The 117,686-nt window shown below is 34.5% G+C and overlaps 2 protein-coding genes across 2 annotated transcripts; both read left to right on the top strand.

The window, feature by feature from the left end:
- Positions 1 to 26,459: 26,459 nt before the first annotated feature.
- LOC147400498 (RNA-binding (RRM/RBD/RNP motifs) family protein) lies at positions 26,460 to 41,188 on the top strand. The gene is made up of 8 exons (XM_086446198.1): positions 26,460 to 26,774; positions 27,585 to 28,068; positions 37,017 to 37,096; positions 37,178 to 37,308; positions 37,602 to 37,698; positions 38,516 to 38,677; positions 40,344 to 40,444; positions 40,678 to 41,188. Exons 1-8 carry the CDS (start codon positions 26,577 to 26,579, stop codon positions 40,766 to 40,768), a joined length of 1,344 nt encoding a protein of 447 aa, XP_086302324.1. The 5' UTR covers positions 26,460 to 26,576; the 3' UTR covers positions 40,769 to 41,188.
- A 7,871-nt stretch (positions 41,189 to 49,059) lies between these two features.
- Positions 49,060 to 85,837, top strand: LOC147400497 (1-acyl-sn-glycerol-3-phosphate acyltransferase PLS1-like). Its single transcript, XM_086446197.1, has 12 exons — positions 49,060 to 49,218; positions 49,810 to 49,932; positions 52,047 to 52,086; positions 52,159 to 52,232; positions 52,386 to 52,445; positions 53,286 to 53,363; positions 53,458 to 53,613; positions 83,933 to 84,058; positions 84,443 to 84,535; positions 84,836 to 84,922; positions 85,005 to 85,205; positions 85,430 to 85,837. The coding sequence occupies exons 1-12, from the start codon at positions 49,138 to 49,140 to the stop codon at positions 85,517 to 85,519; spliced, it is 1,209 nt and encodes a 402-aa protein (XP_086302323.1). The 5' UTR covers positions 49,060 to 49,137; the 3' UTR covers positions 85,520 to 85,837.
- The last annotated feature ends 31,849 nt before the right edge of the window (positions 85,838 to 117,686 follow it).

Here is a 117,686-nt window from a genome sequence, read left to right as displayed (position 1 = left end):
TCATTTCCATCACATCCAAGAGGTTGAAGATGATTAGTAACGTTATTATGAAAATTACTAGCCATCCATCATAACAAGCCTAGCATTGACATAGAAGGAAACCAAGAATATCGGTTGTCCATCGTTAGCACTTAGTCTCTCACTGACTAATAATTTTGGCTCTCCCTTGCCTGTTTGTTAGATTTAAGAATTTATGTAGGACCAATCCTAATTATAAACAATTGTTAAAGTTGTTTCAATGTGTTATTACGCTTTGTAATGTTGAAATAATAACTTGAACAAAACTTTTGTAATATCTAAATGGTGTTCTTTAATATGTAATTAAGGTGTGATAAATAATTTAAGAAATTGAAGTGTAATAAGTAAAAGTTAGGGTGCCAATAGCAATTCTCTTTATTTGACACATCATAATTTTTTTCTTAAGAAACATTATTTTCTTAAAAATGGTCACCTTCAAACCTTGATTTGAATGGCAAATTCATATAAGATAGTAATGTATTTATTTTTTTTTCACATTGATTTAAAAAAAATGAAATCATAGAAAAAATAATTGAATTATTAAAGTGAACTTATAATCAGTCGTTTCCAATGCCAGAATGCCTCCAAAGAAAGCAAGGCAAGGTGAGAGGGATAACATACTTAAGCAAGGATAACGGTCCAAGAGAGGAGGGGGCAAAAAGTTCATACTTAGGAGATCCAATTATTTGAGTCAACCAATCCACTCAACCACCGGAAATAGTGTTTAAAAATGAATCATTTTCTACCTTGATTATTTTCATCATTTTATTTGGAATCCCATATAATTACAAATTGTATTTTAAAAGGGTTTGCTAAAAATCAATTGTAAATTAATCAAATGTAGTACCCTCAAAATTCCAACATAAATCCCTAAGATTTTGTGTCAGGATCTCAGGGTGCTAACTAACATTCTACTCAAATCATGACCATGTAATAAATAAAATATTTTAATTAAATAAATAAGCAAGAGAAAATAATTTAAACTCAACTAATATTAAGGTCTAACAAGAGTAGTAGAGTGTTAGGAATAACCATAACAATGTGTAAAGTAGTGTTGGGTAACATACTGCCAATGGCAACAAAGAAATAAAGAGGTTATTCCTCTCTCTAACACATCCTACTCTTGAAATTGAATTCCACTCTACTCAACTTTGGACCACTGGAGAAGATCCTCACTCTGATCTTGGAAGAGGACTATCTAAATCTATGTGACCAACCAAAGGTTCCTCTCGAATCTCCTCAGCTAACTGTATTTCTAAATTCAAAAATGTGGATATGGTAAGTAACACAGATTTCCCAGTAGGAAAACTATTGGGCTTTGTGGAGCCTAGTTATGTTTGATCCGATTAACGACCCGACCTGACCCGAATAATGTTTGCATGGTATTTTAATGGGAGATTTTCTGAGGCATAGTCCATGGAGTGGAGGCTTGGGCCAACAGGCACAAGCTAGAACGCTTATGGACAAAACTCCTAGGGGCAATACCCCCGGGAAAAATTTTTGGGCCCATTTTATAACTCATTGTGAATCATGTGCGCAGTATATAGAAGTCGTTTTTGATAATTAGGATTTTTTAAGGTCTTGGTTGTCATTTTGTGGAACTTGAACTGCACTTTGTAATTCTTCTCAATAATAGTTAAATCTCTGTAACTCCGTGGACGTAGGCAAATTGTCGAACCACGTAAATATTGTTTTGTACGCGTGATTACTTTTTTTTCGACATGTGTTTTTTCTCTATTTTTGTTTCTCACAGGTTGGGAATTTCGGGTTGAATTCCTTACAAAAACCACCATCTCTAACCAATAATCTTCGCATACTAATTCATTTATAAATATTGTGCAGTTGTACACAATAAAAATGAAACTAACGATAAAGAATATGCTATAAAATTAAAATATACAGAAGGATTATAATCTTTCAACCTTCATTCATTGTTATTATATTACTTACTTCACTCATTATTCGTAACTTCAAGAAAATAAAACATACATACCCATATACAAGTACTATAGGTATTTGGTCTACTCACCATGGTCAATCTGAAACTCATTCAACTACCAGTCAGTTGCATCGAATATATCCAGAGACTCATCCTATTGAAGAAATCTGTTGTTTCGAATGTATTAAGTTCTAGAAATATGTGGAAACATAGTATAAAGTCTAAGCACTATGAATGTTTGACATTCAAAGTCAAAAGAAATGACTCTAAGGACGTGTTTGATTGCAATGAAATTATTTGTCAGGCAAATCCTTTGCTACCATTTGAAAACATCATGAAAAATTTTGCGAAAAATTATTTTTTGTTGTTTGAATGTCATAAAAATAACAAAAATGTATATTCTTTTAATTTAACTTTTTGTGATAAGTGTAAAAATATCATAATAAATATTTAAAAATTGTATAATTTTTTTGTGAAAAATTTGACAATCTCATTTTATAAAATGGGATAAAAAGTTCTTTTTAACATACAAGCATTAAGGGCACCTTAAATTATAGTATTAATATATTATAAAACCAAAAAAAAATTTATAATTAAGTTAAAGTATGTTTGTATCACATTACAAACTAACAATTCAAAATAATAAAATAAATCACTTTGTCTTAGTAAAACTAAATATATATCTATCAATACGATTGTTCAACCCATAAAAAAAATAACGATTGTTCATGCAATTATAAGCGATCAATAACAAGTTTCAACAATTATTTGAATGATTTGTACGAGATAGACAACTAAGCAACCAAAATCTTTTTAATGTTCCATCCAACTCTAGAAAGGTCTTAGCAGCAATTAGTTATCTCGAAGGTAATTTATTGCAATCATAAGAGTGTCAATTGAGATATCAGTCATCTTTCGCAACTCATCCTATATAATGGTTATATCTGGTGCATTAGACTTCAATGCAACAATTATTTGTCCAACTGGTCAGTCAAGTTCTATAAAGCTTTATCTTGATTATTAACACAACGACTTATCTTTCGTTTTGAAGATATACTCATTCAATGCATAAAATGATTAATATACGTGGTAACATTATAAATAATCTCTTCAACAATATCATCTAAACTAACGCCATCTTGAAATGTGTTGTTATTGTCTAGTACAAAAAATTAATAAATGTGAATAATTGTAATAAATTATCATTATTTTAAATAAAAAATATGATAACTGACATGTCTCATTAAGAGAGAATATATTCTCATCTAATTTCAATGGTGTTGTACTACTATCACCAGTTGATTAATCATTTCCAATTCATTTTATAAGATCATCATAGTATGAGATATTTTTTAATCTTTATTTTATTTTTTTATAATGTTTCTAACTAAGCAAAAAAATGATTAAGTTTAAACATAAATATTAAATACGAGATGACATAAAATAATATATATATATATATATATGGGGACGGTTCGACGGACGTTTTGGAAACTGCCTTGGAAACCCCCATGCAATTTAGTCATTGGATAGTTGGGAAACAACGAATAGGATTTCTTATTTTCACAGCTGTAAACCATTCACGCGAGACTCGCAGCCTTTTGTCAGATTTTTTTTATCTATTTTCAAATAAATCCCTTCTTATGTTATTTTACAATTAACTCCCCATGTTTTACAACTACCTCTCTCCCCACTCTAAAAATCAATTAATTTAGATATTCTATTTTTATTTGATTACCTTCTTCATCGCTCCTCCTTCATTGAAGGTTAAAGAAATTGCTCGATTGCAAACTCGACGAAATCAAACGATCAACCCTTATAAACAAGAATGGTTTGAATGATCTGAAATGAGATGAATTCATGTGAGAAAAAATCATATTTTAAAACCATGGTAGAGGGTGATTAGGATTTACATTGGATCACATATTGCATCTTTATAGACCTTTTGATCCTTCTATTGTCATACTTATGGAAGAACTGGCAAGAAATTGAATCATTAGCAAATAAGAAATTAAACCATTAACGAACACCTAATAATATTACAAGAACAGAAAGGGTTCTTCAGCATTGTTTCAATCTTTCTCTTTTTATTTTTTTAATGGAGTTTTTGAAATAAAGAAAGAGATGACTGAAGGAGAGGTTTATACGATTTTAAATGAATTAGAGTTTAATTGATGTACGTTTGTGGGGAAGAACAAAAAAAGATTAAATTGGGAAGAATTTAAATTTCTATTTATTTAGACGATTATGATAGAATTTTCTATTTTTATCGAAAATGAATATTTTCACTTGTTCAAACTTTCATTTGCTTATATTTTCACTTGTTCTTTTATTTAAATGTGAATGAAGCTTTGTCATGTCTACCGATTACATTTGCTTTTATAAAACGAGATTCAATGCTCTCTATTAATGGCAGCCTTAAGTTTTCCTCATCCCCACAATTTACAAACACCTCTTTCTCTTATTTCTCTACATTAATGGTGGACCTGTAGAGAAATCAGATGTCAAGAGAGAGAGAGAGAAGGGAAGAGGAGGAGAGATTTCGGTTGAGATTCAATGAATGAGTTGCAGGTAAAGAAGTTCGGTTGAAGCTGAATGAAAGAGAGATTAGACAGAGAGAGAGAGAGAATACGAAAGGGGTTAAATAATGTGTGGTGAGGGAGGTGGTTGTAAATAAATCATAAAATTAGAAGGGATTTATTTGAAAATAGGGGAAAAAATCTAATAAAAGGCTGCGTGTCTCGTATGAGTGGTTTACAGCTGTGAAAATAAGAGATCCTATCCGTTGTTTCCCAACTATCCAACGACTGAAACACATGGGTTTCCAAGGCAGTTTTCAAAACGTCCATCGAACCATCCCCTATATATATATATATATTGTATATAATTTTCTCATTCCTTACTAAAATCTTTTCAAACTAGTTCATCTGTTTTTACCATTTTTGTCTTGAGATCTTATTCAAATTCACTTTTATCTATAACACTTCGTGTACCAATGTACAACTTTTTAAATATTTAAAGTCTATTCTGAATATTTTTAAAATGCACTACTATAACAACTTTCATTGTTATATTATTACTATTATGATATATGATTTCACGAGTCCATCCATTACCTACATTTTTTTCTCTAACACTGACTTTTTCTAGTAAGGTATCAATAAATATACTGTCCATCGTAAAATTCCATCTTATTTGGATTCTTTCTTTGTCATTATCGTCAACATTCTTCATTCCCTCTCTTTTTATTGTTTGTAGTTGTATTGTGCATGACTTATTCATCATAAATAATTTTATGAATATAAAAATAAATACTAATATATTAAATCAATAAAAAAATATTATTTTTAAAGAAATATAAAATTTAATAAAAAAAATTATTAATCACTTGACCCACATTAACAATAAAATCAAACTCATTGACCTTAAAATTAAAAGTAAGTAATTTGCATAGTACTAACAAGCAACAAAAATATTATGATTGTTGATATATATTATATCTATATTAGATTAACTAATGCATTTTTCTTTGCAGTCCATACTAGAGATGATATCATAACTATTTGATCTTTTTTTATTTATATCTTGTCATGCTCCTCTTCATTTGATTCATCTTCATCTTGATAGTAGTCATAGGGTCATAATCTAATAAGAAGTTATGCAATATAGCATAAGATAAAAATAATTTGATTTGTGTGTCGATTTAGAAAAATGAAATAATTCTTAAATAGGTGAAACAATTTTTAAAAGATCGATTGTCTGTTCAACTATATTGCATGATGAATAATGATGGTAACTATAAAACTTCTTAACATTAGATGAGACACATCTTTAATGATCATTCAAATATATCTTATACTAGAGTACAATATTAAAAATCTTAAAACACTTGTTAATCTAGCATCTACAAAGTAATACTTAATTATATGAAGAAAATAAATAATTTTAAATTATCTAAAATAATAATAGATCTTTTATATCAAATATTCTATCAAATAACATGCTAGATGATACTTTCATCTTTTAATAATTTATCTTCATGTGTTGAACCTTCTCAACCAACAAGTATATATGTAAATTTCATATCAAACATACAAGCTATTAGAATATTTTGACGAAGGTCCTATTTTATATTACAATACCTAACTTATTCTTTTAAATGGATCATGACATATATATAGGTATCATCAATGATACCAATATCTTATGTTAAGTGAGAATTTGTTAATGCAAAAACTTATAAAAATTCAATTTTAAAATAAATTTTGTATGATTTAAGTGATTATTATATATTATAACTACCGCAAAGTAATATTGTCAATCTCTATTGGTGTATCAAATTGAAAGATCATAATTAGTTAGTTTAATAACGTCATTATACATACTAATAACCATTGTAATTACATTATGAAAATGTCGGTTGATTGTTTATTTAGATCTTATAAAACTAAAATTTAATTGCCTATTTCTCATATCAAGTCCAATAGTAATTGTTTTGGAACCTTTACACATTTCTTATCATTTAATTAATTTTTTTTAAACGAATACATATTCTACAAAATGTTATGCTACTTATTCAAAGATTTTTGTGATAATTTGTGTTACTTTTGCAATATAATTTCTCAATGTATTGGCTCTTTTATAATTTTGATTAAAAATTTATTATTTTTTTAATAATCTTTAGTGTCTAATATAAAATAAAGTTGTGTATGCACAAAATACAGTAATTATGATTATTATTTTATCACAATGTTGTACATTTATATTCTTTAAAAAATCATTATTACATTTATATTATAAAATATAAATATATATAGATTAATCATAATTATATTCATATTTTATTACGCTTTGTAGAGTTGCAATATATTATAGCAACCAACAATATTTATCAAAAAATTAGTGAGTAATTCTATAATATTATTCTTCTTTTGATAGAATAAACATTTTTAACAAAATACAAATTTATAATTTTATAACAATAAAATAATTTTCCATCATTATTTATTAAATACAATTTTGAAACATTATTTCATAACAATTCTATCAACAAATAATAACAATAATTTAGAATCGAAGAAACTAACAATTTTACCAAATAATACCTTAAAATTTTAAACTCAAGACGATCAAATTTTAATAGACAATAGATCAATTTTAACTTAACTAACGAATCATTACATCTGTCCGTTATGTTGTGGGATCCATATGTGGTAAGTGTCTGAGTATAATGCAAGTTAACTACAACTCTATTAAGAAACTATATAAAACTTATAGTCCATAAAAATTAGTACGTATGAATTTTCTTATTCAATGTATCATATATTCCAATAAGAAAATGATATAAAAGCACATGTGAAATAAAAATAGCACATGTCATAAAAGTGTGAAAATACTAAGAATAAAGAGAACAAAAAATCATACATGAAAAACATAAGGATTTAAATGGTTCGACAATGTGCCTACTTTCCCAAATCCAAATTAATCATCTTCACTAAAAATTCAAAAGAGAACAATACAAGAAAAAACACCCAATATTTTAATCCCAAACCCAATTCTTTAAACCCTTATACACTCTTCTTTCTTTCTCTTTCAAATCCTATGAGAACCAAATTTCTTGTTATTTTTACAACTTTATTTATCTCTATTTATAAATCAGAAATTACTAAAACATGTATATCTCTCCAAAAATAGAAAATTAAAAAATCGAAAAAATCTCAAATAATAATCTTAAAAATAAAAGCTCAAATAATAGTATACAAGATAATTACTTAACAATCTCCACATTGACCTAAATTTTATAACCTTGGAAAAAAAATCTTACATGTCCTGTACAGCGAACTTTACATCACCTATGTCCGGGATGCAACTCTACCTCAAATCTGAATCAATTTGACTCAACACCTGTCTACTAACACCGCAAACAACCATAGGCCTTTTAAATTATCAACTACACATACTATCTTATCATCCTAGTTCCCTAGACTTGATTACATAATCAATGCAAATGTGTACTTATCATGTGTTGACTGCATAATCAACTCTAGAAAGGGACCTCGACTCGTTCTCTCAAACTATAAGAACCACCTGATGATCAACTACAAGTTGAAAATACTTATTTGTCTTTGTCTAATTTGTGAAATAGATTCTTTATAAACGTCTATTACTTTGTACACTCTGTTTCTAAAATTCTATCAAGATCATAAAAATATCATGTATTAATGTGTTTCATTTAAGATGATATAACTCACCACACTTCCTCCCCTCATTAGGACCATGTTACTATGTGTAATTTTCATAACTCCACCTCCAATTGAATACCTACAACCCATGGAATTCAAATTATCAAGTATATTAAATTCTTTTACATCTTTTGGATAAAAGTCACATCACCCAAAGAACATATCATTCCACCAAATATTTTTATTTTTATCATACTAACTCCCTTAACGTCACAAACTGATCCATCACCCAAAAAAATTATATATATCTTTTTTTCTTGGAATATATCAAAATATTTATTTTTGAAACATATATGGATAGAACAACATGAATTTAATATACATTCATCATGAGAAAAAATATGCATACCTTTGAAGATTGTGAGTACATCTTTGTTGTCATCATCATTTTCTATTACAACAATTATGATACCAAAATTATCTCTATTTTTTTTATATGAGCTGGATAATCTCTTTTGATGTGACTATATTTCTTTGTACTAATAACATTGCATGTCATCATCCTCCTTTTTTATTTTGGATCTATTCCTACTATTTTTAAAGTCTTTATCTGAAGTTCTTCCTCGTTGATTCCCTTCAAGAACGATCAACCCTTAGGCATTACCTTCAAGATTGGACCTTCTCCTAATATCGTTTGATAGGAATACTGTTTTGACATCTTTCAACTTTATATTATCTTTCTCGTCTAGAAACATAATGGTTAAATTGTTGTAGTAATTCGAAAATGAGATTATAAGCATGATGGTCTTTTCTTCTTCCTTCAACTTAATCTCAACTTTGTGTAGTTGATTGACATATTCATGTACTCTAAGAAATTCACATCCTCTATCATCTTCAAGGCATACAATTGCCTTTTCAAAAATAACTTATTAGTTAAGTTCTTATATTATGTTGAGATTTTTAATTTTTTCCATAGTTTGCTGTCGATTCCTTCTCCATAACATTAAACAAAATGTTATTTACAAGACAAAGCTGAATAATACCAACCGTTCTCACCTTGATGTCTTCTTAATCTGTATCTACCATATTTTCTAATTTACAAGACTTCCCTTTCAATGCCTTAGCTAGGCTTTGTTGAACTAGTTTGTCTTTCACCCTGCGTTACCACAGATTGAAACTTTCATTCCAATCAATTTTTTAGATTTCAAATTTTGTGTTTGAACTTTTCACTAACATTTTTACAAATTTGCTAGTTCTAATACCAATTAATAAAAATACTAAGCAATAGAGATAACAAAAAATCACACACATAAACACACAAGGATTTACATAATTTGATAGCGTACCGATATCAACAGATTAAACCAATCTTCCTTAATAATAAATCAAAGAATAATAATACAAGAAAAAATACCTAAGATTTTAATCTCAAACCCAAGTCCTGAAATCCTTGTACACTACTATTCATTTCACTCTTAAATCCTAGAAGAATAAAATTTCTTGTTGTTCCTACAACTTAAAGATCTTTATTTATAAAACAAGGAATTTCTAAACACATGTATATCTTCCTAGAAATAGAAAAATCACTTAGAAAAATATTTCATAATTCTTTTTTAGTAATCCTAAAAAGAAAATCCCAATAAATATAATACAAGACAATTATTCAACAGTAAGCCTACAAATCAATATTTTTTTCTTTCTAGTAGCTAAGTTGGTTTAGTCTTATAAAGTTGGTCAAGTTTTATGAGTTTGGTAATTAATTACTTCTACAAAAATAAGAAGAGTCAAATTAGACTTATTGATTCAGTAAGGATTTCACCCTTGCTAAGGGTCCTTAGGCCCACCTTATAACATTCAAAAACAAAATTTGATATTTTAAGGTTATAGAGAATAAAATTCAATGAATTTTGAAAACAAGTTAATTTTTCATTATTGAATATTAATTTTAAACTTTGGAGTTAGTTGTAAGTTCAATAATCGTTCGTTTTCAAAACTTTAGATTGAGTCAAAAAGAAATTATTTTTAAATATTTTTTTTATAATCTTAGTTTTTTTAGGATCTTAGTTTTTTTAGGAAATTTAGAGGTGTAGACACCCCATTATTGCATCTGCCTAATTCGACAATTCGTCACCCGATTTTGGTGGATTCCTAATGATGAATATAAAAGAACTCGAAGGCTTGTGAGTACTGCTTGGTTCCTTCTGTTTCTAGTTTCTTTTCATCCTCCCTACTCGTCATGACTTGACCTAGAAATTTACGCACGCTTAGGATCGCTACATCTTACACCTGACTTAACAAGCACGTACGCATAGGTTCACTACACATTTCGATAATTTAGAGACCTCGCTACGCTAGGAAAATATGGATTTGAGATTTAGAAACAAACACACAGGGACTGAAAGAAATCTCACGCAGAAATTCCTAAAAATCCGTAAAAATCATCAAAATGACGAAAATACCCTTCATAAATTTCGGATGTCCGAAAAGTCTCGAAAGTACCTCCATTACACTCAGAACTAGGCCTGTCAACGGATATGTATCCGATCGGATACTACTATATCCGAATTCGAATCCGAAAAAAAACAATACTATCCGAATTCGAATTCGAATCCGAAAAATATATCGGATATCCGATAATATCCGATTCGAAAAAAAATCCTGCAAAATACCGTCGTCTTCGATCTGTCGGAGTTCGCACAGTCGAAACCCCCGAAAAATCACTCCGATCGGATATCCCTAATAAACATTCGAATTTGAATCCGAAACATATATCGGATATCCGATAAAAAAATCCTACAGATCGAACAGTCGGAGTTCGCACAGTCGAAAGACTCGAAACCCACATATTTCCTCCGACTGGTTCGGAACGGAGAGAGAGAGAGAGAGAATATATACCTGCATGCTCACCGACCGGAGAATACGTATCGGAGTTCGTACAGTCGACATTCGAAACCCACACATTTCCTCCGAAAAATCAGTCCAACTGATTCGAACTTCGAAGAGAGAGAGAGAGAGAGAAAGAGAGAGAGAAAATATATATTTGACGCTCGCCGACCGGAGAAGACGGTGGTTACGGGAGTTCGATCGAAGACCACCGTCGACTGGTTTTCGTTTTAGCCATTAACGTGGTTGAGAGACAGAGAAGAGAAGATAAGTTTAAAAAATAAAATTTTGTTATATAAAACGAATACACAATAACATATATAACATAAATAAAAGTTTTGTTATAAAACATAAATACATAATACATATACTATATCGGAGCGGATATTATCGAATCGGATATCGCGATATCCGAATTCGTATCCGAAATTCATTCGAATTTTAAAATGGTATCCGAATCCGAATCCGATATCCGAAAATTTCGGATAATATCCGATTTTTCGAATTCGAATTCGGATTTCGGCTATCCATTGACACCCCTACTCAGAACGTGATTTCGAGTCTAACGGGATCCAAATCGATGAAAACAGAGAAATTTAAGAAAAATCGTCAAAAATCGTAAAAATGACCAAAACGCCCCTTAACATCTAATCCTAACATAGAGACCTTGATCCCTAGGAAAATAAAACTCAAAATAAAAAAATTAAACCAAAATAAAATTAAAATTGAAAATTAAACTAAAATCCAAAATTTAAAATTAATTTAAAATCGTAAAATCAAATTAAATTTTAATACAAAATAAAAATTACATTTTCAAGAAACCGATTAAAATCAAAATTAAAATCAAATTGAAAATCAAGTTAAAAATGACTCAACCAATTAAAATGCAAAATTGAATTAAAATTTTAAATCAATCAACCAACCAAAAATGTAATTAACAAATCAAAATCCATTCGATCACATTTAAATCGAAATCCAATCAACCGACCAATTAAAAATTGAAATCAATTTAAATTTCAAATTAAAACGTAAATTAATCAACCCGTTCAAAATTTAAATAAAAATTCAAATTAAACAATTAAAACTCAAATTAAAAACGAATCACCCAACCAATTAAAATGTAAAAATAAAATCGAACGATCAATCAATCAAAAATCGAAATCAAATCAACCAACAACCAAATTTAATATCAAAATTCAAATTAAATTCTAATCGAAATTCAAAATTTAAAATCAATACAAATTCAAATGTAATATAAAATATCAAATTAAATTTCAAATCAAAACATCGATTAAAATAAAAAAAAAAATTTTGAAATCAACCAATTGGAAACAAAATCAATTCATTAACTTAACCAATCACGACTCATTGGCGGAGAGTTACTGTAGTACGAGTAGCGTAGGATCCCCCTCTCTCATTCTTTTAAAAATAAAAAAATAAAAAAAAAAATAAAAAATTTTCAAAAGTCCCCACGTATTCCACTCCTTCTTCTCCAACTTCTCTCTTCACCCACACAACACTCACGTCCTCACCCCTCTCTCCCTCTTTCTCCCCACTATCTCCATCTCTCCCTCTCCCACCTTTTGATGAGGAATACCATTATAAAAGAGAGTGGAAGCAACGAATTAAAGGGGGGACATTTTTTAGCTTGGCTGCCATTGAAGGAAAAGAAAAACCTGCAACTTTTTTTCTCTCCATTTTAAAAATCTGTTGTGGTCTCCCTCATCTCCACGTTTTCTTCTCTAACATTTCTTCCTCTCTCTACCTTGCACCTCTACTCTTCCCTATCTTCTTCCTCTCCATAAATTTTAAAAAAAAAAAACGTTTTTTGTGCTGCCTCCATTAAAAAACAGCACCCATTCATGTCTAAGAAAAATAAAAAGCAAATTTTCTCCTCCATTAGCAGCCCCATTTTCAGCATCATCAACATCACCATTAGCAGTCCCATTTACCATCACTAATATCTCCATTAGTAGCCCTATTTTCAGCATCATCAACATCACCATTAGCAGCCCATCTATCATCACCAACATTACCATTAGCAGCCCCATTTTCAGCATCATCAACATCACCATTTCCAACCACATTTTTCAGCTCTCTTACCCTTCACAACATCACGATACATCTATGTGCTGCCTAGCCACCATCCTCATCATTTCATCACATTAACACCCTCATCACATCAGCCACATCTTCCTCATTTCATTGGAGTAGTCGTCATCTCCATCACCTCATCACATTAAAAATCTTATCGTAGCAACCATATCACCTTCTCTATCACGTGTTCCCACAAATTACCATCGAATTCACCGTGAAGAATCTATACTACGACATTCTCCATCAGCCGTAGTAGTTGACACAACAAGTACTCACATTATTTCGAATTCTTTGTTGAAGGAATCCACGCATCAAAAATCATCTGGCAAAGGTAATTATTTTTTATGTTCATTTTATTTTATTTTATTTATTCATTTATTTATTTATATTATTTTTCTTCATTTTTTTTTATTGTTTCTTGATTTCGTATGCATCCGAATAGATACACCGATTTTTGGGGTAGGCGTGACACCATGACAATTTTTACGATTTCAAATTATTAGTGGATCGATTCACAAATTTTGTTGATAAATTGATTGGTTAATTTGTTAACATCAAGATAGTGAACCGGCTCATTGTTGATATTTATCCGGTCGATTTGTCGATTTATGATGTTATTGGGCCAACCCGCTAACATTGATATTAATCAACTCACTAATATGTGGATTAATTCATGAATTTTGGTACACGTGGAGGGTAAAGAAATCGATTTTTTTTGCTTATCAAGATTGGTGAGTTGACTCGCTGATTTTGGGGCCATTGGAAATGCGAATCGAATTTTTTTTAAAAATTAGACACGTGGGTTAAGTCACCGATTTAATACACGTGACGATTCAAAAAAAAAAATTAGGATTCTTATGATAAAAATTGTGAGTCGACTCGCTGATTTTGGGACCATTGAGAATGCGAATCGAATTTTTTTTAGAAATTGTACACGTGGGTTAAATCACATATTTAACACATGTGGCAATTTTTAAAAATAATCAAAGATTATTTTGATTAACAAATTCCGAGTCGACTCGCTGATTTTTGATACATTGGAACTTTGGTTCGATTTTTTTTTAGAAATTGTGCACTTGGGTTAAATCACATATTTAACACATGTGGCGATTTTTAAAAATAATCAAAGATTATTTTGATTAACAAATTGCGAGTCGACTCGCTGATTTTTGGTACATTGAAAATTTGGTTCGATTTTTTTTAGAAATTGTGCACGTGGGTTAAGTCACATATTTAACACATGTGACGATTTTTTAAAATAATCAAAGATTATTTTGATTAACAAATTCCGAGTCGACTCGCTGATTTTTGATACATTAGAACTTTGATTCGATTTTTTTTAGAAATTGTGCACGTGGGTTAAATCACATATTTAACACATGTGGCGATTTTTAAAAATAATCAAAGATTATTTTGATTAACAAATTGCGAGTCGACTCGCTGATTTTTGGTACATTGGAAATTCGATTCGATTTTTTTTTAGAAATTGTGCACGTGGGTTAAATCACATATTTAACACATGTGACGATTTTTAAAAATAATCAAAGATTATTTTGATTAACAAATTTCGAGTCGACTCGCTGATTTTTGATACATTAGAACTTTGGTTCGATTTTTTTTAGAAATTGTGCACGTGGGTTAAATCACATATTTAACACATGTGGCGATTTTTAAAAATAATCAAAGATTATTTTGATTAACAAATTGCGAGTCGACTCGCTGATTTTTGGTACATTGAAAATTTGAATCGATTTTATTTAAAAATTAAGCATGTGGTTAACTCACCAATTTAATACATGTGGCAACTCAAAATTTGCAAGTTAACCCATTGAATTTAATGCACGTGACGACTCAGAAATCAAATTTCTTTGATAAATATCATCAATGAGTCAATTCATTAATTTCATGTACGTGGCATTGAAAATCAATTTTCTATTATTCAAAGTATGATCGAATTGATCCATTAATTTTTGGTGTCATGTATGCCTCATTAAATCATGTAATTATTTTAACCGTAGGATTTGTTTAGTAAATCCGATGCAATTTGATGATGATTGGACCCTAGTTTAACTTTTAGTCTTTGAATGTTGACCGTAGGATATTTTTGGATCGCAGTAGAGACTGATCATCTTGATCAGGCGGGTTCGGTGCCTAACACCTTCCGAAATCCATAACCTGACCCCTTACCCATCTCATTGATCCACGGACCGACCCATATCCATTTGGAGTTAATTTTGGTTCCTAGACCTAAACTAGGTGGCGACTCCCTATTCTTTTAAAAATCCCCGAGATACGTAGATCGGACCCCTAATCCTCTATTTAGCGGAAGGCCGCGGGGGTCGAGGCGATTTCAAGAGGGTTGTGGAATTGGATTGTTAATGTGATAATCCATATGAGCAAAACAACCCATAGTAAGACTTAAAATCTTTATTAAGTTAGTAAGGAATTTTTTTCTCAACAGAATTGAAGTCCAATTACCTAATACAGATATTAAGTGGCTAGATTGTGCTTGCGTGCTTGATGCGGAACCTCTATTTTTTAAGGCAACAATTACTTAATACATAAAGAAAGTACGGATATAAAAGATGTAGGTAAGCGAGAATTTAGAAAGATGAAATGATTTTTTTAATATTTGCACCATGGCTGCACCTTACACAAAATAGAGAAAATGAGAAAGAAAAATGTGTAGATTAGGAGAGAGAACTTACAAGGACAACTGAGGAGCCATAAGGTTTCTTGGAGAGGAAGATAAAGTAAAGAGTTTTAGAAGATACGCAATTTTATTTTATTTTTTTTTACTTTTTTAATATTACGTGACTCGTTGGAGGGGCTAAGAAAAAGAATTGTCTCTCTATGTGAAAAATCTCATGCGTCAAAAAAATATTTTCTCCATTTTTTTTAATTACTTGTCTTATCAAACATTGAAAAATATAGGTTTTTCATGACAAACAATTTCTCGCAAAATTTCCTTTGTAATCAAACATGCCTTAAGTCTAATAAAAGAAGAAAGTACGAAATACTCCATAAACTTTCATTAATATTGTTAGTTGTTTTGAGCGTCTATGTGGACGCAACCCATTTTGTTCACATATTAGGACTCCTCTTGAAGTTAGAGTTTTAGAAAAGTTGAGTCCCTATTAGAATAGAGATTGCAACCTTTTTCTTATTTTCTCAATAAATAAATAAGTGGGGGACGTGAAAAATACAACAACTAAAAAATGACAAAATATCTGATTTTCAAACTTCTTTTCACTAAATAGCAATTTTCTGGATTTCTATCAAGAGGACCATAGGGTTTAAGACGTGGAAACAGTAACTGCTCTAGAAACGTCGACGTGACGGGTATTTGGACTTCCAATCTCTAACAATCGACTCAGCGTAACACGACTCAAGGTTCGGATCTCCGTTGTGACAAGAAGGTATGCTCCCTAAAAACAAAACATTGGTATCAAAGTTATATATGTTTCGTGCTTCATTGCTTGAATAAAAATCTAAATTAATTTTTTTTTTAAATCGAACCAAACCTAATATTTCTTCTAACATAAATTTGGGTATTTTTTTAATCAATTTCTTGGGAAAGAAATTTAATTTAATCCCTAAATCGATTTTGGACAAGAAATTTGAGGGTTTAATCTTCGAACCCTAGTTGAATACTAAGACCCTATTTTCTTTCAATTTCTGTTAAAGCTTAATAAATAAATAAATAAATAAATCGAAAAAGGGGAAGAAAGAGAAAGAATGAAAACTTTTAAACGATGAACATGAGAGGAGATTAGATTAGACTCACTTGATCTATCCTCAAATCGAGTGTGAGTTAGTCCATGGTGGGCTCGCAGCTTGGGTTCTATGGCAGATCCCTTGAAAACTTCAGTAGGTTCGGATGATTGAAGATCTTCGTCTTCGTCTTCAATGCATTCCTCCGTTTGGAAAGTGATGAAACATGGCGTGGTCATGGCTGTTGCCTTGCCGCTATACTCTTTTCCGCGCTACGGAGATTTTTTTTTCCTCTTGGACTTAGTAGATCTAAAATAAATTTCTTCTCTAGTTTAGTACATAAATTTATCTCAAATCTTTCTTCTTTGTTTAAGTTAAGTAAAAACGATTTTTTTGTTGAAAGTTGCTGAAATTAAATGGATTTTGTTTAATACATCCTTATACATCATGTGTTTGATATAATTCTTTGATACTTTAACACATACAAATATGCATTTTTTAATTGTATGGTCGGGATTTCTAGCAATAATTTTTTGTTAATTTAAATTTCACGTGTATCAATGCTTTGCTATTTTTTATTATCTCAAAACTTGACACTATATGGCAACATTATGATGGAGTTCTTTTAATACACTTTTCTTTGATATGAAATAAAATATCAACATATTATCCTAGACAATAGGATAAATGTTGACTAAGAATTTGATTTACTTTGTTTTCAAGCAAATAGTCTTTGTAATTTTATAAATGCTAACACATTTATTTTATTTTTAGAATGATCTAATGTATTTTACATTTATGATTAATTGCATGATTATAGTTGTTAGAATAACATGATTTCGATAATTTTTTTTAATCAAATGTAAATGTTTATTTATTTTTAATTCCAATTTGTAATAAATTAACTTGAATATTTTTTAGTTTATTACCATTAAGAGTGGTAACCTTTGGAATTTCTCTTTAAAATTTGTGCATCGTGGATTTAGTAATTAAGATCAAAATTATGATCAAAAGATATGATTGCTTACTTTGACAAGTGTCAATATTTAGTTTTTTAATCTAGTATCATAATATTGATCTTGATTGGCTAATCTGAGGGATTGAGCAATTTTTTTTTGTGTGGCATAGTTGATAGATATAACAAAAAAAAATATTTTTTAATTTGTGCACGTTTTTTACATTTTTTATATAATAAATTGCAATGACATCTAAAAATGTTGTAGCAGATTTAAATAAAAGAGAGAAACTGGAAGATAATAATTATGATATTTAGCACTGTAAGATCCAATATCTCCTAAATGGGGGTCATAGATACTTTAACCATAGTTATGGATAGACAAGAAAAAGGGACTTCTACACAATAATGTCGTAGCATGGACACTACTTGAATTGACAGAAATAAGATCGGTGCGCTCGCTTTACTATGCTAAGTAACATGCACAATGATCCTATTAGCGAATTTGAAGGTTATTAGACAGTTAAAGATATGTGGGATGTTTTGAAACTGTCTTTTGCAGGTACTTCAATAACCAGATTACGCGTATTGACATTAAAATTTGACTCATATAAGAAAGCTTCCAATGACACGATGGTTTAGCATCTTAGAAAAATGTCTTAAATGATACGCGATCTGAAAGTTGTTGGAAATATTCTAACAGATGAGCAGTAAATTCTTGTTGTTTTGAGATCTTTACTTGATTCATGAGAGTAGATGAAACTCAATATGACGCACAATGATAGTATTATCAAATTCTCTTAGTTGTCACGACATCTTGAATTAAAAGCTGAACATCAGTCTGTAAAGATTAATAGTGTCGTTTTCACTATTGAATCTGGTAAGTGTGAAAACTTCATATCCAAGCGCAAGCCAATGAAAAGAACTCAGACTAATGAAATTGGGCCTAAGAAGAATTTAAATTTCAAACGTCGTAGAGAAAAACGTGGTAGAAATAAAAATAAATCTAAAATGACATGCCACAACTGCACGAAACTAGGACATTTTGCTCGTGAATGCACTGAGCCAAATAAGGTAAAAACCAATTCTAAAATCCCATTTCATTATTTTGTTTACACAAAGGTGCTTGCTGCTGATTCTTATGATCCTAATTGGATTGTAGATTCCAGAGTAACCAAACATATAGCAAGGGAGAAAGCAGGGTTTATAGAATTTCATCTAAGCTCGCATGGTAGTATGAAGATTTTCATGAAAAATAATTATAGTGAAGACGTAGTGGGAGTGGGAACATACCAACTACAGTTGCGCACAGGATGCACATTGTTACTTCACGATGTTCTTTATGCGTCAAGAGTTCGACGTAGTTTACTTTTAGTTACATTGCTATTAGATTTAGGTTTTGATTTTTATTTTTCGTTAAAAATAGTTAGCATTTCTTTGGATTCAGTTATTTATAGATACATTTTTAATTCAAATGATTTGTTCCAATTAGATATTAATTTCAGTAATTTAAACCTTGATGCTTATTCGATTTTCAATGATATTATTTTTTATTTTGTAAAATGACATTCTAGATTAGGTCATATTGGGTAAGATAGTATGAAAAGACTAGTGAATGATGGATTATTAGGTTAACTTTCAAAAGTCGATCTTCCGGTCCGTGAACATTATTTAATCGAAAAGTAGAGTAGGAAACCATTTAGAAATGCAGTACATGCGTCAATTCCCTTAGAGTTAGTCCATTTTGACATCTGCGGACCACTTAATGTGAGGGCACGCCATGAAACGACATATTTCATCACAGTTATTAATGATTATTTGTGACTTGAATATGTTTATTTGATTTCACATAAATCTGAAGTATCAGATTGCTTTAAAAAATTTATGTTGGAAGTTGAAAATCAGTTGGAGAGGAAAATTAAGACTCTCAGAACTGATCGAGGATGTGAATATTTATCAGGGACTATGAAGAGGTTCTATGAAAAAAAATGTATCCGTAGGCAATTAACAATTCTTTTTACTTTACAACAAAATGGCACAGTAGAAAGAAGGAATATGACTCTTTTATACATGGTAAGATCGATGATGGCGCAATCAAACCTTGTTATTTTTTTCTAGGGAGATGTTCTTTTGTCTGTAGCCTACATCCTAATAGAGTACCCTCTAAATCTGTTACATCCACTCCTTATGAGTTATGAACAAGTAGAAAACTCGATCTGGGTCATTTACGTCCATGGGGATCAGTTGATTTTGTTCATATCCCTTCCCATCAGATTAGAAAGTTAGACATGAGAGCTAAGAAATGCAAGTTTATAAGATATTCTGAGTATTATAAGGGCATTGTGTTTATTTATGAATGAGAAAATGATGGAATGGTAGAGATTGAGTCGCGAGATGTGGATTTCATTGAGAATGATTTTCCAAATAAAAAGAAACTTAGACATCACATGAGTTCTATGAGTTGATAAAACCAAATTTGAAATCAGAAGATGAACCTTCACCTATTCTCAGTGAGGGTGGGGTAACTAAGTTACCTTCTGATGATCTGATGATCGTCGAGGATAGTGGGAGTGTATCACTAGATATTATTGATGATGATCTTGAGTTACATAGGAGTAAATGTGGAACAATACCCCGTCGTCGATTTGAGATTGAAGGGGAATCATTCATGTCTGCTCTACTAGATGATGATGAACCTAGGAATTACTAGGAGGCATTGTCATCATCTACTTCTAAAGAATAGATAACTGCTATGCAAGATGAAATTAATTATATGATGAAGAACCAAGTTTGGAAACTTGTTGATCTTCCACCTAGATATAAGACTGTTGAAACAAATGGATTCTAAAAGTCAAGCGAAAGACTGATGGAACTATTGATAAGTATAAAGTTTGTCTGGTTGCGAAAGGATATACCAAAATAGAGGGTATTGACTATGACGAGACTTTCTCACCAATAGTAAGACTCATATCCGTTCACCTCATTTTAATCATTGTCGCACATTTAGACTTAAATCTTTTCCACATGGACATTAAGACAATATTTTTCAATGGAGATTTGGATGAGGAGATCTATATGGATCAACCTATAGATTTCAAAATAGAAGGACATGAGTGCAAAGTCTGCAAGCTTAAAAAGTCTATCTATGGTTTGAAGCAATCATCTAAGCAATGGTATTTTCATTTTCATCGAACCATTACTACAAATAGGTTTACGATGATGGAAGAAGGACATGAATGCAAAATCTGTAAGCTTAAAAAGTTTATCTATGGTTTGAAGCAATCATCCAGGCAATGGTACTTTCATTTTCATCAAGTCATTACTACAAATAAGTTTACAATGATGGAAGAGGACCAATGTGTGTATGTTAAACAGAGTGGAAAGAATTTTTTAATATTGTCTCTGTATGTAGATGACATTTTGCTGGTTAAAAATGACATGGAGTTGATTATCGCCACTTAGAAGTGGTTATCCTCATATTTTGAAAAGAAGGATATGGGTGAAGTGAATTTTGTACTTTGAATTAAGATCACTCGTGGTCGCTCTAAGAGACTTCTTTGTTTGTCTCAAGAGACTTACATTAATAAAGTGCTCAAGCATTTCCGTATGCAAAATTGTAAACCCATAGACACTCTAGTTCAGAAAGGACATTCCTTATATCTTGGTTTTTACCCTATGAAGGATGCAGAGAAGGAAAAGATGGCACAAGTGCCCTACGCAAATGCAATTGGGAGTCTGATGTATGTTATGATGAGTACTCGACCGAATATTTACTTTGTAATAGGATTGGTCAGTCGTTATCAAAGTAATCCAAGAACTGCTCATTAGAAGATAGTAAAGAGAATTTTTTGATACTTGCGTGGGACTGTAGATTATTCACTATGTTACCAGGGAGCAGATTTGTGATTACAGGGCTATAGTGATGCTGATTGGGCTAGTGATCTAGATGAACGTAGATCCACTTTAGTTTATGCATTATTGCTTGGAGGTGGTGTTATTTCTTAGTCTAACAAGAAACAATCTTGTGTTGCATTATCCACGATGAAATTAGAATACATTGCATGTAGTGCTGCGATTCAAGAAGTTGTGTGGTTGAGAAGGTTCCTTATTCGACTTAGTATAGTGCATAGTACCTCACATCTTGTATCATTGTATTGTGATAGCATGATAGTACTAGCATATGCAAAGGATCCTAAATACCATGGAAAATCGAAGCTCATTGATATCCACTACCATTATATTCGAGATATGGTTGCGCAGAAGGAGATAATCTTATCATATATTTTTTCAGGTCAGATGGTAGTAGATCCTCTGACTAAACCTATTCCACGTGACAATTATCATACTCATGCTAGGAGTATGGGACTTCGTAGGTTTTGATTTGTGATTGTAATAGATTTCTTGTTTTATTGGATATTTCTTTTTATATATAAATATTTATTCCTTCTATTCGATTATATCATTAGTATATTGCTTTCTTTTTTTTTTTTTATTATCTTATTCCCACACATTTTTTACTATGTTTTTTGAACATGAACTTATTTTTTGTTTTTAGGCTAAGGTCATACATTCACACAATGATCGTCTTGGCCCATAGACTGCGAGCATGAAGGTATTATTTAGACAATTAAACCTTAAGGGTTGAACCAATTTTTACAAGGCACAATGATTGTGAGTTTGATAATGGTATTATTGTCACCTCGAATATTGTCGAGATGAGATTCATAGGAATCGATTATGATTCATAGACTTGTAGAATCATAAAGCCTGAGAAAGTCGGATGTGAACTTTAATCAGGTGCTTTAGTAAGCAATTGGATTGAGAAGTTCAGGTTAGGTGCTCACAGTGCGACTAGACTTGGATCCGTATGGTGTTGAGGTTGACGAACTCTTGAGGAGCTCCACCATAGCATGTAAGTCATACTACATGCGCTATTTATTTTTTATCTTTATTATTACCTATACGAGTAATTGAATGATTCCTTGTTTCCTTACTATATAAGTATTTTGAATAATTAGGTAATTAATGTGCTCTTAGTGACTAATGACTATGTTGTAAAGTAGAGGTCAATGTTTACTGCCTCTAGCATGTTAACTATGACTAAGATTGATAAGGTCTAATGGAAATGGCTGGGAAAGAAAGCTTAACTAATACTAAGCAACGTGAGGGCTTGAGGAAGATTATTTGGCAACACATTCTATTGGTAGATTGTACACAATGACTAGAGCTTGTGCCGGCACTAATATTTCAATTTCAATTTTTTTTTAAGTATACTATTGTATATTTAACAAAAGTATAAATTTACAAATTATTTTGATTTTAAAAAGAAAACTCGTGCATTGTGTACAGGGTTGAACATTGTTCTGAGCTTAGGCTCATGAGGATTTAGAAAATGCTCAATCTGATATGGTCAAATAAATCTGGGACATATGTAAGTTATAGGAGATGAGATGTGTTTTGTCAGTTAAATAGAAATTTGACATAATGATCTCTCCGGAAGTCAAACTTTCGTTAGTCGCATACCTTATTCCCATGTATGAAGAAAATACATGCATAACTTGAGATGATGAGATGATTGTTGATTCCCACCATGGACGGGTGGGAGATATTAGTTGTTTTGGGCGTCCATGTGGACCCAACTCATGTTGTTCACATATTAGGACTCTTCTTGAAGTCAGAGTCTTAATGAAGTTGAGTCCCTATTAAAATAGGAGACTGCAACCCTTTTCTTATTTTCTTTATAAATAGATAAGTAGGGGACGTGAAAAATACAAAAAAAAAAAAAACACACGACAGAATATTTGATTCTCAAACTTCTTCTCCCTAAGTAGCAGTTTTCTGGGTTTTTATCAAGGGGACCTTAGGGTTTAAGGCGTGGAATAGCGACTGCTCTAAAAGTGTTGACGTGATGAGTATTTGGACTTTCGATCTCCGACGATTGACTCAACGTGATATGACTTAAAGGTTGGATCTCCGCTGTGACAAGAAGGTACGCTCCCTAAAAATCGAACAAATATGATCACCAACAACAAGATATACACGATATAATGTGTGAAAATAAAAACATACAAAAAAGAAGATGTAGGAAAAATTATGAGAGATAAAGCCCTATAATATGGACAAGCACTTCATAATTCCCAAAGAAGAGAGGGAATGACCTCCTCTCTAAGCCCCAACAAAGGTCTTAGCCAAGCATGATAAACCCAAGGTAAGACATGAGAAGAAATACAAAGAAAAAAACTAGAAGAAGAATATGACAAACAAAAGATGTAAAATGGTAGAGGATCAAGGGTTTATATAAAGAAAATGAAGAGATGAGGTGGATGGTGAAATAGTCAAATTCTAGAGGAAAATCTAAGTATACATTTGATTGAGAGGAAAATACAAGAGAAATAATAGTTTTGTGGAAAATTGCTATTTTCAAGTGTTAGACACGGCAAAGCACAAAAAGTTTTGCGGAAAATGATTTGCCTACACACGCTATTTTGTTTCATTAATGATAAATCCTTTTCTTATTCCCCTTGGAAAACGATTTGCTAGCACACGAAGCATTAAAAAAAACATAAAAAATTAATTATAAATATATGAGTTCATTAAATTATATTTTTATTTATAAAATATGGTGGATTAGAAAATATCTTGTTAAAAGATCATAGTTTTACTTATAAATAAATATTTAAATTATTAAAACATAATGTTTTTTTTTTAAATTAAAATTATTTGAGTCAATCGGGTTTTTGTAAATTTTTTATTAAATAATTAATTTTAAAATTATTTTAGTATTTATTTTTATAAATAAAAATAGAGACCTATTATTGGCACCCCAACTTTATTAATTACACCCCGATAAAAATAAAGAAAATAATAAGTAAAATTGGGGGGCATCAATAGAAACTCTCTCAATTTTTTTTCTAGATTTGATCTTTTTTTTTTTTTTTGCTTTGGGATTTTATATGAGCCTAATCATTATTGTGAACAACCAAGGTTTAAAATATCGTTTCGTTTCAATGTTTCAGGTTTCTAAAAATTTAAACATTAAAATAGGTCTTTTAGGGGATACTCAAGTCAAGGAACATGTAATCAGTTTGAAAATATATGAAAATTTCAAAATAGGATCTAAATATGGGGGAGGTTTGCCTAAATACTTGAGTCTTTGACTGTGGTCAAGGGCAAGTCATCTCTTCGAAAGATGCCTTTGCACAAAAAAAAAAAAAAAAAAAAAAAACCCCAGAGAGAAGAAGAAGAAAAAAGGAAAAAAAGGAGACTTACCTTGAACTCAAATGATGACCAGGTATGGGTTTATTTGAAATCTCTTTCTCTCTTACTAGATTGTCCTTTGGGATTTCCTCTCTTCCAAATCTATTAGAGGTACAAGAGAAATTGAAATAATTGAACCAAAAAATGAATGTTTCGTTGAATATTTCGATTCCATAGGTGTTTTGTCTCGGCAAGTTGAAAAATCGAAATGTTTTGGCCAAAATAAATCGAAACGGAATGAAATTTTAAAACATGTGAAGAACTACTAAAATTGTTTGAAAGAGTGTTATAATGTTGAGATTATAAGCCAAACCTTTGTAATGTTTGAAGAGTGTTTTATTATTTAATTGGGGTGTGATAAATTTAAGAAATTAAGGTGTAACAAGTAAAATTTGGACTGCCAATAGTAGCTCTCTAAAAATATGATGATGTGACTGAAAATTTTCTAATCTGCTAAATTATACAAAAAATATTTAATTTTTATGATATTGTTATAGGGCATTTTCTAATCCACCATATTTTATAAATAATTTGAGACACGATGATTCGGACGATTCAACTCAATTATTGGGGGAACAGTTGAACACTGTGTTACCAAATAATTACTGAATCTGAACTTTGTTACTATGCCCACAATAATAGCTATCATATGTAAATAATGGTGGACAAAATAATAGTGGAAAGGCATATAAGATTCTCTAGGGTTTTAGACATATCATACGAAGTAGAAAAGTCAAATTGAAGTTGTGTTTCATCGTTATTGTATGTAGGTATGTTAAAAAGAATTTTTTATCCATTTTATAAAAGATATTCTTTCATAGTTTTCAAAAAAGTAAAATAATTTTTTATGTAATTATCACAAAACTTAAATTAAAATAATATATATATTTTAATTTTTTTTTATGTAACTCAATCAACAAAAATAATTTTCAGTTAAAATTTCCATGATATGCTCAAATAGTAGAATATTTTTCCAGCAATCAAACAAGCCCTAAGGATGAAAATAAGGGCATTTAGGTCATTTTATGTTAATATCAGATACAAAAGGATATTTTAAAAATACCCCTTATAAAATTGGTGATATTAGATTTACGCCTTCATCGAAAGTCAATGTTATTTTTTCTTGATGATTTAATGGTGCAAATTTGATATTTTTCAAATTTTGATTTAGTAATCTAAATATTTAAAGATCATTTTGAGAAATTTTTTGTTTTGTTTTTACCATTAAGGAGTAAGTTTCATCTTGCATTTTGCAAAAGGGTAGGAGTGTTTCTAATACCTCATACAAAACCTAGGTGAAGGTTGAACGAGCTTGATCTAATCAATTTGAAATATAGGGGTATCTCACATATTCATGAAAACCTGGAGGGGTATGTCTAAAATCACTATTCTTCCTAGTTCCTATCAGATAAGGTAAGAAACCTCTAGATTGCCTCTTCAATTCTAAAATCAAAACCCAGGAACCAAACCAAACTGATAGATAAATTACTAGAAACAATTTTGAGTGATATCGATATCGAAAACGAAGAAGATGGATCCGCAACAGCAACAGCAGCAATGGACGATGAGCGCCCAACCTCAAACCCATCAACCATCAACATGGGTGGCTCCTTCTCAACCCTATCATCAACCCACTACCCTCGAAGAGATCAGAACTCTCTGGATTGGCGATCTTCAGTATTGGGTTGACGAAACCTACCTCCAGAGCTGCTTTGCTCACACTGGAGAGGTGACAGACAGATTCCTTTTCTTTAATTTTTTTTTTTTTTAGGGTTTCGTACTTTTTCGAGTTTCATTGGTTCCTAGGGTTTATTTGTTCTTTATAAAAAACACACCCAGATTTGGAAGAACAAACAAATCTTCTCTTCTAGTTTTTCACTGAATTACTAGGGTTTTGGAGTTTGAATCAAGTTTTAGAACTCGGTACTTCGTTTCGTCTCGCTTCACCACCACTATAACGAAGCTGACTCTTCCGTGTCAAGAGGTTAAACCATTCAACTCGGCTTATAATTATTTGTTAATATTTATTTACATGTAAATAATTATATTCTTTTTATAAATTGTGGTGGATTAGAACCATGGGTTTAAAACTCAGTTTCGCTCTCTTCTATGCCAGATACCGTGTCGTCTAGGATGAGTTTTCCGATGCGTTTAAGATGTCTCGTTCAAAAATGAGAAAAATGAACATGGGGTTTTAAATCTCATCTGAAAAATTGACTTGTCTGTCCGTCTCGTCCATGCTGATATCCAGACAATTCGGGCGATACATCTAGATCTCGGACGAGTCAATGTGAAGGATGATACACATTGAATATCTCGCTTGTTTTTTGTTGGCGAGTGAGAAGATCATAACAACCTTTGAAGACCTATATTCTAGGAGGAAAAAGACTAATGGGTATCATTGACTCATCTTAGTCTTAGATGATTTTTTGAATCATGTTTGAGCGAGGTTTAGATGTTTTTCACTGAAAATTTTGCAAGAAAAATTATGGGTGTAACAATATAGAGCCTTTAATGAACAATTTCACTTTGTTGATAGGTGCTTTCGATAAAAATTATACGTAACAAGATTACTGGCCAACCCGAAGGTTATGGGTTTGTTGAATTTATTTCTCATGGAGCAGCGGAACGGGTTCTCCAAACATACAATGGAACACAAATGCCTGGAACCGAACAAACATTTAGGTTGAATTGGGCTTCATTTGGAATTGGAGAAAGGCGCCCCGATGCAGGACCAGAGCATTCAATATTTGTTGGGGATTTAGCTCCGGACGTTACGGATTATTTATTACAAGAAACTTTTCGAACTCAATATCCATCGGTGAGAGGTGCTAAGGTTGTGACTGATCCCAATACTGGGCGTACAAAGGGATATGGTTTTGTTAAATTTTCGGATGAAGCTGAAAGAAACCGTGCTATGTCGGAAATGAATGGGGTGTATTGCTCAACCAGGCCAATGCGTATAAGTGCTGCAACTCCAAAGAAGACAACTGGTTTTCAACAGCAATATGCAGCAACTAAAGGTAATTATTACTAATTCTTATGGTGTGGAATAAATAAAACCATTTTGCTGAACTAAAATAGCTGCATTTTTTAGAGCTGCTATTGGCATCCCAACTTTTACTTATTACATCCCAATTAAAGACTAAAACATACTCTTCAAACATTACAAAGGTTTGGCTCAAATTATAATCTCAATATTGTAAGACTCATTCAAACAATCTCAATAGTTGTTTACAATTATGATTAGGCTCATATAAAATCTTAAACCCAAAGGATAGAAATCTAGCAAAACAAATGAGAGAGCTTCTATTGTCACCCCGACTTTTACTTATTCTCACCCATTCACTTATTTTCTTTATTTTTAATTGGGGTGTAATAAGTAAAATTTGAAATGCCAATAAGAACTTTTTTTTTTGTTTTTCTGTTATAGTTGAACTTGTTCATTCGCATAGAAAAATATTGTAGCACCTACTAAATTTGATGCAGGATGGTGAGGGAAGAAAATGAAATTTGTGTGGTGAGGGAATTTGGTTTAGGATTGGGTTAAGGATTTGGGTGTAAAGGTTTAATTTTGACCTTCTGCAAGTATGACCACAATAGAAAAATATTGTAGCACCTACCAACTTTGATGCGGGACGGTGAGGGAAGAAAAGGAAATTTGTGTAGTAAGGGAGTTTGATTTAGGATTGGGTTAAGGATTTGGGTGTTAAGATTTAATTCTTACCTTCTGCAAGTATGACCACGATCACGATATTTTCAGTAGGCTAGAGATTTATAGGCTGATGATTAAAGATTAAGAATGGAGAAAGGATTAAGGGTTGAAGTTTGTAGGTTTTTAGAATTAAGAATCAAGAAAATCAATAACAATAATGATTAAAAGAAAATTAAGAAAAGAGGATTCTTGATGGATTCAAGGATTCAAGAAAACAAGAAACAATAAAATAAATGGAAAGTTGATAGAAAAGATGGTATCTTGGAATCACACCAAGAATGATGGAGAACTCACTTCACTCCATAAAAGAAACTTATCTTTATTCATCAAAATTCTTCGTTTAAAAATACCCTAATATAATCTATATATAAAGAAAATAAAGCTAAAAATCCTAATCAAATTAAAATACCAAATAAATTACCCAATTTCGTAATTTTCTCTTATAAATTTTCAACCCTAATAAACTTAAATAAAAGACAAACTAAAGTTACTAAACAACCTCTAAATAATATTTTAAGATCATGAGCTAATAAAACATTAAAATAAGCTCAAAAACATAAAGTTAAAGCCCTAAAATAGAAATCTAAATAAACATTAAAACATACTCTCTAGGCTTTGATGTCCCCATCAATTCTTCTCAGCTAGGAAGATTTCGCTACTAGCAAAATAAAATTGTGGAAATTCTCCAACATATGAAGTCTCTATAATCCACATGTAATCTGATCTTGACTTGTTTCTCAACAAAAGCATCCTAGGGTGAGGTCTTCCACTTTAATTCATCTCAAAGTTGAGTCTTCAATTCGATCTCTTCCCAAATGTTGAAATTATCGAACCAAATTTGGACTCTCATTTTTGACAAGAACCAAAGCTGGCATAACTCACTGACTTAGCCAAAACATTATCTACCTTATCTTTTTCATGAGATAAAATTGGTGTTAAAATCAAAGGATATAGTGGCTCCATAATTTCTTGTGCCAATTGTATAGATTCTTCGGACTTCTATTCTTCTTCAAGAATCAATTATGATGTCTCACACTTGTCAATCTTACTCTCGCTTAAATTAGGATCATAGATTTCTTTCTCGATTTCTTCATTACTCTTCTTGAGTTTAGGCGTATGGACTTTGATTGCATTTGCTTCATTATCCCAGTTCGAACACTCTGATTTAAAATGTCCATGACAATTGCACTTGCTGCATAAGTTCTGTTGTTTGAGTTTTTCATACCATTGTTCACTTTTGTGTCTTTGCTCTTTGCTTTCCTATATAATATGGTTGCCAACATACTAAACATATGCTCGAGAGATGCGTTCCATGTAAATTCGACAATATATTTGTCAGCTCCTCTAAGAATATCTTTATTGAGTCCCTCTTCCATCAATGTGATTTGCTAATTTGTGTTACTTAAACCTAAGCTCTGATACTAAATTTGATATAGGACGATGAGGGAAGAAGAGGAAATTTGGTTTAGGATTGGGTTTAGGATTTGGGTAGGATAGGCTAAACCCAAAAGGATTTGGATGTTAAGGTTTAATTTTAACCTTTTGCAAGTATGACTACAATCACGATATTTTCAACAGGTTAGAGGTTTATAAGGTAATGATTAAAGGTTAAGAGAATGAAGGAAGGATTAATTGTTGAAGCTTGTTGGTTTTAAGAATCAAGAATTAATAATAAAGAATAAAGAATAAAGAATAAAGAATAAAGAATAAAGAATAAAGAATAAAGAATAAAGAATAAAAAATCGAGAATCAAGAATAAAAAAAATCAAGGGCAACAAGGATTAAAAGAAAATAAAGAAAAGAGGATTCTTGATGGATTCAAGAAAATCAAGAAACAATAAAAAAATGGAAAGATGAGAAGATGATAGAAAATATAGTATCTTGGAATCACACTAAGAATGGTGGAGAACTCATTTCATTCCATGAAAAAAACTCATTCTTTATTCATCAAAATTCTTTGTTAAAAAAAAAACGCCTAATACAATATATATAAAGAAAATAAAGTTAAGAATCCTAATCAAATTAAAATAACTTAATTTCGTAACACTCTCTCTCTCTCTCCTAATTTTTCAACCCTAATAAACTTAAATAAAAGACAAACTAAAGTTATTAAACGATCCCTAAATATTATATTAAGATCATGGGCTAATAAAACATCAAAATAAGTCCAAAAAACATAAAGTTAAAGCCCTAAAACAAAAATCTAAATAAAAACTAAAAATCTACTCTTCAAGCTTTGATATCCCCATCAAAATTTCATGATTTCGAGCCTTTGACATTCCACTATATTTAAAATGTTTTGCGTTCTTTGCACAAGTGTCAAGAGTTTATTGGTTCGTGAATTATAACTGGGAGAACTATCAAAATATATTTATGTGTTGATCTTTTTTAATCACTATTAAACCAAAAAGTTAAGGAACTATATCTATATGTGATACTTATGGTTAAATTGAAAAATTGGTATGTATTGCGATATGTATTGATGCATCAACGAATCATTGAACACAAAAACTATGTTACATTAGGATACTCATATCGATACATTAAACTAAACCATGCGCGATGCAAAAATAACCTAAAAACGCAATGTGTGAAGCTACTAAGCTATTCCTACAATCAAATGAATAGAGAAAATTTCACCCCAACTTTTTTTTCTCAGTCTTTGGTCATCCTCCGATAGAAAGATAGGAATGGGAGATATTCGGTTGATAAGGTTAGCGATGGACTCAACCTCAGTCCTCAAAAGCTTCTTTTGAAGATGAAATCCTAAGAAAGTACCTTATAAGGTACTCTCACACCTCACAACAATTGTCAAAAATTTGGATAATTGAACAACACCCTTGATTGATAAAATGATACCATCATGACTTTTTCCCGTACCCTTTGGTCATCCTCCGATGGAGATATAGGAATGAAAGATATCCACTTGATAAGATTAGTTATGGATTCAAATCGCTTCATCGCTAAAGCTTCTTTTGAAGTCAAAATCCCAAGAAAGCTCTCATCTTTCTTCAATTATGAAAATTTCACTGGAACCATTTTCTTAGATGAGATAGAATAAAGATTGTAAATGGTGGATGAGGTTTTAGATGATAATGATTATGGTAGGGGGGCTTGGTGGCTACACAAGTCAACCAGGAGGAGGAAGGATTCCCTCATCCCTGAAGAGAAAAAAAAAGAGAGAGAAGTACATGGAATTAGGGTTCCAAAGTGAGTCCCCTTTTGTTGCCTTAATTTCTTATTTATAAGCAAAAAAGATGAATGAAATAACTTATATGCCCTCATATCTCCCAGTAGCCTGCATTGTAATATTTTTATCAGGCAAAAGGTGATTCGGCAGGTTGTGATAGTTCACATGGCACGCACATGGAATGTTTTATTTTGCACCGTCTACAAAGGTTATTGAGAAGGGAAGTCCTGCACCATTGATCCACCTAGAATTGGACCTTTTTACACCCACCTACCCTAAACACTATCCATTTTGTTGAACTTAAGGACTTTCAAGATCCCTTTTTATACTCTACATCCATAAGGTTTTCTACACTTTGCAATCCTAGTTATCTAGTCTTTTACTTGGCTTGGATAACTCTTTTTCACTAGCTACCTTGATCAACTTCTAATCTCCACAACCATTTTCTAAGAAGTGCCAAGTTTGTAAGCTTAGTATTTCGAAACCCTATGCCTTTGTGTTCTTTTGGGAAACGTATAAGCTTCCAATTTACAAAATGGAATTTATAAGTGACATCCTTCCCATTCCACAAAAAATCATGGAATAACTCATCCAGTTTTAACTACACACTTATTGGAATTGTAAATAGAGATAAAAAAGTTAATCAGAATACTTGGGAGAGTGCTTTTGATAATGTTATTTTTCCTCCTTTTGATAGAAATATCAACTTCCACAAGCCGAGCCACATCCCCAACATCTCAATTATTGGTCGCACATAGCTTTGCTCTTATGTAGTCCCCCAAGGGGAAACCAATGGTAGGTGGTAGGAAATGAAGTCACCTCACAACCCAAGCTAGTGGCTATGGTAGAAAGATTATAAACCCGTCTCACACAAAACACCTTACTCTCTCCCAAGTTTATTGCTAGCCCAAACAACCTCAAAATAGCACAATAGAAACCTCTTAAGAAATCTGAGTTCATTAAATACATGATCAAAAATATCAAATTGTTAAAAATCTGAGTTTCAAGAATTTTTCTTTGTATTTTCAAAGAATCTTGTGGACCTGAGTGAATTACTATTTTCGAAGAAACAAAAGTAGACTGTTAGTACTTGTACTTTTAGATAGAAGAGCTTACTAGGGGGACCAATGCTTTTTGATGAGTTGCAATGGTTTTTGTTTTATTTCTTTTCCCCATTTTTGCAAGATTTACCAATATCATAGATAGGCATAGCAATCCTGATGGGGACATTAAAGCTTGAATAGTGGATTTTTTTATTATTTAGTTTTCTGTTTTAGGGCTTTATTTTTATGTTTTTTGGTTTATTTTCATATTTTATCGGCTCTTGGGGATTGGTCTTAGTATTCTGTTTAGGAGTAGTTTGGTAAATTTAGTTTGTCTTTTATTTAAGTTTATAAGGATTGAAAATTTAGGTGAGAGAAAGTTATGGAAATTAGGTTATTTATTCGGTATTTTAGTTTATTAGGATTCTTAGATTTATTTTCTTTATATATAGATTGTAATAAGATTATTTTTAACGAAGAATTTGATGAATAAATAATGAATTTCTTTCATGGAGTTTCTTGACGTGAGTTCTCTATCATTCTTGGTGTGATTCCAAGAAATCCTTGATGGGTTCCATGGTTATATCCTTATATCCTATCTTTTTTTTTTTTTTTTTTTTTTTGAATCTTAATTTTTCTTTTGACTTTCTTGAATTCTTGAAATCCCTTTTCCCTTACCCCTTAATCCTGTTCCATTTTCTTTAACCCTTATTCTATTAATATTTTCTTCAAATCTACCGTGTACTCTATTACTTAACCCTAAACCAGATTTCCCTAACCCCCCTAGTATTTTAACTTCTTCCCTCACTGTCCTACATCAAATTTGTATCAGAGCCTAGGTTCAGGCGATATAGATTAATAGATCTTATTGAGGGGAGATGGGCTCAACAAAGATGTTTTTAGAGGAGTTAAAAAATATGTTGACAGAATTGCGTCGAACGCGTCACTCTTGTGCATATTTTTGCATTCTAAACGACCATATTATAAATGAAAAAGAATACAAGCAATTACGTGATCAATGGAATGAAAAGCTGATGCAACAAAACTAGTGCTGCAAGTGCAATCGTTGTGGTCAAACTGGGATAATGAAGCATATGAGTTTAAAGTCCATGAAAAACTCAAGGCGAGCAATGAAGAAATCTAGGCAGAAATCTATGAGTTTGGTTTTAGTGAGAATGAGATTGACGAGTATGAGGCATCATTATTTGTTTTTGAAGAAGAATCTGAACAACTGGCATAGGGAATTGCTGCACCACTGCATCCTTTGCTTCTTAGATCGATTTTATCTCATGAAAAAGAAAATGCAGACAATGTTTTAGATAAATCAGTTAGTTATGCCACCTATGGTTCTTATAAAAAAATGAGACTCCAAATTTGGTTCGATGATTTCAACATTTGGGAAGAGGTTGAATTAAAGACGTAACTTCGGGATAAACTAAAGGAGAAGACCCCACCCTGGGATGCATTGATTGAGAAGCAAATCAAGATCATATTGTATGTGGATTATATAGACTTCATATGTTGGGGAATTACCACAATTTTATATCGCTAGTGGAGAAATCTTCCCAACTGAGGAGAATTGATGGGGATAGCAAAGCTTTGAAGAGTAGATTTTATTTTTATTTAGTTTTCTGTTTTAGGATTTTTTTAAAATGTTTTTTGGACTTATTTTCATATTTTATTGGCCTTGGTCTTAGTATTATATTAGGGGTAGTTTGGTAAATTTAGTTTGTTTATTTAAGTTTAGGGGAAATTATCAAAAAAATCCAAAAAAAAAATTTATTTACAAAAAACAATCTAATTTTTAAAAATTTCAAAAAAAGATACAAAAACGGTCTTTGAAAGATCAGTTTTTCTCTCTTCAATTCTCTCAATTCTTTCTCTCTCCTCTATTATTTAGAAAAAAATGAATTTTTTTTTAAAATCGGTCTTTGAAAGACCGGTTTTTCTCTCTCTTCAATTCTCTCACCCCTTTCTCTCTCCTCTATTATTTAAAAAAAAACGAATTTTTTTAAAAATCGGTCTTTGAAAGACCGGTTTTTTTCTATTCAATTCTCACCCCTTTCTCTCTCCTCTATTATTTAAAGAAAAAACGACTTTTTAAAAAAAATAGGTTTTTCTCTCTTCAATTCTCTCACCGCTTTCTCTCTCCTCTATTATTTAAAAAAAAAACGAATTTTTTTTAAAATAGATTTTTCTCTCTTTTCACTTATCTCTTTTACCCTTCATTTCTCTCCCTTCTCTTCTCTTCTCTCCAAAAGAATAATTTTTTTTTTTTACTTTCTCATCTTCTTCAACTTCATCACTTAGTAAGGTAAATCAAAATTTTTTTATTATTATTTTACATCTCAAGATCTTGATCTCAAGATAAGATCAAGATTATCTTATCATGAGATCAAGATCTTTTGATCTCAAGATAAGATCAAGATCATCTTATCATGAGATCAAGATCTCATGATCTTGATCTTATTGTGTCCACATGAATGTCATGTTTGATGATCCTATGTTAGAATATTTTTATATTCTTCTCTTAACAAATTTGTAAGAACTGAGGGGAAGGGACCATCGAAACTCATGGGATGTATTCCATTATTACAAGTATGGGCACACGAACAATTATCAGTAGGTAGGCCCATACTTACGAGTTACGATCTTTCATTTCCTCGAGCATGTAGATGGATGACGCGTGACATTCATGTGGACCCAATAAGATCAAGATCATGAGATTAAGATCAAAAGATCTTGATCTTATCTTGAGATCAAAAGATCTTGATCTCATGATAAGATGATCTTGATCTTATCTTGAGATGTAAAATAATAAAAAAAAAATTTTGATTTACCTTACTAAGTGATGAAGATGAAGAAGAAGAAGATGAAAAAGTAAAAAAAAAAAAAAATTATTCTTTTGGAGAGAAGAGAAAAGAAGAGAAGAGAAGGGAGAGAAATGAAGAGTAAAAGAGATTAGTGAAGAGAGAGAAAAATCTATTTAAAAAAAAATTCGATTTTTTTTTAAAATAATAGAGGAGAGAGAAAGGGGTGAGAGAATTGAAGAGAGAGAAAAACCTATTTTAAAAAAAAATTCGTTTTTTTTTAAATAATAGAGGAGAGAGAAAGGGGTGAGAGAATTGAAGAGAGAGAAATACCGATTTTTCAAAGATTGGTTTTTAAAAAAATTCATTTTTTTTTTAAAATAATAGAGGAGAGAGAAAGGGGTGAGAGAATTGAAGAGAGAGAAAAACCGGTCTTTCAAAGAACGGTTTTGTATCTTTTTTCGAAAATTTTAAAAATTAGATTGTTTTTTGTAAATAAAATTTTTTTTTTTTTGGATTTTTTTGATAATTTTCCCTTAAGTTTATAAGGATTGGAAATTTAGGAGAGAAAGTTACGAAAATTAGGTTATTTATTTGGTTTTTAGTTTATTAGGATTCTTAGATTTTTTTTCTTCTTTATATAGATTGTTTTATAATTTTTTTATCGAAGAATTTGATCAATAAAGAATGAGTTTCTTTCGTGGAGTTTTTTGAAGTGAGTTCTCTATCATTCTTCGTGTGATTTCAAGAAATCCTTGGTGATGATTCCAAGGTTCTATTGATAAAAAAAAAGAAATGATTCCAAGGTTCTATCCTACTATGACCTTCTCATCTTTTCCATTTATTTATTTATTTATTGTTTTCTTGATTCTTGAATTCTTGAAACCTACAAACCCCAACCCTTAATCCTTTTCATATTGTCTTAACCTGTAATCCTTATCCTACAAATCTTAACCTTAATTCTTTTTTCTACCCTATTGAAAAGTGCAATAATTGCAAAAAAACATTATTTTGGGTTTACCCTATCCTAGCCCAAATCCTTGACTCAATCTCAAACCAGATTTCCCTAACCCCCTTTATTTTCATCTTCTTCCCTCATCGTCTTGCATCAAGTCCACTCTTAAACTGTGATATAGTTTCTTTGGTAGGTAGTTATGAACAAATTTACTGGACAAATTTTACAAGTTTATATCATTTATTATATTTTTTGCAGCCGTATATCCAGCACCAGCTTACAACACCCCAGTGGTACAGCCAATTCCTGCAGCAGATGATGATATCAATAACACAACAGTAAGTCAAACATGATGAATCCATTAATGAATTTTATGTCTTAACTTCTTCAATAGCTCCAAAAATTTTTTCCTACTACAGATATTTGTTGGTGGTTTGGACCCTAATGTCACAGATGAGGAACTGAGGCAAATCTGTGCACAGTTTGGGGAACTTGTTTATGTTAAGATACCACCGGGTAAAGGATGTGGCTTTGTACAATTTGGTAGTAGGTATGTTGCAAATCAATGAATCCTCTAATTCCTTGGATTGCAAAGATTATTAAAGTTAATGATCAAAACATGTTTCTGTGTGACATGCACTTCTTTCTTGGATGTTTTTAATGTTGTATTACGAGTGTTATTAATTGAGGTACCAATTACTTTTTAAAGCAAACATTGGTTGTTGGGATCGAATGTTGAACTTGTTTGCTGGTCTTTTGTTTACATGATCATTTACTTTTTGAATTTTTATCATATTACATATTTTTTGGTTTATTTAGCTAGAATTATGTTTTACCGTATAGGGCATCTGCTGAAGAAGCAATTCAAAGGTTGCATGGAACTATGATTGGTCAACAAACCATCCGTCTTTCATGGGGTAGAAATATGACAACTAAGCAGGTACAAATCCACATCATATACTATTGGTGTTTACCAATGCCTGCTGTTGGATGACAAGTTTGAATTGTTTTCAATCAGTGAAATTTTATCTACCTTTTTTTATTTACATCTTGTTTTCTTGTTCTATTCAAAGCTATTAGAATCTCAAAGGTTAATGGAAGTTTGCATAGGTATATCTCTAGGTGGCATTGGAGAGAATTAATTATCAGTTATCTCAGCTTGATTTCCAGAAGCATAAAAATTTGAGAGCTGAAATTGGTACACCAACTTTTACTTATTACACCCCGATTAAAAAAGAAAAAAAGTCAATGGTTGAGAATAAGTAAAAGTTGGGGTACCAATAGAAACTCCCTCTCTATTTTATTTTAGATTTAGGATTTTGTATGGGCCTAATCCTAATTGTAAACAACTTTTGAAATTATTTCAATGTGTTACAAGTAATGCTTTGTAATGTTGAAATAATAACTTGAGCCAAACTTTTGTAACGGTTGAATGGTGTGTTTTAATCTTTAATTAGGGGGTGATAAATAATTTAAGAAATTGGGGTGTTATAAGTAAAATTTGTGGTGCCAATAGAACCTCTCTAAAATTAAAGCTACCTTATTGAATAATAATAATTAGTTAGTGTTTTGTGGTTTTCACATATTGGTTAGTCATGATTGGTCAGTCTCGATTCAAAACAATGTCTGTCCAGCCTCTCCGTACATTTTTTTATTGTCTAATATTGTTCTAGAGTTTTAAGTGTTCCAATCATTGCCCTTTATAATTTTTTTTTTTTTGATGAATCCTTGAAAAGTTTTCCCCCATCATGTTGCAGGACCAGCCCGGTGCCTGGGGTCAGAATGCAGATCCTAGTCAATGGAGTGGTGCTTACTATGGTTATGGACAAGGCTATGATGCATATGCTTATGGGGCTACTCAGGATCCGTCGTTATATACCTATGGCGCATACACTGGATATGGGCAGTACCCTCAACAGGCAAGATATTTATACACATGGTTTTGCATATTAGAACCTTCCATGTTAATAGTATTCCTAAAGGCTTGATGTTATTGTTTATCTTTATGTGTAGATTGATTGCACACGCTCTATTTCTAGGATAAACACCATGCTAGGATTTGAAAAGATTTGTAAGACAGCTCTGAGTTCTAGCTCCCCCTTTAGTCTTGTCAACTTACAGCATACCATCTGAGAATGACAAACACCAAGTGACCTGCTCTTGAAGATGAGCAATTGCTAAGAAGTGCCACTTAGCTAAGTGGTAAGACCTGTGGAGGTTGTTCCCAGGTCCTAGGTTCAAACCCCTTGAACCCTTACTTTTTATGCTAACTATTAATAATTAATAATATTCCTGTACTAGCCAAGCATTTACCTATAAAAAAAATAAAAATAAAAATAAAAATAAATGAGCACTTTCTTCATCTTTATATAGGGCAAGAAAATGTGGACTCAAAGTCGAATCTTGATGTCAACCAATTGTAATTGGGAATTCATTTGTCTCCTCACCATTTGTTCCCATATTAGTCACAACTTTCTCATACATGTCCCTAAGTATGTCATTATATCAGTTGGAGACTCCCTTTCACAGTGTCCACTAAACAGATTCTTTAGATACTTAATATATTTTATAAAAACAAAAAAAAGCAATATGGAAAGAACAATGTTAGAGTGACTGCGCAGGACACTGCATTCAACACAGTTGACATGGGGGTGTGCTAAGAATCATAGATGTTTTTCACTCGTATCTCGAGGAAAGTCATCCATGGTTCTGAGCACACCTCCACATCAGCTAAGTGTCGTAGGAAGTCACTTTAGCATTATTCATATGGAAAATCTTCTTCTTTTGCTTCAATGGTTGATCTTCTTGTCATAAAACCAAATTGGTTATCTAATATCTTTGTTACATAAGTCTTTTCCATAATCTCATATTGTGACATGCAAGTTTGATATTTTTTATTTTTAGTGCAGCTCTCTGTCTTATTTGTTTTTATATATAGGTATTGTCGTATTATTTCTCTTATATATATTATCACAAACCATATTTACATTCAAAACATTCCTCAATATCTTTTCTTACTATCTCCGCCTATATCATTTTTGTGTTCCTATTGCTCTTGAGAGCCCTCGACGTGCACCGCAACGCTAATTTGGTTAGTGGTTATTGATCTTCTTTGAACATGCCCAAACCATCTCAGGAAACTTTCCCTAATATTTTATCCTATTAGAGCCACTCCTAACTTTCCTTGCTTTCACCAGTCTTATCGCTCAACATTTCATCTCTGCTACGCTCATCCTATGAGAAGACAGTCAGACATTCAGTTCTACAAAGCCCGATTAATGTTATTGTGTCTAGTAAAAAAATTTCCTTCAATTTGATTGGTAAGCGTCAATCAAATAACACCCCAGAAGCGCTGATCCATTCTTCGGGGGCATTGCTTGCCTGTCAATCTTAACTGGTCTTTTATCCTTCGATACGTCTTGACTAACGTTGTTTTGCACATCTTCATTGTGGTCCCACTTTAGATTTACAAGCTCTCTAATTTTATCCACCTACACTATAACGTCTGCAAATAACATGTCAATGGCACTTGGTGGTTGTACTAAAAATTCACGGAATCCATTCTTTTGCTTCTTTGTTTTTCAGGCGGAAGGTGTTCAAGATATGGTAGCTCCCGTCGGTTCTGCCCCAGCAGTCGAGCAATGGGAGGAGTCATATGATCCTTTGTCTCCACCTGATGTTGATAAGTTAGTTCTCCTCCATTTTCAACTTTCATTATTCTTTTAGGGAGATTCTATTGCCACATTTTTGCTAATGCCACCCCAATTCATATGTAAATCACCAAAGAATTAGCACACATATTGGGGTGGCATTAGCAAAAGTTGGTGTGGTTATAGAAGCTCTCTTCTTTTAATATATAATGTAGAGTAGGTTTGATTTTTTGTCTCTATTCACCATGTATTTTTGGTTTTGCTACTAGGTTAAATGCAGCTTACCTTGCTGTCCATGGAAGCACTATCGTTGGCCAGCCCTTGTGGCTGAAAACATCATCACTGTCACAGCAAGCTTAGCTTCCTACTGTTGTACCCAATCCACATTACAGTTAATTACTTCTGGTGTTTCTCTCATATGTGGAAAAGCGAGTCTGGTGTGCCAAGATCCTGATTTCATGATCAGTTTCAAGGGTTGAGGAGCACAATATGTTTCAGTTCGATACAATTGAAACATCAACTTTAGGCAAGAAAACTTGGGGATTTTGTAATGCTGCCTTGTAGTCCATGAGGTTGAGATACTGCTAACTGCAGTTCTTAAAGGGGAGACTATCAACATTGTTGGGTGCGACACATCGATCCTTCGAATAGCTATGCTTCTATGAAAAATATGAATACTTGGTATTATTCCTCCTGTATCTATTATGTCATTTGCGGTGTATTTGAAAATTAATTCTTTATTTTGAGGTTGGTAGGTTTAAAGTGATTTCTATTTGTGAATCCATGGTTGTCCATTTTAAGGAAATTTTGATGAGCAATGGCCCCATTGAAGTGGAGAATCCTTTTCAAGCTCTTGTTACCATACAAGAGGATAATGGTGTGTAGACAGGCTTGAGCTCAAAATTGCAGAAGTTAGATCGACTATAGAGGAAGTTATGTGCACGGTGATGACATCTTCAAACATTGAGTCCCCTCAATCAAGTGCAAAAAAGAATAAATTGTTTGCTAAAAAGAAAAAGATGAAGCCGTTGTCCGAAATTATATCAAGATCTAAGGTAGTGCCTACTGAGAAAGCTACAACCTTGAATTCTTCCCAATGTTGGAGAAGTTCGGAGTTCTGGCACTGTGTGAGACTAAAGTAGAGGAAGTTTGTCTCTGAGTTTCCATTGTAGTCTTTCTAAAGGCTGGTATTTTGTGGATAATTATGATGTTGATCCTTCAGGGAGAATTTGGGTGGGATGGAATCCAATCAGAGACGGTGTTAAAAAATTATCTCAATCCCCTCAAGTATGCCCACTGTGAATGTTTAAGGATTAAAGATAAGGTGAAATTCTTCGCAACTTTTGTTTATGCTGGAAATTTTGCGTTAGAAAGAACATTTATGCGGAATGATTTGTTGACTATTTGTTTGAATCTGGATGAGCCCTGGGTTGTTTTGGGAGATTTTAAGACTGTTGGGTACATGGAGGAAAAAGTAGGAGGTAATCCTCCTCATCGCAGAAGTATGAAGGATTTTGATGCTTGCATTTATACTTGTGGTCTGCAAGACATGGTTACTAGTGACCAATTTTTAACTTGGAGTAATAAGTCCACGGGTGACAGGAGAATGCTTTGTCGTCTTGATAGAGTTTTGGTTTACATTGAATGGGTGAGATGTTGGGCTAATGTTCATCTTAGGTATCTTCTTGAGGAAATTTCTGACCACTCTCCTTTAAGTTTCTCTATTACCAATCCATACATGAATTGAAAATGTAATTTTAAAATTTTAATACTGGGATTGGTCAGGAAGGATTTAAAGATGTGGTGAAAGAAGCTTGGAATTACAAGGCTTGAGGGGAACCTCTATTTTATTCTAGCTTGTAGCTTCGAAGTGTTAAAGGCACTATCAGGTCTTGTGATGGGATCCTTGGATCTTACATTGATGAAAAGATCCTACGTTACCGATTTTCTTAAGGGGAAATCATTCCTCCAATTCTATTCTAAATACTTAATTTTATTTGATAAAAAATAATGATCTACATTTTGATATTTATAGAGAAATATCTTAAAGACATTTATGACCTAGGACTCTTACCAAATTAGAATTAATCTAAAAGACACCTAAAACAACTCAATGAATAATTAAATACCTAATACATAATAGGATTCCTAACACCCCACCCCCCCAAAAGTACAACTTGTCCTCAAGTTGGAAATTCAAGTAAACGATGAACATTCTCTTTAGACTCAACTTATGGAGCCTCTACTATAGGGAAATCTCAAGATCTAGACCATCACACTCTTCAATTGTCGCCATGTCATCAGTAGTTTCACTCCCATCGATGGATAACAATTGACCATGTTTGCATAGATGATTTGGAGAGTACTTTTCATCACAATTGAAACACAATCCCTTAGCACACCGTTCTCATTGCTCGTCCCATATTAATTGCTTAATTGTAGGTATAGTGGATTGTAAAATGTTAAACACATTCGTAGAGGGTCCTGATGATTGTGGCTTGATAGTGTCTTAGGGATGGGGAGGGTGACAGCCAACAAATTTCCGAGAGGATGTAATATCTTCTTCTCCATGGAAAGCAAGCTCAAAGGTATCTGTCAATAGTTGCGGTGCAACATTTGAATACCGGGCTTAATATCTGGTTGTAATCCCGATATAAAAGTACTTACGAGATGGGATTCGTGTAGGGTTGGGTTGATGAGGTTAGAAAGTCGCTCGAATTTGGTAATAAATTCTCGCACTGTGCCAGTTTTTATGAGTTTAGAAAGAGATACTCTTGGGTCGATGTGTTTCCAATCGTCAAAACAAACACATATACACTATGAAAACTCATGCCAACTTAGAGTACCTACAAAATGACACAGCCATCAAAACTAAGATGAAGCATCACCAGATAAGTGAAGACCATCCAATGCAACCATCTGATTGTCGTGAATGCCGTGAAGATGTCGATATCATTTTGTACGATCTAACCATCCTTTAGGATCGATGCCCTCAAAATTTGGGAAATCTATCCGAATTTTTTGGCAATAAAACAATGGATTTTGCGGGATACCATCATCTATAAAATTGTTCTTGCGACCACCCATGGAGCTCCATGCACTAGTGGTTGAGGGGCTTGGGAAGTCCTTGTTGCAATAGTGGTTGAGGAGGTCTAGGAAGGCCTTGTTCTACACGATTTTCATTGGGAAGTAGTGCTTGTAACTGCTCTGACAATCGCTGCAATTGAGTAGTAATTCCTTACACGGTCGTTTGTAGGTTACCCACATCAACAACTAGTTTGTCGAGTTTAGGTTCCAAGAGATCTACCCGATCATTGACGTCTTTTGCCGACACCATGTTTAATACCAAGATCGATTGCTCTGATATCAGATGATAGGATCCTTGGATCCCATGTTGCCAATTTTCTTCTAGGGAAATCGTTCCTTCAATTATTCTAAATTCTTAATTTTAGTTGATAAAACATAATGATCTACATTTTGATATTTATAGAGAACGACTTCTAAATAATCTAGGACTCTTACCAATTTAGAATCAATCTAAAAGACTCTTAAAACAACTCAATGAATAAGTAAATACGTAATACATTATAGGGTTCCTAACAGCTTGGAACAAATTCAGATTTGCCAATATCTCAGCTTGAAAAAATGATATTCAGAGTAAAATCCAATTTGATCCATTGAACTTCGATTTGGCTAGACATGAGAAGGTTGCAATCTCATTTCTGAATTGAGAGATTTTTGTTGAAGAATCGATGGCTAGGCAGAAATCTAGAATCAGTTGGTTGAAGGAAGGTGATCGGAATACTCGATTCTTTTATGCGACAATTGCTTCTTATAAGCCAAGAATGATATTTTTGGAATCCATGATAATGCAGGTCAGATTGTCAGGGGAGAAGATGATATTAGGAATCATGCAGTGAATTATTTCCAATAGGTATTTACCCCCACGTCCTAGGCCCCTTGTCCCTTAATTCCTTTTAACAATTACTTTTCGGAGGCTCAATCTTTGTGGTTTTTTCTAGTCCAGCTTCTAGATATGAGATTAAATCTGTGATTTTTTGCTTCCCCCCCTCCATAAAGGCCTTTGCTTTGTGGTTTTTCTAGTCTAGTTTCTAGATATGAGATTAAATCTGTGATTTTTTGCTTCCCACCCTTCATAAAGAACTTTGCTCTCATGGGTTTTGTGTGGAGTTATTCATTTCTTTTATGATATCTTGGAGGAGGATGTGTATAAGGCTATTTTAAATTTTTTTTGCCGGAGAGCTTAATTCCAATCTTGTTGCTTTAATTCCTAAAGAGCCTGGGTGTCACGGCCGTATTCTTTTGAAGCGAGGTCGTGCGGCGCAAGGGGTGTCAATCCGCTTGCAAGCTTTTAAAAATGATCGTATACCACAAACGTAGCTAGCAAACAAGTAAACGAGACAAAGCCTGGAGGCAACTTTGTTGATATAATATTGATTACACGGGATAATGCGTTACAAAAGTATAAATGTGTATTACAAAGCAATAGATGATCCTATGACACGCGAGACTTCCACGCAGCTGGGCTTGAGGGCTTCAGTCACCATGGGTGTAGGCCGGCGATTGGGAAGCATTAGACATCCTTCCTACAAGGTGTATAATATTCCTTTCCTAGGTTTCCAGAAGGAAACTTCAAAAGTGAAGGCCGGTCATACTCCCTTATTACAGAAATGCTACTAAGCTAACAGATATACCCTGGCACGGGGGCTGACATGACTTCATATTGAGCCTTGCATACTGTTACATGGGTGCTCCCGGGTAGTTTTGGGACGAGCTTACACCTAACTCTAGGTGACAGAAGTTATGGCCATCACACCGGGGCTAATAAACTTGGTAAGTTTAGGCCTATTACACCTTGTAACTTCGTTTACGAAGTGATTACTAAAATCATGGCTAATCAGTTGGCTATGTGTTGCTTCAATTATAAGTCCAAATAAATCTGCTTTTATTATGGGCCACAACATTTTTGATAATTACCTGCTTGCTTATGAAATAATGAGAAATTCCCATCTTTTGTCTATCCACCTTTTATTTTTCATTTTTTATTAAAGTAGATCTACAATAAGGTGTGTTGGGATTTTATTGAGAGCATTCTTATTCAGTTAGGATGTGATCAAATTTGAGTTAATTGGATTAGAGAGTGTACTACTACTCCCAGATTTTTAGTAGTAATTAACGGGTCTTCTCATGGGTACTTTTCTAGTAATTGTGGGTTGTGCCAAGGAGACCCTTTATCGCCATATCTGTTTACTATCGTTATGGAAGCCTTTTTCTTCTATTTTGGAGGGTAGGGCTGAAAATAACCTTTTTTGGCTTTTAAATGGAGGGGATTACCTTTAGTGTCTCACCTTATATTCAGTGATGATGTTCTCATTTTTTTTTTTGAAAATTCTATTGTTTCGGCATCGCATTTGAAGGATTTAGTGCTTCTTGTAAGAATAAACCTTCAATCCTTAATATTCTTTCTTTTAATGAAGGTGTTCTTCTTATTCGATCTTTGGGACTCCCTATTTTTTCTTCTCGTTTAACTATCGCAATGTTTCAACCTCTTGTCAAAATTCTAAAGAGAGTGGAGGGGTGGAAAGCTCACCTTCTTTCTTTTCCGGGTAGACTAGAATTAATAAAATTGGTTTTCTTTTCATTTCAAATTTATTGGTCTTGTTTTTCTCTTCCGAAGGGGGCGATTCTTAAAATTGAAGTTATTCTTTATCGTTTCCTTTGGGGGGGGGGGGGATAATGAGGATAAAATATTGAAACTCTCATCGTTATGAAGTCGTTTTAGAAAGTGGTTCAAAATGATTCTATTTGGACTAAATGGATTAGGGATTGATATATCAGAAATGGTGATGTTTGGAGATTTAGCCTCCAAATGATTCCTTTTGGGCTTGGAGAGGTATTATCCGGGCTTGAGTTTGGGCAGCAAAGAATATAAAATTCTTGATTGGAGTTGGGTCTGCAATTCTTGTTTACCAAAGAGGCATTTTGTCCTTTTGGCAAATAGCTACTTTTTTTTTACAGCACTTCCAATGCTATTGATAAATGGCAAAGATATCCTCCCAATAACGACTGTATACCAAAATGTTATAAAAAAAATATGAGAATAAACTTTCGCAAATTTGACTTGAATACTTGGTTTATTAGACTCTAAAAAGTAGATAGAGCATTCGTTAGGCCAAAAGGCATAATAAAAAACTCATAATGCCCATCGTGAGTCTAGAAAGTTGTCTTGTGAATATCTGTAGGATATACTCATATTTGATGGTACCCCGCACACAAATCTAGCTTGGAAAAGAATTTAGCTCTGTGCAACTCATCTAATAGTTCAATTGTATTATGGTTAAGGGAGAGAGTCCACACAAATTCTCCAGTTGTTTTTTCGAACTAATAGGACAGGTGAAGAAAATGGGATTATACTTGGCTAAATGAGGCCAACTGAAAGCATTTCTTGTACATAAGGATATCGATACAGGCGAACATTGGTAGGTTTGCTATCCGATTTGAGTGGGATGTGGTGATTGTGAGTTGGTAAATCGGTTACTTTTACAAACATTGTAGAATATTTAGGTAACAAAACATTCAAATAAGGTTTTAGAGTCACTTCTTCTAAAATATTTTGGATGGAGAAGAGTTGAGCAACAACTCCTTGTGTAGAATTTTTGAGAGTTCAATCCATCTGTGGGCTATTAATTATCTTGACTTCTTTAGATTTTGCTTCTCTAAGCATATGCCTCCTCCCATTAGTTGTAAACTCCATACGCAGATTATGAAAGTCCCATAAGATAGGACCAAGGGTGACTAACCATTGCACACCCAACACCACATCACATCCACCAAGTGCGAGAAGACGAAAATCAATTTGAAAGTTGGATCCTTGCATAACCCATAACATTTGTTTGCGTATAACCATACTAGTCAACCATGAACCATCAACTACCACAATAGAAATAGGAGTAGTAGAGCTTACTTCACAGCCAATTCTTTGTGCAATTTTAGGATCAAGAAAATTATGTGTGCTACTTAAATCAATTAAGATAAAAAAAAAGGCGTGTGCTTGATGTAACTAAGAATTTGCATGGTTCTATATGACGTGGCTCCAACGAAAGTATGAATAGAGATAATTGAATCCTCAGTTACCTTATCATCAGATTCATCTTCTTCAGGGAATTTCCTCGTCTTCTTAAGTTCCACATTTACTGTTTAGAAGAAAGAGTGGTTATTTTTTTATGGTGATGACTGGGAACATATCTTTCGTTGCAATTATAACAAAGTCTTTTAACTCTATGCTTTTCCATTTAAGATAGATTTAACCATCGGATAGGGATCTGGTGAGAAGAAGCAACATGCTCCAAAAGTGACACATAAATACTCTATTTTGTATAATTTTTCATTTTAGATCTAATGGTGTGGTCAAATTCTACAAATTCTGTATTTAACAAAAGTTCACTTTTTCGACCCAATGAGACTCTAAAATTGACGTCTCCATTTTTTTTATGATAATTTGATTTTCTATGCTCCAAAAATGATAAGTAAATAGTCAATTTCCTATAATTTTTCGTTACGAATCCAATAGTGTGATCAAATTTTAAAAATTCTTCGTTTAGCAAACAATCATTATTTTAGTTTAATCTGACTTGAAAATCGAGGATTTTGTAATTTTTCTGTTCGAACTCGCATTTTAGCATACTTACAGGCGAAAGTATGTTTTCTAACCATTTTGAATCTAATGGTGAGCTTAGGATTTATTAAAAATAACTAGAAAAAAATCTTAAATTTTTACCTTAAATCCCACTTTCAAGATTTTCTCAAACTTCCACTATTTGTTGTTGTTGTTATTTTTTTTTTCGATATACAAATTAAAAACTCGGGGTTTTACAATTCTTTGAAGTCACATTGATTTAATTAGTTGATTCAACCAATTTATATAGAGCAAGTCAGCTATAAGTCAACCAACGATTCAAATTTTAAAATATTTCTTTAGAGGGATGTAGGTTAATTTCTAACTTTCAAAAATTACAAAAAAAATAATGATATTTTAACTAGAAAATCTTCAGGAACCATAGATCTGTTTTCTCAGAATACACAATTGGACATCATTTTTGGAGATTTGTAATTGTGTATCTCGAGAAAATAGATATATGATTTTGTGTCAGCGAGCGAAGACTTTTTAATTAGAATACAATTGACAAAAATATCTTTTTTTATTAGTTATTTACAAAATCATCTTAATTAATTTTTTTAATTATAAAAAATCTTTATAATATATTAATATTAAATAATAAAGTATGATATAAAATTAAATTATTTATTTAAAATTAAAAAAAATAATTGAGACGTGATAATGTAATTACTCCACGTGCCAAACTCAATCGGACTATCCTGAAGTGACCAATTAGGGAACCATACGTCTGTACTCTTTGGGATACACAGCTGCACCTCCCCAAACGTGCATGCAGAGGGAACCCTATAGCCGAGGTGCACAGATCTACGAACCCGAACTTGTCACGTCAGGTAATCGATTGAGTTTAACACGTGGCGTAGTCCGATTGTCACGACTCAAAATAACAACCAAGTAAGAGCTTTTATTATGATAAAATGGTTGGTGTCGCAATGCGAAGCGGCCTCGCAACGTACACCACCAATAGAAGAGACCTCCATCTGTTCCGTTTATTTGAATCTCTCTCTCTCTCTCTCCTTATGTTCAGTTATCCATGGCGATCGCAGCTGAAGCAGTGGTGGTTCCTTTGGGTCTGCTTTTCATTCTCTCTGGCCTCATCGTTAATCTCATTCAGGTTCCACCTATTCAAATCTCTCTCTCTCTCTCTCTCTCTCTCTCTATGTTATCTGTTTCTAGGATTGTATATTAGGTTTTAGATACATTTCGTAACAATTGGTTCACTTGTTTTCTCTGAGATTTTTGATGATTTCGTTTTCATCCATGATCATTTTTTATTATTATTGCAAACTGGATTCATTTTAGGAAATTAGGTTTTTATTTGTTTCAGGTATTAGAACTCATGATTGTTCTTTACAAGTTATGGCCCTTTCTTCTTCTGCATCTTATTTGGTGTTTCTTTCCTCGTCTTGGAAATTTGAGTTGAATAATGATTTTCTGACTCCCCAACTCTGACATACTCCCCCATTCTCTCCTGACGTGGCACGTGCTAGAACCATGGATTTTTTTCCTCGGGATACACAACTTTGCACGCCATGTCAGAGAGTATGGGGAAGTATGTCTTGAGGGGGGAGTCCGAAAATCACGACTCATTTGAGTTTCTAATTTTTTATTTTTATTTTTATTTTTTGTGATGATTTGATTCTACCGTGATTGAATTAATGCTGAATTGGGTTAATTTATTATTAATTTTCCTTTTTTTATTCAGGCAGTTTGTTTCATCTTTATTCGCCCACTGTTCAATAATGTGTACAGGAAGATCAATAAAGTAGTTGCTGAATTGTTGTTGTTGGAGCTTGTATGGCTCATTGATTGGTGGGCACACGTTAAGGTGATCTCTCATTTTCTTGTATGGCTCATTCATTGGCATGATTTCAAATCTCGTTCCATACTGATCGTCTCGCGAAATAAACGAGATGACTCGTCTAGGATTTTGAAAATCTCGTCCAAGTCAGTAAAACTCTGTCGAGTCAACCAGGATTTCGTATATTTTATTAAAATCATTTTTTTCTCAGAATTTAAATATATATTATCATACTAAAATATAGTTTTATGACTAAACATCTTCTAATCAACCTTATTTTATAAAAAAAATTATAAATGTTTTTATATAAATATATATGTATAAATAATTATAAACCGAGTTAAATAATTTATCTCGTCCGAGACTAGTTGAATCGTCCAAGACAACTCGGTCTTGTTTGTGAATGAGACAAGACGAGACGTCAAATTGAGATTTAAAACCATGTTGATTAGTGGCTGAATTGTTATTTTTTTTTATTTTTCCCACCTTTTTTAGGGACAATGACTTTGAAGGACTATTTATTGAAAATATGAAGCGAATAGTCCCTTAGTAAAGAATACTAGTCATTTAAGTCCCACTTAATAAAATATTAATATATTTAGGATCTTCTGAAGATTTTTTAGAGAAAATACCTAGAATACACTTTTAACAACTTTACAAAGTAGTTTGATCTAAAAATATTCCTAGTCAAATAAAACTTGACTAATTTATGTGCTTATTAATATTTCTGTGAAAAATTAAAAATAAATATTTTTTTTATTTATTAAAAGCCATTCATAAATTAAAAATAATTTTATTTGACTCATTTGAGTCAACATAATTATAAAAGCACTCTAGGAATTAATAAGGGCAACCCACATCATAGCCGAATTATTTTGTCTTATATGGGTAAAAATTTCGGAATGAGCTAATTTTTGGTGAGGATGATCTCTATGATGAGATCATCCAGATCATCCTCACCAAAAATCAGTCCATTTGGAAACTTCTAACCCCATTAAAACAAGTTCAAGAACTGTATATTGTCCATTTTTTTTGTAAACCAGTTTTGATAGGGTTAGAAGTTTTGGAATAGGCTGATTTTTGGTGAAGATGATCTCCTCATCATATAGATCATCCTCACCAAAAATCAGCTCATTCATAAACTTTTAAGCCACATAAGACAAAATTTTTGGCTATGGTGCGGGTTGCTCTTATTAATTCATGGGGTGCTTTTATAATTAACCTTGAATGAATTAGATGAGCATTCAAGTCGAGTTCTAAAATTATGTTTTAATTATTTATATATTTTAATAAATTTAGTATTCATAGGCCAAATCAATTTGTTGATGATGATGGCTATAATCATCTCCATCATCATCATTATCATCATTCTTCTATGTGAGTTAAAGATTACTAGTTTTGGGTGGAGAAAACAAGGATTTTTTTTTCTTTTTCATTTAGATCTTTTTTTCATTGATTTATAAGAGATGACCATAATCAAGGGGCATGCCATTAATTTTAAAACATAGGAGTACCTCAAATATTTTCAAATAAACACGTTTCTTTAAACCTCAAAAATCGTTGATAGGGTAATTGGGGCATTTTTGCTTCAAAAATCCGTTTTAGACTAATATTTGATAAAGTTACTAAAGAGTCCATATTTTTTTAGAAAGAACTTTTTGGTACATATTTTAAAAAATTAGGTCTTTGTTGTCACTGCCCCCCTTTTTTTTATTGGTATCTATTTTTTTGTCACATTTTTATGTTATTTAGAATTAAATTAAGAACCGTGATATATGACGCTCCCCTGTGACAAACGCCCCCCTACGCCCCCATCATAGAACCATAGATCAAATGCCTTGGGATACACAAGAAAAAGACTTATGATTCTGCGTATCCCGAGGCAAATGATCTATGGTTCTGTGATGGGGGCGTAGGGGGCATCATATTATCACAACTCTTAAATTAAATGTTTGAAATTTAGAAAGGATTTTCTTTTGATGAAACATTCTTACCATTTTAACCATCTATTTAACCAAGAAACACTTTGTTGGCTTTCTATTCTACGAGTTCTGTGAGTATTTCTTATCTTTCTGACGATGTTTACTTAGTTCATTTACTAAGGAAACAGTCTTGAATAGAGGAGAATGTTTTCACTGCAGATCCAGCTTTACATGGATTCTGAAACTTTCCAATTAATGGGTAATTGTTGATCACATGTTTTTGCTTAGTAACACTTGTTCATATCATAACTAACAATGGAGAACTTTCCAGGTAAAGAACATGCGCTTTTCATATCAAATCACAGAAGTGACATTGATTGGCTTGTCGGATGGGTTTTAGCTCAGGTGCATGTCTTGTATTATTTGACCTTACAGCTTTACATACATGGATAAATAAATACCCACTTTTTCACATATCACATAAAAGTGACTTGAGATTCATGCTGTCGATGTCTTGCTTGACTTGCAATTGTTTTTTATCCATTTGACTTGTCACAGCGCTCGGGTTGCCTTGGTAGCTCATTGGCTATCATGAAGAAATCTTCAAAATTCCTTCCGGTGAGTTTCTGTATCTGGTACATATTTGTCCTGTTGAACAAGATGAAACATTTTTATCTGACTAGTTAAATTAATTTAAGATCTATATTTGAGCATCAAATTTGTATGGCATTGTTAATTTTGCAAATGTGACTCAGTCAATCAAGATATGGATTTACAGACTTTATTAAGAAATTGGTTAATTGGATTCATAGATAATTCTATGTAATCTTGCTTTGTATAACGTGGTTAATTCGTTGTATTTTTATATGTTTTGCTTATAAATAAAGAAATGACAAGTCATGTTCCAGCCTAGTAAATCCTGTCTGTTTGAATTTATTTTGAAAAATTGAATATTGAAGTTCTGGTTGGCCCTGTTACTAGTCAATGTAGGCACAATCTGGTTCTGACAAAATGATATGAAAAAGAAAGACATGTTCAAGGGTTCACCTATCCTCGTTATTTAATTCTATTGAGCAAGCCCATAATCTTTGAAATTATATTGGTTTTTTTTTTTCTGTCTCGTTCATCAGTAACCCTCCTTTTGACTTGGTTTTTCAGAGAGTTGTTTCATGTTCCCTGGTGGTTTTGTTTTCCAAATCAAATAAACTTTCCATTTTTTCGGAGTAAATTACCATACGTCCCTTGTGTGAATCTACTTATTAATAATAGACATATTCGAGTTATTTTTCTCTGGATACAAATGTCATTCTAGGCATGATGCAACACAGCCCTGGTTTATTTTTTTGTTGTTGAAGGTTTCGTCCAGATTTATTTATTAATGTAAATATTCTCTCAGGTGTTGGTGGGGTCTGAACTACTCTTTGATTTTGAGGTAAAAGATGTGGTTGATATGTGCAGGTCATTGGTTGGTCAATGTGGTTTTCTGAATACATCTTTTTGGAAAGAAGCTGGGCCAAGGATGAAAGCACGTTGAAGGTGATAATTTGTTAAAAACATTGGTGAGTGCACGTTTTTGGTTTCAGTCCACTTTTGTTAATTTATCTGAATTTTATTTTGTTTCATATTGCAGGGCCTTCAACGGCTGAAAGATTTCCCTCATCCTTTCTGGTTGGCTCTTTTTGTAGAGGGAACTCGCTTCACAAAGGCAAAGCTACTTGCAGCTCAAGAATATGCAGTTTCATTGGGGTTGCCTATGCCTAGAAATGTTTTAATTCCCCATACAAAGGTAAAATTAGTGTTGCATCAGTTCATAATAATAAAGTAACTAATGGTTTCTTAATTTTTCTACTTTCTTTAATTATATATATTTTTTCCAGTTTTTCATTGTACTTTTTTCGATGTCTAACAACCTTTTCTATTTAACTATAATTAGCTTAGTTCGGTATTGGTATGTTACAACCATAATATTAAATTTCAACATATTTCCACAAAATATACTAAAATATTTCCATTTGTCTAAGGTCCGATGCGAAAGTTAACTAGCAGTTTCTTTTTGTACATACTTCAGTGGAAGTCACCATTCATTTTGCGAAGTATGTTGATTAATAGTGAATTTTGTTACGAATCTTCTACCTAGCATGTTACCCCCATTCCAAAAACTTGTAGCTACACCTGTTTTCAGTCATAAAGTAATTTAATTTTTAACTTTTTTTTGATAAGTAGCATTTCATTCATAAAATAGAACCAGGTCAGTCGAGATGACCGACCTAGCAAGACCTTACAACAAGGAACTACTCATGAGGCATACAACAAATCCCATATTAAAAATAAAATCCTCGAAGAAAATTCCCCTATACTCCTTAAATACTTTGGACCAAAAGAAAATAAGACCCACAATGGATATTATTGTATCTCTACAATCTTTTTGTTTCCCTTCAAAGATACGTCTATTTCTCTCAAGCCAAACACCCCAATAGATTGTGAATGGTGTAATACTTCACAGCAGTCTCTTCGCGCCACCAAACGAATAACCAATTGACGACCAACAAGTAAAGAGTTCCTTTAATGTTTGAGGTAGGTAGTATATAACTCCATACAAATTCAAAAAATGTGCCCATATACCATGCGCAAACTTACAATGAAGAAGAAGATGATTCGATGATTGTCCATACATAACACATAACAACTCGCCCTGCACAAACCACGTCGCATAAAAAAATCCACCGTTTGAATCCTTCCTAAGGACGCCGTCCATGTGAAGAATGCAACTTTACTTGGTACTCTTGGACCCCAAATTGAAACATGAGGAAAAGAAATAGCTCCATTATCGCACAAGGAATGATAAAACGAACGCACCGAAAGCCTTCCATCCTTACTTGCCATCCACACTTTCTCATATTCCCTTCCCGTATGTAATTTGAAACGCGAAGTTCTATCTACTAATCTACCAACTTCTTCAATTTCCAAATTGTCGAGGCCTCTCCGAAACCCAAAATCCCATGCCCATTCTCCGTCTATGGATTGTCGGAGAGATGCAATTATGGAATACAAATTCGGAAATACCTCCATAAGTGGCTGGTTACCGCACCAAATATCTTCCCAAAATCTTACTTGGTTGCCTTGACCCATTATGAACTTGATTCTCAGATTGAATGGCCGTATGATCTTCAAGATGCCTTTCCACATCCCACACCCATGGGGATGTCTAGCTGACCTGCTTTCCCACCCTGTTCGTCTAGAGCCATATTTTCCTTCTATAACTTGTCTCCACAGGCTATTTACATCAGTCCCAAACTTCCAAAGTCATTTTCCCCTCAATGCCAAATTCATTGTTCCAAGTTTCCTAACTCCGAGGCCACCATACTTCTTTTCTGAGCAAACCTGTTTCCAACTCACTAGATGATGTTTTCTACTCCCATCTTTATCATGCTAAAGAAAGTTGCGAAATAGCTTATCTAGTCTTAGTTCCACACTTCGGGGCATTGAAAGTAAAGAAAGAAAATAAACTGGGATACTAGATAATACACTTTTTACCAAAGTCAATTTACCCCCCTTGGAAAGATAATTAGCTTGCCACGCCGCTAGTTTCCTCTTGATCCTTTCTACTATCGGATCCCAAATCGCCACCCTCCTATATGGTGCCCCCAACGGCATCCCCAAATAAAAAGAAAGTAAACTGCCCACTTTCCAACCCATCGAGGCCGCAAAAAGAGTGACACATCTAACCATGTCGACCGGAAATATCTTGCTTTTTCTCATATTTATTGGGATACCTGACACCGCTTCGAAGCAATAGAGCAATTCACTTAGTCTCCTTATCTGCTCTATAGAGTCATCTAAGAAAATTAGTGTATCATCTGTAAATTGAAGGTGTGAAACAATAACATTACCTACTCCTACTGAGAACCCCGAAAAGAATCCATTCGATGCCCCTTTCTCCATCATCTTCCCAAGCGTTTTTGCCACAATAATAAACAAGAAGGGGAATAAATGATCCCTTTGTCGAAGACCTCTAGTACTCCTAAAAAAGCCGTGGGGCGATCCATTCACCAAAATCGAGAAAGAGGGAGAGGACATGCATGTCATAACCCAGGATATCCATCTTCTACCAAAGCCCATTCTCCCTAGTATGTATTCCAAGAATTATCAACTGACGTGATCATAAGCCTTCTCAAGGTCCACCTTACAAACCACCCCTGCCTTGCCAGATTTCAATCTAGAATCGATACACTTGTTTGTTATTAAAACCCCATCGAGAATCTGCCTCCTTTTAATGAGCGCACTCTGATTGCCCCCTATTAACCCTTGGATAACTCCTTTTAATCTTTTTGCAAGGATGCTCGTGATAATTTTGTAACTAGTATTCACCAAATTGATTGGTCTTTGATCTTTGATATCTTCAGTCCCCTCCACTTTAGGTCTCAAAGCGATAAAAGTGCAATTAGAGTTGAGATCAAATACTCCATCTCTGAAGAATTCCTCAATTACCGCGATGAAATCACCTTTGATTATCTCCCAACAAGATTTATAGAATTTCACGGGAAAACCATCCGGCCCAGGAGCTTTATCACTCTTCATGCTTGAGATAATACCCCAAATCTCATATTCTTCAATGGGCTTTTCCAACCAATCATGTTGGAACTCATAAACTATCAAATTTTTAATTTTTTGTGATGCTTGATTTTCTGACATAGAGACGCTTCAAGAAACTAAAGATTTTGATCAAAATAATCAAAATTTAGTGAAGCAAATAAGGAAAACAAATAAAGAATAATAGAACACAGATTTACCTGCTTTAGCTGCTAATGTGGCAACCTACGTTAACGGGAGAAGAGGAGGAGAGATGTTTCATTCATTGAGTTAAAATGGAGATTACAGCAGAAATATATAATTACATAGGTTACTAATAATGGAGCAACCTATTTTAGTAATTACTTGATAGGCAAGGAAGTCCCATAGTGGGAACTTACTAAAATCGTGGTGTAGACACCCCATTTTCGCACTTGCCTGGTTAATCAATTTGTCAACCTGATTGCGACGGTTCGCAATGATGGATGAATATTCCAATGTTTTTGTTTGTTACTAGATATGTTTCATAAATTTGGATGAGGTATCTTAAATAAGCAAAACTTTAGAAACCACGCTATGCTAGGAAAATATGACCCAAAACGTAGAAATCATTATTCTTTAGACAAAAAGAAGCTTTACGAGAAAAATCACTAAAAAATGGTCAAATTACCAAAATACCCATAATCAAAACATCTATAGAGCCTACATTACACTTAGGAAAATCCTTTCGAACACATAAATCAACAAACTAAAACCAAATAAACCATTTCGCCAATTTTCACAAAATTTGACAAAATTACGAAAATGCCCTTCATAGGGTTCATGATCATTTCACATCAAAAATCCATAAATGACACAAACCGATACTCCCATTGAATTTCTTATAAAAAATCGATTCCAAAATATCCCAAAACGTCGAAAAACAACCTTGAAACGCAAAAGTCCTCTTCGGGGGCAAAATGGTAATTTCCAACCCTAAAAATTCAAAATTTCAAAATTAATAATTAAAACATTAACTAACGCAAGATGAAATCTTAATACATTGAATTAAAAATTTTAAACAATTAAAACTAATTAATTAAGCCCATGGGCCAAATATTAAGTAGTGGCCCATTTAAGTGGGAGCCCACCTGGCATTTATTAAAAGACCCCTCCATCTGGGGGTTCAAAGAATTAAAGATATAATTAGGGGGGTTTTCTAAAAAACTTAAAAAAATATATTCTTTTATCGTACGTAAGAATGGAAACCCTAATTCAAAACCCTAATTAAACAACTTAATCTTATCTAAAGGAAACCAAGTCAAACTAAAATGCTCTAAAAAAACTCTATAAATAGGAGCCTTCACAATCCAATTTTGCAGGTCAAGAGAAACCCTAGGAAAGAGAGGTTAGAAATACCTCCCAGCCTTCCCAAAACCCTTAATCCGAAGCCCCAATTCCCTACCTAACATCCAAACCCCACTTTTTGCTCAAAAAACACCTAGAACCCTCCAAAAACACTCAGAAACCCTTCAAAAAATACAAAAAAAAAAACTAGAAAATACTTAGATTTAGGAAGAGGATACCTCATTTTGGAGATCATAAGCGGATCTAGTGACGAATAAAAAGCAGGAAAACTCACACGAGAACGCTCTCTGCCAGCTCTAAGGGAACCAGTTGTCGCAATCACCCGGGTAAGTTAGATTTTTATTTTTTTAGGTCGTTTTTAGCAATGTAATAATTTTTGGGAAAAGTAGAGACCGGCGTTTGCTGAGCGGGATCGGTGCCTAACACCTTCCGATCTCGTAATGTGATCCCCGGACCCTTTCTTTTCATAGATTAGTACATTTTTCTGGTTTTGAGTCATGTTTCAGTTCCTATACCGCAAAACTAGGTGGCGACTCCCAAACCCAAAAAAGCGGATCCGCAACCCGCGGATCGATGGTGCTTTCACGTAATCAATTAAATACACCCACAAATAGCGATAAATCCCAACCAAATCAACCTACGAATAGCAACAAATCCTTCACAAATCTCTCTTCTCCACCAATACTCCTCCCAAGTTGGTGTGAAAATATCAATAGAGCCCAAAAATTGGTGAAAATATTTGCTAATTGTTGGCCACTGGGAACAAAGTGAGTACAAATAACATTGGCTTGCACGTTTTCTTGAACGAAGTGACAATCCACCTCAATATGTATAGTCCTCTCGTGATAAACTGGATTTGAAGCAATGTGTACTATAGCTTGATTGTCGCAAAACATTTGTGTTGATTGAGACAAACCAAAAGCTAAATCCTGCAACAAAGCTCGAAGCAAAATAACTTCACTAGTGGTTGAAGTCATTTCTTGATATTCTACTTCTGCAATTGAGCGCGCAACAACATTCGGTTTCTTACTCTTCCATGTTACCAAGTTACCTCCAAATAATATACAATACCCTATTGTAGATCTTCGATCAACTAGACACTCAACCCAATCAACATTAGTATATGCAGTAATGGAACTGTGCCCATTCTTACGCATCCATGTGCCTCTTCTTGGTGAACCCTTCAAATATTGCAAAATTCTATTGACAACATTCATGTGATTAACTCTTGGTGCATGCATAAATCTGTTGACAAAACTAACTGCACAAGAGATATCAGGCCGAGTAATAGTTAAATAAATTATTCTGCCAACTAATCTTTGAAATTGACCAATATCGGAAAATAATTCACCATCATCGTCAAGCTTACTACCACTGTCAGTAGGAGTGTCTGACGGTTTTACTCCCAATTTTCTAGTTTCTTGCAATAGGTCCAACACATTTTCATTGATTTAGAAACATACCTTTTTTTTTTGAGTAAGCATTTCTAAACCAAGAAAATACTTTAAAACTCCCAATATCGATCCTTGATTTGTTTAGGGATGCAACATGGGCGGGTTTGAGGATAAACCTAGGCTCTACCCAAGTGACAAAACCCTCAACCGAGCTCAACTCAACCTGACCATCGGGCCAGAATTCATTAACCCAAGCTCAACCCGAGCTTTAGCTTCTAAAATTGGGTTAGCCCAAGTTAGGTAATTTTTGGAATTTTAGGATGCTGCTTCTCTTCACTCCTTAGTCCTTAATGCAGTACCATTAATTAAATTACTCTTCATTTTCAAGAAATTTATGCATATTATATATGAACATATATAGCAATGGACTCAAATAGAAAGAAAAGCCCAAAAAAAAATATTTTTCCGTAGTTATAGGAAGAAATAATTAAAAAATACTTTAAAAATAAATAAAATTATATAACTAATATAAAAATATTTATATATTAGTATGTAGCTTCGGGTTCGGGTTGAGTTGGGTTGCCCGATCCCTCATCCCGAATTGAGGTGGGGTTGAGATCTTCCAACCCAGGCTCAACTCTTTTTCTACATAACTCAACCCAGGTTCTTCCATCAAATGGGTTGAGTCTAGGCCAACCTACCCAAGTTGCAGCCCTAGGTGTGTCCAATCTTATCACAATGATCACAGTTATAAGGCTCTTTTTTGCCTTTATTTCGATAAGAATTTTTTCTTTTTTCAGTACTAGGAGGCTTCTTTCTATCAACTTTCTCAACCACAGGAGCATTCGACTCGACTTTCTCGGATGAAGATTTTGGTTCAAAATTCTTACTTTTCTTTTAGGTTTCTTCCCATTGAATAATAGCACAAGTACTGGAAAATGAGGGAAGCATAGCATCCATTATAATATTACTCCTGATATTTTTGTATTCTGGCAACTGAGCAATGAAAATATTTTATCTTCTTCATCTCTTTTCAAAAGAATCTTCACATCAATAGTATGTGGATGATACATGTTTAATCCATCCCACGACCTTTTCATATTTCCAAGATGTTCAATGAATGCCTTTTCGCATTGTTGTGCTGCTATAATCTCAAGTTTGAGTTAAAAAATGCAAGTGGCATTATTTTGACTCCCATATAAATCTGCTATGAATCCCACAAATCCTTTTTAGATTCTGAGAAGGTATCAAATTGGGAATCCAAGATCTAACAAGTTGATCGCAAGAGATCCAATCTTCATAACCCGGATCAATAGATGCCGGACAATCTTTCATTCCATTGATGAAACCCAATTTTTTCTTGTCACCGAGAGTCAAAGTAGAAGAATTGCAGAATTGTCAAGTCTCTAATTAAGAGCTTGGCAGATATATATAATAATAAAAAAGGTGAATGGACATAAATGCCCTTGCATAGGTGAATGGACATTAATGTCCTTACACAGAAAAAAACATAGAAATAACATAATTAAACTACTACTATCTATTATTTTCTAATACTCCCCTTCAAGCTAGAGCAAATATATCAATTAAACCTAGCTTGATAAAATGAGAGTTAGAGATAGAAGGACCAACAGATTTTGTAAATATGTCGGCGAGCTGATCTGAAGAAGATACAAAGACTGTTTGAAGGGCACCAGACCGAACTTTCTCCCTGAGAAAGTGAACATCAACCTCTATATGCTTAGTTTGTTTATGAAGAACTGAGTCAGAAGCAAGCATGATAGCAGACTTGTTGTCGCAGAACAACGATGACGAACCCGAAGGAGGAAATCCCATTTCTAATAGTAAAGATTGAAGCCAAAGAAGCTCACATGTCCCAAGAGCTATAGCACGATACTCAGCTTCAGCGGAAGAGCGAGAGACAATACTGTGTTTTTTACTTTTCCACGACATAAGGTTACCTTTATGAAATGTATAGAGAGGTAGATTTCCTATCTGTAAGAGAGCCTGCACAGTCAGCATCAGTGAAACATGACAAATGTGGTTGAGCAGTGGATGAGTACAAAAGCCCAAGACCAGGATGTGACTTCAAGTAGCAAAGAATATGATGAACGGCTTCAAGATGAGATGTACGCGGAGCATGCATAAATTGACTGACTACACTAACTGCAAATGTCAAATCTGGTCTAGTGTTAGTCAAATAAATCAGACGACCTATAAGTCTCTGATAAGAAGCCAGATCAGATAATAGATCACCAGATTCGATATGAAGTCGATGATGATCCATAGGAGAAGAGGCAAGATGACAACCAAGTATAGTGGTATCCTAAAGAAGGTCCAATGTGTATTTGCACTGAGATAGCGAAATACTACGTCGAGAGCGAGCTACTTCTATCCCCAAGATGTAGTTTAGAGGACCCAAGTCCTTAACCTCAAAAGCACGACCCAATATCATCTTTACCCTGTTAATCCACTGTGCATCATCTCCTATCAGGATATTATCATCTACATACACTAGAACAATGTCACATCAACCATCCAATCCTCGATGAACAAAACAAGTATGATCTGAGTGGCATTTCGTAAACTCCATAGACAAAATAACTTTTGAAAAACGTTGAAACCAAGCTTGCGGGGACTGCTTCAGACCATACAGAGATTTTGAGAAGGCGGCATACCTTCCCACAATACTCCCCCTGAAGACGAAACCTAGGAGGGGGGTCCATATATATAACTTCAGTCAAATCACCGTTTAAGAAGGCGTTCTTCATATCGAGTTGGTGAAGGGACCATGAGTAACAAGCAGCTAAAGAGATAAGAAGATGAACAGTGGAAAGTTAGGTGACATGAGTAAAGGTGGCACCAAAATCCTTCCTTGGAGTCTGCGTAAATTCCTTAGCAACTAGTTGCCCCTTATATCGGTCAACAGTGCCATCTGCGAGGTATTTCACTATAAAGACCCATTTACAACTAACGGTTTGCTCCCTAGATGGAAGGGCAACAAGTTCCCATGTATTATTTTTCTATAAAGCATCCATTTCAACAATCATAGCTTTAGTCCATTGAGGATCTTGGAAAGCCTCTGACACAGACCGAAGAACTCGAATAGAATCAATGAGAGCAAGGTAGGCCTGATAAGAAGGAGAAAGACCCTGATAGAAAACAAACTGGACAATGGGATGATCAGTAACACACGCTCGCTTACCTTTGCGAAGAGCAATAGGCAAGTGAGAGTCAGAAACAAAAGGAATAGGAGTAGGTATAAGTGTAAGAATGTGAGATGATATACCTGAGTCCAAGGAGGAGGTTGGCCAGGGTGGAGATGGATGAGGGCGACGAGTGTAGACCTGAAGCTCCGACAAAGGTGAATAAAATATTGAAGAGGGTAGCATTATAGGTGATGGGTCCTGCGACGAAAAATGTTCCTGCAAAGTAGAAGTAGTACGAAAATATGGAATATTTTTAAAGAATGTAACATCAAGAAAATGTATGACACGGTGAGAAATTGGATCATAACACCGATACCCCTTGGACATAGTGGAATAACCCAAGAAGAAGCACCGAATGACTTTATCATCTAATTTAATACGAGTGGGAGTCCTATCTTGAACAAAGCATGTGCACTCAAAGACTCTAGGAGTAATGGGGAAGAGAGTGCAGTCGAGTTGAAGAACATGAAGAGGTACCTGTCCCCCTAAGGTGCAATTCGGAACGTAGTTAATAAGAAAAGCCACAGTTAGAACTATCATATTCCAATATGCCTTAAGAACATGCATGCCTCGAAGAAGATATCAGACTGTATTCATGAGATGACGATTCTTACGTTCCGTCACCCCATTCTACTCAGGAGTGTATGGACATGTCAACTGATGGAGTATACCATTCTCATAAAGATGGGAACGAATCCCATCCAAAATATATTCCCCCACATTATCTGATTTGAGAGATTTAACAAGAAAATTAACAAAAATAGCAAGCACCTCAGAACGAGAATGCATCAAATAAACCTAAGTGCAACGAGAATAATCATCTATAGATGTAACATAGTATCTATGACTATTAAATGTAGTAACATGGAAAGCTCCTAAACATCAAAATGAACTAAATCAAATATTGTATTAAACTGATGCATACGAGGAATATACGAGGTACGAGTGTGTTTAGAGAGTTCACACACAGCACTGAAATTTGTGCTCACTACAAGAAGTTTTTAAAGTAGGAAATAAAGAACACAAGTTCTGAAAATTGGCATGTCCTAAGCGAGCATGTCATAAATCTAAAGACTAAGATGAAAAAGTGTGACTCCCAGAAGATGGAAACACAGAAGCTAGAGCTGCAATCGATTGAGATCCAAACATGTACAACCCATCTTTCTCATACCCCTTGCCAAAAATCCTCCTCGAAGTCAGGTCCTGAAAAATACAGTGAGTAGGAAAAAAGGTTACAGAATAATTTAAAGATTTAGTAATGCTACTCACAAATAAAAAGTTAAGAGATAGGTGAGGGACATGAAGCACAGCGCTGAAAAAAATTAGGGGATAATGAGATAGTACCCTTGTTGTGGATAGGTGTAAGAGACCTATCAGCAAGACGAACCTCCCTATGAGCAGTAGGAAAAATAAAAGATGTAAAATGGCTAGACTCACCAGTCATGTGATTAGAGGCGCCATAATCAATTACCCATGTCAGAGGAGCAGAGCTAGATTGAGTAGCATGAAGTGCATAGGATGTACCTTGAGGTGTAATAACTGACGCAACAGTTGAGAATGAGGGAGTGTGAGCCTGGATCTGATCCCGTACAATGGCTGCAATCTGAGTCTGGAAATGTTGCAAATCGATGGTGTCAAGAGTCGCTTGAGAAACTGATGCAGACTCTACAGTAGCGGCACGAGGAGAAGGCTGCCCCATAGAAGATCTCAAAAGGTAGGGATAAAACTGAAAGCAACCGGTCTTCTCATGTCCAACCTTCCCACAATGGCTGCAAGTAAGGCCATTTACTTTATCATGTCCACGGTCTTCACGGGCTCGACTACCATGTCCTTGAGTACGAGAGTCAAAGAACCCTGAATTGGTTGCTAGAGCCATTTGATCTGTAGCTGGGGCAGAGATAATCCCAAGGGCCTGAAACTACACGGCGACGACGCTCATTACTATCAATGATCGCAAATGTCTCAAATAAAGATGGTAAAGGAGTGGTGTTAAGAATTTGTGTTCGAAGTATTTCAAACTCAGGGCGTAAACCCATGAGGAACTGGTATGTTTGATGTCAACCAATCCGCTTAACCATATAACCAACTGCTTTTGTAGACAACTCAGCCATAGACTCATAGTGCGAGAGCTCCTCCCAACGGGGCTGAAGGAAACCAAAGTAATCTGCCACACTCTGAGTGCCTTGGGTAGTTTGAACAATATCTTGATACAGCTCATAAATCCTTGAGTCATTCATAGTATACGCATATGTTTGAGTGAGGGCTGACCATAAAGAAGAGACAGTCTTATGGTACATGTACATGCTATAGATGCGCTGCTCCATAGAGTTAAATAACCATCCGAGAATGGTACAATTATCGATTTTCCATTGTTTAAATTTAGGATCACTGGGGGGTGACTTAAGGATGGTGCCCAATAACCAACCGGATTTACCTCTACTACCCAAATAAAGTTGCACAGACCGAAATCAGGACTGAAAGTTACGACTATCTAACAGAGCAGTAGTAATCTGTTGTGCAGAAGAATTTTCCCCAAGAGCAGTGTGGGAGTACTTTATCTCGTGAGTAGATGTCATGGCTTACGTTGCATAAGAAGTGACGGTACTAGTGGATTGAAGGGAGATCTCTTACAGGCGAAAATAAGGAGGGTTACCAAAGTAACAGACTTAACTGTCGAAAATCGAAGCCAGGAAGTCGTAGTTGCTATCGTTGATCCCACATAACACTATAGCTATTGTCTCAAGTGCTGAAGACCCCCCAAAGAGCTTTCCTCATTATCATAGGTCTCTAAAGGCACCCTAGGTGCTGTCATATAGGTCTCCCAAAGAGGTGTCTTTGCTGTCGTGGGTTGCTAAATAGTCCCAAAATGGATGCTACTATTGGTAGAGATCATAAAAAACTCTTTACTCACTGTCGTGGGTCTCTTAAGGCACCCTAGGTGCTGTCGTAGGCCTTCCAAAGAGATTTCCCTATTGTCGTAAGTTGCTAAACAACAACCAAATAGTTGTTGTTGATGTTAGAGATCACAAACTGCCCTTTACTCATTGTCGTGGGTCTTTAAGGAACCCTAGGTGCTGTCATAGGCCCCCCAAATAGGTCTCCTTGCTGTCGAAAGTTACTAAACAACACCTAGATAGTTTTTGTCGTCGCAAATCACAGATAGTCCTACGGTCCCTGTTGCAAGATTTGTAGACCTAAAACAAATATTCTGTCTTGCTGCCGCAGGTTGCAAAACAACTATTTTGTTGTCACAGATCACAACCATTTGTTGTCACAGATCACAACCAGGCTTTGTAGCCACTATTGTAAGTCCCTAAAGGCACCCTAGGTGCTGTTGCACGCCTCCACAGGCTGCAGTGCTGTTATCGCAGACAAAAAACAGGGACCCAACAGTCCAGCCAATGGGCTAACGATGAACAAACTAGGGTATGAAACACAGTGCAGAGAGTTATCGCAGCATGTGATCAAAACCCTAGTAAAAAGAGGGAAAAATAAAAAATAACCCTCGAAGGGGAGACTACTTGACGAGGCTGTTTTAGATTAGTTGATTTTCTATAAAGTGGAGGAGAGAAGAAGAGAAAAAAAAACGGTGAAAAAGATTGAAGGAGAACCAAGAGAGGAATTCTAATGGCTCTGATACCAAGAAGAATTGCAGAATTTTCAAGTCTCTAATTAAGAGCTTGGCAAATATATATAATAATAAAAAAGGTGAATGGACATAAATGTCCTTGCATAGAAATAACAGAATTAGACTACTACTATCTACTATTTTCCAATAAAAGTTACAACCCTCGACCAAGGGACATAGTTAGTACCATTCAAGAGAACCAATGAAAGCTTCCAGTGAGGATTATCATCTGATTCATCCGTTGACAAAGAGTAAACACACAGAGCAGATTCAATCAAAAACGAATTGAAGCAGAACTACCATGCTCTAATACCATGAAGCAAATAAGAAAAAAAACATAAAAAAGAATAGAACACACATATTTTTGTGCTTCAACTGCTAATGTAGCAACCTACGTGCACGGGAGAGGAGGAGGAGGAGGAGGAGGGATGTTTTATTCGTTGAGTTACAATGGAGATTGCAACATAAATATATAATTACATAGGTTACGAATGATGGAGCAACCTATTTTTGCAATTACTTGATAGGCAAGGCAAGTCCCATAGTGGGAACTTACTAAAATCGTGGTCAATCAAATCAACCCACGAGTAGCAACAAATCCTTTAGAAATCTCTCTTCTCCACCAACATTTAGGTACTAAAATGCAAAATTTTGAGAAAATATTTTAATGAATTGTAAATTCTGACAAAATATTCTTTGTTGACAAAATTATTCCAAAGGTATTGATAAAATTTATATTGCTTGTAGTAAGGACATGTAAATTACGCATAATAATACAGTCACTAATAAAAAAATTTCATCTACATTCAATCATTAGTATAAATGAATTGGAATTAGTGAGGTATCTATATTATATTATTTTGATGTATTTTGAGTGTAATAGTATGTTTATGAAATAATGCACATTTAATCGTCCATGTTCTAACTAGTTTAATACAGTAATGTTTTTTTCATACATATTTAAAAAATAAAAAATAAAATAATGCATGAGTATAATATTTAATAGTTTGTTCATTAAGCAATTGTTTTACCTATTAAGGTGTAACTAGTTAATATGATATTGTTATTCTCATTTCCATGTAGAACATTGTTGCCTTTTATTCTCATTCTTTTAAATACTTGCGTGTACCTGTAATGGAGTGTTGTTGATTTTCATTTCTACAACATTATATATATAATATTTTATTGTGTTATTGTGACTTATGAGATGCAATGCATGTTTTATCATTTCCTTCAATTTCAATGAGCATTCTTCAATGTTTCCATCATTTTCATGAAAACTATGTTAATTTCTACACTGACCAAATTATTCCCACTTCCAGGCTTTACCGAAATTGAAATTTAATATCTTGCTTGCAATTATAAATGATATTTCTCAAAATAAATAAAAAAATTATATAATCCCAAAAAGTCGTTGCTTTATTGAGCGTATAGTAGACATTAGTTTTTTTTTTTCTAACTCTTGTAATTATTGGTTATGTTCTTTTTCTTTTCTTTTTTCACCTTATTTGCGTTGATACCTAGAAATTTAGCCTAATCTAGTTCTTTTGAGATAAAGCTTTGACGATGATGATTTCAATACCTTCATTATTAGGTTGGTTTTAGACCAAAGCTTCTCATTGGTTGAGAATTTAGTATGCTGCAAGTAACGGTTGGTATTGGCTTTATGGGGAAGGAAACTTGTACTTTTGAAGTATACTTTATGATCTTGGGGTTTAATATTCCAGGAATACGTCCATTTCATACCTTGCTATTCCTTGGAACATTTTGGGATTTTGTGGAAAAAAGGTCTTTCCAATTTTCTGCAGAAATTTAGCTTCATGTTACAAGTACAGTGTAAAACATTGTTATCGTAAATCATATTGGTAAAGCTGAAACCTCCCCATCATGATTAGTCTCTTAAGATGATATGCCAACAAAGTAGGATTCATGTTCATTCAGATTGATATGCTTTGACGCACTTTGACAAATTTTTCTTGATGCATAAATGGCCTAAAAACATTATTGTTTAAAGCAATTAGCCCACTTGTACAACCATACGTGCTTAATAGACTTGTGCTTTTGGCACTCGAGTGCTTAGATACAGTACACTGAATGAGTTTGAAATGCATTGACACACTTGGCAAGTTTTTCTTGATTCATAGATAACCTTGAAAAGGCAACATTTAAAGCAAGTAATCACCTTTTACAGCCAAGACTTGCACTTTTGTGTACTAGTGCGCTAATATACATTACACTCAACCATGTTTTCAATGCTTTATCGACTAAAAGTATGATGTTCAATGGTTCTACTTTTGACAACACATTTTCCATAAGGAACTTAGGATCTTTTTCTAAGATATGTACAAGGGACTATGGTACCCTAAGAAGCATTGCACCAAACTTGCTTGATACTTTTTTCCGTTTATTGTGGGTATCCCCAACCCGTTTGGGTGAGACTAATCCCATGGTCACACGCACCACTCCCTTGGAAATTCCTACATGCAACTGGTTGAGTCAAGGGCCAATCGGACTTGGAGGTCTATGTGGGGATCATAGATCTATACGGGGACATCTTGCTGCAGGTCTATGAAGTGCATATGCTATGTGTGGCTATGCGGTTTTCGAGTTCGAAAGATTGACACTATGTGGTTTGGAGTTGACACCATTCATTTTTGAAAAGGGTGTGAATGGCCACCCGGATAATAGTTTTAAAAATTTGGTTTTGGGTCTCGTAGTGACTCTCGGAATTGGATAAGAAATTGATCTACCTAGAGTCTAGGTCAAGGGTTCAATTAGAGAGTGGGCAAGATGTTAGACATCCATCTTTCTCCACCTTAAGTGGTAACCTTGAAAGTATGGCCATTTAAGAGAGGGAATCTTAACCATGACTTCGCCTTAAAATCATACAATTTTGAAAAGTATAGGTCTCGATGGTTATGGGCCCACTCTCATAGAATGAGGATGGCCCAATTACCTTTAGCTTCAAAACGACTTTAGTAGTGAGTGCACCAAGTGTATGTGATTTAAAAAAATAAATATTTGAAAATGGCTTCAACCCCCACACTTTCGATTGAACCATAGTCCAATCTACCTGGAGTAGGGAACAATGTTCAATACATCCTAATGCCTTCCAAATTGAAATTAAATAAGAGAGAGAAATAGAAGAGGGAGATGGAGGCGGGGGAGAGGAAAGTACTTAAAATCTTACTCTAACCCACCTTGAAGCTTGAGTTTCTCTTTTTTTCTTGGTCTTATTATTCTTCTTTAAGTTCTTAATGATATATTTGTTTAGATCTTTTAGAGAGAGAGAGAGAGAGAGAGAGAGTAGGAATGCGTAGAGATTTGTGTAGAGTTTTTGGGTTAAGAGAGGGATTTGATAGTTATTGAGGTTTGGGGAAGCTTTTAGGGTTAAAAGGGTCCAAGATGAAAGGTAAGGGAAAATAACATGGGTTTTTAGGATATACTATTTGTGGTTTGAGATTAGAAGAGGGTAGAAATGGGAAAAAGACAAATTGTCTTTTTTGACCCATGCCCATTGGTTGAGAAGAATTTTAGAAGAGTAAAGTCAAGTCTCATAATGAGAACTTGGCGTATATTTATAATCAATAATAATGGAATGGACATAAATGCCCTTACAAAGAAATAAGAAATAAAGTGAAATAAACTAATAACAAAAAACGACCATTCTAATATTTCCAATACTCCCCCTCAAACTGGGGAAAATATATCAACTATGCCCAGCTTGGCAAGGTGAGAGTTAGTAATAAAAGGTCCAACAGATTTTGTAAGCATATCGGCCAATTGATTTGAAGAAGGAACAAAGACTGTCTCAAGTATACCAGATCGAACTTTCTCCGTGAGAAAGTGAACATCAACCTCGATGTGCTTAGTCCTTTCGTGAAGGAGTGAGTCAGATCCAAGCATGATAGCAGATTTGTTGTCACAGAAAAGGAATGAAGAACTAATAATAGGAAATCCCAACTTTGTCAGTAAAGATCTAAGCCAAAGAAGCTCACATGTGCCAAGAGCCATAACACGATACTCAGCTTCAGCAGACGAACGAGAAATCACACTCTGTTTATTACTTTTCCACCAAATAAGGTTACCACTATAGAAAGTACAGAAATCAGATGTAGATCTCCTATCTGTAAGAGAACCCGCACAATCAGCATCAGTGAAACATGACAAATGTGGCTGAGTAGTAGACGAATAAAATAGGCCTAGACTAGGACGAGACTTCAAATAACGAAGGATACGATACACAACGTCAAGATGAGAGGTACGCGGAGCATTCATCAACTGACTGACTACACTAACTGCAAAGGTTAAATCCGGTCTAGTGTTAGATAAATCAAATTGCCTACGAGTTTCTGGTAAGATGAAGGATCAAATAAAAGTTCTCCAGATTCAGCATGAAGACGATGATTCTGATCCATTGGGGAAGAAGTAGGACGACAACTAAGTATACCAGTGTCCTGAAAAAGATCCAATGTGTATTTGCGTTGAGATAACGAAATATCACGACGTGAGCGGGCTACCTCTATTCCCAAAAAATACTTGAGGGGACCTAAGTCCTTAACCTCAAAGGCATTACCCAATTGCCTCTTAACCCTGTCAATCCACTGTGCATCATTTCCAGTTACTATAATATCATCCACATATACCAAGACAATGATTTTGGGATCATCTATCCCTCGTCGAATAAAACAAGTATGCTCAGAGTGGCATCTAGAATACCCCATAGATAAAATGACCTCAGAGAAACGCTGGAACCAAGCTTGTGGAGACTGCTTTAGGCCATACAAAGATTTGAGAAGGTGACACACTTTCCCAGAATACTCCCCCTGAAGGCGAAACTCAGGAGGGGGATCCATATAAATGACCTCTGTCAAATCCCCGTTTAGAAAGGCATTTTTCACATCAAGCTGGTAAAAAGACCATGAATGACATGCCGCTAAAGAGATAAGAAGATGGACAGTAGAAAGTTTGGCTAGAGGGGCAAACATGGCACCAAAGTCCTTTCCCGGAGTCTGCGTGAATCCCTTAGCGACAAGGCGGGCCTTGTAGCGATCAACAGTACCGTCTGCAAGATACTTGACTGTGAAAACCCATTTACAGCCAATAGTGCGCTCCTCAGAGGGAAGAGAAACCAGTTCCCAAGTGTGATTATTTTTTGCAATGCATCCATCTCAGTAGTCATGGCTCTAATCCACTTAGGATCACGTAAAGCCTCAGATACAGACCGAGGAATCCGAATAGAGTCTGTGGTGGCAAAATAGGCTCGATAAGAAGAAGAGAGACCCTGATAGGAGACAAACTGGGCAATAGGGTGATCAGTAATACACCCTCGCTTACCCTTGTGAAGTGCAATAGGTAAGTGAGAGTCAGAAATGGAAGGAACAGGAGTAATTAAATGGAAGGAACAGGAGTAATTGTAGAAGGAGATATACCTGAGTTTAAGGAAGAGATTGGCAAAGTTTGAGAGGGGGGAGGGCGACGAGAGTAAACCTGCAGCGGTGGTGAAGATGAAGGTGGAGAGAAAACTGGAGATGGTAACACTATAGGAGAATGATCCTGTAAAGGAAAAAAGTCCTGTAAAGAAGATGAAGCACGAAAAAATGGAACATTTTCAAAAGATGTGATATCCAAGGAATGAATAATACGATGAGTAAGTGGATTATAACACCAATACCCCTTTGACATAGATGAGTAACCCAAGAAAACACAACGAATAGCTTTGTCATCAAGTTTGGTGCGATGGGGAGTTCTATCCTGAACAAAACAAGTACACCCAAAGTCTCTTGGTGTAATAGGGAAGAGGGTGCTATCAGGTTGAAGAACATGAAGAGGCACCTGCCCCCTAAAGTGCGGCTCGGAACACGATTCAGTAGGAAAGTAGCAGTAAGAACTGCCATATTCCAATATGACTTGGGAACATGCATCCCTTGCAGAAGGCAACGGATGATGTTCATGAGGTGGCGGTTCTTACGTTCTGCCACCCCGTTTTGCTCAGGAGTGTATGGGCAAGTTAATTGATAAAGCATACCACGCTCATGGAGATGAGACTGAATCCCATCAGAAATATATTCCCCTCCATTATTTGTTCTAAGTGATTTGACAGTAATGTTGTACTGAGTCTGAATTATTTTAAGGAAATTAACAAAAATAGGAAGCACCTTAGAGCGAGAACATATTAAATAGACCCAAGTACAACGAGAATAGTCATCAATATATGTAATATAATATCTATGGCCATTAAAAACAGTAATAGGAGAAGGCCCTCACACATCATAATGAACTAAATCAAAAATAACATTAAATCTATGCATGCAAGGAATATAGGATGTACGTGTGTGTTTGGAAAGCTCACACACAGAGCACTAAAATTTGTATCTACTACAAGAATTTTTTAAAGCAGGAAATAATGAACATAAGTGTTGAAAATTAGCATGTCCTAAGCGAGCATACCATAAGTCTAAAGTCTGGGAAGAAAAATTATGATTCCTAGTGAGTGGGAGGACGGAAGCTGGAGCAGCAGTAGGTGGAGCGCCAAATAGGTAGAGCCCATCCCTCTCATACCCCTTGCCAAAAATCCTCCTCGAAGTCAGGTCCCGAAAGACAGTGAGTAGGAAAAAATGTTGCAGTACAATTTAGAGATTTTGTTATACTACTCACAGACATAAGGTTAAGAGAAAGGTGAGGAACATGGAGAACAGAATCAAGGGAAAAACTCGGCGTTAAGGAGATAGTACCTTTGCTGTGAATAGGGGTAAGAGACCCATCAGTAAGGCAAACCTCTTTATGAGTAGTAAGAAAAATGGAAGAAATAAAATGAGTAGATTACCGGTCATGTGATTAGAGGCACCCGAATCAATTACCCAAGTCAGAGGAGCAGAACCAGACTGAGAGGCATGAAATGCAGAAGAGGTACCTGGAGGTGTGGTAACAGATGCCACTGTCAAGGATGAGGGAATCTGAGCCTAGAGCTGATCCCATATAATAGCTGTATTCTGCGTCTGTAGATGTTGCAAATCAAAAGGTCCAAAGGATACAGGATCAACAGAGGTAGATTCCACAACAACAACACGAGGCTGTCCCCCAGAAGATCTCAATAGGTGGGGATAGAGTTGAAAGCAGCGGGCCTTCTCATGGCCAATCTTCCCACAATGACTACACGTAAGGTCACTACCTTTACCACGTCCACGGCTTCCATGGCCTCGATTCCCAGATCCTTGAGTACGGGAGGTTGAGAAACCTGAATTGACTGCAAGAGCCATTTGATTTGTATCTGGAGCAGAGATAATGATAGGAGGTTGAGATTGAGAGGGAACTATACGGCGAAGACGCTCATCGCTATCAATAGTCGCAAATGTCTCAAATAAAGAAGCTAGAGGAGTGGTATTAAGGATTTGGGTTCGTAGTGCCTCAAACTCAAGGTGTAGACCCATGAGAAACTGATATGTCTGATGCCGAGCAATCCTCTTAACTACATACCCTGCTGCTTCGGCAGACAATTCAGCCATAGACTCATAATGCGATAACCCCTCCCAAGGGATTGAAGGAATCCAAAGTAATCTGCAACACTCTGATTTCTTTGGGTAGCCTGAGCAATATCGCGGTAAAGTTCATAGATCCTCGAGTCATTGCGAGCATGTGCATATGTTTGAGTAAGAGCAGACCACAAAGAAAAGATAGTCTTATGATACATAAACATAGTGTAGATGCGTTGTTCCATGGAGTTAAATAACCACCAAGAATGGTGCAATTATCAATTTTCCATTGTTGAAATTTAGGATCAGTGATAGGTGGCTTAGGAACAACATCTGACAGCCAACCAGATTTTCCTCTACTACCCAAATAAAGTTGCACCGACCGGGACCAGGATTGAAAGTTACGACCATCTAGTAAGGCATTGGTTATGCGCTGGACTGAGAAATTAACCCCAAGGCTTGTGGTAGAGTCCTTAGTCTCGTGAATCGTCGTCATTGCACACTATGAACAAAAGAAAATATTGGATTGAAGGGAGATCTACCCGTATTAGTATTATTGAAGGTCAAATAATGATATTGATTGTGTTGCTGTCGAAGAATGTCACAAAAAATTATAGTTCCCTGCTGTTGACAAAGCCCCAAACTATTATCGTAAGTCACAGAGACAACCTCTACTTGAGGCGTAGGTCTTCATACCATCCTAGATCTGCTGTAAAATTAAACGTAGGACTTCCAACTATAGGCTGCTATTGTCGTAGGGCTGTTCAAAGCCTGTAGGTGATATCAGATCTGATCGTAGGGTTGTTTCAAGCCTGTAAGTTTGATCGTAAGACACCCAACCACCTGTAGGTGGTATTATATATGATCGCAGGGCTATTTCAAGACTGTAAGTCTGATCGTAAGACACCCAACTACCTACAGTTGCTGTCGTAGGGCTGTTCAAGACCTGTAACCTGATCGCAGGGCTGTTCCAAGGATTGTACACTTATCGCAGGGCTCCCAACCACTAGCAGCTGTTGTTGCAGGGCTGTTTAAGGTCTGTGGGTTTGATCGGAAGTCTATTTAGGGCATTTAAACTGATCACCAAGCCTGTAGGTCTGATCGCAGGCTTGTTTAGGCCCTTTAGGGCTGATCGAAAGTTCGATCTGCAGCTATCGCAAGTTGAATTAAGCCTGTTTCTGCTGTCACAAGTTGAATCAAAGTCTGTTGGGCTAATCGTAGTTCACCCACCAACTCAAAGGGTTGATAAAATCCTTTTCAAAAGAGAAGCCTTAACGTAGGGCAAAATTCACTGCGCAAAACTCTATTGCAGCATGTGAAGAGCTAATAAATTCTCTATCGCAACATGCGATGAAGTGAATATAAGTGTATAGAAAAAAAAAGAGCCTCTGAAGGGGAGAAACTCCAGATGAGGCTACCGCTAGGTGAGTGCAGTTCGGAGATGGAAGATGAGAGTTTTTTTTTTTTCTACCCTGATACCAAGAAGAATTTTAGAAGAGTAAAGTCAAGTCTCATAATGAGAACTTGGTGTGTATTTATAATCAATGGAATGGACATAAATGCCTTTACAAAGAAATAAGAAATAAAGTGAAATAAACTAATAACAAAAAAATGACTATTCTAATATTTCCAATAGGTTGGACCCATATGGGTTGGGTCTTACAACCCTTGCCTAGGTTGAATGTGAATTAAGTGAGGTGGTTGATTGAGGGAGTAGCTAAGATATGGTGGTTAGGTAGTTGGTTTTGGGAGGGTGGAGGAGATGGTGACACATGACAATGTTGTAAGCATTTGGTGGATTAGGTGAGTTGATTAAGGAGAAGGGGTGTGGTGTAGTATGGGGGATGACTTGTGATGGAAGTTTTGGAGAAAGTGGTGGAGTTTGGTAATGACTAATGACATGTGGTATGGTGGGGGAGTGGTGTATGTTGCTTTTGAGGGTGATGTTAGGTAGATTGGATTTGGGAGGGTTAAGGTGGTGGTGACATGTGGCAAGGCTTGATGGCATGGGGTTTTTCCTTTTATGGACCTCGACCTTGACCTTGGACAATGGGCATTTTCATTGAGTTTTACGGTAGTGTTGGATTTGGAATTAAGTTAGGATAATGGATATGAATAGGATATTGGGCTTGACTAGGGGTTTGGTTTAGAAGGAAAATGACCTTTGTAAGTTGGGGGTAAAAGTTGGTTGTGGTCTAGGTTAGAAAATGAGTAAGGGATTGAATTGGCTAAGCATTAGGGTTAGGATTCGATTAGAAATTGATTTAGATAGGGTTTGAAGAGGGGTTTAGAAGTGGTTTAGGAGTAGTAGATTCTAGATGGGCTTGGAAGTTAGCTTAGGATTTGATTTTAGGATTAGGTTAGGCTAAGAGGAGAGTGATGACGAGCCAAGAAGATGATTGGGCTTGGAAGTTAGATAGGATTTAAGGGAGGTTTTATTGTGGGTTTATAGGCCTATTGAAAGTCTTAGGGCCTCTATTTTGAACGAAAAAATTGAATTTTGAAAATTTGGGCCCATTGACGATTTATGGATAAAAATGCATTTTTGTGGACCTTTTCCGAGTGGGGCCTGTTGAAATTGGGGAGTCTACATTATGTTTTTGGGACGTGTTTTTAGTATTCAACCAGTCTCTTCCTTCCCATAGCACAATTTGTACTTTGGATGAAAAACTTTCATGACATCATCCACATACTTAGGTTCAACACTTCATGGCCAAACTAATCAAGAGTTTCAAACTTCCTCCCCAATACAGGAATGGTTAGGGTATAATTCAGGTTCAACATTCAAAAACTTCCAAAAGTTCAACTTGTTGTGGTTTGTGGAGCCTGATAGTACTGGTCAACAAGAGTTACTGTAAATCAAGCCATGCCTTCTCAAGGGTATTTTCGTAATTTCACTAATATTATGTAAAATCCTAGTTAGGTTTCATGGGGTATTTATATTTCTTGTTTTTGGTGAAGGGGTGTAATTTGTAACTATGAGTTTTCTCTCCATAGTGGAATCAGTGTGATTTGTGGACATACCTCAATCTTGAGGGAACCACATAAAAATCTGTTTCTGTGTGTGATATGTGTTTTGTTGCGATTTGATTCTTGGTTGGATTTTGGAAGATGCAAATCGAAAATACCCTCTATCAGAAAGATCTTTATGTCCCTCTAGGAGGAAAATCGAATAAGCCTATGAACATGACAAATGATGACTGGGAGATTCTCGATAAGAAAGCTCTTGGTACGATCATATTATCTTTGACTTCATCTGTGATGTTTAATATCTCTAAGGAGAAGATGACACCAGATCTGATAGCTGTTTTATCAAAGATGTATGAGAAACCTTCTGCCTCAAATAAGATATTCCTGATGAAAAGACTCTTCAATATGAAAATGGCTGATGGTGATAGTGTGGCTGAGCATCTGAATGAGTTCAATATAGTTACAAGTCAATTACAATCCGTTGGGATTATTTTTAAAGATGAAATCAAGGCTTTATTATTTTTATTTGGATTGTCAGATAGTTTGGATAGTCTAGTGATGGTCTTGAGCAACTCTTTTGGTTCTGGTACGTTAAAGTACGATGATGTTGTTTTTGTTCTCCTAAGTGAAGAAGTGCATAAAAAATTTTCAAGAGCAACAGAGACATTAGAGAATGCTTTAGATATGGAAGAAAGATGCAGAACATCAAGAAGAGGAAACAAAAATCGTGGGGGTTCAAAATCAAGGAGAAACAAATTGAGACCTCCTCAGGGAAAAGGAGATGGTTGCTGGAACTGTGGTAAAAAGGGGCACTTCAAAAGGGACTGTAAAACTGCAAAGAAACCTGTTGAGAACAATAATCAGGGAAGTAAAGACTTGGTAAACCTCTCTGATGATAATGATTCTGATGCGTTGATATTGTTTGTTGCTACACAATGATTTGTGGGTTGTAGATTCGGGTGCGTCGTTCCATGCTATCCGTCATAGACAAATTCTACAAAATTATGTGGAGGGTGATTTTGGAAAGGTCTATCTTGGGGATGAAGAACCTTGTGGCATTGTTGGAAAGGGCGATGTACACGTTAGCTTATCAGATGGGAGATCTCTACAATTAAAAAATGTGAGGCATGTTCCACAGTTAAGAAGGATTCTGATTTTTGTTAGGCAACTTGCGGATTCAGGAACATTTACCACATTCTTAGGTGATTCATGGAAGATGACAAGGTGGACTATGGTGGTAGCGCATGGCTAGAAAGAAGGTACATTTTATTTTATATCTAGTACCAATAATACAATTGCAGTGGCAACCACAGGGCTGGATGTAAATACATGGCATCGGAGACTTGGGCACATGAGTGAGAAGGGAATGAATGTAATGCATTCAAAAGGTAAATTATCTGGACTAAAACAGATTAATTTAGACTTTTGATTGCGTATTTGGACAATAAAAAAGCGTGAGTTTTATTAAAGTCAAAAGGGATCCAAAGCTTCAGAATTGGAGTTGGTTCGCACTGATGTATGGGGACCAGCTTGGGCACCTTCACTTGGTGGTTCTTGTTACTTCGTCACTTTCATTGATGATAATACTAGAAAGCTTTGGATTTACTTTTTGAAACATAAATCTGGAGTATTTAATGTGTGTAGAAAATGGAAAGCTTTAGTTGAAAATGAAATAGGTCTAAAATAGAAGTGCCCCAAGTCAGATAATGGTGGAGAGTATTGCAGTGATGGATTTGAAGAATGGGGCACACTTGATGGGATCATATGACAAAACACAATTCCCAAGAAACCACAGTAGAATGGTGTTGCTGAGCACATGAACATAACTATTATATAACGTGCTAGAAGTATGTGGATTAATGCTGCATTGCCCAAATCTTTTTGGGCAGATGTCGTGAACACTGCAACTTACTTAATTAACAGAGGACCATCAATTGCATTGGACTTTAGACTGCCAGAATAAGTATGGATATGGCATTGGTGAGTTTGGCTATCGATTTTGGGACTTAGAAAATAGGAAAGTCACTAGGAGTAAGGATGCATTATTCAATGAGAAAGTAATGTATAAGGAGAAGTTAGAAGAAAAAAAAAGTTTAGAAAGTCCTGAAGATGATAGGTGTGTGGAATTTGATGAAATATCATCAAGGGATATATTAAAACCTATTGATGGAAACATTCAGATAGAAACTCAAACTTTTCCTACTCAGGTCCCCCTTCTGCCATTAAGGAGATCTACTAGATCTACCCAAGGAAACATCCCAGTTCGGTATCTATCCTATTTGCATTATTTATTGTTGATTGACAATGGTGAACTAGAATGTTATGAAGAAGCTATGCAGGTTGAAACCATGAACAAGAGTGCTTGGGAATCAATAAGGAGAGACGCAGAGGTTCCTTGGTCTAAAGTTGTTTGGAGCAAAAGAAGAATCCCTAGACATTCCTTCGTTGCATGGATGACTGAGGAAGAGTCTTCTAACAGTAGAGAAAGTAAATAAAAGGGGATTCTATTTTGTCTTTATATGCATTCTTTGCAGGCAAGCAAGAGAGGATAATGGCCACTCCCACCTGTTTTTTAATTTCCCTTATAGTAGTGAGATATCGATGGAAGTATTAAGGAAATTTGGAGTGCATCGAGCAAGGGTAGATTCGGCCCCTTCATGAGGCTCAGTTTATTGCTTCCTTACTGCTGAAAGGATCGATTACTGTAACGATGATGTACGGTGCTTTATGTGCTACAATTCATCATATGTAGAGGGAATGTAATAGGCGTTTCTTTGATGAGGTAAGCATGGACATACACCACTTCTTCAAGCTGATTAAAGCTGATATTCAAGGTGTTTTTTTTTTTTCTTTTTGGAGGAAGAGGTCCCAAGCTCAGTTGTAAGACAAGTAATGAATGATTGGGGTTGCAAAGCTGTATTAAAGGGACTTGCTTAATTCAATGGATTCCACCAGAAATGCGATCTATCAAATTGATTACAGATGGTTCATGGACGAGTGAATGTGGAGGATTTGGCTTCAAGATAGGTATCTGCCATCTCCTGTACTGCATCATTCCCCTCTGCTTGGAAAAAATCGCCCACGAATTTGGCATATCATCATCTGAGGAATCACTATGGTAAGGAAGAAGATGCCGAACATGAAAGAAATCTGAAGTATGAATATGACTAGGCAGTTGAAATCTGAAGGTGTTTGGATTAATCTTCTCAAGCACCTCAAGAGGACCAATTTTTCGAGGACCTAACTTGTTAGACTAACCAGCCAAAAGATGATCCTTAGTAAGAACAGCCCGCACAAAATCGCCAACTTCAAATTCAAAGAGAAAACCATCATGTAATATAAAGTCGGACCTTTTCCTTGTTTTAAGATCAGCCATAACAGAGGAAAATATGGGTCATCTTCATATAAATCCGAAAAGTGTCAAACCCAATTACCTGAGATCGCATGGTAGTTAGAAGGGGGACACGCCGACTGAGAGCATCTGCCGCACGATTTTTGGCTCCTGATTTGTGTTTGAGCATGGAAGTAAAGTCTTGCAAAGAATCTGACCACATCATCTGTCGAGAACTGACTTTATCTTGGCTACTAATATTCTTGAGGGCATCATGATCAGAATATAAAACAAAATCAGAATGAATGAGATAGTGCCGCCAATGCTTGAGAGTTTGAATGACCGCATAATACTCCAACTCGTAATTGCTGTAGTTGCGCTTTGCCCCATTTAGCTTCTCACTGAAAAACGCAATAGGTTTGCTACGTTGACTTAGAACAACCCCAAAATACCGATTTTAGAGGCATCTGTATGAATCTCAAAGGGTAAAGAAAAATTTGGCAAGGACAAGATCGGTACTGTAATCAACTTCTGCTTTAGTAACTGAAAACTCTCCTCTGCCAAATCAGTCCAAGAACTGCATGCAATTGGTAATGGGTGCTGAAAGAGTACTGGAATGTGGAGTAAAACGTTTGTAAAAAGAAGCAAACCCATGGAAACTCCATGCATCATGCAAAGTTTGAGGCCGAGGCCATTGTTTCACAGCTTCCGCCTTAGATTCATCAATGGGAGATGCCATCTTTTGAAATGACATACCCTAGAAACAGAATTCGATCAGTACAAAAGGTACACTTCTTTGGTGTAGCATAAAACTTCTCTTGGCACAAGATTTTCAAGACCTCAGACAGATGTCACATGTGTGACTCCAGATCAAAACTGTAAATCAGGATGTCGTCGACATAAACAACACAATGCCCCAAAAGGGCTTTAAAATGTGGTTCGTCACTCGCATAAATGTACTAGGTGCATTGGAGAGGCCGAAAGGCATCACCAACCATTCATAGAGCCCTTCACGAGTTTTGAAAGCCATCACCGATCTGAAGTCGAATTTGATAGTAATCACTCTTCAAATCTAATTTGCTGAAAACTGTGGCCCCATGTAATTGATCCAATAAATCATCTAGGTGAGGTATCGGGAAGCAATATGTAACAGTAATCTTGTTAATAGCGCGACTGTCCACAGACATATGCCAACTCTCATCATTTTTCAGTACAAGCAATGCCGGAACATCACAAGGACTGAGGCTTTCCTGTATATAACCTTCAACAAACAATCCACCAACTTGTCTCTGTAATTCTGCGTGTTCTTTTGGGCTCATGCGATAATGAGGTCGATTAAGAAGGGTTGAGCCAGGAACAAGGTCAATGTGATGTTGTACATCACGCAAAGGGGGTAAACCATTCGGGAGATCAGTGGGGAAAACATCATTAAACTCTTGCAATACGCCTTGAACACAATTAGGGATATCAGGAACAATATACTAACTTGACCCATTAGTAAGTACACCATTCCAGAACTTAACTTCTCTTTTGCGAAATGCTGCATCAATAGGTAAGAAGAATTCTCAGTGGACCCAAACTTTTGGCTAGGCATAAGGACAATATGAACCGAATCCAGTAAGAAACTATAAGCATTTCTTTTGCCATCATGTAGAGCCACTCGATCAAATTGTCAGGGTCTGCCTGACAAGAAATGACATGCAACCTTCTCCACAACATCACACCAAATAACATCCTTGTATGTAGTACCAATAGAGAAATTGACAAGGTATCTTTTAGAAACAGTTAACTCGAATCCTTTCTTCAACCAGTGCAACAAATAAGGCTTGGTGTGCTTCTTAGTTTGCAACTTTAGTTTCTTCACAGCCTCTGGCCTCTGCAGCCACCACGCTTTCACAACTGCCGGAATCGATCACAATACGACAAACTTTGCCTCCAATTGTGTGGCTAGAGTGAAAGTTATTATTTCGCAACCAACCATCGCTTTCTTCATCTTTCGGAGTGAAACATGATCTCCTGACAACTAACATATCACCTTCATCCCCATGTACCGCCTCATCTCGTATTTCATCATAACTAGCATCAAACAAACGATCGCCTTCAAAAGCAACAAAATCTTCTACGGCAGGATCGTTGTCCACAATTAGATTCTTGCCTGGATGACCACTCTTTCGACATTATGAGGCAATGCTATCAGACTTGCCACAACGAAAACACTTGATATCTGCCCTGTTCCGAGGGCCCAAATCCTTCTAAGTACGCTGTTGAGTACCACCCTGCTGATTTGTATGCCTACTTGTTGGAAATATTGTAGGACGACTGGTGACCGTATTTCCACCCCTTAAGTTTAATTGTTTCTCCAAGTTTAAAGCCCTTTGATGAGCTTCAGACACTGACCAAGTATTTGGAAAATTTTGGCGCATACCTCCAATATACTGAGAAACAAGTTTCCCATTGGTTTCCAATAATTCTGCCCGAGCCACCAATTGATAAAATTCCTTTGTGTACTCTTCAACAGATCTGGAACCTTGATGAAGATTTTGAAGATGCTGGTACAACTCTCGAGTGTAATTGTAAGGCAGAAAAGCGGCACGCATGTGTTCCTTCAATTTGTCCCAAGACTCAATCTTGGATTTCCCTTGTTTGTTACGTGTCGTCTTAACCTGTTGTCACCAACCAGCAACTCTTCCTCTGAATCTTGTCACTAAGAAAGGAACTCGTTTGTCTTCAGGAACCTCCTTGAAGTCCAAGACCTCCTCCCCTGCAAAGCCAATCAGTGAGTTCGTCAGGCTGCAAATTGCCTTGAAACTCGGGAACTTCGACCTTTTACCCAGATTCCCATCGCCTGGAATCTCGAGGTTGGTGAGCCGCAGGCCAAATTTCCTCTTGAGGGATCATCTGTTTCTACATCGTCTCTGTCATCTGCAAAACATGAATCTTGAAAACGATGACGCTCAAGCTGTTGCTGCAAAGCAGCCATCTGGTGGGCGAGCGCTTCAACCTTCCATGAGAGTTCGACGATTATGTCTCGCTCCATAACATCTTCTAGAGGGGCTTCACGAACCACACCACGTCCTCTTCCTCCACAGGGCCATGTTTCAAGATCGTTGTTAGCTTTGATACCAACTAATGCAGGGCACTAGAGTAAGAAAAGCTCCAACACTCAACACAAGATAAACTATGAAATTTTATTAATTCTCTGAAAATCGATTATTACATAAAAAGCGAATCCTTTTATAAAGCAAGGATTGTTAATTAATGGAAGTAAGAAAATTTACTAAAAGTAGAAATTTTCGTGTTGGCCATGAATTTGGAAACTACTAATCGAGATGAATTTAAAGCAACAAACGGAATTAAAAATAAAACTTTCCTAAAGAAAGTTATAATGAAAATAAAACTTTCCTAAAATAGCAAATATACTAATTTGAGGGCCTAAATGATGGAATTCGGCCAAAATCCGAGTTAGACAATTGCATAGCTATTGGTATTGACCGTTAGGACGTTTCTGATTGAACTAGGGTCTTCCGAAGTTATTCTGACGTCGTTGGGTTTTGGACTGTTTTCTCTACTATGCTTCAAGATAGGTATTTGCCATCTCCTGTACTGCATCACATTTGGGATTGAAGCTTCGGACAGACAAGGGAACCAAGATAGGGAACTGCCTTTATAACAGTTTGTGAGGCTCAGAAGTAAGACTTTGGTGCCAAATCTATAGTTGGGGTTTGGTGCATTTTTTTCTTTGGCTCACATTTTGCCATTAGAATTACTGAATTACTACTAAATGGACTTTGTGCCACTCGTCCGATCGTCAAATTGTTTCTTAGACGTTTTCCTTGTATCTTCTCTACTTCTATGGTATTACTATGCATTGGCTTGTATCTTAGATCTTTTCTATGTATCATTTGTGTAGTTCTACTGTAATTCTCAAAGTGTAATCTGGTCTTGGAGTACTGTGGGGTGTTCTTTTGATAGGTCTTTTTGTTTCTGTATTCTTTTGGGTGGTCATTGACCCACTTTTTAAATAAAATTATCTTGATCTTTACCAATTAAAAAGAAAAAAAACACGACTCAAACAAGCTAGTGTCATTTAAAAGCTCTCTTGCTCATGGTTCTGTGTATTTTGCTGGAAAAAGTAGTTTTGACAATTGGTATGTGTGACCTGACACTCGTAGTTGTTGATTTCAGGGTTTTGTTTCAGCTGTAAGCAATATGCGCTCATTTGTTCCTGCTATATATGATGCAACAGTGGCGATTCCAAAAAACCAGCCTTCTCCTACAATGCTAAGAATCTTTAAGGGGCAACCTTCTGTAGTAAGCTAGCGATGCCCAAGAATTTTCAACAATATCATTCTACGGATTTTATTATCTTCAATCATATTTTAAGCCTAATCATCTAATTGGCCTTACAGTGTGCCCAAAATTTGCTTGTTATTCTCAAATAAAAACAATACCTGAATGTTGAAATTATGTTCATGAAGAGAAAAGAAAAGGAAGAATGAAAAATATGATAGGCCCTAAATTTTGTCTGAAAAATATGAGCAAGCCCACATTTTTTCTTGAAAATCTTTTGCGTTGAAAATATTTGTACGTACTAGATTCATTATAGAATTTTTTTGTTTTTTTTTTGCAGTATATTATATGTGTCCTATGAGATTATCTGTCCTGACCAAATTCTCATTAATTTACATTCCACAGGTGCATGTACACATAAAGAGGCATTTAATGACGGAATTACCCGAGACTAACGATGGTGTAGCACAGTGGTGTAGGGATTTGTTTATAGCAAAGGCATGTATAATTGGGTCTTGTTAATGTGTGCCCTTAGGGCACGCGTTAAAGTGCAATAAATAAACTTTGGGAATTGAATTTTGTACCGAAAATGCCCTTAAAAAAATTACATTTTACCAAAATACCCTCAGATTCCAATTTCCAAAGTGTATTTATTGCACTTTAACGTGTGCCCTTAGAGCACACATTAACAAAATCCTGTATTAATTTGCTTTTTGTTTGTTTTCTTCATACGTATCTTTTGTCTACATTCCTTAGTAGTTAATGTTTTTTTTGCCTTTATGTTTTCTTGCCTACAAGGATGCTTTATTGGACAGACATTTGGCTGAGGACAATTTTGGGGACCAAGATTTGCAAGAAACCAGTCGACCAATTAAGTCTTTGTTGGTACGATTTTATTCTAATAATTCAAATTGCATGCAATCTCAAGAGGCATCATCTTATTCTTCTCCTTTTTAAATGAGAGCAGGTTGTCATCTCTTGGTCATGTCTTCTTCTGTACGGGGCTTTGAAATTCTTCAAATGGTCGTCACTCTTTTCCTCATGGAAAGGATTTGCATTTTTGGCTGCGGGCTTAGCTGTTGTTACGATCGTCATGCGTATCTTCATTTTGTTCTCTCAATCAGAGCGGTCCACTACTCCCAAGGTAGCTTTTGTCAAGCCCAATAATGTGAGAATGCCATCCAAGACAAACTGAGACAAATAACATTAATCAGCATTGTTGTATTTGTGCGTGTGCATGTGTGTATGAGTATGTTTACATGTATGTGTAAATATGTGTGCGTGTTATGTGTACATGTGCGTGTGCATGCATGTGTGTATGTGCGTGTTCATGTCTTCATTGAATTTTGTTCACATAGGTGGAATTTATTAATAGTTGAAAGAATTTTACAGGAACAAAATTCCCTGATTGCCAATTGTAGAATAGATGACGCTCATCTAGGGCTTCAAGATCCACTACTCGTCCAACCTATATTTCCGTGAATTGATCTACTTGTTGATCCAGCATCTGATTTGTTGACGTTATTCTATGACTTATACGCTAGATTTATCTCCACTGTAATATTATTATATTATTATGAGAGCTGCTATTGGCACTCCAACTTTTACTTATTAAGGAAAAGTTGGGATGCCAATAGAAGAACTCATATTTTTTAGCTAGATTTCTAGTTTTTGGGTTTAGGACTTTAAATGAGCCCAACCATAATTGTAAACAACTACTGAAATTGTTTGACCGAGTGTTATAATGTTCTGTAATGTTGAGATTATAATTTGAGCCATATCTTTGCATTGTTTGAAGAGTCTGTTATAATCTTTAATTGGGGTGTGATAAATAATTTAAGAAATTGGGATGTAATAAGTAATAGTTGGGGTGCCAATATGGGTGCTTGTTTCTTTTTTTGTCCAATTGCATGATTCGGAAAATTTCTAAAGTCCTATCAGATTGCAATGGATTATGTGGTCTATCGTTGAAAACTGAACTAGTGACCAAACTGAATTTATTTGCCAAACTGGTTCAAGAATTCGATAACAAAATGTAGAAAAAATAAGCTTACTGGCTCACATAAAGAGTCTGAAAGGGCTTTTACATCCCTTCGGTCCAAGCCTCTTGTACCTCCTTGAGAACTATTCGTTTCTTATTTTGTGACTCATGTGTTGACAGCAATGGACTTTGTTTTTTTCCTGCTAAGTCTTTTATTATAGCATCTAACATTGCACATGGTTTTTTTTTTTTGAATGAAAAAATTGAGGTTGATAGGCTATACATTTTTATTATTTTTCGAATGACGAATACGAGAATTGGATAAATTTGGAGGGGTTTAATTTGGATAAACCCGAGAAAATTTAGGAAATTTTTTGGGGATTATATAAAGTACAAATGATGTTTTCGGGTTAAAAAAATCATCAACTTCAGCCTCCCTTATTTGGAATTTTTTTTTGAATCTCCATAAAAAATTACTGAATTTTGTTACAATGGTAACGATATAATGCATAGAGTACATACAAATAAAACGCAAACCCATGTGGAATAGTCACCCATAAAAGCCAAAATCTTGTAGTATTGGGGGGAAAAAATTGGGAAAAGTAATTTATTATATATATAAAATGGGGTTGGAAGTTTCAAAATGGGCCGAATTTTTGTGTGAGGACGATCTCCTCATCATCAAGATCATCCTCACAAATATATATATAGGGATTGGTTCGGCAGCCCTAAAATTTGTCAAACATCTTGCCAAACATTTTTTGTAAATCACTTTAGATGGGGTTAGAAGTTTTGGAATAGGCTGATATTTTGTGAGGATGATCTCTACGGTGAAGAGATCATCCTCACCAAAAATCAGCTTATTTTGAAACTTCTAACCCTAATTTACAAGTTGAAGAATCGTGGACCGTCCAATTTTTGTAAATCACTTTTGATGGGGTTAGAAGTTTTGGAATAGGCTGAGTTTTGGTGAAGATGATCTCCTCATCATGGAGATCATCCTCACAAAAAATCAGTTCATTCTAAAGCTTCTAACCCATGTTTTGAAAAATGTTTAGCAAGATGTTTGGCAAACTTTAGGGCTGCTGAACCACCCCCATATATATATATATATATATATATATATATGGGTCCCGTTCAGCACCCAACCATTTACCCAACAATTTGCCCAACCATTTTTGTCTTACATGGGTTAGAAGTTTTGGAATGGGCTGATTTTTGGTGAGGATGATCTCCTCAGCCCATTCCAAAACTTCTAACCCCATGTTTACAAGTTGAAAAATCGAGGATCGTCCATTTTTTGTAAATCATTTGTGACGAGGTTAGAAGTTTTGGAATGGGCTGATTTTTTGGTGAGGATGATCTCCTCACCATAGAGATCATCCTCACCAAAAATCAGCTCATTCCAAAACTTCTAACCCATGTAAGACAAAAATGGTGGGTACTGAACATTTCCTTATATATAGCGTTTTGTAGACAACATTTTAGATAATGTTTTGTCCTATATGGCAAAAAGGTTTTGGAATGGGCTGATTTTTTATGAGGATTACCTCTATGATGAGATCATCCTCATAAAAAAATCAGCCAATTGTAAAATTTAATCCTATGAAAAGTGGAAAAGTGGTTACAAACTAACGGTAAAAATAAATGGTTCACGATTCTTCAACTTCTAAAATGGGGCTACCAATTTCAGAATGGGATGATTTTTGTGAGGATGATCCTCTTACCATAGAGAGCATTCTCACAAAAAAATCAGCTCATTCTGAAACTTTTAGCCTATATGGGACAAAATACATTGTCAAGAACGTTGTCTAGAATGTTGTCTACGGAACCCGACCCACACATATATTTGCTAAGCAAGCAAGAGTTATATTAAGTGTTAAGTCTATTTGCACACACTAAAATGATCATTTGCACCCACTTAAGTAACTTTTGAAAAAAATTTACAAATTACCTATTTATCCTCTGCATTTTTAGTAGTTACACACCTTCACTTACTGAAAGGGTGTGTGCAAAAAAATCCATCGATTGGGACACAACCTTTCACTCCCACCAATTGGACCCTATAAATTTCTATTGAAAATATTAAATACCAATTAATTTGCGAGGATAATAGAAATAACGGTCATTTCATTTGGTCAAATTCACTTCTTTAGAGTTCATCGAAAGATTTGAAGCAATGGAGGTAAGTTTTGTAGCATTTTTACAATTCATCTTCATAGTTTACAATTTTTTTTATAGTGTTATCTCATATGGAGTGACAGAAGACACGTTTTCCTTTTTATTTTTAAGTATTTATAAGATTTGAACAATTTTTTTTTTTAAGAACAAGGGATCATTTTTTAATTTTTCGATGTCGTTCAGTAGGTGCAGACCGAACGTGAAAGAACAAGTTTGGTATGTACCTACCGACTATCATGATAAAATTTAATCAATACTAAAAAGTCAATTAGTATGCATATACAAAACTTTATTCATCATTCTTGATTTTTAATACCGAGTGTGCCATGAAAAGCCTGGTGCAAGGGTATCGAACAAAACTATAAATCTTGTTAGAGTTCGTTCAGTGTCCAAGTACTAATTGTTGTGAAACAAATCCGGTATGTACATACTGGTATTATTTCAATAGAATCGGTTTGTATATATCAAACATAACAAAAAAAAATTATTTTAATTCTTTTAGTTATTTTTGTTCTATTACTTGTTTACTAATTGTTTAACTTCATTTACATCAGATCCACCTAAAGTTTCCTTAGTTCAAAATGAAGCGTCAGATCCACCTTAAGGTTTCCTTCATTTAAATTGAAACGTCACCTTCTTTTTTTAGGCGTAGCACGAATAAGCTATAGATCAAGAAGCCTCTATTACGCCGTACAAGGTCATTTGATGGTGAAAGATATATCCAACATTTCTCAGTTGAGGTATCCAAGTATATTATAGATGTAAAGGATGTAATTAGGGATGGGAATTGTGGTTTCAGAACGGTTGTTGGACTTTTGGGTATGACTTGCGATAAGTCTTGGAGTCCACTAAGACATGATTTGAGGGATGAGTTGATCTTATTTTGGGCACATCATGTTCAGATATTCGAAGAGTGAGGCACGGGTTGATAAGCTGGACAAAACATTAAATTGTTTTGCCAATTTTTGTACGGATCAATATTAGATGACTATGCTTGATATGGGTCATCTCATTGCTTCCCACTACAATGTTGTCGTACTTCACATATCTAAGCAATGATGCTTGACCTTTTGTCGTTAGGAACAACAGGGCTAACAATTGAGGAGCTGAAAATCATTGCAATTGGTTTCATAGATGGTCATTTCATCCAGCTTTTTATGCGAGAAGGGTGTCTGATACCCCCTCACTGAGCTTTGGAGAATTCACTATTATCAACGCTTCAAATTGGGCGAGTATGTTCTCAAATAGGATTGAAGAATTTAGAAAAAAAAAATGATTAGATTATATGTTGAGCTACGTGAAGTTTCGATAATCCTCGATAGCGACTGACTGAGTTATGTTATTTTTTGATGCCTGTGAGAGCCATCGTATTTATATTATGTAATTATACTAGTAATTATTTGATATGAATGCTATCGTTACATTTAAACATTGAGTAAATGCGAAGTGAAACATATTTTTTATGGATTTTTTTATAAAGAAGTTTGCTCAGTTCAATGCCACAGTATTGAATTTGACAAGTCACACTCGTTATGTATTTACTGATTATTACATGGCCATTTCGGTAAAAATTACAAATAATTTTTTTTAATTGAAAGTGTTTAGTGTGTATTCGGTACTTTTATACCGAAAATTTTATTGGATTCTCGATAGATAAATACTGAATTCTCGATACAAAATTCGGTACTAGATTACTGAACATACCTAAAATTTTTAAAAATTGTGATTCGACTAATAAGATTTCCATAAATATAAAAATTATGTTTTTATAGAGAAAATGGAGTTAATTGACATGTCTTATACACTACAATAAGAAACACTAGAGGTTTTCTAAAGAAAAATAAAATAAAATTATGTACCTAAATCATACAAGGATAACTGATTAAACACAATGGAATTTTCGATTTGGGTGTAATCGTTCGGTTTGGATTAGCATTGGAGATGAGAATGATAAATTAGGTTTAGATGTTCATTCGGTAGATTGATTTGGGTGTAATTGTTCGGTTTGGATTAGCATTGTAATCGTTCGGCACCCAATCAGTCTGTGCAGTCAGTTGTTTTAAAGAAATTGGAAAATAAGAACTCTCACTGCTGCATTTGAAAATCATCCCATTTCTAGCTAACTAAACACACCAACTTCTCTAAAATCTGGGCTCTTATTTGGAAATTGTTAGTTCCAACAAAAATGAAGACACTAGCTTGGAAGATTTTCCATGAAGCCTATCAAGTTGATATGATTCGAAAGAGATGGGAGGTTTTTCCTGGCTTTGCGTTGTCCTTGTTGCGAGAAGATTCGGTGATACACTTGTTCTTTAAATATCCTTTTACAGTAGAGGTGTGGAATTCCTTTGAACTGAGGTTTCATAACTCTATTATTTCATGGATGAGCAGAAGAACTTTAGCTCATTGGTTTTGGTCTTCTCCATATCAATTCGCTTCCATTGCTGAACGAGCTCGTCTTCATAATGGGTTTTGAGAATATTTTCAATCCATCTACCTTCTTTCAAAACATCATAGACCCTTAGAGTTTTGTTGGTTCAGGAAACCAGGCAATCAATGGTCCATCTCCATTCCAATTATATATTATTAGAGAAGTAGATTCCCCATTATGCACTAAGTACTTGGTTTTGGACATTGTATGCTGAAGTTGAGCCCAAATGCTCTTCCATAGCTTTGAGGAAGTCATAGCAAAGACCCTTTCCTGTAACGAGTCTCCAACATAACTTAATCATGCCGGATGATTGCCAATTTTTTCTCGGGGAAACTGAGGGAAAAAAGAGATCCCATCTTGTGGTCTCCCGGAGAAATCCTACGAAGAAATCTGGTTTCTTAAAACTGCAAGAAGGAAGGGCCACTCTAGCCTGTCGTAGGCCTTCTTCATATATATATATATATATAGAAGACAAATATATTGCCAGCAAAGGAATCAAGTTTTCTGGATTTAAAATTCTTCTTGATTTTGTCTCTCTTATTAAAATGGAGGAGTGGCATGAACTAAATAAATCGAAAGATCATCAATCATGATAGGCCATAGCAAATTTTTTGCAACAGATGCAAACCTTACATAAAACTCCTTAATCAGGGCTTGGGCTCCTTCTTCGGTCCAGATTCAGTTCTAAGGCTATAATAAGACCTCAATCTCTATTCAGTTCTAAGGTTTGAGAGGATGATGGATTCTTGAAAATGGAATTATGAAGAGCTCTATCTCTATTCTTTCGATCCATTATGGTTGTTTAGTGTGGAAAGGTGTGTTAAAGATTCAAATGCAATTCTTTAAAGGCTATATAATATATTTAAGCTCAGCAAAGGGGTCAATCTATTCAAGATCAACAAATAATAAGGGAAATTCTTTCCGTGTCCTAGACATGGAAAATTTGTTCTATTTTATCATAGATTTGAATGTTTCTTAAAGAAACAAATAACTAATATTTTTTGAAGTAATTTAGTACCAGAAGGTGCCACCTGAACGAGATGGTAAAGTCTGTGTGGGTCTGTACCACAGACCTGGGATCGAATCCCGCCTTCATAAAAAACAAAAAAAAATTACTACAAAACCATGATAGTCTGATGTTGATTTAAGAGCTTAACACCATACTTGATTTAAAAAATGGAGCAAAATTCAGACATTAAAAATTCCCCTACATGTTTTTGATAAATATTCTAGATACCCCATTTTTTTTGGATGATGATGAGGGTTCTAGACCTGTAGGCTCAACTAGCCTCTTAAAGCACTGTATATCTCACCAAAATCCTCTGGGTAAGTGCAATACCCCACAAATCACGTATACCAAGTGAGCAGGGATAAATCCCTTTGGGTGGCCAATGAGGAATCTTGATCTCGTTGGTTCTAGATAGAGTCATCTTGGGTGGCCCATTAAGCCTATGAGACCATCCCAACAATTTAAGTTTGAGTCGTACTAGAGTGACCTCAACGGTACACGGGGGGTACCTTGATGTGGTGGTGTGCGCATGTCTATAGATGCATTTTACTCATATCTTGGAGAAAACACATCTACATGCATGCACGGGCCACCATGCACTACAGGAAAAATGACTTATTGCGACAACTTTTAGTGATGGTCAGATTTTGACCGTTGCTATAGAGTCATTTAAGACGAAATCAGATCTTACTCTCTCCTGTCTCTTCGTCTCAACTCTCAAACGAAAATAGCCTCTTCGTGTCAAACTCGATCTCTCTGTCTCTCTCTTATCTCAAACTCACTCGATCTCTCTGTTTTTCTCTTATCTCAAACTCTATCTTTCTATTTCTCATCTCAAACTCAGTTTCTCTATTTTTCTCTCATCTCAAACTTGATCTCTCTGTTTCTCATTTCAAGCTCGAAAACGAAGTCTCTCTATCTTTCTCTCATCTTATACTCGAACTTAAGATCTCTTTTGAAATAGATCTTCAAATTATGGTTTCTCTCTGTAGATCTCTCTCTTTTTATCGATCTCTCTCTCTCTTGATCTCTCAAATGTGTGAGGGTTTAATTTAAACAAATTCGATCCGATCTCGACCTCCCAAAATTTTGAGAAATAAATTTCCTTTGATAGAAGAGGTATGTTTTCCTACATATTTTGATGATTTTTCAGTTGAATCAATCCCTAAACCTTAGATTTTTTTGTTATAGAGTTTGAACTCTCAGTCTCACTTAGTGATTTTATTTATTTATTTATTTTGATCTATGAGGTTGAGCTTTCGGTGTCTTTCTCTCTCTCTCTCTTTGTATAATCTTAATTTCTATAGTGTTGATTCAAATTTTGGTTCGATTGCAAACCAAATTCCCAATTTCTATAATTTTAATTCAATTTTTGGTTCAGTTTCAAATTAAAACCCTAATTTCTCATTTTTATAGCTAAGATTTTAATCAAAGAAAGTAGCACTTTTGATTTACTGTGTAGCAATCGAAATCTAAACCCTTAATTTCATTTTCTAGGTTTTAATATCGAGAAGGGATCAACTCAATTGAGCTTCAGCACCGAAAGACAGGTTTTTAAAGATTTGAGCTTTAGCACCGAAAGGTAGGTTTGTCATGAATTTGAGTTATTTTCCATCTCTCAAATTGCATAGCTTGAATTGTGGTTTTTTGGTACTATTGTTTATCTCTATTGAGTTATTTCAGTATTTTTTCATTTCAAGATTTTCGAATTTAACTTATTTATGTCTGTTTTGTTGCTTAGTGATAGAATTTTCCAAGTTCTCGAAGTAATTTAAGAGTTGATCGAATATTAATTTTTCAGATCTTTTGAATAACTTCCTGATTGTAAGGAAGATATGACTAATTAGAGCTATTTAATTGAATCCTGAATTGGCTTCAAACAACTACTTATAGATTTTCAATCTAACTCAACTTTGAATCATTCATTGCATGTCTTTCTTGATTCTCTTATTATTTTTTACTTAATTTACAACAATTGTATGAAACTAGTTATAAATGCAATATTTTTGCTTGAGTGTGGTTTAAATTTGCAGCCCTTGAAGAAATAATGCATGGATACCTGCTTTCTTATCTCTTTATTTTCTTCTCTTGCTTAACTTCTCCATCTTATCACTTCAAAAATTATAAAGACTAATTTTGAGAATGCATACCTCTTTTTCTAGCATATATTCATTGTAACCATAATTGACCATTTATCATTGATTTTCGGACATATGGTTTAGAAGGCCTCTAATTTGATATGCATACATTAATTTTATTGTTTCTCCAATCATCCTTTAATCATCTTTATCCATATTATACACACTTTATAAAAATATTATCACATGATTGCTATCATCCAGCTTCTTAATGCAAATATGAACTTTATAAACATCATCTTAACATCACATTTGTCACCCCAAGATCATGAGTTTAGACCTTACATGTGGCGTCCCGCCGAACGCTAACACAAATCCCCATGTCAGATCTCGAGGTATTATGTAGCACCTCGAAATTTCGGCATGGTCTCCTCTGTTTATGTTAGCATTCCAAGGCGTTCAACCTGTACCTGATAAACGACATACAATCCTGCATACATATACAAAATATAATACTAGCGGAAGCCTATATAAGTCTAATAACGTACGAATTATCAGAGTGCGGAAGAAGAAAATTTACGGGATTATACAAAATTTTCTCACTCTAACAAAAATCCTAACGCTCAATACAAATCTATAATACTCCTAGACAAATGGAGTATAACTCCAATACTTACCAAGTGACAAAGTCTGGCTATCTATTTGACCCACCAGATGATTCTCACTCGTGCTCTATACTTGTCTCGCTAAGCTTTAGATCTGAAACTAAAAAAAATAGAGAAGGAAAGGGTGAGTAACAAGGGTTACCCAGTAAGGAAGCAACAATTTCTGCCAATAACCTCTCCTAACATGAACGAATAAACATACTGAATCATTTTAAAATAAACAAAATTTTACAGAAGAAAACTACGATTAACTGGTACATATAGCCAGGGATGAGCAACTAAACATTTTAAAACTCACATTACATCGATCAGCAGTACTCACTATAACATTCTCTTTTTATACAAATCTAATTGATCAAATGGAAACAATAAACATTCATTTCATCTTATATATCAAAATAAGCAACAGATACATAATACACAATGGTGGAGTATTGGAATTAGAGAGTTGGGATTCACGACTGGATCGCTCCCAGTCGGGACATGATGTTACAATTCTTCTCGGGCTTTTAGTTCCTGATTTTGTGGCTGGTCGCTGTTTACCACGCTTGGTTGACCATTTATCCGGCTCAGGCTGGCCGTTTGACGTGACCGTAAGCAATGGGTCTCTTTTCGATGTGTCAGAACGTTCGACTACTATAGATTGTTAGTGATCACTGACTAATCATCTTCGTCTATGCCTATCAGGCGTACATGTGATTCCCAAATATACAAACCATTCGTATACGACCACCTTTACATTACAAGTTCACTGGTAAAGATAGAGAGGAATAAACCCGGATTCCAGTTGTGACTCCACTCTCATACGCGTCCCATACCACGTATGAGTTTGGTGGTCCCTACCGTACATCCCAGGATAATACACCACTCCGGATGATATGATGCACTATCCCTTTAGGCATTCACAAACTCTTTAACAGCTCACAAAATAGCTACTTATATATATTATTTTTATTTGAAAACAAAAGAGAAATTAACAATACAAGATTGAGAATAGATATCCAGTTTCCTACCATGCAAGTGTGGCCACCCGGCCTAAAATAAATAACATAACAGAGCGCCTCGCGCTAACAGAAAGTAAATAAACATGCAACCAGTAACATTATCCCTGGATATCCGTTCACCAACCTGCATACAACACAACAACGTAAAATGCAGACATCACCCTCGGGTGTGACTCTGACATTTTACCGTTTCATACCCTTTTTCCCTTTTTTCGACTTTTACAGTTTTCAATCTCTTCATAAAATATCCGTTTTCTGATATTCATCAACTCAATATGAGTTCATTGAATATTAAATCACATTTTTCAAATATAGAATTTATTTCTATCAATAATATTGAAAAGAATACAAATTTCATATCAAAACGGGGTCCGAGCAGTGCACAAGACCCAATTTATGGCAATAACCCGTTAAAATACCCTACCCACGTATAATTTATTAAAAATACAATTAAACATATCAAACATGCAATTTCTGGCGTGAATTTTTGAAATAACAAAGAATTCTATATTTCGGAAATACATCCAAATTTTTTCAATAAAATCCTAAATGCAATTTTCACAATCTATGATTACTAATAGAAATTGAGAGTTCCTTACAATCTCTAGGCGAAAGGATCAAAGCGTGTGCGCGAAAATCGAGGCGATCGGCGCGGAAATCGAGATGAACCGAACTTCGAAGCGGCTGATTTTTGAAATCGACTTGGTGGTTTTGAAGATCTCGATGTGCTCGTCTCTTCTCCCTTCTACGGCGAAAGGCGGTTTGACCCCGAAATCGATGAAAACCGAGGTCGAAGTTACGAAAATCTCCGTATAAAAATACGGCTGATTTTTGACTATACGGGGTGAAAAAGACGAGAAAACGGAAGGAACTTGATTGGGTTATGTAGAGAATGAGGCTGCGGACGTTTCTCCCTTCTGCGTCGGAAAGCGATTTGACCCCGAAACGGACGAAATCCGAGGTCAAAGTTTCGAAATTTCCGTATCCAAATACGGCTGATTTTTGACGATATCGGGTGAAATAGAAAGTAAAATGAAGATAGGTTGGATGGGTTTTGTAGAGAACGAAGCTGCGGACCTTTTCTCTTCTGCGGCGATCGTCGAAAGTGGACCGTTTGCGAGAGATCTGAGGTGGAAGATCGGAGAGAAAAAAAAAAAAATTTTCGTTTTATATGTCTCGGCCATATGACGCGTTGGGGAAGATGAGTTATATAAATTTTTTTTTTTTTTTTTTTATTATTTTAAAGTTAGGACGAAATCGGTATTTCGCCTATTGTTTTGATCGATGATAACTTGATCATCCGGACTCCAAAACTGACAAATGAATACTCTATTTCGCCTAATTTTTCGTTCCGGATCTAATGGTGTAATCAAATTCTACAAATTTTATCTCTAACAAAAATTTACATTTTTGGCCTGAGGTGACCCCTAAACTTGATGTCGTTTTCGTTTTTGACGATAATTCGACTTTCTGATCTCCAAAAATGATAAATAAATAGTCTATGTTGAATAATTTTTCGTTATGAACCCGATGGTATGATCAAATTTTAAAAATTATTCCTCTAACAAAAATTCACTATGTTAGCCTGGTCCGACCCGGTAATCGAGGATTTTGCAACTTTTATATTCGGACTTGCATTTGAGCGTGCTTACAGGCTAAACTATGTTTTTCGATCATTTTGAATCTAATGGTGAAGTCAGATTCCATTAAAAATGACCAGAAATATCCTAAAATTTTACCCCTAAGTCACACTTTCAAGATTTTATTACAATTCCACTATTTATTTTTTTTCCTCGAGATACGAATTAAAAATTCGGGGTTTTACATTACATTTTGCCCCTTCTAATCATATTCTTAAATTTTCGTAATGTTCTCTAAGGCATTTTCTTTTAATACACATCATCATTAAGCTAAGAGTTTATTGTTTTATGACATATCAATTATCATGTGTTTTTTGTGTGGAGTTAATTCATAAATTAAAAGGAATACATTTTTTGTAATTGCCATTAGATTAATCCATAACATGGTTACCTTTCCACTAACAATTCATATGACCCAACTAGTATATATCATTAGTGTAACTAAATAACAAAATAGAAACATGGTCGGGACATATAGAGTTCTAAACTATTGTTGTTGGAAAACAAGTAAAGAATTTATTTGAAATCAGAAAATTACATATGGTTAGGGGCGCCTAGGACATACATCTTTTTGTTTATCGTAGCATTTGTTAGAGTCTTAAATCAGTCATCTTTATTTATATTGTCTTTGTATTCGGATGGAGAATTTTTATTGGGCCTACAAAGTGGTATGTAATTTCCCATGGTTCTAAGGAGGTATGACATGGTAAATGATAAATCTATTAGGAAACTTAGAGGGATAATGTCTTTGATAATAGAAAGGATTGCTTGATTTCCACATGTAAGCATGCCCCCATGAAGTAACATCTGAGTAGGGGGCATGATCTTATTTTTAGGCTTGCTTTATGGGAGTCCCTCACATTCCTTTAAAATGTTTGGGTTGGGTTTGAAAAACACGTCCATCTTGTTGACCTGATAGATCTTGGGTCAACAAAAAGCTCAATAAAATTGTTTGAATACCCACCCATTAAAAATATATTTAACACATTATTAAAATATTTATAGAAATTTAATAAATTTCTGTTCTCTAATCAAATATTTCGTCAATAGTTGACTAGTTGTTTTCCTTGTTTTAGTTGTATGTGACCATGTGCTTTTTGTTTAAAGGTGACATTGCCGTAAAGCGGATATGTCGATAAATAAAAGTTGGATTCAGTTTCTTAGAGATACCCTTGAGTATGAAGTAGGAGTTAATAATTTCTTGGATTTTATATTTTCTCATTCAAGGTTCAAGAATGCGATTCAATGTCCTTGTGTCAAATGTCTCAACATGCTGGTAAAGAATAGAGAAAACGTGCATGGTGACTTATTATGTTATGGGATAGATAAGAGATATATACATTGGACACGTCATAGTGAGACATTCGAAGATGAATATAGAATTGATGAGTCCAAAGAGGGTGATGATATGCAAGGAGTGTTACAAGATGCATTTGAAATCCCAAACTTTGATTATGAAGAGGTTAATGAGTCTAATGATAATGGTCCAGGTAAGCCAAATGAGGACGCAAACAAGTTTTATGTTGAAAGCTGCCGAGACTAAGTTATATCTGGGTTGCACTAAATTTTTGAAACTATATTTCATTGTAAAGTTGTTACATCTGAAATATCTTAATGGATGGAGTAATAAATCATTTGATATGTTACTTGAATTGTTAAAAGATGCATTTCCTACTGGTGAAAAGTTGTCAAAAAATTATTACGAATCGAAGAAGATCCTGCGGGAACTTGGCTTACATTATGGGAAGATACATTCGTGCCCGAATGACTGCATGCTATACTGGAAAGAGTATGAGAATGCAAATGAATGCTTAGTATGTGGTGAGTCTAGATGGAGATCAATTGGATGCTAGTCAACTGAGGAACCTTCCCGTTCATCTATAAAAGATAAGAAAATAGCTGTAAAGATTTTGCATCATTTTTTATTAAAACCGAGGCTTTAGAGATTGTTTTTGTCTTAAAAAACAGTCAAGAACATGAGATGGCATTCCGATAGTCGTATAAAAGATGACGTGTTGAGGCATCTGGCTGACTCTATGACGTGGGAAGATTTAGACAAGGAGTATTTGTCATTTGATTTTGAAACTCAGAATGTGAGACTTGGATTGGCAAACGATGACTTTATTCCTTTCAATTACATGAGTACTCTTCATAACACATGGCCTGTTGTTTTGATTTAGTATAACTTTCCTCCATAGATGTATATGAAACCAACTTCTTTTATATTGTCGTTACTCATTCCAGGTCCTAAGACTCTTGGGAGCGATATCGATGTGTAGCTGCAACCATTGATAGACGAATTCAATGAATTGTAGATAGATGGAGTTGAGACATATGATGCCTCAAGAAAACAAAATTTTAAGACACATACAACCATTTTATGGACTATCAATGACTTTCCTGCATATGCGAACTTATCAGGATGGAGCACTAAAAAAAAACTTGCTTGTCCCTCTTGCTACAAAGATACTTGTTTAGTCAAATTGCAGAAAAAAAATAAAAAATGTTACTTGGGTCATCGTCGATTTTTACCACTTGATCATAGACTCTGACAAAATAAAATTTTGTTTAATGGAAAAAAAGAGTTGGAACTTACACAAAAACCATTGATTAGAGAGGATGTGCTCGATCAATTATGAGAATACAAGCATATTATTTTTGGTAAGACAAATAAAGATAGGATTGAGAGGAAGAGAAAAAAGGATGATTGCAAATTACCAAAAAATTGGAAGAAAAAATACACCTTTTTCAATTGACCGTATTGGAAATATCTTTTATTGCATCACAATTTAGATGTTATGTACATCAAAAAAAAATGTATGCGATAATTTGATTAGATCACTTTTGAACATTGAAAGTTCAACAAAAAATAATTTGAGAAGTCGTCTTGATATACAGTTAATTTGATTGCCACAGAATCCATATCTAATAAACATCATTATAAATAACTTCAACAATAACTATCAATAAAAATTGATAATAAAGTAAACCATTACAACAATAATCATCAACACTTTAAAACCAACAAAAAATAATTAATATAAAAAGATAATTGAAATTAACTAATAGATTGATAGAAATTGTTAACATGTTCTACAAAATATTAAAAAGATTAATACTCAAAATTCATTGACGACTTCTAATATCATTAAACATTTGTTGAGTTGTATTATCTCTAAATTGAGTCCATCTTAGAATATTTACTTTATGAGCAGTCTAAGTACCAACAGATGTATCGTTTTCAATTTAATTAATATTTTCAGAATCATTTTGAAGCTCTAGATCTACTTCTTTTAATAATGGATCAATTTGATCAACCTCTTTGATATGGTTATTCAATATAAAATATGCAATCACAATCTTCACTTGGGTTCTAAATGGGTAATGTGACTCCATCAATAGTATGAGCCACCATTTCTTTACAACTCCAAATGCTCGCTCGATTGCATTTCGAAGTTGTGAATGTCTCTTGTTGAATATTTCTTTTTCCATTTTTTGGAGTGCGTTCTCTGTACTTGTTGATGTGATATCTCGTATCACGGTAAGGGGCAATAAATCCAAGTTGGTTAGTATAACCAGCAACTACGAGGTAATATTTTCCTATATAAAATAATACCTTAGGTTTTAGTAGTTCTTTGTAAATATTATATAACTTAATCTTAAAAAAAATATTCTAACGAACCTGAAAGGAATATGAATGGTCTTCTTTGCACAAGGGCATCATCCAATACTTTTTGGTCATGTGCAGTCCTTTGCTATCCAACAAGGATGTATGTAAATTTTAAATCGAACGAACATGCTGCCAACACATTTTTTGTGATCCCACCTTTTCTACCTTAAAATCTATTTTTTTTCTTCTTCTGGCACATTTGCTATATATGTCCCATCTAATACACCAATACAATCCTAAATTAATACCAACATGTGATTATTTACTCTTAAAAGATAATTTTTAGAAGTAAGTAATTTATGTGTTTACCTTAAAATATGGTGTCAGAGCTAATTTTTAATGGGATCCCACATTTGTAGACTATGACTATATGATTTTCTACCAAACACTTATATAGTCAACAATTTAAACTCTCATTAAATTGCCTATTGATAATCTCTCGAGATCGATAAAATCGCTCTTCTAACACTCTATGCCGTACATTATGTCCAATAAAATGTAGAAATCACATCATCAGTTCTTCCATTTTACAATATATGGTGTCTCTCATAATTCTTTGATCTCTCATTAGTTTACATAGATTTTGGAATGCATCAACCCCGATTCGTAAATTAGCTTGACCCTTGTGATCGTTATACATGATCGAGTCCATATATTCTTGTCTCAAACATAGACAAGGGAGATAGTGTTGAGTCCAAACCTAGTAAGGGGTTTGAGGGCTACTTGAACACATCCAAAGTGGATGTATTTATATTTTTGCTTGAGTCGATCTATTGTTTGTTGAGAAAATACTTGAATATTTTCTTCATCTTGTGTAATGTCTTGTGTCTGTTCTACAATTTTGATTATATAATCACAAGAATATTTGATTGAATAGTGATTATATTTCATTTGATTTGACTTTTGGGACATCCCAGTTTTTGAGAGATTAAGTTATATCTTCAAAAATAAACTCTTATGTATTTTTGAGAGATATTGTTTGAATTGTGTTGTCTTTTGAATGATCTTCTGATTTGTTTTGAAGTTTTTACAAAAAATTGTTCATCATTTTTATCTTCCTTAGAAAACTTTGAATTATGTAGTGGCTAGTCAACAACTTGCTGTTAGATTTACCTAATAAGTACTAGCCTTTTTGTGTGACTAGGAAACCTCGGATGGCTCCCTCACCGTGGAACCAGAACTGTGCGTTTTCTGACTATCTATAAGTTAGCCTAACATCATGCCTTTTGGTTTCTCTATTTGATTATACATTATTTAGAAGTCAAATTTACTATTTACTATTTACTATTTGAACTGTTTCTTCATTGTTCGATTTCTCTGATTCTTCTTACGATTTTGAAAGAATTTGCTAAATTTTGAGATTTCTTTCTAAACTCTTTTGAAATTAGGTCCGAGTTTCCTAGTTGCACAGTAAGGGCAGTACTTGTTAGGTAAATCTAGCGATAAGTTTTTGATTTATATTGTTTGTAGGGTTTTGGTTTGAAAGGTTTGTTTATTTTGGGTTGTTGGTAGCATGTCTCTATTGATTCTATTTCGGATTGTGATTCTTCTGAAGGTAAGTCTAAAGAAGATCTTTGAGGATTGGAAAGGACATTTACTGTGTTTGAAGTGGATGGATTTGCGTTATTGGATTTTGTTCTATTTAGTATTTCATCTATGAATTCTTTAGAGAGTTGAGAGAGCAGTGTTAAAGTTTGATGCAAAGTTGTATTAGGAATTTATTTGGATATTATTTTTAGCTGAAGGATTAATTTTTGTAGGAGTTGTTAGTTTAGAGGGTTTTGAGGTATTTGATTTAGGTGGCAATTTTGTTATTGTTGTCCTAAAGTGTGTAAGTAGATATTGGTATAATTATTTCGGTCAATGATGTGGGAAAGATCCTTCTGTGTACTTTTTTCTTCCTTTTCAAATAATTTTTCTATTTTTATTGGTGTTGCTACAACATCAGAATATTTGAGAGATCTAAAAGGTGGTAAGTTTGAATGTATTTTTTTCATTTTTTGTTGTCTTCCATATTTGCACATTATTTTTTAACATGTAAACCGAATCTACATGGTCTATGTCTACTTGGGTTTTTAACCAATCAAAGAGGAATATGTGTTTTTTGGATTTTTCTATTTCTAAGAACCAATTTTTTTTTATAGTTTGTTGTTCCTTTTGAGTGAAGTTTGAGAAGAACCAATTTCGTAATGGATGAGGAATTAAATCTTCTTTCAGAAGAGATTTGTCTATTTGAAATTGTTCTGGTTCATGTTCTACGAGTGTTAATACATTGATTTGTTTTGGTGGACTTCCTAAGTCTGATTCTGTAGGATTATAGTCAGTTTCTCTATTCTTATTAGTTGAATATACAGCATAAGAAATATGAGAAGGGACAGTTCTGTATGTTCGATTATTTAATGATTTAGGATTTGAATCAGAAGATGTAGAAGGCCTAGATGTTGAAGGTCTTGATACTAGATAAGAATCGATATTTTGCCTAGTGAAGTTTATTTGTATTGAACCGTTTTGTGTTTCTATTATTGATTCAACTTGTTCATTTTCTTTCGGTTCTGGCTCTTGGGATATTTTATTTCCCAATTAGATTCTATATCTATTTCATTCCATGTGATTGGTTTTGGAGTTAGAACCTTGTTCTTAAAATTTATAAGGAACAGAGTGGTTGTTCTAGAAATTTGTCCTGTGTAAGTTACATCAAGGACAATGGTATTCATTACTTTGTAATATATCCTATATATTAAGGCTTGTTTTTGGAATTAGGCATGTCAAATCCTTTTGTTTTTAGCCTATGGTTAAGGCTTTGGCTGTTGTTGGATCTGTGAGAGATATGGTGAAATTTGGGAGGCAGTTGAAGAAAGCTGGTCCATCATGAAGACTATCTTCTACCATTCCTATTAGTTGATCTTTGAATTTTCTATGTCTTTTATTGCAAACATAGACAAAGGAGGCAGTGTTGAGTCCAAACCTAGTAAGGGTTTGAGGGTTACTTGAACACATCCAAAGTGGATGTATTTGTGTTTTTGCTTAAGTCGATTTATTGTTTGGTGAGAAAATACTTGAATATTTTCTACATCTTGCGTAATGTTTTGTGTCTGTTCTACAGTTTTGATTACATAATCACATGAATATTTAGTTGAAGAGTGATAATATATTTCATTTGATTTGATTTTTGGGATATCCCAATTTTTGAAAGAATGGATTATATATTCAAAGATAAACTCTTCTATATTTTTGAGAGATATTGTTTGAACTGTGTTGTCTTTTGAATGATCTTCTAATTTTTTCTTAAGTTTTTTGTAAAAATTTGTTCATCATTTTTGTCTTTCTTAGATAACTTTGAATTAATTAATGGCTGGTCAACAACTTACTGCTAGATTTACCTAACAAGTATTAGCCTTATTGTGCGATTAGGAAACCTTGGACTTAATTTCAAAAGAGTTTAGAAATAAATCTAAAAATTTAGCACATTCTTTCAAAATCGTAATAAGAATCAAAGAAATCGAATAATGAAGAAACAGTTCAAATAGTGAATAGTGAATAGTAAATTTGACTTTTGAATAGTGTATAATCAAAAAGAAAAATCAGGAAGCAGGATGTCAGGCTAACTTATAGATAGCTGGAAAACGCATAGTTCTCGATCTCATGGTAAGGGAGCCCTGTGTTCTCAATCTTTGATTGTACAAGTACAATAATAGATGTGTGTATGTGCTTGTGTAATTAAAAAAGCATGCATATATATATATATATGGAATTATTACAAAATAGGTATACCTTGGCAAGTTGTTTATACGATTTTGAACTGAACAATTGTTCCTTGACAAACTTTGACTATTACTATCAGACTTTGAATAGGACTTTGGCTCTGATACTAGAAGAGGGGTGGTTGGACCATCTTCTCCCTATTAGTGTGAAGCTCTCTCGGTATATCTAAAATGTGATTGACGGTAATCACAGCTGTATCATACTCAGTATGTGCAGCTTTGTGTACTTTTACTATTTCAATCCTCCATCTATAAATTTTCATTATGAAATATTATAATTGATTCAAATTCCAAATACATATTCACAATGTGAAATAGTAATGGTAACTTATAGTGAAGAAAAGTGGGCACCCGCACACTACCCAATGTCAAAAATTACTTAGGCTTTAAAATCTTAGTCTAGCTAAATTAGATTTAAAGAACAAAAATCCATCTTAGATTTTAATCTTTTCAAAAAAATACAAGATAACTCAACAAGGGAGTCTTGTTTGGATACCTTGTTGATTTCTATCAAAATTCAAATTCATCGTAACCTATATTGATTTTGTTAGGTTACCTTCTTGAACCAACAATCATCCATCATGTGTGGAGGGAAAAGAATGTAGTGGCTAACTCTTTGGCTAATTTTGGTTGTTGTCAACAAACCCAAATCTTCTTTAATTTCCTCTCCCTTCCCCTAATTACTAGGAAGGCTCTAACTGGGGATGGGCTTGTTCTTCCTCAAATCTGTTTTGTAAAGTAAGGGTTTTCTTCCCCTTTGTAATTTTTTCTTTCTTCAATATAATTATTTAAAATTTAGCCTAAAAAAAACATTAGATAGCCTTTAGGAAGTGAACAAGAGTAATTCAAGATGCAAACAATATTTCAGGATGCCTACCTAATCACAATTATGAAAGACTATTAATGCTAAGAAGCTAAATAGGCTTATGGTGCTGCCAAGAATTCTCAAATCATACCCATATGAAATTCATATGGGTAATTATAAAGGCACCCCACAAATTAATAAGGGCAACCCACACCATTGCCGAATTATTTTATCTTATATGGGCTAAAAGTTTCAGAATTAGTTGATTTTTGGTGAGGATTATCGCTATGACAAGGAGATCATTCTAAAAAAAATGAGCCTATTCTGAATCTTCTAACCCTATTAAAACAAGTTCAAGAATTGTAAATCATCTATTTTTTGTAAACCACTTTTGATGGGGTTAGAAGTTTCGGAATTGGTTTATTTTTAGTGACGATGAGATCCTCATCATAAAGATCATCCTTACCAAAAATTAGCTCATTTCGAGACTTAGAAACCCAGATAAGACAAAATAGTTCGGCTATAGTGTGGGTTGCCCTTATTAATTAGTGGGGGTGCTTTTATATTTACCCAATTCATATTTATTGCTTTTGTTTTTTTTATCAACAATAGTTGTGTAGGAGATATTTTTATTGATTTGAATTTATTTAATGAGAGTGAAAGGGGGAGAGAGAGCAAGTTTGGTTCTCTTATCTATTGTACTATGTTCTCCCCATTCCTTCATCTTTATTACTTGCAACTCAGATTTGCATCTTTTTATTTATCACTTTTTCTCATGGTTTTTAAACTCGATATCACATCTCGTCTCGTTCAGCTCCGATATCCAGTTGACTCGGACGATATGTTTCTTTTCGTTCGAGTTGTCTCATTCGACATTGAAACAATGGTTTTTAACCATTTAAAAGATCTGAAAAATTTTGAAAAAATTCAGAAATGATTCCTATTAAAAAATGAATCCAAAAAAATATAAAATTAAAAAAAGTCGATTTGGAGGGTGAAAGAATAGAGGGTTGAGGCTTTAACTCGTTTGTCTTTGTTAACTCGAACGAGATTTTCAAAATCTTGTTCGATACGTCCCGTTTAACTCGTGAGTTAATCATTTTCTGTGCTATCTCGTTTGTATTGCCTGAGATATTAGAAAATATCGTCCAAGACGACTCGTTTATTTCACGATACACGGTCGTCTGAAAATACTTTGTGAGTTGGTCTCGTTTAGCTTCGATGCCCTGTTAACTCGGGCTATACATCTCGGTCTCAGACGAGTTTAAAAACCATGCCTTCTCTGTAACTGCAATTCTATCATTCTTTAACTTCCATAACTAAGGCCAACTTTTAAGACATAAGAAGAAGAAGAACTTATAAAAAAAAAAAGCCATAAGAGAAGACAATGATTTAAAAGAAGCAAGCCACAAAAAATTATAGACATAAAATCTTTTTTTTTTGGTCTCCATCAAATTTAAAGAAGTTGATAAGCTTGTTTATGATCATTTAGATGGGTCGACATTACATGATTTTGTAATGGATAAATAATAATACTTCAATTATTAATTAATTTTACATATTGTAGACACCCCATTTTTGCACTCGCCTGATTAATCAACTCGTCAACCCGATCGCAATGATTCCCAATGATGGATCTGTATTCTACTACTTTATTTTGTTACCAGATATGTTTCAGAAATTCGGATGAGGTATCTCGAACTGACAAAACCTTAGAAACCACGCTACGCTAGGAAAATACGACTCCAGAAACATAGAAATCATCATCTTGCAGACCCAAAAAGAAGCTTCACGATAAAAATCACTAAAAATTGACCAAATTACCAAAATACCCCTAACATTAAAACAACCCTAGAGCCTACGTTACGATTAGGAAAATCCTTTCGAACACATAAAATAACAAATCGGAACCAAATAAATCATTTCACCAATTTTCACAAAATTTGACAAAATTACGAAAATACCCCTCATAAAGTTCACAACCATTTCACACAAAAAATTTAATAAATGACACAAACCAACATTCACATTGAATTTCTTACGAAAAATCGATTCTAAAACATCTTAGAACATTAAAAACCGACTTAAAACACGAAAAGTCCTCTCCGGGGGAAAAACGGTAATTTCACAATTTTCATAATTAAAATTTTTGAATTAATAAATAAAACATTAAATAATTAAAGTGAAACATTAATGAAATTATTTTAAAAATTTGAACCAAAGAAATCAATCAATCGGGTTCTCAGGCAAAATTGTTGAGGGTTCGTGAGATATTTCTTTAAGGACCCCTCCATTTGGGGGTCCAAAGAATTAAAGATATAATAGAGGAGGGTTCTCCAAAAAATTAAAGTCAATCAAGCAAGACTAAAGTCAAGGTATTAAAGTCAATCAAGTGAGACTAAAGTCAAAATTAAAGTAAATTAAGCAAGACTGAAGTCAAGATATTAAAAGTCAATCGATTAAGACTAAAGTCAAAATATTAAAAGTCAATCAAATAAGACCAAAAGTCATAATAGAGTTCTAATTAAATAATAACTCAATCTAATAGAGTTTTAACTAAAACACAACTCCACCTAAAACAATTCTAATTAAAACACAACTCTACCTAAAACAATTCTAACTAAAACATAACTCTAATTAAACACTAACTCTATCAAAATCTACCCCTAAAAAAAATCTATAAATAGGGGTGCTCACACCCTATTTTCATATAAAATCATAAATCCTAAGAGAAGTAGGTCAAAAAGCCTCCCTAACCTCCCATAAACCCTAATTTTGAAGTCCCAACTCTTTACCTAACATCCATACTTCGATTTTAGCTCAAAAAAACCTAGAAGTCCTTCAAAAATACCCAGAAACCCATAAATAAATCTGAAGAATTCAGATCTAAGAAAGAGATACCTTAACTTGGAGATAAGAAATCAGATCCGGTGAGAGAACGAAGCGAGGAATACTATACAAGAAGTTATTCTATCAGATTTGAGGGAAAAGAAAATCGTTGCGTTCGAAAAAGGTAAGTATTTTTATTTTTTTTATTGATTAGGTCTTTTTAGCAATGTAGTTCTACTTGGAAATTAGTAGAGACCGGTGTTTGTCGGGCGGGGTTCGTGCTTAACACCTTCCAACTCCGTAACGTGATCCCCGGACTTAGTTTCTTATTTTTCATAGATTAGTTTCTTTTATCTTTTAGAGTCAATGTTCAGTTCCTAGACCGTAATAACTAGGTGGCGACTCCCAAACCTCAAGGGTCAAAAGCGGATTCGCGCACCCCGCGGATCGATGGCGCTTTGAGTGGCGACTCCGCTGGGGACTATTGAGGATCAGACTTGAAAAACCCCAAGTATGGGAGCATTGCCAGGATGACCTAATTTTTTTTATTTAGTTCAATTTATTTTATTTATTTATTTATTTTTGTGGCTTGATTGTGGATAATTTTGGGTATTGTATTTTTGTCCCATTAAGGGTCACTTTTTGATGATCCCTAAATAATGAGAGATTCAAATTGACATATGAAAAGGATGGAATGATAAAGGTTGGGATAACAACGTTAAAACATTTTTATAGAACATTCTAATAAGAATTAAGTCTGGGCACCTATTAATAAAATGTAGATCTCATCGAGTAGATTAATTTAGAATCTGAATTCACTCGATTTCGTTATCAGGAGCCTTAGATATCATCGATGCAAGGTCAATATGTAAATCTGGAATTGTTGCTGAATGAAGGTTGGGATAACAATGTTAAAACGTTTTTACAGAACATTCTAGTCAGAATTAGGTCTGGGCACCTTTAATAAAACATAGATCCCATCGAGTAGATTAATTTAGAATCTGAATTCACTCAATTTCGTTATCGAGAGCCTTAGATATCATCGATGCAAGTTCAGATTGTATTTTCCTAATTCACAGAAAATCCGAATTTATCTAATGTTAGCACAATTAATGTTCCTGAGAGTGAGCTCATCTCAACAACTGTCATTCTATCATCAATATAACATCTATTGGAATCTCGATTTATTTTGGATCACTCAAAAGTGATCATTGATTGGACCTTAAAAATTATAAAAGTTATGCCTATTGCAATGTTTGTTTGATCAATTATTATATGCCATGCTCATTAATTGATTTGCCATGATCTTGATAGATATATTTTGATGTGCATGCTTTGATCTTAATCTTGATGTGATAAATTATGTGGGTAATATTCATATGATATTCATGTTGTAATGGTTTGATTAGACCTATGGACCCATTTATTTGAAAAAACCCCAGGCACATCCCACCTTATTTTGCACACACCACATGCACGTTTACTGTTTTGAGCACTTATGCATGGCCCGGTCTCTTCGGAGATGTGACGTTATTCATGACAATCACAACTCCAGTCACGTACCTTAGGGTATATCAAACTGGGACATCAGTACCGTTTGATCAGGTGACTCTGAAAGGTATATTGATGCACCCAGGCTGGAGCGACCTGAGCCTTTGACCTATTGTGAGTCACACAGTCACATGTCCCGATTGCCAACGTAGTACTAGTACGTGGTCGGTCCCTTCGTAGGACGCCAAACCATTTATGAAAGCTACAACTCTTGATTCGTACCCATACGTATAAAAGATAATCTAAGTATATCAATTGCACTTTTTAGTCAAAACCGGTGCCTAAGCGAGATCTTGCCTCGCTGTACCCTACTGTATGAGGGGGATAGACTACGTCTATTCTAGACGAGAGGTATTTAAGTGGGCCCTTGCTCAGCATGGTGCGCCACCTCTCAATTGAAGATCAAACTGGCTATTTTTGGCTTCAGAGAAGTGAGTTGAGATTTTAGATTATCACCTATACGGTATATCAAACCAAGTCACCACGTATCGAGAGGTATATTGGTGTGCTTGGGTAAAGGTGGCCAGATAAAAATGCATTGCACGTAGTAAGCTTAGAGTCTAGAAACCTTTCTTGTAGGTCACGACTCGAACTTATCGTGGGTGTTCCCGGATTGTTTATTGAATGAAACCTTTTGATTGAGGAGTGTATGTGAATTATGAGATCAGAATGCATGTGAATAATGAGATGAATGTATATGAATGATGAGATCAAGAATGTATGGTTGTCTTCAAGGATCAAAAATTTTGTTTTGGAAATTAAAATGAGTGCACCGACCCAATAAAGAATCCATTTTTGGCAATAATTCGTAATGACCCAGTCCATCTTGATCCAACAATCATGATGGGTCGAGCCATTTAAATCAAAATGAAAATCAAATTCTTTGCTAAATTCGGGTTTCAACCCATTTTCAAAGAAGGAAAATGATTTACAAAAGGAAAATATTTTCTGGGAAAAATGTTTTCCAAAAGAAATGAAAAAGAAGGAAAAATGATTTACAAAATATCTATTTTTGCATGAAAAATTTTGAAATATGTTTTTTACCAAAAATCCATTTTTTGCATGGACCTTAGAAAATTATCAAAATATGTTTTTCTAAAAAGAAAATGATTGCAAAAAATAATCAGAATTGTGAAAATTGTTATTTAATAAAAACATTATTTTCAAGAGTCTAATAAAATTATTTTCCTTCAGAATAATCATTGAATAGATGAATTGTTTAATGGATTGGTGCACAAAATTCAATAAAATCTCAGGGTTCATTTAAAATGTTATCAAGGGGGTGACACTGAAATTGGTTAAATTCATCTTCAAAGATGTTTGAGGGTTATCATTGTATCTAAGTTCAATCGTCCATCGTCTAGCTAGGGTTGTAAATCTGGTCAGTTAGAGTAAACGTCAATATCAAGTCAACAGTCAGAAATGACCTCAAAATTTTTCAACGTCGTCCAGTTGTTCCCTGAAGATCATAATGTTTCAGTCTTGCCGGTTATAAGCAATATCTCAGTCCTCAGTCCTAATTAAGTCCGTTGTAGATAGTCTTGAGTTTTCATGAGTCATTTGGGTTAGCTTGAGTCCAACTTTTCAATGTCATATTTTCTTTCGATCGAGTCTACTCTTTTTGTACTGAGTCAAGTTAATTTGTCAAGTCTATAGAGGTGTCTGTCGCCCCTTCTGAATTTGATTAGATAAAGAAAATTTTTGAATACCTCGAGCGCATTAACGAATTAACTAATAATCTAGTTTCAAGGATATATTTTTCTCCTGAACAAGAAGATAAGAGTCGGGCTCAAGAAAGCAAAGGTCATTGACCTCGGAACAGAAATAAATTCCTAAAGAGATTCAAATAGAAACCATCCTATCCCTATAGGAACATAAGGGGATAATGAATGTTCTCAGAAATTTCAAAAGACTTGTTCGCGTGGGCCTATGAGGATATGTTAGGTGCAAGCTTGGGTGTTGTCTGACACGGATTAGATATTGAATTGATAAAATGAGATCAAAGAAGATCTTACAAAATGTATCAGTGCTAGACTTCTCAAAATGGTAGAGCTCCCAGAATAGATTACCATTCTCAGACTAATGAAACAGTTGAAGCAGTATTGATCTCTGATAATGGGTCGTACATCAAAGCTTAGGTTATCACTCTGTGTTCAAAGTTAGAGATTCGACATCACATTGTCTCTCTACCATCTTTAGATTAATGGAAAGGTTGAAACAACCAATAAAATATCTCAAAACAATCATCAAGGAAATGTGTCAATCACACCAGGATTAGTTAGAGAACTTACGATTCACACTAGGGGCACATCATACTTCAATACTGTCTTCTACTAGAGTCACTCTAGTATGATATGGAAGCAATCTTACCGGTTAAAAGGGAAAATCCTGTATCTCAAGGTCTTGATGAAAGTTAATTGTTATAAATAGATTGGGTCTGTCAATGGAGAGGAGTCACTTGCATGTTTGACAAGAAAGTCAAAGTTCATCACTTATAAGTCAAGGATCTAAGCATCAGACTACCAAAAAAAAATTTGAGTACTCTTCCTCGATCATAGAAAGTTTGAACTCAATTGGAGATATTCAATCATTAAGAAAATATTATTTGGAAAAACTGTTAGACTTCAAGATCATGATGGAATCGAATTACCAGAGTCAACTAACCTTGACCGGATCAAATGGTACTACATTTAAGGAGGTCATCTTTTGCCGAATCAATTTTTCTGCTACCTAGTTCATTATCTCCTTTCTCAGCCCTTTGCAGCCTTTAAAAAAAAATGATGCCTTTTTCTTTCTCAGCCCGATCACCTAACCCAGGGGAGGGAAAATTCGAACTACGTTTTGGTCTGATCCCAAAATTCTGGGGTACGTAGGCAACCTGAGAAATTACTTCAGGCCCGACCACATCAAAAAAAAAAAAAAAAAGATTCCCCGACAAAGAAAAAATCTAAAAAGAAAAAAATTCAAAAGAAAAAATTGTCAAAGTAGGAAAGAAAATTCAAGGAAAAAGAAAATAATTTAAAAGGAAATGCCACACAAGGGGCATTTGGGTTTTTGAGCCTCAAGATTCCTTTCTTTTTATACCCAGTCCTAAGCTTACTCATGAAAGTCCTCCTAAGTACCGTGCGAAAAGTCAAGGAAGATAGCAAAGCATGATCAGACAGCAACTCCAAAAGTTCAGACAGGAAGAAAAAAAAAGCTTGCTAGGTTGAGAACCCAAAAGGGCAACTTAGGCAAAAATTAAGGCAAGCTCGTGAGGTTAAAAATCTGAAAGGATGACCTTGGCAACAGTCAAAGCAAGGAAAAAAGAAAAAATTGTAAGCTCGCTAGATCGAAAACCTAAAAAGGCGATCTAGGCAAAAGCTAGAGTATGCTCGCTAGATTGAAAACTTGAAAAGGCAATCTAGGCAAAACTTAGAGCAATCAAAAAATAAAATAAAAGAAAATCTCAGTTGAGTTGAGAAACTGAAAAGATAGTCCGAGCAAAAACATCAGAAGTCCGAATGATCAAGTTTTAGTTTGAGCCAAATATAGACTCAGGGGATATAAGTATCTTGTCTATGATTGATTTAAATAGTTTCATGTCCCTAAGTGAACCGACGGGGAGAAAGAACAAGTTCTATGATGAATTTCAGAAAGAAATATTTTGTTCCAATTTCTTTGAGCCTGACTCAAAATCTTCAATATAAAAAGTCAAAATTAAAAGTTAAACCTTTATTGCGCTTACGGTAATTAAGGATTTCAAATTTTCATAACAAGGGCACTTCCTTTTCTAAAGAGTACAGTTTTCTCCCTTATACTAGGGGCATTCGTTTTCAAATTATGTTCAATTATCCCCAGTGCAATATTCCCTGTCAAACTAGGGGCATTTTGGTTCTGAAACCTGGTCAATTCCAACCCTAAAGGATAAGGTAAACTCTGAATTAAAAGGTTACCCTCTTGATAGCAATTTGTTGAAAACCCCTAAGGTTTAAAAGCATGTTAAAATGTTGACTGGACCTTCATAAAATCCAACTCTTTATTTTTTTTTCAAAAGAAAGAATCAAATGCGGTGTTAATCCCCCGTTCGTTTCCTAAAATAATTAGTTCATTACTCTTTCACCCTGGACAGGTAGAGTAGGACTCCCAAAACAATTAGTTCATTACTCTTTCACTCCGAGTATGTAAAGTAGAACTTCCAAAAAAAAAAAAAATTAGTTCATTACTCTTTCACCCTGGGCAGGTAGAGTAGGACTCCCAAAAAAATTAGTTCATTACTCTTTCACTCCGAGTACGTAGAGTAGAACTTCCAAAAAAAAAAATTAGTTCATTACTCTTTCACCCTAGGTAGGTAGAGTAGGACTCCCAAAAAAATTAGTTCATTACTCTTTCACTCCGAGTAGGTAGAGTAGAACTTTCCAAAATAATTAGTTCATTACTCTTTCACCCTGGGCAGGTAGAATAGGACTCCCAAAACAATTAGTTCATTACTCTTTCACTCCGAGTACGTAGAGTAGAACTTCCCAAAATAATTAGTTCATTATTCTTTCACCCTGAGCAGGTAGAGTAGGACTCTCAAAAAGCTTAGTTCATTACTCTTTCACTCAGAGTAGGTAGAGTAGAACTTCCCAAAATAATTAGTTCATTACTCTTTCACCCTGGGCAGGTAGAGTAGGACTCCCAAAACAATTAGCTCATTACTCTTTCATTCCGAGTAGGTAGAGTAGAACTTCCCAAAATAATTAGTTCATTACTCTTTCACCCTGGGTAGGTAGAGTAGGACTCTCAAAAAGCTTAGTTCATTACTCTTTCACTCAGAGTAGGTAGAGTAGAACTTTCCAAAAAAAAAAAAATTAGGTCATTACTCTTTCACCCTAGGCAGGAAGAGTAGGACTCCCAAAAAAAATTAGTTCATTACTCTTTCACTCCGAGTAGGTAGAGTAGAACTTCCCAAAAAAATTAGTTCATTACTCTTTCACCCTAGGCAGGTAGAGTAGGACTTTCAAAAAATTAGTTTATTACTCGTTCACCTAGGGTAGGTAGAGGAAGACATTCAAATTTTGCTCAGATTATGCTCACTTTGCTCAGATTATGATCAGATTTTACTTAGTTTCACACAATACATACATTCACACTTGCACTTTTAGTCAGGGAGAATTCTCTAAAATTCAAGGATCTGATACTGTCAGTGAGAGCTCACGCTCAAGGACCTGATAACTTTTTAGTTTGGGGAGAACTTTACCCTCAAGGATCTGAACACCCCAACGAATTGCTAAATCAGGCTGCAAAATGAACTGTCACTAGCTTTGACATTCGGATATCGCACTATCTACCAAAATAGATTTGCTATCTAGTTTTCTTGAACCCTCTTCCAAAGAGGGGCATCTGTAGACACCCCATTTTTGCACTCGCCTGATTAATCAACTCGTCAACCCGATCGCAATGATTCCCAATGATGGATGTGTATTCCATTGCTTTATTTAGTTACCAGATATGTTTCAGAAATCCGGATGAGGTATCTCCAACTGACAAAACCTTAGAAGCCACGCTACGCTAGGAAAATACGACTCCAGAAACATAGAAATCATCATCTTGCAGGCCCAAAAAGAAGCTTCACAATAAAAATCACTAAAAATTGACCAAATTACCAAAATACCCCTAACATTAAAACAACCCTAGAGCCTACGTTACGATTAGGAAAATCCTTTCAAACACATAAAACAACAAATCGGAACCAAATAAATTATTTCACCAATTTTCACAAAATTTGACAAAATTATGAAAATACCCCTCATAAAGTTCACAACCATTTCACACAAAAAATTTCATAAATGACACAAACCAACATTCACATTGAATTCCTTACGAAAAATCGATTCTAAAACATCTTAGAACATTAAAAATCGACTTAAAACACGAAAAGTCCTCTCTGGGGGCAAAACGGTAATTTTACAATTTTCATAATTAAAATTTTCGAATTAATAAATAAAACATTAAATAATTAAAGTGAAACATTAATGAAATTATTTTAAAATTTTGAACCAAAGAAATCGAGCAATCGGGTTCTCAGGCAAAATTGTTGAGGGTTCGTGAGATATTTCTTTAAGGACCCCTCCATTTGGGGGTCCAAAGAATTAAAGATATAATAGAGGAGGGTTCTCCAAAAAATTAAAGTCAATTAAGCAAGACTAAAGTCAATGTATTAAAGTCAATCAAGTGAGACTAAAGTCAAAATTAAAGTCAATTAAGCAAGACTGAAGTCAAGATATTAAAAGTCAATCGATTAAGACTAAAGTCAAAATATTAAAAGTCAATCAAATAAGACCAAAAGTCATAATAGAGTTCTAATTAAATAATAACTCAATCTAATAGAGTTCTAACTAAAACACAACTCCACCTAAAACAATTCTAATTGAAACACAGCTCTACCTAAAACAATTCTAACTAAAACACAACTCTAATTAAAAGAACTCTAATTAAACACTAACTCTATCAAAATCAACCCCTAAAAAAAATCTATAAATAGGGGTGCTCACACCCTATTTTCATATAAAATCATAAATCCTAAGAGAAATAGGTCAAAAAACCTCCCTAGCCTCCCATAAATCCTAATTTTGAAGCCCTAACTCCTTACCTAACATCCATACTTCAATTTTAGTTCAAAAAATACCTAGAAGTCCTTCAAAAACACCCAGAAACCCATAAACAAATCCGAAGAATTCAGATCTAAGAAAAAGATACCTTAACTTGGAGATCAGAAATCAGATCCGGTGAGAGAACGAAGCGAGGAATACTGTACAAGAAGTTATTCTATCAGATCTGAGGGAAAAGAAAATCGTTACGTTCGAAAAAGGTAAGTTTTTTTATTTTTTTTATTGATTAGGTCTTTTTAGCAATGTAGTTCTACTTGGGAATTAGTAGAGACCGGTGTTTGCCGGGCGGGGTTGGTGCCTAACACCTTCCAACTCCGTAACGTGATCCCCGGACTTAGTTTCTTATTTTTCGTAGATTAGTTTCTTTTGTCTTTTAGAATCAATGTTCGGTTCCTAGACCGTAATAACTAGGTGGCGACTCCCAAACCTCAAGGGTCAAAAGCGGATCCTCGCACCCCGCGGATCGAGGGCACTTTCACATATATATATATATATATATATATATATATATAATTTCATCTTCATACTATTAATTCGGTCAGTAAGTGAAAATCTTTGGGTCCGCCCCTTCCCTCTAAGCTTCGGTCATTCTAATTTCATCTTCAAATTCTTTATTGCTTGGATTGGGCAAGATGGGTTTAGAGAAGTCATGGAAGAGGCTTGGAATGTTCTAATTGATGGTAATCTTTCCTTGGTTCTAACCTAGAAACTTTCGTAGGTCAAGGCAGCAATTAAAGTCTAATTTTATCTAAAACTAGACTTAATAATACAAATTTATAAACCAGACTTTAGCCTCGAGACAGCAATCAAAACTAGACTTAATAATACAATCTAATTTTATCATTTTATTTTAAATACAATGAAAGATAATTTAATAATAATATAAAAAATAAAAATAAAAACCTTCAATAACAGCCTATTTAGAAACCTACTAAAAAATAATGGAAATTCTTTTCTTGGCCTAGACATGGAAATTTTGTTTTATTCTTTCGAAGAGTTGAATATTCTAAAAGGAAACTTATAATCAATAATTTTAAATTTATTTAATGCACGAAGGTGCCATCTCGGTGAGATGGTAAATGATCGGTTGGAAATCTTGCTAAATAAATGCAGAGATTAAGATGTGAACTAAGACTTTGGGCAAGTCGAATTCGTTCCACAGGGACAGCTTGGATTCAAAGATCCATTCGGTTAGAAATCAAAACAGAATTAGAAAACAGATTTTTTTAAAGACAAAACAGATTTGTTGCAAATTAGAAAATGAAAATTAGCACTAGAAAAGAGAAATTGAAACTAGTGAGAAAGGGCTTAGAGAGCTCAAGTCTACCGTTGCAAGTCATCCAAAATGCTAATTCATTCTAAATATGACTCAATCCACGTAGCAAGTCATTGCTCGTGGATCGGAAGATGAT

This window comes from Akebia trifoliata, chromosome 6, assembly GCF_017979445.1.
Source record: "Akebia trifoliata isolate Shusen 1 chromosome 6, ASM1797944v1, whole genome shotgun sequence".
Classification (NCBI taxonomy): domain Eukaryota; kingdom Viridiplantae; phylum Streptophyta; class Magnoliopsida; order Ranunculales; family Lardizabalaceae; genus Akebia; species Akebia trifoliata.
Note: the sequence above shows the minus strand (reverse complement) of the source record. Positions and strands in the feature narration are given on the sequence as shown.

Bases quoted from the DNA above. Each gene is read 5' to 3' on its own strand.
- LOC147400498 (XM_086446198.1), top strand. From the start codon at position 26,577: ATGGATCCGCAACAGCAACAGCAGCAATGGACGATGAGCGCCCAACCT. The intron at 26,775-27,584 runs GTGACAGACAGA...CTTTGTTGATAG, and splicing joins GCTTTGCTCACACTGGAGAG to GTGCTTTCGATAAAAATTAT. The intron at 37,097-37,177 runs GTAAGTCAAACA...TTCCTACTACAG, and splicing joins ATGATATCAATAACACAACA to ATATTTGTTGGTGGTTTGGA.
- LOC147400497 (XM_086446197.1), top strand. From the start codon at position 49,138: ATGGCGATCGCAGCTGAAGCAGTGGTGGTTCCTTTGGGTCTGCTTTTC. The intron at 84,059-84,442 runs GTAAGCTAGCGA...TACATTCCACAG, and splicing joins TTAAGGGGCAACCTTCTGTA to GTGCATGTACACATAAAGAG. The intron at 84,923-85,004 runs GTACGATTTTAT...AAATGAGAGCAG, and splicing joins GACCAATTAAGTCTTTGTTG to GTTGTCATCTCTTGGTCATG.